We start from the raw sequence: 122,918 nt of genomic DNA, 5'->3' as shown, positions 1-122,918 counted from the left end.
CCCTAACCCTAACCCTAACCCTAACCCTAACCCTAACCCTAACCCTAACCCTAACCCTAACCCCCACTATATTAAACCTAATAGTAAACTTAAAAATCTCTAACGTAAGCCTAGATTTATAACTTACTACAACACTTATACTTACACTACTACTACTACTATTACTACTAATATAATAGTTACTACGCACGTAATTATAATAGACTAACTACTTTATATTTATTATATATTACTAATAGCTATCTAGACTATTAACTAGCACTAATACTAGCTTTATATAATTATATAACTCTAAAAAGTAATCTAGTAAGCCTACTACTAGTATAAAGCCTCTAAGATAATTTAAGATACTTATATAATATCTATATAATTAATCTATATTCTATATATAATTATCTCTAAGTCTAGCTATATTAGTAGCTATATTACGTAACTACTACTTACTATCTAAATTTACTCTTACTTACCTGCCTACCTATTCTCTATCTATACTAATAAGTCTTTAGCTCTTACTACTACCTTCTATATATACTACTATCTATCTCTTATTATTATATACTTTATAGAGAATATAAAGAACCTTCTACTTCTACTTATTATATTACTACTCTAGAGTAAGCGCTATAAAGTCTACTTTTTTCTACATTAGCACTATACTTTTAGTAATCTTAACTTCTAGAGTCTTTAGCTATCTATACTATTACACTATAAAGGTCTTTTTAGTAGTTAATATATTTAGCTTTATTATTATAAATAACCTACCTACTATAAAGATAGTAACTACTAACTACTTTTTATAATAAAGTCTATCTAATATTACTCTATTCTTAGACTTAAAAGTTATACCTAGCTTTACGCATATATACTTAGTAGTATATAATATCTACTCTTTATTAAAAAGAACTATAGTTATAGTAAGTAGTATTATATTCTAGTTATAGTAATAGTTATTTATTAGCTTATTTAACGTAGTATATTCTATATTCTAGATTATTAGGTAATTCTTAGAGAGCGCGCTAGAAGTAGCTATCTTAGTAGTAGCTATAATAGCAGCCTTTGTATTAGTAATAAAGTTAAAGTTAGATATCTTTAAAGATATTAGTTAGTATTAAGTTAGAGAGTAGTATCTAGGTATTTAGAGTTTATAGAGATATAAAAAGTTCTTAGAGATATAAAAAGTTCTTTAAGATAGAAAGATATAGAATAGAAAAAAAAAAAAAAGAAAAGAAGTATTCTTTATATATAAAGCTTTTTATAATTTCTTCTAGACTACTATTCTTTATACTATAGTTTATATACGCAAATATCTTTTTATATTTTATAGTAGTATAGTACTATAATTTAATATTACTCTAGATCTAAAGTTTACCTACGCTATCTAAAATTCTACCTATCTACTTCTATAGCTAAGAGAAAGGCGCTGCGCTCTAACTTTTACTCTTTCTACTAAAAGCTTTCTTTTAGAAAGCTTCTAAGTTAACTTTTAAAAATATTTTAATATTTTTCTAGCTCTATAGCCTATAGCTTACCTATTACTACTTCTAAGTCTACTTCTAAGTTTACTAGAAATGCCTCTATTACTATTACCTTCTATAAGTATGTTATTACTATCTATATCTATAGTAAATATTAGAGAGAAAGTTTTATTAATTTCTATAGTTATATATAGTAAATATAAGGTATTTAGAAAATATATCTATATTAAGATTACTATATAGAGTTACTAACTGCGTTTTGTTACTCTACTTTATATTAATACTTTACTATAATAAATAGTAAAGAAAAGGCTTCTACTTTAATAGATAATATAGCCTTTATTTTATTCTTATTTTCTCTTTTCTATAAAGCTGCAGAATCTAGAACTTTATAGCTTACTCTTAATAGCTAAAAGGTATTAAAAGAATATATATACTACTATTTATTATAATTAAAGGTGTTTAGAAAATATACCTATATTATAATTATATACTATATTACTTAGCTACGTTATACGTGCGTTTAAGTACAAGCACTTTATTAAAGTAATATAGCCTTTATAGTAGACTTTCTTTTATAGACTATAATAGTAGTAGTGTTAACTTAGCTTAACTTTTAAATTAAGTTTTAGAATTTTTTATAATACTTTTAGATTTAGCTATTATTACTAGTAGCTATTAATTAATATAACTTTAGTATATATATATACCTTAGTTTTATATATATAAAGTATATTCTACTACTATAAGTATTAGTTCTAGCTAATAACTATTAAGAGATCTAAGAGTAGCTTTATCTAGATTTAAATTACTAAGATACACTATAGTAAGTCTTAGACTTATACTACTAAAATAGTATATATACCTTATTCTATATATATATTATAGCACTTTAATAATTAAGCGTATTAGTACTATATTTACTAAGTAGCTATTTAGCGTAATTTAAAACTATAAGCTAGAATAAGTAGTTATTAAGAACGCGCTAAGAGAATTATATATTTATTATCTTTTCTAATTATTAGCTTTTACTACTCTAAATAGTAATCTACGCTATATATTCTATTTAAAAAAGCTAGTAGAGAGTTATAGAATATACTTAATTCTAGATTAATACTTAGTAGATATAAGAAAGAAAAGGTAGCTTACACACGTAAAGATAATATAAATCTAGTAGTAGAATAATAGTACTACTAAGAATAATATACTTCTATACTACTACTTAATCTTTATAGATTTATAAAATATATTATTCTTAGTATAGAGTAAAAAGAGCTATAAGTATAAAGTATTATTTCTAATACCTAGGTATCTATAAAAGAGTAGAATTTACGCTAATATTAGTATTACTAGTTTATATTATAATATAGATAAGACGTAGTTTAATAGATAGACTAGAAAAGAAAAATATATTAGACTTAAGGTAAAATCTATATACTTTATACTATATAATATAAAAAGCTATAGCTCTAGAAGCTATAATAAAGTTATAGAGTATTCTAGTATTATATATAATATTATCTTATACGTAGTATTAGCTTATATATAGTATTAGCTTATATATAATATTAGCTTATATATAATAAAGTTAACTCTAATAAAAGGCTAAGTAGGCTATTTACTCTTATCTTTTAGACGTTTTAATAGTTAATAGATATTTATAGAAAAAAAGTACTTAGACTTTTTATCTATAACTTTTCTACTATAGTATATTCTAGAGAATTTAGCTATTAGCTAATTCTATAGCTATATTAATTATTAAAAGAAGGCTACTAATTTAAATAGTCTATCTCTTAGTCTCTTTAGCGCTTACTCTAGTTAAGCTAGTTTTTTATCTATTTCTATAGAACTAGAGTCTATTATAATAGACTTAATAAATAAAGTTAGATCTTCTAATCTATATATAAAAGACTCTTTACCTCTAGACTCTAATAGATTAGCTCTTTTAGGCGTATATACTACTTTTTAACTATTAAGAACTTTATAATTACTTTAATTACCTATCTCTAAAATCTTATACTTAGGCGTAGATTCTAAAGTAGTAAGCCTAGTAGAAAGCTACTAATTATTAGAAATTTCTAATAAAATACTAGTTTTATACTCTATCTCTATTAAATTAATAAAGCCTTAATTATATTTAATAGATAGGCTAACTATATTACTTTAATTATAGTTTACTTTACTTCTAAAATCTTACTTAGTAGTTAATAGCTCTACTATACTTACTATTTAATTAATAGAAAGAATATTAAACTTTTCTATAGAATTATTAAGCTTACTATTATTAAGTATTTTAACTTACTTAATTACTTAATCTCTAGTTAGCTTCTCTTTATACTTACTTTAATAAAACTTCTACTTATTAAAGATAATATTATAAGTTATAATTACTTAATTAATTACTAGTACTTATATATAATATATATTAAAAGTTTAATAGCTAATAAGATATTTTATATAGCTATAAGGCTTAACTTTAAAGTCTTAATAGTACTTTCTAGCTATATAATTACTATTAAGTAGATACACTTAATAGCTATAAGTATAGATTCTACTCTAATCTAAGTAAAGATTAGTAGCCTAGTATCTAATCTTAGATAGCTAATAATATTAGAAATACTTTCTAAACTATTTATATAGTATCTAATCTAAAGATTAATAGCTATAAAGCTATAATAAACTTATTCTATAGAGTTAAGCTACTATATTTATAATTACTAGCTAGAGTTTAGCTAAAAGATTAGCGCTTATATATATTTTAATTAACTTAGTAATAAGCTCTTAGCTAGCTCTCTCTACTAAGCTATTAGACTTATAGATATATAGTAGAAGTATTATAATTATAATTCTTTTCTCTTTAGCTTATTTCTTATATCTTAAGTACTCTCTCTAAGATAGTGTTATAGTATTATTATTCTAATAGATTTTTATAATCTTCTACTAATAGTAGCGCTTAACTATAGCTATAAAGCTTATAATAACTTCTATTACTAAGTCTAGCGTCTTATTCTTTAGGTTATAATTATATAGCTTACTTAAATAATTTTTTTTAATAATTAGAGCTTATTTATTAAGTATATAGCTTATAAAGAAGTTAAATAGATTTTATAATACTCTAAAGAAGAGACGTAGTAATAGCTTATAAAGCTAATAAGAGATTCTTTAAGATATATAAATAGTAGCGTAGTTATTATACTTACTATATTATATATCTATAATCTTTATATTCTAGATAGCTTTTATAAAAGCCTTAAGAGCTTACTTACCTAGATAGCTAAATCTTTAGTACTAAAGATTAGTATTACTAGTACGTAATTATAAAACTTATAAGTAGATAATAGTATTTATAATAATAGAATTAAAAGAATAGATAGAAGAGTTATATTAAATAAATAAGAGGTTAAATCTATACTTAAGAGTTATAAGAATAATAGATATCTCTAGTGTACCTATTCTAATTATATAATTATAGTTTATATACTATATACTACTATTTCTAAGAAGCTTCTCTAAGATAATATTAGTATAGAAACTAAAGATAATCTTAACACTAGTAAGCGTAAGATTAGCTTTTCTAAGTTCTTTAAAGGTACTAAGAATAAGATAAAGTATATAATTTCTAATACTAATTACTAGAAGAATCTAGCTACCTACTTTAACTATTTCTCTATTAGTCTTAATAAAGAAATTAGGCTTAATTAAAGCTTTATTATTAACTAAGTAAACTATAGCTCTACTATTAAGAATTATACTAGCTAAGAGTATATAAGACTTAAAGCCTATACTAAAGATAAAAGGCCTAAACTTAGTAATTAGCTTCTTTAGGTAAATAATTATTAAGACTATATTATCTAAATACTTAGAAGCTAAAGCGCTTATTTTCTAGCTAGATTACTTAACCTTCTTATATAAGCTACTTTACTTTTTTTTATAATAGTGTTTCTAGATCTTTTACTTATTTTAAGTTAAGAGTTCTATTAGTAGAATACTTAGTAGTTTAGATTTAGTAATTATAGTCTATAATTAGTAATATAAGATAAGCTTTTACTTATACTTTACGTTAGATTTATAAAGATAAGACTTAGGTAGTAAGCTTAACTACTTTTTATCTAACTTAGTAGAAGTAAAGAGTTAATCTATAATAGTGTTAAAGATTATATTAGCTTTTCTTTTTCTAGTAGTAATTAATATCTTCTAAAGAATAACGCTAAATATCTTACTAAGATTACTAAGACTTAACGTATTCTTTCTAAGAGCTATAGTAAATAATTAATTATATTACTACTAGTAGACTTACTTAGAGTTAAACTTTTTAATTATAGTAAGAAAGTTAGTAATTATAAAAAGTTCTTTAACTTTTAAGAGCTTAAAAATCTTTACCTTCTAGTAGATTATTAGCTAGTTATTAAACTACTTTTTAGTAGTTTCTCTCTAGATCTTTTTAAAATAAGTATAATACTTTACGTAAACTATATATTATATAGTTTAATTAGTAGAAGTAAGTATAGTTTTAAGAGTCTTTATAAAAAACTAGACTATTCTTTTATTATTACTTATAGTTATAAGTAATAAGTAATCTAGTGTAATAGTGCGTATAATCTAGTTTTTAATATTATTAATCTTCTTACTCTTTCTTAACTACTACTTAGACTTATAGTTCTAGTAGGCTATAAGTATAGTACTATTCTTAGTTTTATAATTATAATCTTATAAAAGAGTATTATACTTATAGATAGCTTTATTATACTTATTTTTTTAATTCTTAGTTAGCTTTATAAAAAGAGAAGCTAAAGCTATAGACTCTAGAACTAAAAGATTAGAGAACTTAGGCTTCTAAGTATTTATATATTTAATATCTAGAAAATTAGAATTAATTTCTTTTTAGATACTTTTCTTATTATAGTATTACTTAAGAAGCGTAAACTAAGTATTCTAGTTAGATTACTTTTTAAGAAGTATACCTATAGCTATAATAGCTATATTATAATTACTTATATCTATAGAGTTAGAGCGTAGAATTAATATAAAGATATAGAGAATAATAAAAAAGTAGATAGTAAGTAAGTAATTATATAAAAGAAGTTCTAATTATAAAATATTTAGAAAGAGTAGAGTAGAAATAAAATTAACTAATCTATTTTCTAGTAAGCTTTAATATATAGTAGAAATTAGTTCTATAATTAAGTAGCTAGACTTATAACTATTAGAGCTAGAGATAATTAATAATTAGAGATAATTAAGTATATTATAATTAATCTACTATAAAAGAAAGTTAGAATAAAATCTCTAGCTATATACCTAAGAGCTAAGTAATTATATATCTATAATTAAGTAATTATAACTACTCTCTAACTTTAATAAAAGTAATATATAAAATATAGTAGTACTAAAAGAGAAGAGAAAAATTAAGTAAGAGTAATAGTTACTCTTTAGTAGTACGCTTACTATCTATTTATATAAAAGCTATTTTATCTAAAATTAGATACTAAGATTAATATAGTTTTTAAATAGCTTTACTTAGTTTTTAAGCTCTAAATAGATTCTTAGTTTCTTATATTTTTATACTCTTACTTCTAGTTCTTAAACTAGTGTACTTAGTTTTTAAACTTTTACTCTTAGTTTTTAAACTAGTACACTTAGTTCTTAAGCTAGTATACTTAGTTCTTAAACTAGTACACTTAGTTCTTAAACTAGTATACTTAGTTCTTAGATTACTATACTTAGTTTCTAAACTAAATTTATTACGTATAGACTATTCTACGCTTAGTTTCTACTAAATATTATATATTCTAATATAGTTAGTAAAATATAAAAAGCTATAGCTTTAGAAGCTATAATAAAGTAATAGAGTATTCTAGTATTATATATAATATTACTTTATACGTAATAGAGTTAACTCTAATAAAAGAATAAGAATACCTAATTTAACTATAATATATTAAGTATAATCTTCTTTTACACTATATTACTATATAATATAATATATCTATTTACGTCTATCTCTAGCTAGCTAAGTAAGATAGCGCTAAGCCTAGTCTAGTAGTTAAGTCTTGCAGCCGTGCACTTGTTCACTTACCTACCTATACTCGTGCCGCCGATAAGATTAGATACCTCGCACAACTTTACGTTAGAAAGACTAGCAGCATTGCAGCGTTCGTTGCTTAGTTAGGTTATTAGGCTTTTTAGAATGCACAGCGTCGACAGGCCGCGTACGCCGCCGCCGTCGAGCGATAGCAGGTAGAGGTCGGTAGTGTCGAGCGGGCTAGGCGCCCTCGCTGCTGTGCTGTGTCGGGAGGCTCTGCGCGATAATAGTGTTTTGCAGTAGAGTAGAAAAGCGAATTGCAGAGTGTGCGGGGATTGGTCGCCGTTGAAGTAGTCTACAGTCGGTGTCTATTGTTGGCGACGGTTATGTCCCTAGGCTGGTGGAAAGGCAGAAGGCTAAGCTGCGGGCTGAAGACTGAAGGAGGTACGTCGTTCTGGACGCTGGAGTACACGCGCGGCAGCTCGTGCCCCGTCCACGGTGCTGCGAAACGCCGACAGGGTCCAACACCAGTTCTTCCAACCCGTTGCGCACTCGGATGCCTCCACCTGTCTCCGCAGCGAACCACACGTTCCACAAATCCTACTGCTCGTCCTCCTTGCGCTTCCTCGCGCTCAAAATCGCTGTCCGCTTCCACACCATATGCTTGTTCCTCCACGCCTACCATCATCTCCACATCGCACACCATGTCGCGCAGACTCACGTAGGAGCGGCGTGGATATCGCCTGAAGGCAGGTTGCGCTATCGCAGCGCTTCGATGATAAGATTGTGTCTACCAGCGTTGGTGCGATAGCGAGCGCGAGCGCGAGCGCGAAGCGTTAGCCCTGCATCCTACGAGCCTTCCCGGCTATCAATCGACAACGAGGCCACCTCCTCACCGCAGCTCATCCTGGCTATCATACGAACAAATGCGACTTTGGCTCACGTCCAAACCGCAAAGAGAATGTGCAGCGAAGGACAGCGTCGTATCTCAGCCAGAAGCGGACCGATTCCCGTTCACAACCCCGCATCGGCAGCAGGACCCCGTGTTCCTGATAAGCGCGTTATCAGTGCCACCGGTAGAGATGTTGATATAAGCTCAGTAAGGCGCTTGGCTGCCCAAGCTTCTGCATCTTACGCCTTCACGTTGTTGCTTGAACGCGGGGCAAACACCACCGTCAAACATGGCCACCGCGACGAAAACCCTAGACGAACCGAGCGCGACTATGGCACCGAAGCTTTCGATCGCCGCAGAAGAAGTCCGCGAAGTCGTCGAACTCGAGCATGCGCTCACATTTCGGGAGGCCCTGTCACTCTATCCCAAGGCAATAGGATGGTCGTTCTACTTCAGCCTGGGTGTGATCATGCTATGTACGAGGAAGTCCACCAACGTCTGAAATGTGACTAACAAGCGTGCAGCATTCGATCCCCAGCTTCTCGGCAACTTGTACGCAGTACCTGCTTTCCAAAAAGATTTCGGGTATGCTTTCGGGGACGGGTACATCATCTCCGCTGCATGGCAGACGGGACTCGGAATGGGTAACCCGATCGGCCAGGTCGTCGGCGCGTTGGCCGCGGGTTATCCGTTGGAATGGTACGGGCGCAAGAGAACGTTCAATGCATGCGTCATCGCTGTCGCGGGCCTCGTGTTTATCCAATTCTTCGCGCGCTCGCTTCAAGTTCTTCTTGCTGGAGAGCTTCTTGCTGGGCTGGTGCTGGGCACTTTTGTTGTCATCGCACCTGTCTACGCATCGGAAGTATCACCCTTGGCCATGCGCAGTGTCTCGACCTCTTACGTCAATCTTTGCTTCGTCACCGGCCAGTTGCTTGGAAACGGAGTTGCGGCTGCAACCCAGCATCTTCAGTCCCACTGGGCGTATTCAATTCCGTTCGCAACGCAATGGTTCTGGGTCTTGGTGATCCTCCCGGGGATGTTCTTTGCTCCGGAAAGTCCTTGGTGGCTGGTGCGTCAGAATCGGCTCGAAGACGCCGAGAAGTCTCTTCGCCGGCTCACGAGCGCCAAGGTCAACGTCAAGGCTGTGCTCGCACAGATCATGGAAACGGATAGACTGGAGAATGATATGGAAGCGGGTAGTACCTATGCCGACGTCTTCAAGAAGGTCAACTGGCGCCGAACGGAGATTGCGATTGGGGTGTATTCTACCCAGGTTCTATGTGGTGTGTATCTCATCAACTACGGAACGTACTTCTTCACTCTCGCTGGTCTCGAGACCGCGCAAGCGTTCAACATGGGCATTGGGTTCATGGCTATCGGTTGGGTCAGTGTGCTGTTGTCATGGTACTTGATGCAAAAGTTCGGGAGAAGAACGCTGTTCGGTGTTGGGCTCACAATCCTCACGGTCCTCATGTTTCTTGTGGGTATACTCGACCTCGTACCTACGACAGGCGCGACATGGGCGAAGTCTTCATTGTAAGTGCGCATCATGCTGACGTTGGATCTTGCGCTAACTTTCCAGGCTCTTGGTGTGGAACTCTGTCTACAACTGGAGCGTCGGACCCGTGGCTTTTGCCATCTTCTGTGAAGTCAGTGCGACGAGGGTGCGCTCCAAGACTGTCGCCATCGCAACCGCTGCTCAGGCTCTTGTCGGCATCATCATGACTGTCGCAATTCCGTACTTGATCAACCCAGACGCAGCCGATTTGGGTGGCAAGCTTGGGTTCTTCTTCGGTGGGCTCAGCATCCCATGTCTGATTTGGTGTTATTTCCGTGTTCCTGAAATGAAAGGCCGAACTTATGAAGAGTTGGATCTCATGTTTGAACGAAAGGTGCCCACGAAAGCATTCGGAAAGTATGTCGTGGACTAGGGATTCCTTATAAGAGATAGGGGGTGTCGCGATAGCTGCTTCTCTGGCCAGGAGTATGCTCATGGATGAGTACGTGCATGAGGAAGAGAGTGTGGGAGCACAAAGATCTAATTTACTATTGGACAAAGAAGAGAACGTTACTTTGTATACGACGATCACATCAACGGCCATTTTCATGCTCCACACTCAACCTTTTCAAGAGTTCGCCTCCGATTCTTCACCTTCAAATTCTCCAACCAACCTCCTTCCCCCAAAGCACTGCCGCTTAGACGCAGGTAAGATCGGCGGTAGCCTCGTCGAAAGTGCAGCGGTCGGTGTGCTCGAATGCAAGCTTTAGGTGTGTTGTTAGTCAAAGTTCCCATGAGCTTCCGTGAGTAGCTGGAACTTACGTTAATGAATCCACCGTCGCCCTCAGTGAAGAACTGGTTAGGAGCAGCAATGTACATGCACTCGTAGTCGGTGTTGAGAAGGCCAAGCTCGAACTTGACAGAGTTCTGACCGTCGATGTTGGCGGGGTCAGCGACCGAGAAGCCCTGGTTGTAGCAGGCGGCGGCTTGGAAACGGGCAGGGTCGGGGTTGTTGGCCATCATCTCTTTGGTGGTTTGCTGGGTGAAGGCTTCGCGAGCTTCATCGAAGTTCTGGACGTCGCCGATGAACTTGGCAGTCGCGTCGACGGCCTTGGTGACGACAGCGCTGACAGCTGCGGTACCAGCCGCGACGAGAATGGTTGCGAGAACGGGCTCGCGCTTGCTGAGGCTGTTCTCGCGAGCCTCAGGAGTAGGGACGGCGGCGCCGTTGACGATGGCAGAGCAGCCGGCAAGAGCGGCGACCATGGTGGTGAAAGAAGGCATGTTGATTGTTGGAAAGTCACAGACTTGAGGTAATAGAAGCGAAGGAAGAGTGTTGAGAAGAAGAAGTGAAGAAGTGAAGGCGATGTGAGTTGAATGGATGATGGATGTGTAGACGACTGGACCTCGCCTTTTGTACCTCCTGAATCCTTCACCCTGATATGAGTGCTGTCACCGTTTTCTCGCACCTCATCGCGAAGTCGAGCTCTCAGTCGGTCCGAGGACGTCGTGACCCCTGGTGTACCCTGCACGTCACATCTTCAAAACCTCTCCCCAGGTGCATGCTCTTGGCAGAGTAGACATCTCGAGGTGTTCGGGGTTATGCAAACTGAAGCGACGAGATGAAGGGATGAGTCGCTGGGAACGATCTCGTGACTTGCTGGTGCCCGTTTCATGCCCATGAAACGGGTACTGCCGATGTCACCATGTCCTTCAGCCTCAGTCTAAGCCTCAGAGGGGCATGACCACGCCCGCAACGAGGTAAAAGCGCCCGCGGCTGTCGTTCGACCCGTAGTGGCGTTCTGTCAAAGACACCAATCATGAATCGTAGCTTCAGTATGCACCTCTTTCTGGACTTCTTGGCATGGTCCATCTGTAGGGCCGACTCGATTTTGTAACACACGTAGGGCCGACTTCCCTGTTACAAATGGTTTCAGCCAGGCAGAAGTCAGGCGCAGCACAACATTTTAGCGAATGATAACTACGGACACTGATAGAACGTTGTAAGAAGGATCACTGCGAGAGAGTCGCAGTCGTCTTGGCGAGCCTTCCAATACTTGCGACTCACGACAGAGCCAGGATTATCGGTAGGGGAACCCGAGAACACCTGATTATTCCACCTTTTAAGAACAAGCCGTTTCTCAAGTTCGGATGTCGGCAAGATGCCGAGCCTTTGTGCAATACACCGAGTTCTGCCAGCTGCGGACTTGGCTAATGCTATCCAGCTGCATTGAACACCGTCGGAACACTACCATCACGGCGCAGCCAGTGCAGCGCCGCCCCGGCGAAATGCACCTCTTGGAAGGATTTCGCTGCGTTCATGCAAGCGCTTTTTGACCATCTTCTTTGAATTCTGGGCAACTTGGTAGTCGCCCCAGGTTTGTCAAAATGTCATGCTGTACAGTCGTTCTGTTTTGCACAGCGCTGGTCCCACTTACTTAGGTAGTAGCGATCCTGTGACGAGCGTGTCTTGGGCGTTTTGAGAAACACATGCTGCACCTTACCTGGAAGTCAGCGCCCTACTCTCGTGTAAAGCTTCCACATGGACCTCAAACTGTCCGATACAGCGCGACGAAATTAAGCTAAGAAGGGTGACTGTCTTCGTTGTCTTAGGGATGTGGTCTGAGGACTGCGAGCGCGCGTGCGACTGGGGGAGTAGCGGCTGCGGTTGCTTGAGGCCTGAGTCTCGAATGGGGAGATGAAGTTGTTATGTCAGCAGCACCTGTGCTAGGCGAGGGATAGACGATATCTTGGGTGCGATCAGGACATTGGACTTGGCCTAGCAGGCTGTCGTCGAGCGTGCGCTCCAGCACTCAGGTCTTCAGCAAGTGTCGGGGGAATGTGCTTCTCGTTTAGGGCATCCAAACACCTCTTAATGTGTAGATGCGTCCGCCGTTGCGCAACTAGCGCGATGCGCAGAACGATGCCCGTCGCCCAGACAAAGACGTTGACAGATGCTGAAGCAAGGTCGTGTCTGGTAGGGAAGGCGGTAGTGAGGCCAGTCGCGACGACCATGGGAGGCTCCGGTCCCGCAACTCAACGCGCGACCACGTGGACACGTGTGCTAGCAGCGAGATAACCAGCTGCAGCCGGATCGTGGCCTGGAAGGATAATCTTGCTGCTGCCGCATCCTCTGGTATCGCTGCTCCCCGGGTCGCACGCGAGCTGTGAAGCAGCCCGCAGCGTGAACAAACCCCCATCGTATAGTTACCACGTGCCTCACCCATCCATGGATATCTCGGCAATCCAAGGAAAGTCACGACGAACAATAATGTGCCTTCAGATAAGGGCCATGGAAAGCGCGACCGAATCGGGAAGGTCCCTCCAGACATGGTGAACGAAAGGGAAGGTGCCGTGGTGCGGAGTCGGTGTGTGGGACCCACTTTTCCGCGGGGATCTCCTGCGGGAAAGGCGTGGACGCGGAGTACATGTAGGGCGTGTGAGGGCGTAGGGCGCAAAACAGTAGGTAGATAAGAAGGCCGTCGCACCCGGAGGCGAAGAATGAGTATTTGGGTTTAAGGCACCTAGTAGGCTAAAGGTAGGTTGGGTTGCTGTCGCCGCCGTGTGTTTTGCGATTTCGTTGGCTTCCCTTATCTTGCGAATTTGCGACTCTCCTTCACAATCTTGCATACATCAATTCCTACCGGTCTGTTGCTTTGCTCGCGTCTTCTTTTATCCAGTCTGCTTGAGGAAGCCGTTGAGTCTGCACCTCGATCGTTCCACAAAGCACCCCGCTACCAAACCCGATGACAGCTCCTCTCGGCGACGACCGCACTGCCACGATACGCCTTCACGGCTACCGCAACGCCAATTGATCGACGATTCGCCCCGAAACCCGATGCCACAAATATGAGGACTTTCAGGTGGCGATGTGCTGTCAATTGATCATTGCTTGGGCGACTACCGCGGCGCATGATGGCGGTCTCCCCCATCAACAGTCGCCGGTTTAGACAGTTGCGTTTCATTCCAAACAGAAGGTATCAACAAATGACACAAGGCAACAGTTTTGCAAAGTCAATGAACTCGAATCTTCAGATACGGCTTCTATTGAGCCAGGGTATGATATATACATTCGAATCGTGCATATGCAACGCTAAAGAACAAGACTGGAGCGACCATGCAATCATGACACTCCTTCCAACAAACAGCCACGCTTAGTGACCACCGCTGGAGTTGGAGTTATCCGCGCAAGTCCAAGCCTTGGTGCCGCCGTCCTTGTTGTACGAGTCGATAATGCCGGCAATGGAACCATAAGTACCGCCAATGAGGAGGAACGTGCCAGACACAATGACGAAGACGGACCATGCGACCATACCCTTCCACCTCCAGTCGCGGTTGGACCGGTGCCAGTTGTCGTAGAGCCACATGCAGCCCATGGGCTGGAAGCTCATGAGCGTGCCGAAGAGTGCGCCGACAAGCGAGACGAGACCGCCGAAGACGGGGATTGCGGATGCGATGACGTAGGCGGTTAGGGAGACGGCGGCGGTGAAACCGAACCAGGTGATCCAGTGCTTGGTGGTGGGGTGGCTGAGATGCTTGGTTCCGCGCAGGGTGCGGATGAAGAAGTACTTGGCGACGAGCTGTTTAGGGTTAGTACGTTGTTTGCAAAGAACAGATGGAGGAGGGATGATGGAACTTACATGAGTAACCAGGACGACGGAGGCAAGCAGACCCGGAAGCGCAAGACCGTAGCACACCTTCTTCATCAAGACACCGGCGGATCCCAGCGCAGGCGAAGCGACGTACGATCCGCAGTAGTAGTAGACGACGATGCCGATGGCGACGTAAATCGAGGTCATGACGAACTGGCACAGCGACAGAGCCTTGAAGTAGTCCTTCTGGTCCTTCATCTCGGACACGACGTTGAAGTACGCAGGGATACCGCAGAACGCAAAGACAATGCTGGAAAGAGCAGCCGATGCCTCAGCAAAGGTAGGCGATTTGAAGAGCTCAAAGTCAGACTCCCAGGGGCCGAACTGAGGCGCCGCAGAGGGGCGATCCTGAAGACTGACTGAGACGGTGAGGGTGATGATAGCCGACATGATGCCAACAAGACCAACCCACGCAATCCAGGAGAGCTTGCCCAAGGTCTTGATCGAAGCAATAGCGAAGCCCACGAAGGCGGCCACCGCCACGAAGACAGCGGTACAGGTGCCGTGTTCAGACAACGAGTTCAAGCCGATGGAGATACCCAGCATACCGGAGCCAGCAACGCACGTCCACAGTAAAGCGAACGCAAGACCGAGCACCTCGCGGCCTGTGCGCCCAAAGAGCTTCTGTCCTACATCCTCGATACCGTACACCTCGGGGTGACGCATCTTGAATGTACCGACCATGTATCCAGACCACAGAGTGATCAATCCGATGGCGAGCAGCGAGATAATACCCGGAATGAGGCCCAGAGCATCGAATGCAGCGGGAATTGATAGGACACCGAGACCGATCTGAGTCTTCATCATGATGACGGAGGAACCCCACCAGCTGACCTGCAGGGTGTCAGTATGCGTTGGGTAGGAATGATGGTATGGGAACATACGCTGCGGTAGTTGGGTCCTCCCTCGACGATTTCACCAAAGACGGCATCGGTCTGACCCGTTGGGTTGGTGTCCTCAGGCTTGAGCTGGGCGCCGTATTCGAGGTCGTTGCCCATCTTGTCGTCGCTGATCTTGTCGTTGGAGAAGCCCATGTCGCCCTGATGAGTGTTCCTGGGTATCAAGAGGAGATGGCGCACGAGAATGAGACGTGCCTCCAAGGGCGACCGTCTGCCATTTACATATGCAAGAATCGTCGGCCCGACCGACATCGGCTGGCACAGACCCAGGAACGATGTGGAGGTCGCCGCGCGCGCATTGTTTCCCCAGGTACGTGGGTCGTTTCGCGGTAGTGGACACTGGTGGTTGATGCTTCACGTTGGCGCTCGAGGCGTGGAGCCGCGAAAGACCGAGGCAACCTGGCCTGGAGCCGCACTAAGCCGCGAAAAAATGTGTGCAGGTACAGCGAGGTTTTGCCGACCTAGGCCCAACCCGGTAAAATGACTCCATTTTTTGCATCGTCGAATGTCACCAGTGTCAAGCGCCCGCGCTGTGCATGTTGAGCGCGTTCGAGAGCACTCTGGGGGAGCGCAATCGGTCGTGGCTTCCCAGGTGGCGTGGGCAAGCTTCGCGACAAGGCCGCCCACCACTGCTGCGCGCGACGACAAGCACGCGCGCCAGGACCGGAACAGGGCCGAAGCACTTCGGACCAAGTGAAATAGACGCTTATCTTTTGTGGATTTCTGGGCCTACGTTGTGGGACGAGGGTCCGCTGAGATCTGTTCAACAATGCTTTCCGAGATAGCGAAATAACGAGAGTGCGTCATTCTTGTCGCGTTTTCGAATGAATTGTGTCAATATCGATGATATGCGTGGGTGCGCGAAGAGATTGCAGAGATAGCATGCGCATATAGAGGAGGTCGGAGTCGCGTGGAAGTGGCGCATTAGTGAACAGGTTGCAATGGTACACAGGCACGCTACAGGTGTAGTTTGAGCATCCAGATCCTCAGGGCTGTCATGCGACCCTGTATCGCTACACCATGAACCAAACCGCAACAGTCCCGAGATGGTCGTGTGCTGGTATAGTACCTGAAATGCTATATCGCAATGCCGCAAGCTGATACATGGTCGTATCAAACTCCAGGAATCTATTGCGATGGGCGTCCAAGACGCGGAGAGACTTGCGCAACTTGGAGATATATTTCCGAGTATTGGCGCTGGATATGAGGGTATCGGAGGAATACTCGGGAAGGAAGCACGTGGAGAACGGGCCTCCTCCGCACTCGACTACCTTCCCGAGCCAAAGGACAAGCAGCTACGCAACCACTCCGGTGAAAGCACGGCTTCTGGAAGCCAAGTTGCAGCACTCGAGAAGCAAGCTGACACCAGGGCTGACCCAGTGCTGCGGACGCGATCTGGGGCAGATTTGCTGTTATGTAAAGAGTTCGGAGGATGCGGAGCGGCAGTCTGGGGAAAGGCATTGTCGTTAGGTAACAGTTGCAAGGTACGGATGGTAGCGCAGAGCCTCAATCTGGGGCAGCTGTTGTCGTTAGGTAAGACGTGTGGTAGCGTGCTCGGCAGCGTGCGAAGCTCCAGTGGGCCTGACATGACATGCGTCCCTCAGGCGCCATCACTAATCCGCTCGACGTCATACCTGCTCGCAGTGCGATTGCGCATCGTGTCCCTCCGCTGCTCCGCCGTGCGCTTCTTCCAACGGCCTTGGTTCCGCTGATCACAATGCATCGCACCTCGTAGCCCTTCAATGTCAGAATTGCACGACCCTTACGCCAAGACTGACGCCGGCTTGTACCAGATCGCGCGAAGGAGGCTGAGGAGCGGAGACTAGGCCGTTGTCCACGCTCGCGATTCCCGCTGCTGGGACATCGGATAGAGTCTGTGGGGTCGAACAGGATGCGGGGAGAGGATGCGCGTTGGTATGCCTTCAGGGTGGAGGGGACTAAAGCTTTGCGTGCGTTGAGCCAGTCGTTGTCGCAGAGGATGACGTGATACCGCCGGCAGTGGTCGATGTAGCGCGTTTCGACGCCCGGGTGAGTTGCGGAGAAGGAAAGTTCCGGAGCGATACAAGCCGTTCGCGAGTCGCTTGAGCGCGGTGTTGCGGCGCCGTGGGTATGGCTTCGGGCCGTGGCGTAATATTCCAGAAAAAGTCGCGCATGGCGTTACCGCGCTGGAAATAGTCTATCTGCACGGCGGGCGAGCAAGAGCCCGCATCCACACGCCTATGATATCGCTACCTGAAGGAGGGATATAGTGTACATCATCGGAGCCGCTGTTCTTGAAAGTGACCACGCGACAGGACTTTGCAAACTATCGTGCATATTCAATGCTGACCAAAGTAGAAGGAGTGAAGTGAAGACATTCTCGGAACTCAATAATTCAAGTCGAAACTACATCGCAAAGCAACTACACAGCGTACCTCACCTTAAAACTAACCGACTCAAAAACATCCCAATCCTCCTCACGCTCCTCATTCCCGAATATGCGCAGCGCACTAACCTTCATCTTGTACGCCCCCTCATCAACCACCGTCCCATCCGCCATCAACCCATTAAAGTACGCGCGCACCTCGCCTCTCGCAACGTACGTCTGCGGAAATCCAGCCAACGCACCCAACACCTTGTCTTCCTGCACCACCTCGACGCGCACCAACGACGATCCTACAATAGTGCCAACGTATACATTCGGTGTGTTTTGCATGTCACCGCGGTCGGTCATTGGGGGGTTCTGTGGGTCTGGTCTAGGGATTGTGTAGGATACGTTCGCAGGCGCGGGCGAGTAGCCTTGCGCGAGGTAGACTTTGTCGGCCGTTGCGATGGGCACGTCGCGCATGTTTCCGACGACGCCTAGGTAGGGTAGGTGGAGCTTGTCGCCGATGCTGAGGAAGCCGCTGTAGACGGGGAGTAGGGTTGCGTTTACACCGGAGGGTGGTGTGATGTCGACAATTACCTTCGCAGACTGGCCAGCGGGGACGTTGATGCGGGAGGAGGAGAAAGAGACAGTGGCCCATGAGTCAACGGCTGGGTTGGGAAACACGCCTGTACGTAGGTCGGGGACGTTGGGTTGGAAAGTGTACACTGTGACGGCTTTGCGGTAGCCCAAGTCGAGGACCTCGTCAGTGAAGCCAGTGTTCTTGATACTGAAGGTTCGGGTGCCGACAAAGTGTTCCGTGTCGTTCAGCATGAGACTGTCGACATCGAGCTCAAGAGTGGTGTGGGCAGCGTTCCACGCTTGAATCAGTCCGGCGCCTTGCTGTGCGACTGGAGCAAGGATATCGGGGTATGCCTTCGTGCCGTCGTGCCAAGCTAGTGGTTTGGACGTGTGCGTGAGGATCCTGCGAAGTCGCTCTGGCTCCAACTTGCCGTATACTTCACCTAGCATCGCGTAGACACCTGCGACCAGCGGCGTTGCCATACTGGTACCAGTCATGACGCGGTAGCTACCCAAAGCCGTCGGATACGTGCTGAGGATGTTCTCTCCGGGTGATACAATCTGTGGCGTCATGCTCAGCTCCCAACTTGGGCCCCAGCTACTCAGCTCACCCGCGACATATCCGCCGGTCTCGTTGTTCTCAAGCTCCTCGAGGTGCGTTTGGGTACTATTCGCGGGTATTGTCACGGAGACGGTGCTGCCCTGCGACAGGAGGGAAAGCCAACGCTCAGCAACGTATGGGACAGCCTTGACTACTCCTTCGATCCCGTCGGCGTAGACGTATGGCTCATCCCGCATCGTAAGATTGCTGCGCTCATAGTAGACCATAAATCGTGCACCCTTCGCGGCGAGATTCGCGCCTTGATCTTGCGGATAGCACTGGGTTGCCCTTGCATCCTTGAACTCTAGAAGCACGATGCGCTGGCTCAGATCTGGGGTGTCATCGGGCAAGGGCTTGCAAGCGTCATCCACATCGGCAGCAGACCACAGCTGGAGTGTCGTGTCGGCAGCAAATTCGGGTACACCCATCAAGAAGCCGAAGTCGGTCGTGCCGTTGCCGGTAGCGTTGGCACCAGTCGTGTAGGAGCCTCGCTCGAGGAATGTGGGAAACTTCGTATTGGACACTGCTCCCGTACCCATGACGCTATATCCCGTGGCCGGTGTAGAAGCGTAAAACATGCCCTGGCCTCCGCCGTTGCCTTCCGATATCACAACAGGAATACCAGAGTCGACAATGCGGGAGATGATGACAGCGCGTACATCCTGCGCCCAGCCCGACTCATCGCCGTTGGAGTACGAGATGATGTCTGCGCCGTCCTCGACAGCTCGAGCAAATGCCATCAGCTCGATCTCGTTCGTGGAAGTCGATGTGCAGCCCCACATCCTGTATGCGCCTAGCTTTGCTCCGGGAGCAGAGCCTGTGAAGCCATACTCGTTGCCTTTGAGCTGAGCGGCAATGGTGCCTGCAACGTGGGTACCATGTCCACCGCAATTGTCCATGGGGTCGTCATCGGGCTCAGGGAGTGTCTTGCCTGGTATGTAGTTGTCGCCGACGAAATCGTACCCCGCTTCTACCAGACAGCCCGGACCAAAGCATCCGCCGAGTGCTGGGTGGGTGTAGTCGAGGCCGCTATCAACGATAGCGACGCGGAAGCCTTTGCCGGTCACGCCCTCTGCGTGCAGCTTGTCGACCTGGGTCATGACATGGGGAGAGAAGGTGCGCTCGGATGTGGTTTGCCGCTTGGTGTGCTTCTGCTGGGAAGGTGCTGCAACACTTTCCTCACCCGAACGTGTGGTGATGCGCGTCGGCCATATGTTCTCGACCTGGGGTTGTGCCTTCATCTGACGCAAGAAGTCCCCACCAGTCGAGTTCGAGCTCGACCTCTTGACTTGGAACGAGACACCTTTGAAGAAACGGAAGCTCAGGTCCATGCGAGGTTCAACCTGTACGCCGCTGGCTGCAAGAGACGCGTAGAATGACTCCGGTGTCTCATCGTCATCCGCGAACTCGACAATGTAGGCACCGGGCATGATGCCGCCTGCCACAGGCGTGTCATTTGCAGCTCGTTGTACAATCGCATTCGGTTGGAGTCGAGGATGAATGGGCGTTGACACGGCAACTTGCGCACCCAGAACAAGGGCCGCGATGGCGCAAGAGATCTTTCCCATTGTCAGAAGCGAGCGTGAGAGGGATGCGTGTCTGGCATCGCAGCCACGATGACCATTATATCTGTACGAAGACCAAGCCCGTAGCGTTATCTGGAAGCTTTCGGGACATGTCGATGTTCATGCGCACTTCGTATAGCACGGTCAGGTTGCCCAATGTGCCCTGTGTGTGGATAGGAAATAGAAACACCAGCATGGAGATCGTGGATGGTGTCCACTTTTCAATATTAGCTATCGGCCCCTTTCCCCATTGCGGATGACCACCGGAGAATTTAGGCTTCTTGCGGACCGAGCCTTGGCTGTTATGGCGGTGACTGCTCGAACTCTCTCACAAAAACTGATCCGCATCGTAAGATGGCCATGTTGCCGTGCGAATACGATGCGATAACGCGTGACGCGATTTCTTGGGGAAGAAGGACCGAGCTGTGAGCGGGGTCGAGAAGGAGCTTTGGCTTCATTCAGCGCGTCGTGAGCATGCCGCCTCGTATTGTATGGGCCTCACAAACTCAACGGGACATTCACGAAGGCATATAGCATTTGATGATAGGCGGAGGATAAGGCAATGTTTGTTCGAGGTTGAAGATGTGACCTCAGCTCATGTCATGCGGAAGTGGCGCCTTCACGCGGTGGGGCTCCAGCGCCTAGCGCGCCCACCCCGCGAACCGCCAATGCACACTCGAGATCCACCACCAACTTACGACATCGTCGCATTCGCAGCCTTCTTGAACAGAAAACTGATCATCGCTCTACCAGGCACACTTGCGCTCGCAGTCCCATCACTGCCCACCGTCACAGTCGCAACACTCATGTCGTGGGTATTATCCGTATACCACGCCCTCACATCCGAATACCCAGCCAACACAACACCCACATTCTGCGCACCCGCCGCAGAATTAATAACCACAACCGCCACACTCCCATCCCCATTAACAAAAGCACCAGCCTTGACATTCGCCCCACCACTCGCCCCCACCCTCACAGCACCCGGCCTAACGACGCCAAACTGCGCGAAAGCCCAAAGCCGCTTGCTAACCTGGTAGTTCTGGCCATCAACAAGAATAAGCTTCTCGTTGTTATTATTATTCGTAGCGCGGTCCTGGACGCCTTCCCAGAAGATGTAGGCGGACAGATTGGAGTTTACGATACCGTTGAAGACGGTGTTGGCCCAGGTGAAGCCATCGCCGGCACCGCCGTTGGAATACCAGGCTGTGCTCCAACCGCCGCTCAGGTCTGAGTACTCGGTTTGCCAGACGCGAGCGGCAGTGCGCATGGTGCCGCTGATGCGCGAAGTATACTCGTGCGAGGTGATGGCGTAGACGAAGCTTTCGGCGCCGGCAGAGGCGATTTGCTGCGCGTGTTGGGTTGCGACGTTCCAGCCTGTGGCTTCGCAGCAGTTTATGCCCACGGAAGTCAGGTTCGCACGGTCGAGTGTGGGGCGGAGGACTTTGATGAACTCGGCGGCTTGGGTACCAGATGATTGCATTGAGGCGTACGAGGTGGATAAGTCGGGCTCGTTGAGGAAGCCGAGGTGTGTGACTTTGACGCCGGCGGATGCGTAGAAGTTGATGTATGCGACGAGGTAGTTCGCGTAGGCTTGTTTCCAATCTCCAGAGCGGCAATTGGTACCAGAGACCTGGGGCAGGTTAGCGGACGCGATGAGGGAACTTCGGGGATGCACGTACACCACAGAGCTGGCCGCCGTTGGTGTCCTGGTTGTTTGTCTTCATGCATCCAGGCGCACTCCATGCATTCGCGTAGAAGGTATTCACGCCATACTCTTGTGCTCTCTGGCTGAGAAACAACTGTCCGCTATCCTTAGCATCCCAGACGTACCCGCTGTAGTTAGTAGTGACTTCAACCGGTGTGCTTGGGCATTTGGGAAGGATCGTGTTCATGAAATCGCTGTTGCTATTGGGTGTGGAGCCAATACCGTTGCGCACGATTGAGAAGCCAGCGCCGGTGGTCGTGTTGAAGAGTAGATCGAGAACCTCGCGCTGTTTGGGTCGCTGCAGATTGACGATGAGGTTTGCGCGCTGGAATGCGCCTGATAAACCGAAGCCGTCGATCGTCTGGTATCTCTTCGTCAGGTCGATGGTGACTTTCTGCTGCGCTTGGCGACTTTCCAGAGAGACTGCCAAAGTGACATGCGATATGGCCGCAAGGGCCACAAGATGCGACAATACAGAATACATGATGCTTTCAGCGATGATGAAATGAGCAAGACAGCGGAGAGCATCTTGCTGAAGTATGCATTGCGGTTGACATGTGGGGCTTAAACAGGCTGTTCATCGTATCGTTCAATCTGCATCCGGCGCAAATTTCATCGATATCGTGTGGTGATTTGCGCGTCCTATATTATTCCGTTTCCTCCGATCGATGCTACTATATACACTTCGTATCAGACATGCGGAGGACTAGTACCCCACGATTCCCTTGCGCCGAAGAGATTGAGCACGAATTTAGCCGACATGTCGGGTCCCGTAAGGAGACAAATATCATGAAAGCTGGACACCAGCAAGCGCAAGGCATAACGTCAATTGCAGCCAAGAACAACAAAGAAGCGTGGTGGTAGTGCTGCTGCTGTGCACAGTCAGGCTGTTGCTCACAAGCCTTCCACAGAGCGTCCACCTACGTACAACAGTCGCGGCCGCAAGATCGCTCCACCAAAGAGATTTAGGTGGCAGACGTTATCGCATAGGTCTACAGATCACTCTGCCAAGTTTTGGTGTACTCAGCTCTATCCTGCGTAGCTCAAACAACCTTGATTCCGCGGGCTGCAAAAGGTGGCGGGGTGGCCCATCACGATAACAGGCCCATCACAAGGCCATGCACGGTAAGGTTCGTTGAGATGCGATCTCGCGAACGCACAACTGCGAGTCTAGTCGGCGAATCATAGAATGTAGCCAATGATTTAGTTGTTCCACGTGGATTGCTTTTTGTCGGCTGTACTCGTTCCTGTTCCGCCCTGGATCTAGATCTTGACTTCTATGGGGGCTGAGAGCTAATGCGGCTGATTGTCTTCAGCGCGCATCTTGTTTGCATTAGCGGAGCATCTGTCCTAGGATCTAGAAACAAGTGCATTAGTCTTAGGAGATGATGTTCCCAGGAGTTCTTGGAAACGGTATCCTCGAGCGATACTTCTTCCTCGTATACAATTCATCGTGTGTTTGCTTTACGCCCTGTTCTAGCGTCGTCCCTGCAAACAACTTCCGTGTCAATTGATCAGTAAGTCGGATGAACTGAAAGTGTTGTCTCGACTGACGATTCGTGCAAAGTGACGGAGTCGCCGCAATATGTAACTTGGGCGTCCGCGTTTTGGGGTATCGCTGCCTTCGCTGTGAACTCTATGGGACAGCCAGCTGGGGCTGTATGTGGTGTGGATGCCGACGTCAATCTTGAGCTACGCAGCTCACCCATCATGTGCGCTATCGATGCTGGCCTAATAATCTGGCGTTTCCTATACTATCTCTTGAGTCCGCCGATTCATCAGACTCAAGACCCCTGGAAGGCTTGCATACGTACCGCGCGAATACGACTACTCAGATTTCGCTTCCAAGACGAGTTCAGCGACCCTTCTCGGAAAGGAGATCTCGCAGATCTTTTGAGGAATCGATATGTTCGTCTTGTGGTTTTTGCTGTGACTCTTTCACAGGTAGTTAAACTCTACGGCTATAGCGGGATTCCATGGAAGAAAGCGTTTGCAAGTGTATATCTGGCTTCGTTCCTGACTATCGAACTCCTAGTAACTTGGCACCGGCCGAAGATCGATGATTTGATTAAGTCCAGCGAAAAGGAAGACCCCATAAGCTCGTCAGGGGCAGACAGTCTTTCTTACATCTCTATTGCCGCATCCGTAGCATTCACCCTATACTTCGCCTCTGCCGCTACAAGAGATGCGTTCGGCCGACCTGAAGAAAGCAACTTGCGTTGGAGTGGTCTGGTAGTACCCATATCTGGAGCAGCGTTCTGCGTGCCAGTATATCTCTACAGCGTTCTCAAACGTGATCAGGTTGTCGAGCGAGATCAGTTTCAAGAAGTCATTCTGCCAGGCTTCCTGTTGATTTTACTCATTGCTCTGCCGCTCTTCCCGTACTTCATCGCTCCGGTCATCGAGCGTGGGAGTCTTGAGATTGTGTGGCACGACTTCTTCACTTCCTTGATGGTTGCTGCCTGGACTGGGATCTGCCTGAAATTTACATCGTCGGCTACCAAAGTTGTTCGAGCACTTGATAACGAACAGGACAGAAAGCGCATGGAAAAGGGAGCCGGCGTGTTTTTTCTTGTCTTGAATGCTGTGACAGCCTTTTTGTACTATAGATTTAGCTACGACCCGCGAGGCACTCAAAAAGCGTCTTGGACCGACTACTTGGGCTGATACTGTCCAATGTATGCTTAGTTATTGATGGAAAAATAATCCTGTCAGATGATTGATACAAATCAGGCGCTTCAGAGAATCCCAAACGTCATCACCCTAACCATCCGCCTACTCCTGGCGCTTGGGAGTAATAGCGCGACCTGCGCACAAACATGGCCGGCCGCTTGGGCCGATCTTGAGCAGCTGGAGGTACATCCAAAGCAACCTGCTTCGAAGGCGATTCCTGGCTTTTGTCTTCCGCTACCCCGTCCCCTGTCTTTACCGAATGAATAGAGTGCGCCTTTGACTCAGACTGCGGTGTCTCTACCTTCCCCAGCTTCCCATTCACCTTCTCCGCCGTAGTCCAAGAAGCATTCATACAAGTAAGCAACGCGTAAATCTTAACAAACGCATGCAAATGACCAAACAAAAGATACGCGGGGAAATACACAACATCGGCAGGATGTTTGCGGAAGTGTTCCAGAATCTTGACAAACTTGAACGACAGGATCCAGAGCGTGAGCGCGGATGCGCTGATAGGGAAGTACTCAGACTTTCCGTACTGCTTCAGCGTCCCCCGAAGCGTCATATACATACACATCTCCTGCGTGAGCGATTGACGGAAGAACCACATGAGCAGACTCCAGCTCATAAAGGGATGACGCACCCACGTCAGCCTACCCATCAACTGCGCTGGGTTATTGCGCCAAGTCGTGCGTGTCCAGCGGAGTACTTGACTCATGAACTTGGGCCACTCGCCCAGTTCCGTCGTCATGACGCTATCGGGACCAGCCTGCAGACCCATTTTCCAGTCATGTTCAATCAGCCAGCGGGTGTGAAACTTGTCGTCATCGGAGTTAAGAGGCTCGGTCTTGAACGGCATGTACGAATTTAGGTATCCGTTGAGGAACTCGGGCGATGCATAGATAGTCGTGCGGAAGACGCCGAAACGGCCTGGTAACGTTGAGAGGCCGCGGTCGATGCCGTAGGTGCCGCGGTACTCGTAGGAACGGCGCATCAGGTAGGTCATGCCCATGAAGTTCCAGAATCCGGGCCAGGAGAAGGGGTGTCCGCGGTGCCGAGCCTGCAGGTCAGCGCTCACAGCTCCGACTTTGTTGTCTTCGAAAGGTGCGATCACGGAAGCGATGAAGCGCGGGGATTGGGGCCAGTATGTGTGGTCGTCCTGCAGGATGACGAGGCGCGTTTCGACTTGCTTGAGGGCTTGGGCTGTTTGTTCCCGGCGTGAGGCCTTGACGCGATGGGCCACTACGACCTTGCTCTCTGGGAATAGAGCTCGGAAAGAGCGAAATTGTTCTGCGGCTTGTGTGCCGGCGGTTGCGATAATAAGCTTGGGTACATTTTGGTTGAGTATGGAGCGGACAACGTGATGCAGTGTTACGGACATGAGGTCTGTGGTGGGTATGATGACTGTGACATCGTTGATGTGGTATGTGGGGTTGAGCGGTATAGGTGTAGGCCGGTATCTATAGGTGCCGTATAGACTGATAAGAACGCGGGTGTATCGAAGAAGAAAGACGAAGAGAAAGCATATTGGGTAGATGTTGCGATGTAGAGACTGGTAGATGGGCCACTCTGTCTGGCGGGTCGACAGGTACAGTAGAGGCATCTTTAGGCTGTGGCTCGTCTCTGGCAGTAGTGCGATCAACGCATGTGTCGCAGGAAACAGTTCGGTGAGAGTCATCGCAACCTGATGCTAGATTTGCTAAGAATCCTGACTATGGAGATGCTATAAAGAACAAGCGAAGGATGATGCAGTAACAAAGCGCTGTTGTAGAGTGCGTTGCTCATATCGAGACAGCGCAGGGAGTCCTTTATATTGCAAAGAATCATGGAAGAGACAGCGAAGTAGGCTGTGAGTGTATGAGTAGTTACAGTGGTGTATTTGTGTCTGCTAATCAGCGCATATAGAATAGAGAGAAGGATGGCGATAATAGAGCGATCGCATTTGGTATCGTTGTTGTGAAGCAAAGAAACACGTGAGAGCCCCCTACTCACACAGCGACCCATTCGTACGGCGGCAGCTTCGAATCATCCGGCTTATCCTCCGGCAACAACTTATACGCTTTCGTCTTGCAAAACGTCCATGCGAGCGCGTCGCGTAGCCTGATTGCCCAGGCAGTCTGAGGGAAAGCGAACTGAGGGAAACCAGGCGGCAAGTCTGCACCTTGACCTTGGACCTTGCGGTACGTCTCTTCGTAGCGCTTGAGCGCAGCTGGGATATCGTCGGTGGACTTTATCTTGCCGAGTTCGCCTGCGAGGAAGTATGCGCCCTCGACAGCGAGGGTAGTGCCAACACCGAATGTGGCGTGGGCTGCATCGCCAAGAAGAACAGCACGATTGTTTGTCCATGTAGGAAGCTTGACGTATGCTGAGCGGCTCATATAGAAGTCGTCGCATGCGTCCATGCCGGCGAGGATGCGCTCAGCCTGCCACCCCGCATCGTCGAGATACGTATGAAGGATTTCTTTCTGCTTCTCGGGACCGCCTTCCATCGCTGCTTCGACGAGGGGATCGTAGTGTCCATGTGCTGGCGTTGTGATGATGACGTAACACCCAATCGTCTTGCCGTTGCGATGCGGTCGCGTCATCAAGCCTCGGCCTTTTGGTGCGTTGTACCAATACCAGTGCTTCGTGTCGGATTCCTGGCGGGGAATGCTGAAGTACGCGACGTATTGCCCGATGAAGTTGTAACTTCCCTTGAGCGTCTCTTCATCCAGGATAAGGGAGCGTGTTCGTGACGCTGAGCCGTCTGCGCCAACGATGAGGTCGAACTTGTCTGTTGCTCCACTGTCGAAGGTCACGTCCACCGACTGGTTTGTTTGTTGTACCGCTGTGACATAGTCGCCGTACACGTATTTCACATTCTTCATACTCTTTGACGCATCCAGGAATAGGCCACATAGATCGGATCGCAGGATCTCGTACTCGGATGTGAAGCCGCCTTTTCCGAACTCGGCGATAATCTTGCTTTGTGCGTTGATCAGGCGTGTGCCCTCCTCCGTGGTGTTGCGTGCAAGAACGCTTGGCAAGAGGCCCATCTTCTCGACAATGGAGATGGCTGGACCACGGATCTCGATGGACTGGCCGGTGGGCCGAGGGAATGGCGAGCGTTCTAGAACGGTGATGGAGGCATTCAGACCTGTTCTGGCGAGCCAATAGGCGAAATTTGATCCTGCAATGCCAGCACCGTTGACAAGAACTTTGAGTTGGGGAGCTGTTGCGAGAGACATGGTTCTGATGAGTCGTTTGGCGATGATGTGTTGAGACATATCGATGGACGCGACACACGTTACTTATATACCTTGAAGTTGTGATGCTCTTGCATCCAAGGCGTCCAAAGCTCAGCCTTCGTGCGCTGAGGCACGCCTGACCCGAGATCAATCTGGCCCGAGATGCGTCAAACCCGAGCTCTTTGGCACAGACATCGCTACGAGGCGCACCTAGTCGACGAGCTTATCGCAAATAAGCACTGGCTAATGCGCCGCACCGACATGGGATGAATTAAGGTATATTGTCGTGCTCCAATAGTGTCGATGGAGGAGTGCTGCCTGGCGTGAGACGGGCGGGCGGTTGGGTTGGTGCGTTTCGCCGGAGCCAACTCTCCCTCCCCCGCCATGTCCACTCTGAGAGGCACGGGAGTTCGTAACTTCCGAGCTGTGAGTGCGAGCGCGTCGTATCCACCGTTTCTGTAGTGGCATGACGTAACGACGCCATAATGGCCGTAGCAATAGCCACTTTCTATCAAGCTCACGCCTCTTCCCCACGCCCACGGGTTTCAAGATTCTGTCCAAGCCTGCGAACGCTAGACCACCTAGAAACACACCACACGATGGCGCGCATTCTTATCACAGGCTCTTCCGACGGTCTCGGATCAGCCGTCGCCAAACGTCTCGTCGCAAATGGACATTCTGTTGGTATGCATCTAAGATGCCCGTCTTGAACGTCACCCAGGCGCTGATGCGATGCAGTTCTTCATGCGCGCAACGCTCAACGTGCAAAGGACGCCACGACAGCCTGTCCTGGGGCTGACACAGTCGTGACGGGCGACTTGTCCAGCCTTGCAGAGACCAAGAACATGGCAAATGAAGTCAATAAGCTGGGAGCGTTCGACTGCGTGATTCACAACGCCGGACTTTATCAAGGCCCATTCCGCAAGACGCACGAAGGGATTCCCGCCTTAGCAGCCGTCAACACTGTAGCGCCATATGTGCTTACCGCACTAATCACGCGTCCCAAGCGCCTGGTATTCCTCTCTTCGGAGATGCATCAATCTGGTTCACCTAGTTTAGACGATGTTCTCTGGCAGAAGCGTGGCGAAAGCGGATACAGCGCGAATGCGGCTTACTGCGCGAGCAAGCTGCACAATGTCTTGCTTGCCAAGGCTTTCGCTCGCAGATGGCCGGATGTGAAGAGCAATGCGTTGGATCCGGGTTGGGTGGCTACGAAGATGGGTGGGAGTTCGGCGCCGGGGAGCGTTGATGCGGCGGTCGAAAGTTACGTTATGCTTGCTGAGGGAGAGGAAGAGCAGGCCAAAATGAGCGGGTGCTATTTCCATCCGAACAAGCGACAAGGCACACCCCATAAGGCAACAGAGGATGAGAAGGCTCAGGACAAGCTGCTGGAGATTTGCGCTGAGTTCTCTGGTGTCCAGCTTCCATAACGCTCATTACATTCCAGCAATGAACAAGCTCCTTTGATTTACACACCAGTGCTTGCGAGACAAATACCATGACTACCACGAAATCCACCATCCTCCCATCCTCCGCCCCTCCGCCTCCCCGCCGCCTCCCCCACCCACCCTGGGCACGCCGCATAAGGCGACGGAAGATGAAAAGGCTCAGGACAAGCTGCTGGAGATTTGCGCTGAGTTCTCCGGTGTTCAGCTTCCATGATGTTCTTCGTATTACAGCCATATACGAGCTTCTTTGGTTTCCACACCAGCGCCTGCAGGACATACTCGAAGAGACAAATACCATTACTACCATCTATTCCACCCTCACCCCAAACTACCCCCCAACATTCCTTTCCCCCTTCACTTTGTCTCTAGACTCTCTCCAGTAACCCTCCTCTCCCAAAGAAACTCATAATCCCCCATCGCCTTGCTCACAAAATCCTCCAAATCCGCCGCAAACTCCTCATTCCACTCTTCCACCCACTTCTTCCTCTCCACCTCCATCGTTAAACCTTTCGCTTCATACCCCTTCTTAATCCCCTGCAGACTCCGTCAGTATACATCTCACAAGCATTCCGTACAACAGCCGCGACGTACCTTACTCGCATTAATCGTGCTCAGAAACCGGGCCATGAGCGGATTATCCTCAATTTTCTTCTCCTCCCACTCATACAGCACAGCCTCCGGATCCAACCCGCACTGAACACACAACTCACGCACCGCAGCCGCGTTATTCATAATATCATCCGCATCAATAACCCTTGGCACAATCCCTGACGTAGCCTCCCGCTCCGCATACCATTCATACAATGCTCTTGTATACTTGAGAGTATACGTGGTACACGTATACAGCGTCCGTGGCTTGGTATCCGGAAACGAATCCTTTTGGGCGCGCAGCATAGACGGGAACATCAAAATCGGATGTCGGATTTGGAAGATGGGTTGGAGGGAGAGGAGGAGGGAGTCGGGGACGGAAGTGGGGTTTGTGTGTGGTAAGGAGGAGGAGGAGGATGAGGAGGGAGAGGCATTGCGTGGGTGGATGGTTAGGGCTGGGGGGTTGTCGTTGGGGTAGACGGTGGAGAAGAGGCGGTCGGGCCCGGAGAGGAAGATTGTGTGTTCTTTTACAAAGGCTTGTTTGTTCTGTTGGATGTTTGTTAGTTTGGTGTTGTAGATGGGGGTTGGATAGTGAGGAGTGGGACGGGCCAGCCCGAGCACGTCATCTTGTGGGCGGATCACGACGGGCGCATGTGCGGTTGTGGCGCAGCCTTGCCCTTATAATTCCCCAACCCCACATCTCACAACCTCATCCCTCTTCCAATATTTCTTTCCTACTTACATTCTTCGCGCAATCGTCCAACTCGTCCTCCAAGCTGCCAAACGCCGTTTTGAACGTCTCATACAACCCGTTTCTCTCCTCCTCAGGCCATTCGCTCAGCGGTCCTTTCTCAAGATTCATCAGCGTAGCAAAGCCGCCGTCGAAGAGCTTGTAGCCAGAGTTCTGGTAGCCGGGCTGCTTGGACATCATGGTTTGGAAGAGATTGGATGCTGAGCGGGGGTGCGTAAGGAGGTAGACTCCGCGGCGACCGGGGGGGAAGGCATTGGGTTGGGGGGTTTGGAGTGTGCCTGGCATGGTCGCTTGCTTCCAAGGTTAAGAAGATGTGGTAGGTAGGTTGGTATGGAAGAAGAAGAAGAAGAAGAGTCTTGATAAAATGATCGATCTATCAAGCACAGAGAGGGAAAAGAGCAAGGCGAAAGAATTACCGACGGCAGAAAAGAGCTGGCTATCGCAAACAACTTATGCGCTTGCGGACGAATACACCCCGTCACTTGTACCTTGTATGAGGATCATCACGCTGCAGTACAGCGGCTACCGACTGCCCGCCCCTCCCCCCAACGGTCTCACCTCCATGGTGTGTCCACTTGCGGTCTACGGCGACCGAGGAGTCCGAAAGAGCGGAGCTTATAAAGCGCTGCGAGGCGATATGGCTTTAGGCTGTGGCTGCTGTCAAGGCTACGGCAAGGCTACGTCCACTAAGCGTCGCATGCCAGCCCCGCACAAGGCGTAAAGTGACTGCAGTCGCCTCGCGCCAGCGGCCGACAGACCGACGTTACACTATCGGCCGAAATATACGCATGCAGATCCGTGCAAGCATACGCACTTTTAGTATGTACGACCGCTACTTTCGTACATCAGGCAAAGTCAGGCGATCTCGGTGGATATTGTGTAGTAACAAGCTGGGATTATGTGGGGGTATCATGGAAAATTTATCTTATCAATCAATCTGATCAAAATCAATCGCCGAGATATATGCGAGACCTTTTCTGAGCAGTGATCTTCGCCTGTTGCAACTCAACTCCACCAGCGCTTTGTTCGATCGCGTAATGCGCGACTGTGAATGCGAATGCCGAGGTCGGCATGCTTCAATCTAGACGCCTGGCATGCTCGTGTCTTGTAAGAGACTGCCCGCGTGCATACAACCCCTACCCCGTCGACCAGAAATTGCCCTTGTTCGCATCGATCGGAGGGGCGCGCCAGGATGGTGAAGCACGCAGCAGGTTCGTGCGGTCCTCTGGGGTAGGCAGAGCGTCGTTGGTACCGCGGTAAGCGTGGAAGAGGGTATTTCCTGCATGGTCTATGCATCAGCGTTGTGAAGGACAAGCACTGACTCATCCGCGACTATGCTTCAGCCCTCCTTCCCACCCTGCTCATGCTCCTTGTCCTGTTCGTGCCCATGTTCGTGGTGCCCGTTGAGATGCAGGATCCGCTTCATGCCGTCTACACTCTTCTCCAGATGGGGGTGTCGAGCTATGAAACCTCCATGATGGCCGGCGGATGGAGTACCGGTAATAGTGCGCTTCTTACCGGCAAGAGGGTCAACCGCAGCTACCCTTGGAGGCCACTCATCCGAGTCCTTCCAGCCTTGTACCAGCGCCTTGGTCATGTCTGCGAGGTTGATGGGCACCGAGGGCGTGCGCGACGAGACGACGATCTTCTGGAAGATGTCGCGGTATGCCTTGGGGGTGATGGACGCACGGATCGGGTTGTCCTCGAGGAGACGCGGCGCGACGGGAACGAGGTCGAAGGTGTCGGGCGTGGCGCTGGTGATGGAGTGCGATTCAGAGCCGGTGGGTGTGACGGCGTGCTCTTCGGACGAGTAGCCTGCGGCTGAAGACGGGCGGTTGGCCTGTCTTTGGCGGTTCGTGCCGTACTTCTTCACGCTCGCTGCGCCCGTCCACACGTCTCGGCGCTCGACCCAGATCCTCAGCCCTTGGTTGTCTTTCATCTCGCGCTCCAGCCTCTCTCGACGGCGCCTTCTGCGCGCTTCTCTTGTGCTCGCTACCGCGTCGCCGATGCTCTCTGGGTTGTCGAACCTGTACGGGCCGACACCTTCGTCTTCTTGATCCGAGTCTCCAGATTCCGACTCGCCGTAATAGCGCTCGCGAAAGTCGGCAGCGTCGCGGACTTCTTCGTCCGAGGCTGACCAGATGGCAGGCACGTCAGGATACTCCCAGTCGTTGCGCAGGCGCTCGTCGAGGTAGCGCCGGGAGGCTCGGGCGGCGCTCAGGTTGTTCTCCATGGTTGAGGCGTGAGTGCAGCGCTGATCGCAGGTGTGATGGGCAGAAGAGTGGGGAACTGCAAGCGGGGACCAGGCTGACTGTCAGACCCCAAGGTTGGAATTGCCCAATTTCCAAGCCCAGATACCAAGACTAGTGACGCACGCGATTAACAGGTTGATCACCGTCTCGCAGCCGTCAGACAAATATCGCGTGTTGTGCTGCGGGGTATTTTGTAGAACCTTGAAGAAATGAGATGGTCGTGGAAGCGGGTAGAGAGTGGGTTTGCGAAAAGAAAGTAAAACCGGCAGTGGCCGCGATTAAGAGGGTCAAGGGCAAAGACAATGCGACAAAGCTTGAATCGGCTTTGCGCTGGCATTGGCGCCAAATGCATCGTTGACGTCGACCGCACGCAAATGCATGCAGGGCAGAATGGCGGGGCGCCGTACTTTACCCAGCCGAGCAAGCGCCCTATCATTCCCTTACACAATGACCTTCACTCCAAACTACCACTCACAGTAATTGAATCGGTTTATCACAAGCTGAGCGCGCACAAGAAGAGAGATGACTTCCACCACCTCCCCTCCGCCTCCCCCACCCACCCGGAATGGCGGGGCCTGCACTTTACCCAGCCGAGCAAGCGCCTATCACACCCACGATTTGTTAGCATCATAGAATCACTGAGTCGACGACTTTGGGAATTATCGTGAACTTGCGAGCAGATTGGTAGATGTGAATAAATATAGACTTTGGTAGCAAAGGTGTTTTCACATAATCACCCATTAACCTTTCTCCTTCATGGCTGCAGTGATTCCATCCACAACACCCTCTTATCCCATCTTTCGAGCCTTACAATATTACCAGCCCCACTCCCCATTCGGATCTTCTTTCACGCTTTAAAGTCAGGATTGTTGTATACCTCGGACCTCGTTCGCGTGCGTGAAGATTGTAAGATGGTTCTGTGCTTGAGTATCGAAGTAATACTCTGCCGTTGCTCTAAGGACGTGTTGTTTGGGGACTTGTACTTGACAATGCCATTTCGGTATCATCGATTCGTGTGTGGGATAAAAGGTATGCACTCTGCGGATGACGAGGGGAGTACGTAATCCATGGCTAGTTTGTCGCAGAAACGTCGTAGTACCTCATGATAGGGAGTTTGGTGTTTGCGAAGCCGTCGTTCTGTGGGTCGTGTATCTCGATCGGTGGTTGTGTGGAAGTGGTCGTAGTGGTGGTTTCCAGAGGGAACAAAGTGCCAAAGTGAACAAGACGAGGATGATGATAAAGATGACAGTGAAGGGATCCATGGTACGGTGTGAGTATGCTTCTGGATGTAGCGACAAGACATCGTGGATCTAACGCTGTTATATGCTGGTTCTCGCGAAATGGACCACATCGAGATGAGTGTGCTCTGAGCTCATCATGCTGAAGCCTCGAGAGTTCATCGTCATGTGTCGACCGTAATAGGTCCTACCCGCGAGATACTCGGTATTGAGGTTGCGCGTCGTGTGTCGAGTATTCGCACCTTTGACCCGAAGGGGCTAGCTTAACGTAGGATTCCGGAGCTATCAGGCTGATTTGTGGACTGTGGGCGCCGGGCTTGCCCAATCGTAGATGGAATGATGTATCGGTGTCGGTTAGAGGGTGGGCGTGTCTTTCAGACCATACTATCAGCTTCTTTCTCTCGTTCTTGGGAAGCTGAAGACGGAGGCATCGGTGGTGTCGGTGATGGCTGTAGTGGTGCTGGACCCCAGAGAGCACAGAGTAGCATGGTAAAGAGAATAAGAACTATAATAATGACAGTAAAAAGATCCATAACTACTGTTTGTGAGATCAAAGATTGAAGAGTGCGGAGAATTGAAGTGAGGGATTCTGATATCAGGTTCGATTTATGCTGCGGCATTCTTATTTCATGAAAGGGGGCAATGAGAGCAGACGGCGGCACCGCATCTCGGTTGACTCGGTCTTGTTCCCAAATTTACTTTTGCGCAAGTATCTTGGAGAATGGCTGAGTATCTTGGTGTTGGCTTGGTAGATTACGGGCCATCTGCGCCCTTTCCCGATTGGGTTAGATGGGGTTTGTGTTGATGGTTTGTCCATGCATGCCAGCTTACATGGCACAACAATAATATATGTCGAGATACGCAAGGGATGGCCTTGATGCAGATGGTTGTAGAGCTGTTGTATGTAAGAGTTGTTTGATGGATGTTGTGCCTTTGAAGATTTGATTTGTTCGGTGAGAATGTCGGGGCGAGGCAAATGTACATCGCATAACGTGTAGCAATATCATACTGACCGGTCGTATGATCGGATAGACGTCGATGCTAGATTATATGTGAGTGGCTGGTATAACATCGAAAGTGATGACAATGTTGGATGTTGGACTCGAACTGCTGTCGCAAGTAGTAAGTACGCGGGGTCCTGCTACGTAATGAAATAGCATGTCGACACAACCATAGTACTCCGGAAAGAGGAAGCAGTAGCGAATGCGAAGAACAAAGTATGGGGAGCAGCTAGTACTTGGAGATTAACAAATCGTAGTGTCGTACGAGGTTCGGGCTCGACACAAGCATTGTAGATCGCTGGTGGGCAGCCGAGGCAGGCACCGACACAGTGGCTACAGTGTAATGAAATGAGGAGCAGTCGCGGAACAAACCGGGGGTGGAATGGTCGACAAGTTTAGATCCTCGATCAGAGGGAATAAAGCGTAGCAACAGTCATCGTTTCCCCAGATTGACCCCTGGGATGCGCAAACTAGAGGTGATCGGACGGGAGCTACGGTAGGGTCGGCCAACGAAAAGACAGTCGTGTGCCCGCCACTGCAGTTTTCGGACCGCAGAAGAGTGCTGGGACACGGTCGCGCGCCATTGAAGAAAATGGCGGAGGAGATTCCCTTCTTGATCTCTAGGCGCACTCGGATCCCGGCGAGACGGCTCGTTGCGGTGAGAAGGTTTGTCGGAGCAGGAATGAGGTGTTGGACAGAAGGAGAGACGTTGATGTATGTAGGAGGCCAACGAAGGGCATGCGGATAGTTGGAGCTAGTTCCTGTGCCTGAGCCATGCTGTGATGACAGTAACCAGGTCGCTGTGGTGTGGATGCATGTCATCCTTTGAGGGTTCGGAGAGCTTGGCGGCCGGGAGCAGGGAAGGAGCAAGCGAGGTGGTGGGCGCTAGTGGGCTCAGCAGGTGGGCGCAAGACATCTTTCACATGTGATGGCGGTCCAACTTCTCACGCGCAACCAGACGCATTCTTGACATCCAATCCAACACCCGAGTCCCTCACTGCGTAGTATATCACGCGCATTCACTGTCGCCGCCCGCTGGGGATGCGCCTGCTCACCGGCACTGTCTTGTCCGACGCCCCATCCCGGCAGCGCAACCAGCGCCGTTGCGAATGCTCGTTCCTCACGTCATATCGCGCGCACTCTCTCAACACCTCCCAACCGGGCCAGTCTCGACGCCTCCACACGCACAAGCAGTATAGAGACTCTTCGGCGGCCTAGCCCAGCCTCTCGTCTAGCCCGACAGAGCCGGTAGAGGACAGACTTTCGCCGTCTCTCGGCGTCACCCACCATCACCTCACCACGCTGGAGACGTTGTCGCATCAGTCGTTTGCGGGGCTCGCGGGTGCTACGGCCAGGCGCCTCCCACGACCCGCCATGAACGACAAGGACCCGCCGCCGTTTGGCTGTACGCTTGCCGACCACCGCCCAGAGACTACACACTGACGCAGAGCAGACACCTTCACCAACGACTTCTTCGACGGCCCGCCCGCCACCTACGACCACAATGGCCAGTCCATCCTCAGCGACATGGAGAACCAGCAGCTCGACAACTTCTTCTCCTCGACCAATCCCTTTGACCTCGTAGACGCGGCCGCCCTCGCACCCGCCCTCGACACAAAGGCGAGCGCCCACGACTACAACAACTGGGAAGACTTCATAGCCCCGCCCACGGTCCACCGCGTGACCAGCACTATACCAGACCAGGCTCGTCTGCAGAACAACTTCCACCAAGACCAGCAATACCCCTCGTCGCTCCACACAGACTTCCTAGGCAATACCCAGGATGAGCTCCAGGCAGCCACAGCTCTCTTCAACCAGGCCCAGCCTTCATACACGAATGGCCGCTCGCACAGCTTCCATGAGCTGTCTACCGCCTCCAACGGCTTCGACGCGAGTAGGGCCCCCGATCTGAATCTCAACACGCTGCCCATGACAATGCCCCAACACGGCCTTATACACGAACGCTTGGGATCATTGGTACCGAACCACAACGCCCAGGCCACCGACACACAGTATGCCTCACGATGGGCAGCGAGCCAGGCGTCACAACAACACCACTCCGAATTCGGCCCACCGCTGCAGAAGCTCGACTTGAAGAGGTCGTATACTTTCGGCACCGACAACTCCTTCAACAGCCCATCCGGCTACTCAATACCCAACGGCCACCCGGACGCAGAGAGCGCAGCCAGGGCATCAATACAAGACATTGAAGAGACTTCGCACCACATCCTCCGAGCCGTAGCCGGCATACAAGGACCAAGTACCCCTACCACCTACACTCGCGGGCCACGAGACTCCGCCTCGCAATCCGACGACGCCGAATCCGACGACGAAGACGAAGACCGGCCGGCGAAGAAGCGGAAAAAGAGCCAGGTGCGATATAGCAAAGACACACCAAAGAAAGCCGCGCGCAACGGCAAAGCTCGGAAAGCGTCTACGGTGGAGGACAGTACAAAGAAGAAGCGGGCGTCCACTGCGGCTCAGAAGGCACATCGCGAGAATCTTACTGAGGAACAGAAGCGGAATAATCATATTTTGTCGGAGCAGAAGCGGAGGGATTTGATCAAGCAGGGATACAAGGATCTGAATGAGGTTGTGCCTGCTGTGAGAGGGGGCGGGCTGAGTAAGAGTCAGGTTCTTGTTGAGGCGGCGGCGTTCTTGGAGAAGCTGATTGAGGAGAATGACAAGTATCGGGTTTCGATGGGGTGATCTGCCGGATTGCCACTGCAGTGGACCCGACAGTTACCTGCTACCGCCATACGCTTTGTCACCTGCTAGCACGAAGACCCGACTGATGACGCAACGGTAGTTCCTCGAACAACGCCCCGCCTGGAGCCACGACCCCGTCTCAGCGTAGAATCACACTCACGCGCATGCGTTCTACGAGGTCATGACGCCGCGATCCCATGATTGTACATGTGCTACAAATTACCAACACAAAAAGGAGTTTTGGGAATGGGAGGAAGGGAGGGAGGGAGGGAGGCATTCGATACGATACCCCAACACACTAACTAGTATGAAATAATCTTCTTGTAAATATTTCGCTGAGGAATTTATTGTCGAGGGTCAAATCTACACATGCTATCCTCTCATTGTTTTCCCTCTTCACCACGCCACATAGTCCACTTCACTCCCTCACGCCGCAGCGTTAGACGTAGCAGTAGCACCCGCCGTCTCACTAACCCCCTCCTCCGGTATCACAACCCTCATACTCTCACTCCTCACCCTCGCAGGCCCCCTCTCAAACCCCCTCGGCACCCCCGCTACCCTCCCATGTACTTTTCCCCTTGCGCCCCCCGGCCCCGTGACCTTCTTTCTCCTCTGCGAAACATAATCACATCTCCCGTAATCGTTACAGAAACCCGTTTTGCACGCGTTGTTGCTGCGGCAGGGAGACCCGAGACAGGCGTCTGTTGCGGAGCAGGGTGTGCATAAGCCCCAGGAACAGTATTCGGAGGCGGAACAGTGGGTGGGTGTTGTGCAGGGGTTGGGATGGTGGGAGGGGGGGAGACATATTGGAGGGGGTTGTTGTTGTTGGGAAGGGGAAGAGGAGGAGAGTCTGATGGTTTCGAAGAGGTGGGGGAGGGAATCTGTGTAGCATGTTCCTTTTGGATCATTCGGTTTGACCGCATACCTCCTCCTATATTCCTCCTCCTCTTGCTGCATCCCGCTGTCTCCAGGTATCGTCCTCTTCCTCTCCTTATTCTTCTTATCTTCCGGTTGGATGGTCATCCGCGCAACACAAGCCGCACACTCCCCCTCCACACACCGTAAATGGCTCTGACAGACGGCCTTGCTGTTGCATCTATCCCCCACTTTCCCTGGTTGCGAGTCTGGATTCGTTTGGCATATGCTGTTTTTACAGAGAAGATTTGGTGAACAATCATCTGCTGCGTCACATAAATGGCCCACGCAGCCAAAAGTGCAGTCGCTTTGTTCGATGATATACGGGTTCAACCGCACACTCGTGACGTTAGACAGACCCGCCGGTTTCAGTCTCCATTCTTTGGTGGCGGGGGAGCCGGTGAGCATGGAGCGGAGGTAGGCTTCTGTGGTTTCGTCGGCGGAGGGGGCGATGATGGTCGTGGGTGGGTGGAGGTATTTGGACCAGGAGAAGGGGCTACGCGTTGTGAAAGAGCGTTTTAGGATATCGACGAGGGCGGGCCAGGTTGTGTAGGTGGGGTGGAGGGGGTTTATGCGGGAGGATTTGCCTTCGGAGAGGGGAGTTAGGTGGGAGTATAGCTGGGGGGGGGTTGTTAGTACGGTATAGCATGTCTTCAGTACCACAAACGGTAAGGAAGGGGGGAAGAGAAGAAATGGAAGGCCTACTCACCCAAGGAATCCCCCTATAATTCAGCACATTCCCCCCATCCCAAACCGCCTCCTTCTTATAAAACAACCCAAACACCTCACTATGCACATACCCCCACTCCTCCACCAACAACAGTTTCCCCTCCCCCTTCTTCTTCCCCGTCGCCCGCCCCATCAACGTATTCCCCGGTAGAAACAAATCCGCCCACGCCGTCCCCGCCGTCCTATCAGTCCTCTTATCGAAATACCCATGGATACCAATAACATCAATAGCCTTGCAGTCAAACACGCTATCCGGAAAATTCTCATTCCCGTCAACGGATTGTGCACCTGATACGCCGCCGCTGATGACGGCAATGTTGGATGCGTCGAGACCGATGCTGTATTTTAGATAGGAGGCGATGTCGCAGAGCCAGGATTCGCCGGATGGGATGGGTGAGATGCCAGAGAAAGGCTGGTTTTGAAGGTCGACGCCGAGAATGACTTCGGATAAGGTGCTCCAGGGGCGGCCGTCAAAGTTCTTGGAGGGGTAGTGGGTGAAGAAGACGCCGAGGCGTGTTTTGTACATGTCGCGATATTCCTCGTTGCTGTAGAAATCGAGGAACGCGCCGTTGAGTTTCTGGCAGTAGGCGTCGCAGGCTACATCATTAGTGCCCCGAAGTGCATGTGCGTCGTGCGGTGCGATGATGACTTTCATCTGGCCTTTCGACAAATGGTGAATGGCTGCTAGCGTGTCATCGAATTGGTCGAGCAGCGACTTGTCGAAGCCGCCTATCTCGCCTTCTGGATCTGGGTGTTGGGCATCTGGGCGGATGAAGAGCCGGATTACGCGGGCGCCGCTTTTGATGATTTCGCGGATTGTGGCATCGCGGTGGGAGGGGGTGAAGAATTGGAGTTGGGGGTAGTTTACGCCGCCGAAGGAGTGGTTGGAGGAGGTGATTCTGAGGGAGGAGGAGGCGGAGGCGGAGGCGAGGGGAGAGTAGGCGATGAGGGATAGTGATAGTGTCAGGAAGGATGGGAGGAGCATCTTTGCGAATATGGCATGGACGACAAGACAACGGAAAGGAATTGCATTGCGACGCGGTATAAGACAATCATCCTGATCTGAACACGTGTAGAAGTTTTGCTATAGACAGATCTCTGTAACGGCGGACTAAGTGTTGATACTTGCGGGATTGACAATGTTCATATGGATAGATTAATTGCGGTGGTGCGTGCAGCCAATCACGGGGGGCTTGTAGGCAGTATACGCGGGGTCGCTAACCTGGACGGCGGGATGATGGAAGTTGACAGGGTGTGTTTTCTGGAGTTCGTACTGGGTTTGTCACGCTGTCTTGTGCTCGTGATGGTCCTGGCTAACGGGGATACAGACGCGTGGTTGATACACCGGAGAATGAGCACAGCAAGCGTCGCATCGGGTATTGGCAAGATGTTATGGTATGATATTTGCCGCGATGAGGATCGGATGAAACCATGTATCAGAGTCGTCGTGCGCAAGTCCGGCGGATGGGAGTGGCAGCTACGTTGTGCGCTCACTTTATCCTAGATACATAGCCTTGGTAATGATTCGGGTGTGGACAGGAAGCACTGCGACGTGCTGCGATACGTCGCAGGATATCCTTTGATCCAAATCTACGGGGATGATCTGGATCCCTTGTCCTAGTGCTGGTGTTGTTCCTGTCAACGATTGAAGAGTGGCGTCTACTGCTCGGCGTAGTGCGGGATCGCACAAACGTCTCTGTAGACATAGTACTTCCCTGACCGGCATAAAAACTGCGCAAGCGTAACCTCGTTTTGCGGTCGATAGCCTTGGGCGGTAATGCGCAATTTTACCAGCTCAGGCAGTGTGTGATCCAAGTCGAAGACTGAACCTTTCGACCGCTAGCATGGTCCTCATGTTTGTACAGTGCATTCGTCACGACGATGCTTGGATATTCGCAATTCTCATCCAGCCGGTTTATCGCACACAGCTTCAAGTCGCTTGAGCGTGGCCATGACTTCTTCTCCAATGTTTTCTCCGCTGGACGACGGTGCGAAGCGGCCATGTCGCAGCTCACTGAGGGCGCCAACAACGTCTTTGACCTCAGCCAAAGCCCGTCTGTTCTCTTGCTCTATCTCTGCGATCTGGGCCTCGAGGGTTTGGCATGCTTCTTCGATGTCGGTGTGGACCGTCTGTAGCGTGTGCGGTTTCTTGCGACTTTGGTCGGAGAGCTGGTGGTTGTCAGCGCAAATCTTGGCATTCTTCCCATATGTTGGGTACCTCCTGCTCCATTTGAAGCGCAATCGGGTCCAGTCCGGCGACGGTTGCATCGTCTACGTGGCGTCTTTCCCGAGCGTACTCCCGCCTCAGCTGCTTGGACCGTTTGACCTCATCGATGATGTCCTGGCGGATCAGCTCGATATCCCTGTCGCGTATGTGCTGAAGCTCGCGATAGATCTCCTGTACAGCGGGGTTGGAGCGGTGGGCGCGGGGGAAGATGTCGGTGAAGTCGCGTAGGGTGGTGAAGTCGCGCAAGGGAGCAGGTGCGAGGAGGAAGTCACCGAGGATCTTGGCCTCTTGCGACGGCATGATTAGAGCGGTGGAGGGAGGTTTTAGACTGGATGGTGTCCACGCATATGATTAGTATGGCAGTGTTGGTGGTGGATGCGCCAATGAAGGAGGGCCATCGGAACGCGCGACGACGCGTTGTGGCCCGTGCCCAGAAAACTCCCGTGAGACGTGCCTGGACGACTCCAAGCAAACGTCAACTGAACCGTCTTTCACCGAGCTTGTCGACTGTATCCAGTATTCAGGCAACCGTCACTCCAGTTTCGCGGCGCAAAGTATCGTTCTTATTGTCGAACACCAAGGCTGGCACGAAGACGCGCTACGTGGACGTGCAATCTCTCGCACCCTTACCGCTTCCTTCCTGACTACCAAACCCATCAACATCAATTTCATCACATTCCATCGCAATCATGGCGCCCGCAGCTGCGCCGGAGCCTTCCTTCAAGAAAGATGAAAAGGTCTTTTGTTTCCACCATGAGTTGCTATACGAGGCCAAGGTGCTCGAAGTCAGGCCTGTAGAAGAAGACAAGAAGAATGGCTTCGAATACAGAGTCCACTACAAGGGCTGGAAGAACACGTACGTATCTTTGATCCGTTGGAGTCTGCGCCCGCCGGCTTGTCACTTCGTCTCCCACTGCAGAAGTCACGTTTGCCTCGCCATACACTTCACTCGTGCCCACGTACTACACCTTTACTACACATTTGCAGCGGCACATCATTTCAAATCGGCCCCTCGAAACTCAAAAACCCGCGGCTTGCTTTTGAGATCGCAAGCTAACGCATCGCAGCTGGGACGACTGGGTTCCTGAGGACCGGCTTCGCAAGCTGTCTCCCGAGAACCGAGAGTTGGCCAATAACCTCAGGCACGAGATGCTGGCAGCCCAGCGTGCCGCAAGAGCCCAGCCCGCACCTGCGAAAAAGAAGGCCCAAGGTTCGGCGCGCGGTAGCGAAGAGCGCCAAACCTCCGTCACTGCTGCACCACGTGGGCAGAAGAGGGTGCGCGACAATGACTTAGAGAAGGTGTGTATTCCAGCAATTCGTCCTATGCTTAGCAACTCACTCCCTAACTCCCCTTAGGAAGAAGCATTCCAGAACAAGCTGGCTGTCAGGATCTACATGCCAGATAGGCTAAAGAGCCTCCTAGTCGACGACTGGGAGAACATCACTAAGAACCTGCAACTCGTTCAGCTGCCTTCAGCTTACCCTGCAGGCGTCATACTGGATGAGTACATGAAGCATGTCAAAGACAACAGCAACCGCACCAGCATCGAGCAGGACATCCTCGAGGAAGTCATAGCTGGACTGAAGGAGTACTTCAATAAGAGCGTCGGGCGCCTTCTTCTGTACCGGTTTGAGCGCGAGCAGTTCTACGACATCTGGACGCGCGTCAATTCGCCGACGGATGATCTTGCAGCAAAGCCGCTGGCTGACATCTATGGCGGCGAGCATCTTCTGCGTCTTCTGGGTATGCATATATGAGTTATTAGATGTGAATATTACTAACAAGGCTTTCACAGTCACCATGCCCGAACTCATCGCGCAAACCAACATGGACCACCAGGCCGTCACGCGCTTGCGCGAGGAGCTCAGTCAAATGACGACGTGGCTCTCCAAGGAAGCTCAGATCAACACATTCTTTGTACCTACCTACGAGAGCCCGGGACAGGCTTACATCGACAAGGTCAAGTCCAGCACTTAGGAAGGCGGTGACTTCAAAATTTGATGAGTCGGCCGTTTCGCTTTGACATTTGTGTATCATCACTTCTGCATGGCTGGTGGGTTAGGGCATTGTCTAATGGCGCATAGGCGTTCTTGAGTAGTGACAACCGTGTACGGGATCGGGGTATGCAGTTTTTAAGTTGTCAAGCTCCAAAGTGACATGGATACAAGTATAATAACACAGACTCGAAAAGTACTCATGTCTTCTTGATGACGTCCTCCAGTAACCCAGCAGCCCAATGCAAACACCTCGTCATATCGCCCTCCGCTTCTCTCGGCATGCCATATATACCAACACTCTCGCAAACCTCCTCATCCAACTCTCCATCCACATCCCCATTCCTGAACAGGAACTTGTGGTCCTTCACATAATTCGGCCACACAATATCATCTACATAACCCGGCGGATCTTGCCAGAAGCCCTCAAGCGTCACATAGCCACTCCTCGCCTCTCTCCTCCGCTTCGCAGTCTCATAGCTCGTCCTTAAAAAGAGTCTAACATCAAAGATCTCACGAATCTCCTTCATATCCTGCGAAAACAGCAAAAACCCATCAACAACACATATCCGTCGCTCTTCCCACTCGGTCTTACTCCTCAACCACACCTCAACCTCATCTCTTAACCTCGTGATCTCAGCCTCAGGTACACCATGGTCGCCCACACTGTTCTGGTCTTCCTGGCTGACCAGCCATTCTGGACTGTTACCATGTTCTTTGATATGCTGCAGTGCTTGTTTGAGCGCGGGTAGGTTGAGCGACTCTATGCAATCCCAGTCCTGGACAGAGTTCTTGACGGGGATCTCGGCGTCGGTGAGGTAGAAGTCGTCGAGATGTAGGATGGAGAGTTTGGAGGGGGGGAAGATGTCGCGGAGGAGGCGGGAGAGGGTTGTTTTGCCCGAGGAGGAGGGGCCTGAGATGCCGACTAGGAGGGGTTGTGGCATCGTGGTTGGAGGGTTGGATGATTGGATGGACGCGGGGTACCGGTGGTCTGGTTGCGCCTTCCTTTGGGATGGACTGACGGTTCACAATAATAAGAATAATTCGAGTAGATATTGTCTAGCAACCCCCCTTCACACGACTTACTCACCTTCACACGTGTGAATGGTGGGGCTGTCGGCGTCTGATCGCCCACCGGCCCGCTAGTTCCCCATGCTGCGCGACGCGCCTGCGACTGCCACCATCTGAAGCCCTGCATCACCCACGATAAATTCCCCAAAGTCCCTCCCACGCACAACCATGGAGCCGTCACCGCTGACGCAGGACACGCGACCGGAAATCTTCCAACCCAAGATAATCTCCCTCTACGAAACCCTCTTCAAAGTGCGTCCTCACCATCTCCACCCATTTTGCGCCAACCAAGTGCTAACCATCCCCAGGAAGACGACGAAGAAGTCGAGCTATCCGCCGGCTTCTGGCAAGAATTCTTCCTCCACCGCCCCGACCCCACCGGCCTTCAGCGCATACTCAGTTCGGTAACGCCGGACGAGATGCTGCACCAGCAAGCGCATAGCCAGCAACTCTTCGGGCAAGCCATCCTGCGCGTCAAGCAAGCCAGCGCGCCCGCCGACGAAATCGCCCTCGAGGTACCCATGCCACCCACCCACGCACACACACCTTCTCTTCTCCATGCGCTTACCGCTTAGACCTTGACAGTCTTCCTCGATGCCGCGCTTACGAAGAAGTACACGAATCCTAGCTCCGATATCATAGCTGTTCTTACGGGGCTGAATGATGCGGATAAGGTTATGACGGAGTTTGTTGCGACGCTAGATACGGCGATACGGGGGGGAAGGGACAGTATGTACAGGGTGGATGCTAGAGAGGGACAGGCTGACCAAGAGCAGTTCCTTTGCGTTTGAGGGCTGTGAGAGTGGCGCTCTCGATTACTGCGGCTGGCTTTCAGACTGCGCTTCCGTCGTATTTTACTCATCGCGATCTTTTTCCCTCGCTCATGAAGGTACGACAGAAAGCAAGACAGGGGGGATGCATACTCACAGCCAGTAGTACATCCAAGATTGCGACGACAGCACCCAAGTTCTCCCCGCGCTCTATCTCCTCGGCCTCCTCACGAACTACAACAAATTCGAGTTTCAGAACCCGTATAGACTGCGGCTAGACGACTTTGTCAACGATGCTATCATACAGGATATGGTCGCTTGTTTTGGGAATACATGTACAAAGCTGCGGGACGCCTATGTAGCTGTACAGGACGACATGCCAGAGGGCTGGTCGCTGGGCTCGACGTTGAGTTATATTGGCCTGGGTGCTCTTGCTCCCAGTTCTCGGCCAACCACACCTGTGCCGGCTCCGGATGAAGCAAAGTCGCTCTTCGCTGCATTGTAAGCACTCATGGTCGCAGTCACAGCTCATGCTAACGTATGGCTAGACCAGGGCCTGAGATTGGCGTACTTCTCTCCACGTACGACTTCGCCAACGCCAACAAAGTCTTCTGCTTCAACCTAGTCAAGTCAGCCCCAGCGGACAAGAACGAGCCCTCGCCGCTGAGCGCATACCTTTCCTTGACGTCCTACATGTTTCAACACGCGCATCGGTCTACCAGGGCCGCACTGTACACATACCTCAGCCTCTTCGTGCTGCAAATACTTGTCGAAGACCGAGAGCTCGCCAAACGCCTATGCAGTGACGAGTCCAAGCTTTCGGTGCGCTTGTGCCGTCAGAGACAGCCCTACCTGCCGGCAGTGAGGGGCGATCGTGTCCCTGCAGCTGTCATACTAGACATGATGTCTGACGCCATCAGCCATAACCTGCGGAGGCGATTAGACGTTGACTTCTACATGTGAGTCTGAGTCCCAATATGGCACATACTTGGCTAATCCGCTCCCAGCCTCTGTCTCGGCGTTCTATTACGTCTCCTTTCGCACCTCAGTCGAACCAAGACGCGCATCACATACCATTGGTCGGAGTTGTGGCGGACCCTGCTCTCCTTCGTCCGCTTCCTCACCACCTACGAAAGCGACATCAAGTCCAACTACAAATCAAACGGAATGATCAACATACTTGTCAATCTGCTGGCCTTTGCACTGTCTAGCGGAGAGAACTTCCTGCCCGACCCTGCATCGTATGACGACTTATTCTACAAGCTCGTGGAAAGCGGCGACACACTGATCAAGTTCCGGGACACATTCGGGTTATCAGGCCAATCAGACTCCATGCAGACGCTCATCAATGTGTCTTCGCATTACCAGTCCCTGCTGGAGAGCAATGGAAAAGCGCGGTCCAAGCATCTTAGCCCGCAAGAAGTCAGCGCCGTCATCAAACAGGGTTACGAGACGTTGTCAATCGATGCGAGCGAGGGTTTGGATCGTTGGGAAAAGTTCCGGGAGGCGGACTTCAAATCTCTGCTGAAGAAGATTGCTAGAGCGGCGGTGGACGATGCCAAAGCACTGAATGACGATAATTGAGGCTGGATATGGCACAATTGCAGTTCTCGAAGCGACCGTCGTCGTGGCCGCCCGCGCGTTCAAATACCAACTACGAATCAACAAACAACGATGCGAAACATTTCACTTCACCAATTCTGGTAGCTCAGCTGTATTGGGGTGGATCAACATGAGGGGTCACACATCCAGTGGTTGTTGAGCGATCCAGGGTCGCGATCCACAACATGCACCATACACATGAGTGATGTCGACTGCTGATGAGAACATGATTGTGTGTATCGTGAGGGGTCTGATAGCGACTTGGCCTGGCGCTCGTCGACGTGTAATGCCAGTACGCATTGGCCAGAAGCCGACTTGATACATCTTCCCTCCTCGAACCTCTTACATTTTGATCTTCCAACTGCTTGATCTCTCCTCATTTACATTTGCAGTTCATTTCGATGGACTGAGTGTCTCTTGTCTTTTCATTTATCGCTTCATTGACCGCCGTGCATCGCAATGGCTACAACATCGCGATGCGACGACGGCGTCCCATCGCGGCATGGTAGCAAGGTACGCAAACTCGCTCACCTCATTGAAACATCCATTGACACTGCATCAGGACACTATCGTCCCCGCTGATAAGTCGAGCTCAAAAGCCGCATGGAGACGCTCACTGTCCGCCACTGTCAATCATGAAGACCACCCGGCACTTCAACCATGCCATGCCTACAGTACCCCCAATGAGGATAGCTACACCAGCCAGGACCGATCCTTCGCATCGTCATCTTCTACATTGTCATCGGCACCTCCCTCGCCTCCCACTTCAAAGTCTTTTTCCAGACCCAGCATCCCTCAGCAAGCACACACAACACCCAACGGCTATCGTCTTGGGCCTGACGGCAATGAAGGATGGAATTCTTCTTCGTCGAGTTCGAGTGGGCATACTGTACGGTCGCCCAGACAAAGCACTTCTGGAGCGTCTTCTCCGAGGACGAAGCATACTATCTATGGAGGAGTTGGGGATGGGGTGCTTGTTGTGCCTGCGGTGAATGAGAAGCCAGTTAAGAATGTTGTGGTTGAATTTATGGGGTTGAAGTTGTGTCGGGTCTGCGATGCTCTCCCTTACTGTGAGTAGCTTTCGAATGATGGTTGAACCGAGAAGACATGCGAGGACTGGGTGTCTCAGACACTTTTCTCGGATGACTTTGCTAACGCAAACACAGTACTCAGCACCCGCAACATGGTCGACCGCATCCAAGCCATCATCGAAGACGACTTCAAGCACGCGCCCGAGTCCACCCTCTACGACCTCCACTCCATCTCAGCCGGACCACACCACCACACGTACACCGACCGCGACCGCGCCCTCATGGCCATCCTCTGCTCCCTCCGCACCCTCCCCTTCGCCCGCCAGGCACAAAACAACTGGTACCCGCAAGGCCTCCCCATCAGCAAAGACAACAACCTCGTCCTTTACAACCACACCGTCGGCCTCGGCGTAAAGCAAACCGCCATCTCGCTTGACAGCTTCGTCGACCAGGCACAATCCTGGCTCTACGTCCGCAACCCAGCGAGCTTGTCTGGCGTCGATCCCTCTGCCAAGAACAACTGGAAGAACATTGCAAACACGCTTTCCACTGCCGGCGTCGACATCCGCAAGATTGACCTCCAGCTCTGGGAGGCGCTAACGTATAGTCTCGAAGGCGACGACCTCACAGCCGCCATCGACGACGTAATTGTCTGGTCACAAGATGGCACACTGGATAGCCGCCACGCCGCCTGGCGCGACCACGCCATCTCAAAGACAAAAATGGTACCTGAGTCCCTCTCCTCCGACGGCTATCCCCCCACTCCCACCACCCCCTATCCCTCTACCAACAACCACTCATCCGGCCTCTACACCAAACGCTTCACGCACAAACACCCCCTCGGCCGCCCCCGCTCCCTCATCTCCGACGACGAAAAAGCCGAACTCCGCAAGGACCGTCTTACCCGCCTTACCGCCGAGGCAGCAGCCAAGAAACTGGCGGAAGAAAGAAAGGAGAAGAGGGAGAAAAAGAGGGGGTTTATAAGTAGGGTGAGGAGGGGTTGGAGGAAGAGGAAGAGTATGGTCTGGTTTGTGTGCTTTATTGTGTGTATATTGAGTGGGATTATGGGAGGACTGGTTTGGGCTATGGCGAGTGGGAAGTTGGATTTTACGCCGGGTGGGGAGGGTGTGTGATGTGATGGGGGATGGGGGGAGAGGGGTGGTTATGGAGTTGGGGATGGAATGGGTGGGAGTACGGCGTTAACGGTTGGAGAACAGTGGGATCATTATAGCGAGTGTAATGCCTTACATAGATTTGATGGCGTTGTAGGCGTTGGGCTTGTTATGGCGTTGGGGATAGATGGATTAGGTGTCTGGAGTTGGTGTTGGCAGTCGTGGAGGATGATAGACTAGGTCATCACTCTACTTTGGGATTCATTTGGACTCGAGGATGTGGTATCAGCAATATACTTCGAGAAATTGTTATACTAGACTTTTCTCTCCGAATACATATGTAAACGGCAATAGTACTTGCGTTCCGTCACGTTCCAACATTGTCTTACCAAACGGACATAAATTCTTCTCTAGTTATGGCGTGTTGAAACACGACACTATTACATCCCTATACATACACATACGCATACTTCCCCTTATTTTCACTCCTACACTCTTCTCCCTCACCCCTTACTTACATACCGCCATCCACAACTAATCACCATCCTCCCTCCTCCCTACCCAACAACCTAACAACCCCTACCCCAGCACCACACCACCCTTACCACCATGGACATGCAACGCGTACCTCATCTCCGAGCTCCCGCACTTCCGTGCTTTCCGCTCCGCCGTCCACTCCGACTCCGCTCCCTGCGCTCTTAGTCCGCACACGCTATCATAATCCACACGGACCAGGTTGGTCTAGAACACGTTCGCGTGATTGAGGACTACGTGGTTGAGGGATGGCACGGGTGGGTGGTAGAGTTTGTACCTGAAGATCGTTATTTCGCTTGGTGGGAGTAGTGGGAGTAGTGGGACTATCGGAATCGATAGGATACCTAGGTAGGATTCTGGACTCCGGAGGGAGCAAGGGAGTAGTAGATGGGTTGGTCACTGTGTGGGTATGATTGGGCGGAGTGGACGGTGCCTTGCAATTAGTTTTGCTGAGGTTGTTGTCGAAGACTTCACGACCGCGGGAGATGTCCGAATGATTACTGAATGAACAGGCATTCAATGAAAGAACATGCACCGTGATGACACCTACCCGTCGAAAAGAAGAAAAACGCAACGCAACACTCCCGAGGTCTCTACCGTAATTTCCACAGCACCACCCAAACACTTCATCCCATCGCACCCATGAGATAAAGTCAGGAGTAAAAAAACGGTTCACTAGCGGTTCCCACGCTATTCTTAGCCTCAAAAAGCAATCCCATCGCAATCCCGTATCTGCATCTCCCAGACCACGCGGTTCACGTTCCAGAACACCACACTAAAACGCATCCTTGCAAAGCCGCGTTGCGTTAGCACTCCCGCGATGAAAAATGTACGTTGCTGACTGCATCGATGCGATCGGAGCGGGACTGGTTGAGATGTGCAATTTGCCGTGTTTGCGCTTGTGAGGGTACGATGACGACGTGTATGCGGCTGGGTTCTTCGCTGTGCGTTCCGTTCGCGCAGTCGGCAAGGGGAGGCTTGAGCGCCACCATCGCCGGCCGGGTGCTGAACTCGGTAGTGTACTGCAGGTACGAGATGGAAAAACAAAGAAACCCCGAGTTCTACGCCGCGGCTTGCATGTCTTGCAGGCTCTGAGACGAGGACCGAAAAGACTAGGAACATGGGAGCACTTGAGGCTGGATTGCGCTAGAGTTGTAGAGACACGAACGCGATACGAACAACAACCCGTATGTTTCTACCCAAGTATCGATTGTGGAGATTGAAGCCGCGTCGGATTTACTGCTGCTCTAGACATATGAAGAGTCTGTCGTGTTGCACGAACCGTCTGGATATATGCCCGAAACCCTCGCTGCAGGCTGCGAATATCCTCCGACGCGTCTGACAGCTGTCACAATTCGCGACGCTGACTCTCGCAAAGAAACCGCGTCCCACTGTGGCTTATTTTGAGAGATATCCCACGGGTGGGGTGTGTCGCAAACACACCACACAGATACTGGATGGAGTGGGGGTGTTCAGAACATGAAACTGAAACGAAAAGAACACACGACGATGTTTGAAAATACCCTTGCACTTGCTTCTGTTACAACGGGGGCCGTCCCCAGGGTATCACGTGCAGCCTGTCCCTCCCTCTCCCTCTCCACCTCACTTCACCATTCCCAGTCCATACCTACCAAGCCGGCACAACTTCGTATCCTGAATCTTCCGTCTAACATCTCGGCGGTTCTCTTCCTCCCGCCAGCCACATTATCCCAGCCCGATTCCGAGCAGACATCGAGAGGAGAATCCGGATCAGACGTCCTAATACGGAAGTGACTCAAGATGGAGGCGCAATCTACAAATTGCCGTAGCCTACTCTCAAAGCGGGTACGCAATTTATCCTTGAGGTAAGCTTGGTGGCTGGGTAGGTCCCGGTAGATGAGGCGGTGATGTCATGGTTAGCTGCACATGCACACAGACGGATGTGTGTATGCAAGTCAGGACCGTTGCAGATACTCCTTGAGGCGGAGGAGGCAAAAATGAAGCGCATAAGTTGGGAATGGGCGTTTGGGCTGTTCACGCACGTAATGATGTTATTTCGGGATCATGGACGTTTTGCTCGTTGTGATTGCTTTGCTTTCCGAGACCCTGGCAACTGGTTGTGTGTGTCGCGTAGACTTGCGATGTTGGGGCCCTTGTCATGTGCGGTCGGTGGCTGTGGGCTGTCCCGCACGCACCGCCGTTCAATGTTCGATCGGCAGCCGATCCTGTCACATGGCCGAGGAGTGATGATCGCGAGGGGGATTCGGATAAGACTTGCACTTGGTTGGGAGGGTCATGTCAAGTCAAGTCGAGTCGAAAAGAGTGTGATGTGCAGTTGTTTAATATAGTGGTATGCAAGTCAAATGTATGTAGTGTAGTGTCGGTCCGCTCATTTTCGAGAGCAGAGTAGTAGTATGTAGATTTGATGATGGTAGTTAAAGTAATAGTAAATGCAATGTAATGCGATGCTAGCGATTGTCTCGTCCAGGACAAACGGGATATGCAAATGTGGTATCATGGAAAGTGACAAATAAAACACCGAGAAATGCCATGGGAATGTAACGCCGCATCCGTTGTCTTCGTCCCACTCTGTACAGTTCGTAATCATGCGCGCCGTCAACTCATCAACTACTGTCCTCGCTGATCGTCGCATCGCTCGCCGACGATACTGACGATTTGTTGTCGGAGGGCAGGGGATCGAGTGTCCAGCGCCAGTCTCGCGTCCGCTTCCGTCGTCCGGCGACGGGAGTTTCGCGAGCTGAGTCGCTGTCGTCGTCTGAAGATGACGAGTCGCGCTTCTCGCCTGTGCGGGGCGACTTTGGTCTTGGTGAGCTCTCTGCGGACGAGGATGTGCTGATGAGGGAGAGCTGGAGGGGCGATATGCTGGTTTCGGAGGGGTTCTTCAGTGCCTTTAGACTTAGTGACGGCTGTGATGTCGAGGCGTCAGAGTCGGTGGTGGAGGCGGTGGATGCGAGAGAGGAGAGGGTTGAGACGGAAGACTCAATGTCCGAATGTGCGAGTGTGTATCTGGTGGTGGTGATCTCCTCTTCCAGTGGTGTGCGGAAGGAGACGCGCTTCTCGGCGGGGAACATGGGCCGGCTGGAGCCCATCTTGCGTGGTATTATCGAGCGCGCGGGGCTGTTGGAGAGGATGGAGGCGAGGTTGTGGGGTTGCTTGTAGGGTATTGAGAGGGTGGCCGAGTCGTTGGAGGCCGATGTGAGGGTGGAGGAGAGGGTAGACGCTGAACTTGGCGTCGATGCGCTGGTAGAGCCGCTGGTGGCGGGCACGTCGCTCTCGATGGAAAGCTGGGGTCTTGAGGGGCGTTGTAGTGTCGGGGCAGTCGCCGGGCGCTCATAGGCGTTGGAGAAGGTGTTGCGGACGGTGGGCGAGACGGCACTGAGGGTTTCAAGACGGAGACTGGCACCTTTGCCCAGGATGCGCGGCTGCTCAGTGTTGATGGAGAGTTTGGGCCGGGGCGGGGCCTGGCGCGGGGGTATTATAGGCAGCGAGGCGGCCATGGAGGAAGTCATGGAGGTCATACCGGACATGGCAGATGATGCTGGGTGGGAGGGCTGGAGGGTGGACAGCATCATGTGGGGGGTGTCCACGGGTATGAGGCTGGTGCCGGAAGTGTGCAGATGATGTTGCGAATACTTGGGGACAGGCGAGTGCTAGAGGGGCACATCGCTATTAAACACTGCCATGTCGGCTGCGGATCCACCAGGACGGTCTTAACACGAAGCGCCTGGCTGGGGCTGCTCCCAAAATACCCAGCAGCCACTAGGCCTGTCCAAAGATAGATGCAGCGTGGCAAACATAATTGGGCTACCCGCGCCCGGCGCTTGGCGTTGACGGGCGGCGTTTCGCACCTGGCCACACACGTCGCGCCTTCACGCGCGCTTCATCACCCGCTGCACCACCACCTGCACCTCCACACGACACGCACGCCGCTGAAACTGCTGCACAACACCGGCGCTTCTCGTTGCTCCATGAAGAAACTGAAACGCCAGACCGGCTCCGTCATCGTCCACTTTGTTCGTAAGCACCAGGCACAGCCTTCACGCCTTGGTCGCCCTGTTCGGCCTCACCTACTAACCTTCCCTCGTATCCACAGGACTACGTACGTACTTCTTACCGCGTGCGGCCGAGTCTACGTATTTGAGTGCGCAGAAGATAACGTCTACCGTGCCCCTCCCCACAGGACTGCTTCTACGCCAGCGTATTTGAACATGAAAACCCAGCATTACGACGCTTGCCACTGGCCGTGCAGCAAAAACAGATAGTCGTCACATGCAACTATGAGGCCCGCCGACGCGTACGATCCCTTGACTACCGCCGTGCCCGTGTCATCGGTCCAGTCTGACTCTCCCAGGGCTTGCACAAGCTGCAGCTGATCCACGAAGCGAAGAAGGTCTGCCCAGATGTAGTCATCGTCCTGGGCGAAGATCTTACCCGCTTCCGGAATGCTTCCAAAGAACTCTATGCTTTCTTGCGATCGTTTTCCTGGAACTCCCGTTGTGAACGACTAGGCTTTGATGAGGTTTGTCTTTCCTGGTCGCCTTTCCACTCTCGACCCTCGTGTCTCAGCACCGCCACCTTTGCAATCTCATTTTAGTCCCAACGTTTTCTGTTCCCTCACCGTATCGTTCATGCGAGTCATGCTAAGGCGGGCTAGGTGTTTTTAGATGTCACCGACATGATCGACTACAATGTCAGCATTCTCAACTCTAATGACCTCAGCAACGCCTTCTTCTGTCTCGACAGGAACGATCCCACTGTGGGGTTTCCTTACGATGCGACGCGGCTCAGCGGTCATCTATACCCCAAAACGGCCTCTGAATACTTAGGTAAGCTGCACACGGCGTATACGGTGTGGCGTAGCAAAAACATCTTCTTGGAATGGACCGCGAACGGCAAGGCTGACAGCCCTTGCTGAATCCTTGCGGCTACTGAGACCAGCAACCGTGCCTATGGGACTGCCACCAACAGTCTGTGATTTGATTATGCAGGTGCCCACCGTATGCGCCATAGATGCTGTACATAGCCGACCGAACGTTGGAACTGATCGATTGTAGGCACCACGCCCGATCTGCTGCACATCCGATTGGCTCTGGGAAGCCAGTTAGCACACCACGTGCGAACTCGACTCGAGGCAGAGAAGGGCTACACGGCCACGGTTGGCATCTCTACCAATAAGCTTCTGGCAAAGCTTGTTGGCAACACATATAAGCCCAATGCTCAGACTACATTAGTCCCGCCGTATACGACTGATGAAGACGATGAGACTATCGACAACGTGACTGCCTTCATCGATGATCACGAAGTCGGCAAGATTCCCGGCATAGGGTTCAAGATCGCACAAAAGCTCCGTACCCACCTACTGCAGCGACCGGCTGAAATTGATGCTGGACTGGTGTATGGTGGGACTAAAGAGGCTGTTCTTGTCCGCGATGTAAGGACGCATCCTGGAATCGGTCCGGAGACGTTGGAGCGGATACTCGGTGGTCCGGGCGTACCACATGGCACCGGGACCAAAGTGTGGGGTCTACTGAACGGCTGTGACGACACAGAAGTCGGCCAAGCACGCGAAATACCGCGTCAAATCAGTATCGAAGACAGCTACATGCGCTTAGACACACTCGAAGCCGTGATCAAAGAGCTGCGCATGCTAGCCAAGCGGCTGCTCGAGCGAATGCACACCGATCTCCTAGAAGAAGATGACGATGCACACGACCTATCCACGGCTCCCAATTCCGCCCCTTCAAAGCCTATGAAGCGCTGGCTCGCCCACCCGAAAACACTCCGACTATCAACCCGACCACGGGCGCCCCAAAACCCAGATGGCACCCGCAATCGGTCCTTTGCACGCATATCCAAATCCGGACCCATGCCAACGTTTGTCTTCAGCCTAAAAGACTACAATAATACTGTGGATGCCGTGGTCGAGAAACTGCTGTCCGAGACGTTGCTACCGCTGTTTCGCAAGCTGCATCCGGAGAAGAAGGGATGGAATCTTAGTCTGGTTAATGTTGCGGCGACGAATATGGCGGATGCGGCGAGGGAGAGGGGTGGCGTGGGGAGGGATATTGGGAAGATGTTTAGGAGGCAGGATGAGGTGCTTAGGCAGTGGAGGGTTGATGGTGAGACTGCGATGGTTGGGGATGAGGGGGTGGGTGCAGAGCAGGTGGGGGTTGAAGAATCGCCAGAGCCGGATGAAGCGCCCTGGTTGCAAGAAGCAAGGCGGCAACGACGGGAATACATGATGGACGAAGAACCATCCCTGCTCGAAGAAGACTGGGTGAGTGAACAGCAGCCTCAAGCAAAGAAATCTCCGTCTCCATCACCGGACGAACCGCCCTGGTTACAAGCAGCGCGCCAGCAACGAGTAGAATACATGATGGACGAGGTTTGGCCGACAGGTGAGATTATCAATAGGCAAGGTTCGGAGGATTTGCCTACTTCGTCACAGAAGATTGGTTCTCCTGTGGAGGATGAAGATGTATGGGAGGAGGATGACGAAGATATGACAGATGGTGATTCTTTTCGCTGTGAGGAGTGTGGTGCTGTTATGCCGAGTTTTGCTATGGGTGCGCATTGGAGGTGGCATGGTATGATGGAGTAGGTACACTCTATCAATGGAAAGAGTCATATGTCAACTAGAGATGGTAATGGAAGTGATAATTGGGGAGTTCATGTTGTCCGACGGTTTTGCACTAATGTAGACTGCAGCGTGTCTGTGAAGGGTTGGTGGGGGAGGCGGGGGGGAGGAAGCGGGGTGGAAGTGGAGGCCATCTGCACCTCCGCTACAGATCATGTATTTAATGCCTACTATCTTCTTGCTCTTCCCTTTTCGGGGGGGCAAGTCATATAATCCGACAACTATTACCTTGATAATAGGTACAAATGGCTGTAGTGTAGGAGTAGCTTCCTGAAGAGGAAATGCCCCGCTAGGATCTCGGACGCGGGTTCCTCGGCAGTCCGAAGCCGTTGCACCAGTGGCTGCGACATGTGATTGACGTACATGGCAAGCCCTCTTGCAAATGCTTAACCAGAGCGCCAACCCGCGTCCCAAACTCCACATTCCTACTATCATGTCTTTGGCGTAGACTTGATTGATACCCTACACACAGTCGCCCACCCGCCCACGATGCCTGGCTCGTCGCGCTTGCCCGTCAGTCTCCGCGACACTTTCAATGCGCGGAAGAGCTCCGCTAATGGCCAGCTCGTCGCCTTGAACATCGATGTGTATGCGCCCGTCCCTTCCGATAACGATAAGTGAATGAGCGGAATACTGACATGAGATATCTAGCCTGCGCAACATCATCTTTGTCCTTTTCCTCCTGCGCTGGACACGCATCACCTTCTACCAACTCAAAGGACGCGGCATCTTCGGCTCCATCAGCGATGCCTACATCAGCATTCGCCGCTACCTCTACGGCGTCTTCCTGCGACTTCCCGGCGTGCGCGACAAGGTACAGGCACAGGTGTCTGATTCGCTCCTAAAACTCGAACGCAAACTTGTTCCGAGCGGTCCCGGCGTCGAGCGCATCACCAGTTTGCCCGCCGAAGGATGGAGCGAAGAGGAGGTGCGCAAGAAGCTGGGCGAACTGGCTGATATGGAGCATACTCGGTGGGAAGATGGAAGAGTCAGCGGTGCAGTATACCACGGTGGGGAGGAGTTGATCAGACTGCAGACGGAGGCGTTTGGCAAGTTCACGGTTGCGAACCCCATTCATCCGGATGTGTTCCCTGGTGTGAGGAAGATGGAGGCCGAGATTGTGGCTATGGTGCTCTCCCTCTTCAACGCACCAGACGATGCGGCTGGTGTTACAACGTCTGGCGGCACAGAGTCTATCCTCATGGCCTGTCTCTCCGCACGTAACAAGGCGTACGCTGAGCGTGGCGTCACTCAGCCCGAGATGATCCTGCCTGAAACCGCACACACGGCTTTCCGCAAGGCCTGCGAGTACTTCAAGATCAAGATGCACCTCGTGGCATGCAAAGCACCGAGCTACAAGGTTCACCTACCCTCCGTCTCCCGTCTCATCAACCCGAACACCGTCCTCCTCGTCGGCTCTGCGCCCAACTTCCCCCACGGCATCATCGACGACATCTCCGGCCTCAGCAAACTCGCAGTCAAGAAGAAGATCCCTCTTCACGTAGACTGCTGCCTAGGTTCCTTCATCATCCCCATGCTCCCCAAAGCAGGTTTCGAATTCGAGCCCTTCGACTTCCGTCTGCCCGGTGTAACCAGCATCTCCTGCGACACGCACAAATACGGCTTCGCGCCCAAAGGAAACTCCACAGTCCTCTACCGCTCCGACGTATACCGCAAGTACCAATACTTCATCTCGCCGGACTGGTCCGGCGGCGTCTACGCATCCCCCTCCATCGCTGGCTCACGCCCCGGTGCCCTAATCGCAGGCTGCTGGGCCAGTCTCGTCAAGCAAGGCGCAAACGGCTACCTCGACGCCTGCCACAAAATCGTCGGCGGCATGAAGAAGATCGAAACCGCCATCCGCGAGAAACCTGAACTCGCGTCTGATCTCAAGATCATCGGTCGGCCCATGGTTTCTGTCGTATCTTTCCTGTCCAACACCCTCGATATCTACGACATCGCTGATGGCATGTCCGGTAAAGGCTGGCATTTAAATGCGCTCCAGAACCCGCCTGCTATTCACATTGCTGTCACGCTGCCGATTGTTGCGGTGGTGGATAAGCTTATTGAGGATCTGGTTGAGGTTACGGAGGAGGTTAGGGATGCTGAGCGGAAGAGGATTGCGGAGGGTAAGGGCGCGAAGGGCGCGGTTAAGGGGGATACGGCTGCGTTGTATGGTGTTGCGGGCAGCTTGCCGAATAAGAGTGTTGTTGTGGATTTGGCGAAGGGGTTCTTGGATACTTTGTATAAGGCGTGAGGGGAATGTTTTGATTGATGAGGCGAGAGCTGGGCTGGCGTGTTGATACCTACATACCCCATTCATTATTTGTTGTGCTTTCTTCAGGGTTGATGTTGATCATACTGTCCATTGTCGATTCCAAAATTGTACAGTTCAATACATGTTCTCTTATGATACATGCTACATATTGCATTTACACTTGACAACATCGTCCACGCAGCTGAATTGGCAGACGACCTCAATTCTTCCGGTCCACAGCCTCCATCCCAAACCCCATCTACATCTCCACCCTCGGCCCACTCGACGGCGCACCCGAATTCGCATCAGGTATCCTCCCAGCCGTCTGCTCCAGCGGCTCCTTCCTCCTCGGCCTCTTCAAATCCTCCTCCGTAACCCCATTCAACCCCACCTTCGTAATCCCCATAACGGGCGCATCCCCCTTCCTCACAAACTCATACAGCCCCGGCAACTTATTCCCCGCCAGCCTAAACGCATCCATGACAACCTGCTCATGCAAATCCCCCTGAATCTCAAAGATGATCTTGCTCACCGCCACCCTCGCAGTCCAGCGATCAAAGCTGCCTTTTCCTTTGCCCATGCGCACGTCGTTGCCGGAGGTGTATACGCCGATGTTGGCGGCGATGCGCATGTAGAGCCGGAATTTCATGCCGCGCAAGCGCTTGCGGATGGTTTCTTCGGCGATGCGGAGTTGTTGCGCGGATATGCGGCGGTCGTGGTCGCGCATGCGCAGGCCGTAGTCGCCCCAGACGACGGTTGTGCCGCGCATGCTGCCGCCGGTGGGGACGCGGCAGCGCCCTTTTCGTGATTTGCGTGATTCGCCGGCTTTGGGGGCGAGGTAGTTGAGGAGGGGGCGGGAGGTGGAGAAGAGGCGGGGGGTGTTGAGGGTGGGTTGGGGTTTAGATAGGCATGTCTGTTGGAGGACTGGGGGTGCGTTAGCATAGCTGTGGAAGGTGGGAATTGGGAGTCGTACGTGTGGGTCTTGATGCGGAGATGTTCAGTCTCCCGAATTGAGCCAGCAGGCTTTGTGATATCCTTGGTGGCGGCATGGCGTTGTGATGTTGGACCTTTACCAGGCCGTTCCGTAACTTTGGTGTCGAAGTTCTGATGCCAAGACACACATGTGGCTGCTGTGGCGCACGCGGGGGTGTGGCGTCAATGCGCCTGCCTAATTGCCTAATGACCGCGCGAAGTCGCGTCGTGCACGTCAATGGCGCCTGTTGTCCATCAACCCACCCAAACCCCATTTCCCCCCATTGTTTGGCTCAACACTTGTCAGCGAACGCGTCACACTGTTTCAATCTGATTACACGCGTTTTTCATCGTCAAGATGCCTGCCGACATTCGCAGCTTCTTTGGCGGCGGGCCCCCGAAGGCAAGCCAGGGATCGCAGAAGAAAGATGAGCCTGCGCCCAAGAAGGCTGCGCCTAAGAAGAAGGGTCGCACAAGTCGTGTTGTAGAGGACTCTGACGACGATGATGAGGAAGAGGCAAAGTGAGTATACAATTTTGACTCGGTGACGTCAAACCTGACAGTTTGCAGGCCAAAGAAAGCGACACCCAAGAAGCCTGCTGCGAAGAAGTTCAAGCGCGAACCGACACCAGAACCCGTACTCGAAGAGACCACCACATCCGACTTCTTTGCCAGCTCAAATAAGCCCAAGCGAACTGAACCTGTCAAGAAGAAGGCCGCGGAGACACCTGCTGCGACACCGAAGAAGGCATCTGCGAAGGCGAACGGAAAAGCGTCGAAGACGGCTACTCCAGCTACCAATGCTAAGGCATCTGGCCGTGCGAAGAAACCCGTTACATCCTATGCCGAGCGGGATGACGAGGACGAGTTCCCGGACGACGACCTGGAGGACGCAGATGATATCTTCGAGGCCAATATTAAGGGCAAGGGCAAGGACGACTACAAGGAAGCCTCAGACAGCGATGACGACGTACCCGTGAAGCTGCCACATCGCGGAACACCAAAGGCTCCAGCCAAGCAACAAAAGGCAATCAAGGAGGAAGACGACTTCGACCCAGAAGACGAAGACATTGACATGAAGGACATCGACGCAGAAGACGACTTTGTAGAGCCCGACGGGGATGAACAAGCACTGAAGAGCAAGCCAAAGAAGACATCGACTGCAGGCAAGAAGCGAAAGTCACCCATTTCTGACGACGAAGAGGAAGAGGAGGAGAAGCCCAAGAAAGGACGACCGAAGAAGGCTACAACGACGACACCGAAGTCGCCAGCGAAGAAGAAGGCCAAGAAGGAAGAGGTTGAGGATAGTGCGGATATCCAGGCCATCTACGACAGCATCCCTACAGTGCGCGCGCCCACTCCACCACCCAAAGACGACAATGCCAAGTTCAACTGGCAGGCGAATGCAGGTCGTGGGGAAGCTGCACCACTCGGAGGCGGATCTAGTGAGATGCCCTCAGGCTCAGAGACATGTCTTGCAGGCCTCACATTCGTCTTCACCGGAGTGCTGCAGAAGTGGGGTCGCACTGAAGCTCAAGAGCTGGTGAAACGGCACGGTGGAAAGGTCACTGGCGCTCCAAGCAAGAAGACCAACTATGTTGTGCTAGGCACAGATGCCGGCCCTAGCAAACTGCGGAAGATCCAGGAGATGGAAATCAAGACAATCGACGAGGATGGCTTGACGGTGCTTATTGAGAAGCTGACGGCGGCTGGCAACAAGGGCGACAGCAAGGCACAGGCCGAGCACGCTGAGAAGCAACGCAAGGAGGAGGAAAAGATCAAGAAGCAAGCTGCAGAGCTTGAGCAAGAGGAGAAGAAGCGTCAGAAAGAGCTGTCGGCAGCAGCGAAAGCTTCCGGTAGCAAGACAGCCTCTGCCGTCACAGCAGCTGCTCAGAGTGCAGGCCCGGCCGTAGACTCCCGTTTGTGGACTACCAAGTATGCGCCCACATCACTCAACCAGATTTGCGGCAACAAGGCGACGGTTGAGAGGATCCAGCGCTGGTTGCAGATGTTCCCAAAGAACCTCAAGACTGGCTTCAAGCTCGCTGGCAAAGACGGTAGCGGAAACTTCCGTGCCATCATGCTGCATGGTCCACCCGGTATTGGTAAGACTACTGCAGCTCATCTCGTCGCCAAGCTGGAGGGATACGATATTGTGGAGAGAAACGCCAGTGATACCCGAAGTAAGAAGCTCATCGAGGACGGTCTACGTGGTGTCCTCAGCACCAACTCACTCCACGGCTACTTTGCTGGAGACGGAAAGAAGGTTGAGGCGGCCAAGAAGAAGCTCGTTTTGATCATGGATGAAGTCGACGGCATGTCTGCGGGTGACCGTGGTGGTGTCGGTGCGCTCGCAGCCGTGTGCAAGAAGACGGAGGTTCCCATGATTCTCATTTGCAACGACAGGAAGCTGCCAAAGATGAAGCCCTTCGACTACGTTACATTCGATTTGCCTTTCCGACGGCCCACTGTCGACCAAGTACGATCACGCATCATGACCATCGCATACCGAGAAGGCTTGAAGATGCCTGCGCCAGTTGTCAATGCACTCATCGAAGGCAGCCACGCCGATATCCGCCAGGTCGTCAACATGATTTCCACAGCCAAACTCGACCAAACAGCCATGGATTTCGACAAGGGCAAGACGATGTCTAAGAGCTGGGAGAAGCATGTCATCTTGAAGCCATGGGACATCACACAGAAGATTCTCGGTGGCGGCATGTTCGCCTCGAGCAGCAAAGCCACACTCAACGAGAAGATTGAACTTTACTTCAACGACCACGAGTTCAGTCCGTTGATGCTGCAGGAGAACTACCTCGGCACAAACCCGATGCAGTCCTTGAACTACTCTGGCAAAGAGAAGAACCTGAAGAACCTGGAGTTAGCGTCGCTGGCAGCCGACAGTATCAGTGATGGTGATCTTGTTGATCGCATGATTCACGGCTCTCAGCAGCAGTGGAGTCTGATGCCTACACACGCAGTCTTCAGTTTCGTCCGACCCGCAAGCTATGTTGCTGGTAGCACTGCTGGTAACCAGACGCGCTTCACGTCATGGCTAGGAAAGAACAGTTCTACGAACAAGCTGAGCCGAATGATCAAGGAAATCCAAGCTCACATGAGGCTGCGATCGTCCGGTGATCGACACGAGGTCCGGCAGCAATACGTCCCACTTCTATGGACGGACCTAGTTCAGAAGCTGCAGAAAGAAGGCAAAGACGCTGTTCCGCAAGTCATCGAGCTGATGGACAGCTACTACCTCACCAAAGACGACTTCGACGCAATCATGGAATTAGGTGTTGGACCTATGGACCAAGAGAAGGTTAAGATTGATTCTCAAACCAAATCCACATTTACACGCCTGTAAGTCCTCCCATCCCTCCCCCTCCATCACACCATCACACTACTGACACCCACCCACAGCTACAACCAACAATCCCACCCCCTCCCCTTCATGAAAGCCTCCTCCGTCGCCCAACCCAAGAAGCAAGCCAAAGAGAAACCGGATCTTGAAGAAGCGATTGACGAATCGGATGATGGCGAGGTTGTCGAGGAGGTCAAGGATGAAGAAGAGGATGTGGATTTGTCAAAGGATAAATATGTTAAGCAGCCGAAGAAGAAGGCCGCGCCGAAGAAGGGGGCGGCGGCTAAGGCGAAGGGCGGGAAGAAGAAGAAAGATGGGGATGATGAGGATATGGAGGATCAGGAGGAGGAGGAGGTTAAGACTAAGGGGAAGGGTAAGGCGAAGGCTGCGCCTAAGGGGAAGAAGAAGTGAAATGGTGACTGTTGGGTTGTGGACGTGGTTCCTGGGCGGAAAGACTGTGAAGGTGGAGTTGTTGTTCAATATGTATGATTAGGTCGGATTCATTCTAGAGCTGGACAGGTTGGTTGGTAGGACGGAGTGCACAGGACTCCATGGCGTATCTACACAGCGAGTCTAGTTAGCTCCGCGATATTTTGAAACAATACTGTCAAAATGGAAGGAATATGTATATATATATGCTGTCCGTCATGAAGTGTCGCGTACGATGTATACTGCCTGTTCTTTAGCGTGAAGGTCAGGTTGGGTGAAAGATGCTGCGTAATTCGGACGTCAATTCGTTGCCATCCTGTGGTGCTGCGATAGCACAGGCGATGATGTACAGCTGATGAACCACTTACGATGCCTGTGATAATCAAGACAGGAATCATGCAGATGACGGATGCTGCCAACCCTCCTGCGACGAAACCTCCAACACAAGATTCAGTCAACGGAACTAGAACGATGAGATCTATACAATCGCCGCCGCGGTGACAGGGGGTTGGGTGTGGAGGAGAGCAGGAAGATGGGCGACTGGAGATGGGGATGGATGGAGAGATGGAGAAGGCGGGGAAGGTGCTTAGTGTCCGTGGAGATGAAAATATTTGAGAAGATAGAGAGGAGAAAGATGGATGGGCGTTGGGTTATAAGCCGTTGTTGGGTTGGAAGATACACGCAGTTGTTGTATTGGAAGGAAGGGAGGAGGGAAGATGTTGATCTCTTAACAACAAATGGCAACTTCTCTCTCTCTTTCCCTCTCATAAAAGCCCATCTATCATTCCCCTATTATCCATATCCACACCCCCTCCCTATCCGCACCCCATCCAATCCCATCTCTCCCCTCTCCACCTTATCCCTTCCCCTTCCCCTTCCCCATCCTCCACACTATCTCGCCCCCCACAGCCCCCTCACAATCTTCTCATAGTGCGGGAGACACCGCGTATAATCGCTCCAACTCCTGGTTACCAGCAGATAAAATTCCAGTGCCGAGACGATGAAGGTGTTATACACGTTGTCATTCTCACTATGAGAAGACCGTGCGGGGGAGATGGTAGGTGCTAGGTGCTTGACACTGAGCTTCGTAAATTTGGAAGGGGGAGAGGGACGGAGGGGAAGGTGAACTGGATACCATGCGGTAGACAGCGCGTGTCATGCCTGATGAAGACCTCGAGAACACAAACTTCCACCTCCGCCCCTCCCCCACCCCGCCGCCTCCCCTCCGCCTCCCCCACCCACCCGTGTGAATAGGCCCCGCGCCGGGCTTGCTGTTCTTGATATATGTGTTGGGGGTTCCAAGGTAGGTAAGTAAGTAGGTAGATAGGTAGGTAGATAGCAAGACCGATTACATGCTGCTGCCTCGGCCACGGTCGAAGTCGTCGGGTAAACGCTTGTGTCTCGTGACGGGCCCTCTCCTCAGAGCCTGAGCTGGTGCTGTATCATTGCTGACGCGGAATGAATTTCAGCGTCGCCAACGATACAGCACCAGCCGAGGTTCTTAGAAGAGAGCCCGAAAACAAGGCATGTGCTCTGCGCGGGCAGGCTTGCATGTTGTAATGCACCAAGCATGTGTTGTCCGCGCTGGGTGGCAGGGTGTTGGATGCCGCCGTAGAATCGGATGTGATGCGACCTATATCTTGGACGAGCTTGGAGGCGTTATGGCGTGGCGATGTCCTTCTTCTTCCTCGGTAGTTGTGCCTGGGACAATCGACAGGCCTCGGGGAAATGTTCCCGTAACTGATGTCGACATGCTCGTCAAAAACCAGGTATTCCGTTTCGCAACCCTCCTGATCTTTCATCCGAACGGCGCCAGTAGAAGCGTAGCTCCAATGCCCAACGCAACAACCATAATCCCCACTCCTCTAGCATTCACCACCGCACCCTTCGAAGGCAACGGCGCACCCTTGAGTTCCATATCCGTTGGCCTTGCCACCACATCCACAGCATCGAAATACGCATACTTGACTCTCTCGCCATCCTGCAAGTTCTCATTCGTAAGCACACTCGCCTCATTCGGAAAATCCATAATCGGAACCGCAGGATAGAAACCCTTGTTCTGGATGATATACTGCGCCAGCGCATACAACGCATAGTTCTCCGCATTGTTGGCAGCATCGTACGACATTTGCGTGGAGAGGACGGCGAGGAGCTTGGAGCGCGTGGCGCCGTATGCGTATTTGAGAGTTTGGAAATCGGTGGGTGTTTCGGGTTGTTCGTTGAGGACGCCGGCGAGGACAGAGGTGTTCATTGCGCCTTCAGAGACGGAGATGAGCCACTCGGATGTGGAGTTCGGGGGCGCAGGCATGGGGCGTTGGACGACGGCTGTGCCGATGGAGGCAAAGTGCATCACCATGCGTGCCCAGAGGGAGGCGCGGTTGTAGTATTCCATCAGCCGGTCTTTCTCCATTTGGTTGTCGGCTTTCTTATTAATACGATTATTGAGCGAGTCCATGCGGAAGTAGTCGGAGCAAAAGACGATGTGCGGTTCGTTGCCGATGTTGTAGGCGGCGTGGTCGCCTTCGCGCTTGTTGCCTTTGTCGCAGAGGTCCATGGGGTCGTCGCAGCGGATGTGGATGTCGGAGTTTACGGCGCCGGTTCCTCCTTCCAGGACGCCGAAGTTGGCGGCGCGTTGCAGGTTCGTGGCTATCATGTCGGTGTAGTTGGCGTTTATCGAGGGGCCGAAGAACTCTCGTGCGGGTTGGGATGTGAGGTCGAAGGGCGTTGCGGCGGCGAAGAGAATCGTCATCTCGGAGAAGCCATCGCGGATGTCTTCAATCTCGGAGAAGTCGCAGCCCTCGCCACCGGTGAGGGCTGTCGCGTAGGTAGGCCTGCCCGCGCCTTTGTCGTCGCCGATAACGCCATCGGGGGCTGCGTATGCGCGTGCTATGAGGCCAGCGAGGAGTACGGGAGGGAGGTGGAAGAGCGAATGGAGCGTCAGCATGTCGACGAAGCTGCCGGTGACAGCTCGGTCGATCGAAATGTTAACGCGAGATGTTGGGAATTGCGGGCATGGAGGTTGTGCCGATCCTGTTCAAACACGAGGCAATGATGGACGGTTGCAGTGAACCGCGTTGGTCACGCGGGAACAGGGCGGAACGGGGAGGGCAGGCTTCAAGGATACCGTTAGCAGAGGGCATGAGGTTCGGATGGAAAAAGTAAAGCGCATGAAGGGGCGCCGTACCCGTGCAGCCATGCGAGGCTGATCCCCAGTTTTCTGACTCTCAGACGCAGTCAGACGCTTAGACACGATATTCTGAGACAGTAGTCTTCGCATGCGGCCGAACTCTGATGTTGGCATAGAGGTGGAAGTAATAGTCATGGCGGTTTCCAGTCTTTCCCAGCGAGACTTTTCATTTGAATTGCATCTTCATGAGCATCCATATCGTGGAATGCGCTCTTTGTGCAAGCGGGAGGTGGTGTCGCAAGTCGCTGGATGAGGCAAGTATCGGCTCGCATTCGAAACGCGAAACTGGCGCCAAGACCACGCCGTCACCACTCCGCTATGCATCGTCAAAATATGAGACCAACGAGATACTACTGTTTGAACCGAGGTAGACAGCATCTGATTGCGACCACATCTTAACTAGAGTGTTAGCGGTTGCACAACTCAAGGACAGTCGCGTCTAGGTGCAAGACGACAGTGTAGCTTAGCTGTCCTGCGGCGCAACCTTAGGTAACCTTAGCAAGCGCTGCAGAGGCGCACCTTAGCTATTCTTACTTAGTGTCTAGAATAGCTTAGCACTCTAGAATTTTTAGCTTATTTATTCTTAACACTATATTAGATTAGACTAAGATAGATCTAGATCTAAGATACGCAGAACTAAAATCTCTATTCTTAACCTTAGTGTGTACCTAGTGTAGTCTAATAAACTTAGGTTCTATTACTAATGCTATAGTAGCATAAAAGCCTTCTCTATTAGCTTAGCTATAGGCAACCTACGCAGAGATAAAACCTAGACTATACCTAGAGACTACTCTAGTAATATAGACCTACTACTTTAGATTAAATGTATAATAATTACTTTATAATAGATTGCAGCGTAGCTCTAGTAGAACTTTAGACTATATATAGTTAAGTCTCTTAGCTAACGCGTAGTATACTTAATTACTATCTAGTCTAGTTATAGAGTATACCTAGTCTAATTCTATAGACTCTAGTTAGTTACTGTTAACTTCTTGCTAATTAATGCTACTACTAGTAGCACTATTAACTATAATAAGCCTTTAAACCTATACTTAGATAAGTTACTAACTAAGTAATCTTTTCTCTTAGGTATATATATAACCTAGGTATACTATAGCGCAGCTTACACTAGGCTCTTACTAATTTAATTTATCTTAGATAGATTATAGTTGCTCTATTTAGCGTAGTTGTATACTATTAGACCTATCTTGTAATATGTCTACAGCATCTTCCGCGTACATAGTATCTAGAAGAGACTTAGAAGAATCTCTAATAAAGCGTGTATAAGTAGGTAGCGTTTAGAGTAGTTAAGAGTCTAGTGTATACTTAGTCTAGTTATAGTCTATATCTCGCGCTAATAATAAGTAAAGTAATATCTAGTTTGTCTATACAGCAGCTAAGCTACTAGCATAAACTCTTCTTATACTACTATAGAACGCACATTACTAGCTAAACCTAGAGAAGCCTTCTAAAGACGTACGTATATATTACCTAGATTACACTAAGTTTGTTTCTAACTTATAATAGCCTAAGTTCTTAGACGTTAACGTTAATAGTAATTCTAGTAATTATTACCTAAATAATACTAAGATTAAACCTAATGTACTAGTTAATTTAAACAGCAAAGCAGAAGTTAAGACTAATAATAACTTTATTATCTAGAATTAAAATAGTACTTAGACTACTTCTCTAGAGGTATTAGTACTCTTTTGTACAACTATAGTACTAATATACTCTTATACCTTACCTACTAGCACTATATACGTAGTAGAGTTACTATATATAAAAACCTAATATTAGGCTCTCTTAGCAGTTAAGATATAAGAGAACACTTAGTCTATTCTAGCGTTTTACTAACGCCTACAAGGTAATCTAGTATAGCTATAGCTAAGTCTAGAAAAAAGATATAAACAAGTTAAAGAATTCTAAGACTAATTATAGTACAAAAGTCTAAATTCTAGGTAATATTAAATACTATTACTATAAATATAAGTGCTAAAGTGTTAAATACTACAGCGCGCTTAGTTCTTAGGTGCAAGAGTTGTCTTACTCTTATTATAGTAAGAGTATAGTTAACACTATATACAAGATCTATTTCTATAAGAATAGAAACTCTATATAGTAAGAGATCTATAGGTATATAGTAATCTAGATTCTACTAGGTTTAGTCTAACAGTTGTAGCTACTTTATAGCTATAATTAGAACCTTTTGTCTTAGAACTTTATGTAAAGAGTATAATACTAAGACTTATTAGTCTACTATCTAGTAGAATACAAATGTTATTATAAGTTAAGAGCTGTCTTATATCTTCTCTATACTATACTAATATAGAGACTTGTCTAAGTGTAGACTAACTTTATAAGATAACGTCTAAAACTCTATAGTACTACATTGTATATACCTATTAACATAACCTTAGTGTTTAGTAGAGTAAGTATTTTAAAAGAAAGATCTTTTCTAAATATAACTTAGAGATACTCTTCTTAATATAATAATTCTAAGAAGATTATATATCTCTAGTAATAACTAAGTATTATGTTGTAGAGTAGAATAGAGTAAGAAAACCTACCTACTGTACGTACGTGCGAGAGCTATCTTAGTTAATACTTATATTAACTAGAGATTACCTACCTTACTAGTAAAGAACTAATTATTAACTTTCTAACGTAATTTCTAGAACTAGGTCTATATCTAAACATCTTCTATGTCTTTATTCTAGTTAAAATTAAGACTAATTCTATAATTGTTATAGTATTCTATAATAACTATAACTACCTACTGCCTCTACTATCTAAGCTTCTACTACTTATAGAGGAAGAGTTACGTTAAATTATTTACACTATACAAGAAGGTAATTAAAATATAAGTACGTATGCACTGTTAATTAAGTGCTAACTAAGACTAATTCTAACTAGCGACTTTGTTACAAAACTATCTTCTTTATAAACTACTTTAAGATAAAGGCCTAGTGTTAGTAGCTAAGCTATACGCCTCTCTAAATAATCTTAATATACTCTAAGCACTCTATTGTAAGAAGAATTTAACTATAATATATTATAATAATAGAATTAAGGGTATTAAGATGCGTTACTAAGCAGAGCATAGAAAGCTAGACAGAGTAAGTATAGAATAGAAGTAATTCTAGTATACTCTAGACTAACGTTGCCTAGTACATTAAACACTTCTACTATAATAGAAATAACCTAGTTATTATTACGTTCTTCTAGTCTTAACTTACTCTACTCTAAGATAGTTCTTAGCGCTAGTTCTCTATTAATATAAGTTTTAAGCGTGTAGCTACAAAATCTATATAGAAGATTACCTTTACTACTTACTTAGAGAGCCTAGACAAACGTATATTATATAGTTCTTACTTAGACTAATCTAATATAGTACTGTAGTCTACACAATTACGCAGGTATACGTTAATAGAGACACTAGAAAGATATACTAGAAGGTGTTTACTAGAGTATTCTAAGAATAGTGCACAGCAGAATACTCTATAAACTAGTATTACTAAAATAGAACTAGAATTTAAATTATTATTATAGATATGTACACTAAGCAGCTTAGTAGTACGTTACTACACTAGCAGAATATACTAAGATTACTTATATATTTACAGAATTTAGCAATTACCTTATATATACTACTTGCGATAGCAGAGATTAGTAATAGCATATTATATATATTATTATATTTTACGTAGTCTACTTTATAAGAGAGATTATAGAATTAACTTAGAGTATAAACTAGAATATAGAAAGCTTAAATAGAGCTATTAAGAATCTTATTAACTATAAGATATTAGAGAAATATAACTAATTTATTAAGAGTCTAATTAGTATATCTAGAATATACTAAGTCTATACTAGACTAATGTTTTAGCTACGTTCTCTAATAGCAAAATTAGCGCCTAGGCAAAGAATAAAGAAAACAGAGGTATATACGCTATAGGCCTATATCTTACAAAGTCTCTTATTAAGCCTAAAGTATAGTAGAATACCTAACGTTAAGATAGTAACAATTTAGAGTAGAATTATTATAGAATAAACTCTATAGGTAAGGCTATATCTCTAGTAAAGGCTATTAGTAAGTAAGTTACCTTAGAGTACACTTAATAGACACTACACTAATACTACGTAGTATAGAAGTTATTAACTATAGCAATAGTAAGGCATATAAAGCCTATATAGTCTATAGTCTTAGATAAATATATAAGAACACTAGTCTAAGAGTATATCTAAAAACTACTCTAGATAAGGCTAGACGTAAAGAGCGCAATAGACAGAACGTTTAAGACTACTAAGCTAAGAATAGTCTAGAAGTAGTCTAGAGCAACGCACGCTTGTTGTTATAGAGCTAATAGTATATCTCTTCTACTAGTATTCTGCGTAGCCTATCTAGAAGCTTATTTTAAGAGTTATCTTAGTTGTCTATAGGTCTATTAGCTAGTTCCTAAGGCCTAGTCTAGAAGTTAAGTAGTTAAGTGTAAGAATACACCTAGACTACTCTATAGTTAGCGTTAACTAACTAGTCTATAGTAGTTTAGAGGTTTAACTAATAATTAAAATAGATATATATACTTGTGCGCATAAGGCGTACGTATAGACTAGTCTTACTCTACTCTTACTACGCTAATAAACATAGTTAATCTTAACTAGTAAGTTTCTTCTCTATAGAAAGCTTACTACCTATAGAAAGCTTGCTATCTATTAGAAGCTCTCTACCTATATAAAGCTCTTCTATTATAAATATATAACATAGTTTAGTGCCTACGTTATACTAATAGGCGTCTAAGAATATTCTAAGTTACTACTTAACTATAGGTAGGTAGGTAGCTACACCTCTATCCCTCTAAGAGCGCACTCTTTAGGCGCAGATAGTAGCTTAAGAGTTAGTAAATGCTAAGAGAACACTTACTATATTCTAGAAATATTAGGCTAGTAGAATTAAGAACTAGTTCTCTATAGTTAATCTACAGGCTTAAGCTTTACTAAGATCTACCTAAGTTAACACTATAGAGTAGTAGTAATATAATACTAGTACTATGTTTAATTAAATAACATTTATTTATCTAAACAAAGTAATAATATAGGCAAGAGACAAAGAGATAACGTAATATAGCTAGAGTTAACTAAGTATACTCTACGAACTCTATATTAATCTTAGAATATAGTAGTTATAGAAATAGTTATAGTTAAGAACAAGAGATACTATATAGATTACACTAGGTTAGCTCTACGCTGCGCGCTGCGCTTAGCTAAGGTTAAGAATAAAGTTAAGAATAAGGTTAAGTATAAGGTTAAGTATAAGGTTAAGTATAAGGTTAAGTATAAGGTTAAGTATAAAACGCATTAGTAGATTACACTAGGTTAGATCTACGCGCTATATAGTGTACTTAGCTAAGGTTAAGAATAAGGTTAAGCATAAAGTTAAGAATAAAACGCGTAGGTAGACTACACTAAGTTAGCTCTGCGCGCTGCGTAGTGCGCTTAGCTAAGATTAAGAATAAGGTTAAGTATAAGGTTAAGAATAAGACGCGTAGGTAGACTACACTAAGTTAGCTCTACGCGCTGCGTAGTACGCTTAGCTAAGGTTAAGAATAAGGTTAAGTATAAGGTTAAGAATAAAACGCGTAGATAGACTACACTAAGTTAGCTCTGCGCGCTGCGTAGTGCGCTTAGCTAAGATTAAGAATAAGGTTAAGAATATAGTTAAGAATAAGGTTAAATACCTAAACACACTCTAGCTAAATAGCTAGACGTAACTTAGTTAGATTTTAGCAAAGCTAATTAATAGTAATACTAGTGTCTTAGCGCGTCTGTGTGCTTTACTTAGTATCTATTTCTATTTTTTCTATTTACTTCTTATTCTTAACCTTATACTTAACCTTATACTTAACTTTATTCTTAACCTTAGCTAAGATCTATCTTAGTTTACTCTACCTCTATTATGCTCTCTCTATTATTTACTATAGCCTACTATATAAGAGCTTCTAAACTTATAGATTATATACGCAGACTCTTCTATATATAGTCTTAGTGTAATTAATCTATACAGCCTACGTATAAGAAGTATATAATATACTTTAACTAACTAGAGCTCTTTCTATTTCTATACTAAGTAAGCAACGTAATATTAATATTAGACTAAGTATAATCTAAGACTACTATTACTATAAAGAATCTAGATTCTCTCTTATACTAGCATGTAAAGAGCTAATTACACTACAACTTTAATATTAGTACTAACTCTTCTACCTATAAGATATACTTACAGAATATAAGTAGTCTAAGTATGTTTCTATTAATATATAAACTTAGCTTTAGTAGAGTACATTTACTATAGAAGTAGCCTATTTACGCTATCTTATAAGAATTTATATGCGTATTAGTTATAGAGTCTACTAAGACTATACTTATTTTGTATAGAGTGTAAGGCTTAGAGAATAGATAATAGAACTAGCTAGTTCTAAGCAAACAGCGTAGTTAGCGCGTAAGTATAGAGCGCTCTAAGAGTAATTATAGTCTAATCTAGTTAGGTTACTAGTTCTATATTCTAGAAAATAGAGCCTATTAGAGGCGTAATCTTCTAACTACACTACCCTCTTCTCTAGTCTTTCTACGCGACAAATCTAATATTAAGATTAAATCTAGTCTAGTTATTAACTCTAATATAGTTATAGAGCTATATAATAGTGTAGATACAAGTGTACGTATATACACTAAAACTACACTTAGTTTAGTTCTTACTAATACCTCTTGTCTTTTAGAACTCTAGCTATAAGAACACTAAGTCTTAAGCTAATACTAGCACCTCTCTTAGTAATACTATAAACAAACCTACTAGAGTAAGTAGCAAGACTATACTTAAATATAACCTAACTAACTAAATATACACTAAAGAAGATAGTCTAGAAGACGCTCTAGATAATATAGATAAAAAAGTTTAAGAAAGTGTAGAAGAGAGAACACACACAGCTAATAAGAGAGATTTAATAGAGTCTACACTTACGCTAGGCCTAGGTAGTTATACGCAGAATAACATAGTAGTAGCTAGTTCTAAGGTTATAACTTCTCTAACTAACAACGTATCTAGATAAAACTTAGTTATATTATATATTAGAGATAATATTACAAGTAACGTAGTTATATCTAGTAGTAAGAGTATAAGCTAGTGTAAGAGTACACTTAGTGTATACTTAAATACTGCACTAGATAGTTAACGCTAAGACCTACTAGTTAATATAGATAAGAGTAGACTTACACTAGACCTAGCTAATCTATTTATAGCGTTGCTTAAAGAGCCTAATTATAATAATAATACTAGAGATGCCTTTTCTTTAAATAGTTCTAGAGTAAGTCTATACTTAATTCTATCTACTACAGTATTTAGACCTAACTTAGTAGATACCTAACTATAAAAAAGCTAAGAGTTCTCTAGGTATTAAGTTCTTATGCTAGGCATGTTAAACGTCTCTCTATAGTTTATTCTTAGTTTAATTCTATTAGACTTAAGCTAAAGCTCTACAGAGTGTCTATTGTTTAGTTACCTATCTAACTATTAAGTAGCTAAGTATTTTAAACTGCCTCTATAGTCTAAACCTTAGAACTAAACCTAGTCTAGTCTAAGTCTTATATTCTAATAACTATAGCTAATGTACTATAAATCTAAATTTTAGTCTACTCTCTTATTACCTATCTCTCTATTCTATTTTAATCTCTTACTACGCGTATTTCTATATAGAGTTAGTGTATATTAAGAAGTTTAATCTAAGACTACACTTACATAGCTATTGTAACCTAGATATATTCTTAAATAGTAGTTATATCTAGCAAAGTTAAGACCTAGTAGTCTAAACTAAGTTAGGCTATATCTAGGCAGGCTAATACATACATTAGTTAAGACCTAACTAAGATAGTTTCTATACTTACTACGTTTATTTCTTCTACTGCTAGCAGTCTTACACGTTGTATACCTAATATCTATAATTCTAAGCATTTTATAAGTTATAATAACTGCGTAGGTCTAAAGTTATAATTAGCTAGACTATACTAAGATAGATCTAAATATACTTACCTTATTCGCTTTAAGCTCTAGCAATAGAAGGTTTAGGCTACCTAGCTAACTAAGACTAGTCTAGAATACAACTAGTAGTGTAGTAATTATAGTAAAGGTAGGTGTAGAATATAGCGTAGAGACTAGGCTAGCTATAGGTAGAATAGAAACAGAAGCTAGGTTGTTCTTAGGCTTAGAGTAGTAGAAAGGCAAAGAGAGTATAATCTAAGATTAATTCTCTTCTCTCTCTTCTACCTTAATATACTTATATAGCTTAGTATAATACTCTAATAAAGGTTAGCTATAACTAATCTAAGTATAAACTAACTTACGCCTAAGCTTGTGTGTTATAACTAGACTAGTCTTATCTTAAGCCTATTAACCTAGAATATAGCTAGCTATAAGGTACTAAATATATTAGTTAGGTAGAATAAACTAAGTTAGTTCTAAGAGAACTTACGTGCTTAAGGTGCACCTCTCTAAAGTACTTTAATATTATAGAATAGTTTACAAACTAAGTCTACTACTAGTTAGTTAGAATTATACTTAGTTACTATATAACCTATAGTCTTGTATTTATAGTATACTAGCGCGAGTGCTGTAGTTCTAATATTTATATTTGCAGTGCAGTTAAGAAGCCTCTTAGAAATAAATACTACCTTCTAGCTATTAATCTCTATCTATTAACATTAGTAAGAGTATACTAAGACTAATTTGTATATATATATAGTTAGTAGAAATAGTAAGCTAATAGGTGCCTTATTATTAGCAGAGATAAGAATATTCTTATACCTTTTAAATAAGAGCTGTCTTATATAAGCGTAACTAGGTATAGACTAAGACTAATCTAAGTTTATATATAGTCTTCTAGTTTATAGACTCTTCTCTTTAGAGTAATAGCAAAGTTAGCAACTTCTACTTAGTCTAGACTAAACTTCTACTTCTCTAGAGTTTTTAGAGACCTTATATAAGATTAACCTAAGATAATACTAGCCTCTACTTTATCTCTAGCACCTAGTTTAATACTTAAGACTACACTAAGATTAGTCTTACTAGAGCTAGGCGCAGTTGCTATTACGTTAAATATAGTATAAGTATTGTTAACGTTAAGAGTAGAACTAACTTAGTCTAGTTAGTAGTAGTAGTAAGTAGTATATTAATATATTTACTAGTAGTGTGTGTAGTAGATAGTAAGAGAGATAAAGGTATAACCTAAAAGGTAATATAAGATATTACTGTCTGTTTGCTCTAACTAGCGCAGACACTAGCAGTGCTCTCTTACTCTTCTACTACCTAGTATCTACCTAGTATCTACTTAGAATAATCTCTATGCGTGTCTATATATAAATTAAAACTCTTTACATACCTATTAGTACTAGCTTTACCTATTTAGAGTAAACCTAGAATACTCTTACTCTCTTCTACCTTCTAATAATTTACTAATAATTAATTTAGACCTAGGCTACTTACTCTTCTTATCTATGCGCTTACTCTTTCTAAGAGCCCTCTCTTTCTTTCTATAGATAGGTTAGTACTTAGTATAGACTTAGACTAATCTCTACGCACGCTTCTACTTTGCTAGCTGTTATAATCTAGCAGCGTACTACTAATTCTAGATTAAATATAGTAATAAGATAATAGTTAGAATCTACTTTAATATCTAGGTATACTAAAAGCGTTAGTTTAGAGTACACTAAGTCTACACTATTACATACCTCTAGATACAGTAATATATATCTTGCACTAATTCTAATATGCGTCTGCGTATAGTCTTAATACTCTAGCTTTAAGTATACTCTCTTTGTTAACTATAAGGTTTAGCGCTTTCTCTTTGTTCTTACTAGCCTTCTATTATTAATTAGTAAGATCTTACTAAGTCTACTCTATAGTATGTACTAAACCTAGTTAGTATATATACTAGACGCGCTTAGAGAGGTTATATCTCTAGTTTCTATTAATTAAGATATAACTAAGTCTAAACTAATAGTATGTACCTTCTTATTAACTAGGTTGTAAGATAGTACATCTTTTACGCTCTTAGAGATTTTATTCTTATAGATTCTTAAGGTATTAACGTTAATAGATTAATAATAGGCTTACTTATTAGTAGAAATACTCTAAGATAGATCTACATTAATTACTACATACTAGCAAGCGAGTCTGCAACGTACTTTAGTACATTACTAGATACTTACCTTACTTTAGTATAGCCTAGGTTAATATACTTTACTATATTAGCTAGGTAGAACTAAACTAAGATAGGTCTAGATATACCTATTAGCTGTGCGTTTTCCTTATGTAGAAAACAGCAGTTAGATAGAATATAAAGATTAACTAGTTATATTAGTAAGGTCTAAGATTATTCTAAAGTAACACTACTTATAATATACTATAACTAAACAATATTAAGAGTTTGCTCTAGCAACGCTAAAGTTAATGTTAGATATATAATACTTCGCTTCTAGTAGGTACTAGAAAACCTTTCTCTTATAGTTCTATAAACAACGTTAGTTAGGTTTATACTTAGAATGCTCTAGTTATATACTACGTGCACAAAAGTTACACTATATAGCCTAGATATATAGCTTTTATAGGTAATATAGCTCTTCTATATAGAGTTAGCCTTATTAGAGTTATATCTAAGTATAGTCTAAGCTTACGTCTTTAGTCTAATCTATAAGGTTACTTGTGTTAAAGAGTGTTAGTTCTAGCTCTGTATTCTCTAGCGCAGGTATAAAGTCTATATTTATCTCTACTTCTAGTAAATTACTAAATAGATTAGTCTAAGACTTAATCTCTATGCCTTCTAGGTAGGTATAGAAGCCTTTAATAATACTAATACTACGTATTTTAACTACCTTATGCTAAAACTAAGTTAGGTTATACGCTAGCTATAGACTTATCTAAGATTAGTCTACCTAACTAGCAGAACGTTCTATAGAGTCTATTATTATCTCTTAAAAAGACTTCTTATACGTAGAGAAGTTAGAACCTATTATTAATAGGTTTATAGCAGCGGTAGTAGCTAGCTATAGAGGCGCTACTTAGTAATTAGACTAAGATAATTCTTAGAAAGAGATTCTAGTAAACGCTACTTAAATCTTATTAGGTGTTAGAGTGTTAGCATCTAGATTAAACTAAGTATAGTCTAGACTCTCTATATTTAGTATATTCTATATATTCTAGTCTAAGATAGAAAGATCTGTTTAAGCTAGAGTAGATAATGTAAAACTAATATTAAGACTGCACTAAGTCTTCTCTAAAGTAGTTTTACCTAGAGCAGTACCTAACACCTCTATTAGATCTAACTATAGCAAGATATATGTACTAGAATTAGAAGAGGTTTATAGATTATTCTTAGTCTTATTCTTAATACGCAGACCTAGGTTTAGAGACTTGTATCTAAGTAGAGTAAATAATTATGCTGCTAGTAGAGCTAGGTTAGTAGCTATAGTTAGTTTAGACTTAGTTTAGTCTATAGAAGATTGCACGCCTAGAGTAGCTAGTAGATTCTCTACTAATATAGGCTTTGCTAACGTAGCACCGCAACTAGGTTTCTTCTAAGAATAATCTAGTCTCTTAGGCTTCTGTTTAATAGCTAGTAATGCAAAGCCTAGAAATAATATTATTAGTAATAGTATACTATAGCTTAGCTAACTAGAGTTTCTATTAGACGCTATAATTAGATGCTACTAAAACTAATCTGTTTCTAGAATTTAGCTATTCTAGTTAATATAGTAGAGTAGATTAGTAAAGAGAATAGGTAGCTAGGTTAATAGACACTAATAGAAATTACTAAGTACGCTACTAGACGTACAGACTATATATTATAGTGCTTATTACTAGACTATACTAAGTCTACTCTTAGCTATATAAGACGCCTTGTAATAGGTCTGTAGAGGCTATAAGACTATACGCCTAAATAGATTAGCTATCTAACCTAATACTTGTTTAATTTCTCTTAGACTAAACCTAGTAGACACTAATTAGAAGCTACTCTTACTCTAGCTGCTCTTACTCTTACTGTGCACCTTCTTTTCTTTTTACTTTATAGACTTAGCCTGCCTATATATTATTAGTTAAGATTTAACTAAGATAGTTCTTATGTATATATAGTATAGGCAATATACAACAAGTAAGAGCAAGGCTCTTATTAGTAAACTTTACTAAAGTCTCGCACTCTAGACTAGGCGCGGAGACTAGCTCTAGATAAACTAGTATTATTAGTTAGGTGTAAACTAAGACAGGTCTTAACTTACCTTGCTTCTCTCTATAGTAGGTCTTGTATCTACAGCTATTTTTTAAAATTCTAGTAGTAATATAAGTAGCCTTATACTTAATAGCCTGTTTAATATAAGTAAAAGTATACTAAGATAACTCTAATAGTTACTTACTCTATTTTTATATACTAGTAACTTAATAGTACTCTCTATAACTCTGTTAAATCTTATAGTTCTTCTTACGTTACGTAACTAATAACTATTAGCTAAGATAAATCTAAGAATATACTAATACTTACCTCTTACTCTTAACGTTGCTTCTCTTAGAACTCTGTATCTCTAAATAGTAGAATATACGCGTTGTCTAGAGTAATACTAATTTAGTAATAGTCTAGAGGTAGAACCTTATTAAGTATTAACCTAGATACTACTACTTAGTTAGCTCTAAGCTAATAATTGCGGCAAAGCTACTTTGCATTATAATACGCCTTTAGTTTCTTAGTACGCTTAAGAACTAGACTAAAGTAGACTATACATATTAGTGTAGTTTTGTCTAAGTTTAGTCTATACTTATTATACTATTAACCTAAGTAGTCTAATACCTACTAAGTTAACTGTCTATTTATATAAGAAGAGTATAGCTAGCTATAGCGTACTATACTTTGTTAGTAACATAGAGATATAACTAAGATTATTCTACCTATAGCTTCTGTATAGGTATTAACTATATATTTTTTTGTAACTATAGGTATAGTAAACTTATTCTTTGTAAGGTTAGCAGAGTGTCTTATCTTAAGATTATACTAAGTACTAACTTAGTAGAGGTATCTCTTAGTAGAAATGTTTTCGCTAATATTTATATTATATATATAGTATAGAGTCTAACGTATAATAGCCTAGGTCTTGCTCTCTTTATTCTAACTAGAGTTAACTAAGACTATTCTATATTAAGGTCTTATACTCTTATAATAGGCGTAAATAGTATTCTAGCTAGACGTAGAGAAAGACTACTATACTTATAATACTATTACTAAGGCAGGTATTAGCTTAAGAATAGTCTAAGACTAGTCTAACTAAAGACTAGTCTTACTTAATTACTAATATTCTTTATTTAGAGTGCCTTCGCTAGCATAACAAAGTTCTTAACGTTGCTATTACTATCTATATTACTTTCTACTACCTCTAAATTAATATTAGTTTTACTTTCTTTATATTAACGCTTACTAAGAGCTATCTTAGATTACACTATACTAGGTATATTCTCTCTACTATTACCTTAGTCTGCTATAAGTCTATACTTAGTTAGAACTTAGCTTATTATTGCTTATAGCGCGTTTAGTAGATAGACGTTTACAGTAATAATTATAGTTAAATCTTAGTTTAGCTAAGGTTAAGAATAAAGTTAAGAATAAGGTTAAGAATAAGACGTAGAGTAGCTACTAAGGCGCTAGCGCTAGGCTGCAACTATCTAAGGATAGCTAAGCTTGCAATTAATCTAACTGTCTAAGCGAGTGTCGACTAAGATTAACCCTAAGGACAGCCAAGCTACTCTCTGGTGCAAGACAACCTTAGAAGCTAGAGCCATCCATGGATGAGTTAGGGTGCTCGACACTACCCGCTTCATTCTTGTGTGGCATGCATAATAGGCGATGACGAAGACATGCGATCCGTCGTCTCTTCTAGAGTTGATGGAGGATAGCTCTGTTTCCTTTGGCATACGTACGTCCGCTGTATTCGATATGGCCACAAAGTGCGAACACCCCGCGGGGATGATCTCATCATCACATGCCCCGGACGGCAGTCTATCAAAGTGCAGATGAACATGCAGTAGCCTGAACACAACGAGCCATCATGACCATTAGCCGCCCACGAGCAAGATACGGCACACCGACACTCCGCCATACTGAGAGAACCCGTTCAGTGCCAAACAAGCGGTCGGCAGAAGCGTGGGGAGGGTGTTCGCTGGACGGGCACCGCCCCACTTCTGTTGGCAGCCGTCCGTATGCACCTTACCGCTCCAATCAATCCACCTCCTCAACAGTACAGCGGGTCGTCGAGTATCGGCGTGGCGCAACAGCGGATAGTCTGGCGAGTAGTTCAGACCTTGATGTATGATGTGGTGCGTAAAGAGGGTGGGCAGCGGGGTCATGTCCGGTATCTCGTCACCACAGCAGAGCCGCAAGTCTGCAAGTATTTGTGCTGCACTTAGCTCTCCAGATAGACCCCTTCGCTTGAGATACAAGGACGCCATTTCATAGTGACTGCACAAGTCAGTTCAAAGTCCTGACACCAAACGGATTAACCCCACAGACAGCGAGCGGGAGTCGACACGCTAAGCCCTACCCTTCCTGCTAGCATCGCCAACACTCCACCATGCCGGGCGAAGATACGACGCCCTCGCGACCACCCAGTGAGTTCTGATTCGCTTGCATGCAATGCCGTCGTTCGCAAGGCTGTCTTCAGCCTTCTCTCCAATGAATCTGCGTACGAGGCTAAGGCTGATCCCCCGTGCGCCACAGCAGCCCACCCCGCCAGTCCCACGGCGAGCATGTCGCTGGCCGCCGCCCTCAGACACGACAATAATAATCGCGTCTTGACCCGCCCGTTCGACGACTGGGTCCAACAGCCCGACGTTTCCGCGCGACTAGTCCTTTTCTCCGAGGAGTACCTGCAAGGGCTTCCTCAGACGGATACAGAGCATCTACTGCGTGCGACCGGGAGCACAATCAAGAGCGGTTCGTTATCGTCGATGGCTCCTGGGGCTCTCCTCCACCAGCACAACCCAACGCACAACCCTCCTTCCCTCCGCTCTTGCATCACCGATATCACCGACGCCACGCCCACCGAAACAAGCATAAGCACCGGCCTCGTCAGCCAACTGTCTGGCGTCCCGCTCCTCGAAGACAACAACGGCGTGTTGGAGATACCGCCCGCACACTTCCGCACCCCTGTCTACGAATGCGCCTTCTGGTTTCTGAACTGCAACTACGTCTCGCAGAACAAAGAAGAGTGGGAAACACATTGCCACGCACACTTCCGCGGCGAGGAACCACCGCTGACGGCCCAATGCCCGCTGTGCGACTGGGAAGTGACGTGTGATCAGGGGAGGCAGGCATGGAAAATGCGTATGGAGCATTTGGCGTACGAGCACACGATGCGCGGGCAGACGTTGCGGACGTCGCGACCGGATTTCCGGCTGTTTGAATACCTGTGGCAGAGAAGGTTGATCGATAGTGAGGATCTGAAGGAGTTGAAGGGTGGGAATCATAATTTGACACATCCGCCGGGGAATTTCGTTGAGATGAATGGGAGTAGGCGCGAGAGGGATGGCAGGAGGCATCGCGCGCAGCATGCGAGGGTGCCGAGACCGCCTGAACCGCGCCGGTACTGAGGGCGATGGGGGATGTTTGATGGGCTTCACCCCATCTCTTGCCGTTAGTTCCCACTTCTCTCATCCTCCTTTCTCTTCCCGATTGCTCTTCTCTTCTCATACCTCTTCCTTTCCACTCAATATCTGTCCACAGAATGGCATACCCAGGACACAAAAGCATAGCTCAGGCGTTTACGGAGTACCCCATCCTTTTTTATCTCTTCTCTATCTCTTTCTCTCTGACTGTTCACAAGCCAGCCGCGCAGGCAACGAGACTATCAGCTCCATATACGCAAAACTGCAAAACATACGTAGCTAGCCCCTACTACATAGCTCACGGCGTGATACAACTATATACCCTCCTCTCTAGCCTCCCACCATCCCAACTGAGCCCTCAATGCATCCGCCTCGAGTAGCTCCCGCCCCCAACGACCGATTTGCTGAATGTGATTCGTCATATCTAAAGGACCCTGACCCCATAGCTTTGAAATGTCATCTTCAGCCGCACGAAAATGGCTCAGATCCAGAAGCGGAGGTCCGCCGTTGCGCGTCTGCCTAATTTCGCGTGTCGTGGTACTATGCGGACTAGTGCGGTTGCCGGATGGGGGAAGGACTAGCCGTGGATGTTGGTACCTTCCAAGGTTGGAACGCAAGAACTACGCACTGTGATTAAGAAATAAGATACCTATTTAGAGAAGATTCGATTTTATGCTTAAGGTTACGAGTAAGGCTAGTAGAGTTAAGCGAGTACAGATTGTAGAAGGTAAGATGTTACATATAACTCTACATGTATCTTAGTATCGAGATTTGAAGCGAGACTAAGAATGTAGAAAAGAGCGTGTGTAGACAAATATAAACATAGAATTACAAGATAACAGACAGGATTTTGCTCCCGAGTGCTTTATGTTGCATTTTGTGTTAATAACTTGCTATCCTCTCTTACTACCTAGGTAGCCTTCTATTTTAACATCGCTATCTAACGCCTTTCTATCTACTCTTCTTCTTGTAAGCGAGTACTTCGTCTTTAATAACAAAACTCTTTCCTTGCTTCTATTTATTTATTTATCCTATCTCTAGTCGCTACTATTTTGCTCTCTTGCTTCTAACTCCCCTGTTATTAAAGAAGGATACAACCGCTGCGGAATGCCTCTATATAGATTTAGAGGTGTGATTAAGCTTTGTGTAGATATTAAAGCTTGTTTGACCGTTTTGATGTAATTCGTTGTCGATGCCTAGGTGGCTTACAGCTGTCAGCCTTTGCCTCTTGCCTGCGAAATACACTAGGCGAAGGAATAGCGGTCATAGAAGACGGAGACGAGTAAAATGAGATACAGCAAATAGCAGTGGCGATTTCAGGTCGATCTGGGGCCTCTCGTACTTAATGCGCGGAGACGGAAGTTGATGCTTGAGTGAATCGGCGCAATGTTAGGACGCGGTTGCAAGCCGTGGCGTTTCGCTAGCAGCAACGGCCGTAGTTACGGCCCCCGATGACGTTGAAGCCACATCCCTCGCATAGAGCTCCGGAACGCTGCGAACATCATGCCGATTATCCTCCACACATCTCACATAAGGCCAGCCACACAGATATGGAGGCGCAAGAGATGGAGTATATAGATAGCAGGCTGCGATGGATATCGTTCAGCATCTCAAGCGTACCAACAACTCCACAACCCTATCACACCAAGTCGAACGAACTTATCACGCTGTACGACACCTGAACAGATTTTCTCGACATAATGTCCAACATCAAGTTCAACCCCGCATCCGATATTCCCGATCAGTCTGGCAGAGTGTTCCTGATCACTGGTGGTATGTGGCGTCCTTTACGTCCGATCTGGCAGCCCACTAACCATTACAGGCACCACCGGTCTTGGAGCGTCATCCATATCTTTTCTCGCATCTCACAACCCTGCGCACATCTACTTCAGCGGTCGCAACAAAGCTCGCGCCAATGAACTCATCTCCAAGATCGCCATGGCCTCACCCTCCACCAAAGTTACCTTCATCGAGTGCGACCTCGCGAGTCTCGCATCCGTCCAATCTGCCGCCAAACAGTTCTTATCGTCGTCCGATCGCCTCGATGTTCTCATGTGCAACGCGGGTATCATGGCCGTACCCAACGACGTGAGCAAAGACGGCTACGAAATCCAATTCGCAACAAACCACCTCGGCCACGCGCTACTCATGAAGCTGCTCTTACCTGTCATGCTCGACACCGCATCGCAACCAAACGCCGACGTGCGCATCGTCAACCTCTCATCCGTAGCCTACAAACAAAACGTACCTTCCACCGGCATCGAGTTCTCAAAGCTCAAGACCAAAGGCGCAAACTACGGTTCCTTCTTCAGCTTCAACAAATGGGTCTGCTACGGCCAGTCCAAGCTAGCCAATCTGCTTTACGCTACTGAACTGGCTGCTCATCACCCGAGTATCACGTCTGTGGCGGTGCATCCTGGCTTTATCAAGACGGACCTTTTCGCGAGCACGAACTTTATGGATCGTCAGGTTGTGAATATTATCTCCGGCGGGAATTGGCTTGATACGGAACAGGGGGCGTATAACCAGACTTGGGCGGCTACTACCAAGAAGGAGAACTTGGTCAATGGAGCTTATTATGAGCCGGTGGGTGTGAAGACTATGCCGAGTACAAAGCTGGGGCGGGATCGGGCGTTGGCGAAGGAGCTGTGGGAGTGGACTGAGAAGGAGTTGAAGGTGTGGGTTTGAGACCTGATTGTCCTGTTAGTGATCTATTTCTTTGGCGGTGTAGCAATTCTTCCATCCATAGTTGCGCTTGTAGTTTCGTAATACTTAGACTTTCATCATTGCCTGCACAGCCTACGATACGCAGCAGGTGGCCTTGACGTTCGGATATCCCCTCCTGCTATCGGTACGCCTGAATACCTCGGTTCGTCATCTGACAGAAGTTTACGGATACTTTTCCGTGGGTAACATTATAAGTAGTGGTGTTCTCACCACCGCGGTAGTGGGTGTCGCAGGAAGCGACATTTCGACGTCCACGTTTGATCGGTGCTGCTACCTCCAAACTGGTCACCGTAGACCTTATCGATGGCAGCGATCGACAACGCACCAGAAGGTTTCCAAGGTGCTGGTAAACCGTTTCGCTCCACAACCCCATGGGGTAGTGGACGTTTTCGCGATCCGTTGGCCAACTTCCTTCGCTATTGCACCCGCCCACCAGGTGAACACGGCCGTGAAGCACGAGGACGACCCGACAAATTCTCTTGAGCACATGGCCTAAACGATCTCCACTGTGATCCTTCCATGGCACAGGCTCGGATGAGGCACCGCTGCATACCAGCCGCACCGCTTAGACGGCAACTAGCCATTTACCAAGAACCATCAATGCGGCGTCTCATTGTTTAGCATCACCAAGTACCGATAGACGAACCCGGTTTGCCCCGTGGAGAAACCAAGCAAAGTTGTGGGATATTCCTTTGTTGGATGATGGCCAAGACGATGAAGGCCCGGCGGACTGACTTGGCTCCGCGTTGATTGGCCGAATCCACAGCGGAAAGACTTTTAGCTCCTTCTCCTCAGCAGCGGCCTCGAGACGAAACCTCAGGCTAAACCGCAAACCAATCCCACCGCGGACTTGTGTCATCCAGAAACCTGGTGGGACCCATAAACCACGCACCGAAAGACCGCGTCTAACACCCCATCCGTGCGACAAGCGTGCACGCCATCTAGTTTCCCCGCAATGCAGCGCATGCTCAAGATCTTGGACCTGTCTCGGCCCCCTTGGCCTAGGCCCATGTGCGACGTTGGCCTCGACTGACAAGCTATGAAAACACTTGACCTCGCGCGACATGGCGCAACACCAAGATTTCGGTGGCTTGCCAATGTGCCTTTTCTCTGCGACAAGACCACGAAGACTCCAGGGTCGGGGCTGGGCTCCTCACCGGAACCAGTCACGAGTAGTGGGCTCGGAGTATCAATGCGACGTTCATGTCAAGAAAGAGTCTTGGTATTTTGCGGGTTACCTTCCCGGGACGAGGCACCGTATTTCGTGTCCTCATTGCGACGTCAGCCAGGATGTACTGCGGAGGAGGAAGAGCAAGGGATGGCATGATGGGAGCTGTCAACTCTATGCCAGAGTGCTACGTCCCTCGTTGAAGGCTGTACCAACACTACGTGAGCGCTTACTCCCCGCTGAACAGCAAAGTTCACGATGCGGGCACCACTAGACCGAACACGAGACCACCGACCACCGGCTCCGACATACCTGTCCTTGCCAAAAAACCGCCGGAGGCGGCAAAGCCAACCTGGCACTAAGCACGCCCAGCATCTAGGGTACGCCCTCCGAGCTTGTGTGCCGCACGTTTGCATATTCGCGATTCGGCAGAAGGCACAATGATAGTCAGTTTCCAAGACTAAGCCAGCGGGCAGACTTGCCTTCGGGGACCCCGCGACCCCATTCCCCCAGCGCCATTCAGCCTCAAGTGTGTCCAAGGCGGCCGGAAGAAGCGCGCTTACCATGTCTTGGAACGCATGCATGCGCGGAGGTACCTAGACAATTGTCGTGTGATTTCGGAACATCGCTTGTAGAGAAGGATCTGGGGCGAAGTATGGGATCCACCGCACTTGTGCGACGCTGAGGGCGGGGATGGAGGTGTATAAGAGTGCTACTCCACGTCCCCCGGATTGTTGATTTCCCCAGATCAACCAGCTCAGGCTTCGGTGATCCAACGGGCGTCTTACCCACACCCTTTACACCTCATACTCTTATCTTTTCAGAGAGGTTCTTTGAACAACCACCCATCATGTCTGAGAAGAAGAACGATGTCGTCATGCTCGAGCAGACGATGACTCGGGATGAAGAGCTCATGAAGCCTGTGCCCATTGTCGGCAAGGTGGATTACTCTGGTGCTTACGAGAAGACTGATCCCCGAGAGATTGCGCTTGTCAAGAAGCTCGACCGATGGATTATGCCCATGTTGTGGAGCATGTACTGGCTCAATTACCTTGGTATGTCACTCCTCTCTCACAGTGATCTTTTTGGAAGCACTTACTTACACATCGCTCTGTCTAGACCGCAATGCCATTGCACTGGCCCGCCTCGACGACCTCGAAGAGGATCTCAACCTCACCAGCGAACAGTACCAAACCTGCGTGAGCATTCTCTTCGTCGGATACCTCCTTGGCCAAATTCCCAGCAACATGTTCCTCAACCGAACCCGTCCATCGCGCTACATGGGCTGCTGCATGATGCTCTGGGCCGTCGTCTCCGCCCTGACAGCTCTTTCCAAGGACTTCACCGGTCTCCTTCTAACCCGCTTCTTCCTCGGTGTAACAGAGGCCCCCTACTACCCTGGTGCTGTCTACCTGCTCTCCATGTTCTACACCCGCAAGGAAGTCGCCACCCGCATTGCCATCCTCTACACCGGAAACATCCTCGCGACCGCCTTCGCCGGCCTCATCGCCGCAGGCATCTTCCACGGCCTCGGCGACGTCGCTGGCATCACGGGATGGCGCTGGTTGTTCATACTCCAGGGTGCTGTCACCTTCGTCATCGCCGTTGTTGGCTTCTTCCTTCTCCCAGGTAAATTTTCCGGCTGTACGAAGTGCATGTGAGACATATACTGACTTCGTACCTCCACCTCTACAGATTTCACGCACAACACATGGTGGTTGACACAAGAAGAGCGCGACCTAGCCACCAACCGCATGGCCCTCGACACCGTCGGCAACAAGGGCGAGACATCCGTGTGGGCTGGTTTCCGCCAAGCAGGCAAGGACCCCATGGTCTGGATCTTCGCTTTCATGGCTCACATGCATCTTGCCGCCAACGGGTTCAAGAACTTCTTCCCTACCGTTGTCCAGACGCTTGGGTTTAGCAAGACTATCACCTTGGTTTTGACCTGCCCGCCTTACCTCATTGCTGGTGTCGTCACGATTGCTGTCTCGTGGTCTTCTGGAAAGTTCAACGAGCGCACTTGGCACATTACTATTTCCAAAGCCGTTGCTACCTTTGGCTTTGGACTGGCTTGTGCTGAGATTGGTACTGCGGGTCGTTACGTCGCTATGATCATCTTCACCATTGGCACTTACGGTGTCAACTCGCTTATTCTGGGTTGGTGCGGATCGACATGCGGTCAGACGCCCGAGAAGAAGGCGGTTGCTATCGGTATCGTGACGACGGTTATGAACGCTTCGTTTATCTGGTAAGTTCCTCCACGCCCTTTCAACCCTTCCACCTTCATCACCTCAAAGAAGCTGTTGCTAACAAGAATATCAGGACACCATACCTATGGCCGAAGTCCGACGAGCCTCGCTACATCATCGCGCTCAGCTCCTCGGCTGCGTTCTCCATTATGACTGCGCTATTGGCATGGGTGGCGAAGATTCTCTTCACGCGCAAGAACAAGAAGCTCAGGGAGCAGGATAGCGAGAACATGACCTTCTACGTGTACTAAGCGTGCAGTGTAGTCATGAGTAGCACACAGCACGAGGGTGGAGAGAGGGAATCGGCTGGCAAGAGCTGGCGCAGATCAAATGATGATAGTACATTACGAGCCGAGAGCTTGTTGAATATGTATACATGAATGATGAATTGTTCAACTTCAAAGACTAGCCGATGGCATTGACGTGATCGCGCTGTGTGTGTTGTGATTCTGCCAGTACACCTTAGCCGTCCCAATTCTCCATCACTGAATTCCATCGACCCGCCCGCGAATGCGTCATAATGCCCGACCCCAAAAAGCATAACATTAATCTCATGATGTCAGCGAACACTGAGTATTCCCCCATATCTCACATGTGCTCATAGGCTCCAAGGCTAGCCCTTCCCCCATCCGAAAACCCCACTAGTCTACATTACCGCCATCGATGACATCACACGAGTCAGCTACACAGATCCACTGTCGCACGAACTCGAAGGCTTCTTGTACCTAATGTTATAGCGATACGACTGCGAAAAAGACAACTAAACAAATCCGACGGGCCAAACTAGAGTTGCAGCATTACTACACCTCTATCTCGCTACTTTCCATTGTATACTTTCGGACCTCCTCCCCATTGCGACTCATGACGAGCCATGAGATACTCAATAGATGGCATATTGCTCTCGCAAGGGCCGCACACGACCTCTGAGTCTGAGTCTGACTCCGACCCTCCCCGGCGCTGTTTGTCTTTCCTATACATATTCATGATCTCGTAATGCGGTGGGATATTTCTGTTCCAGGTCAGTATACGCAAAACGCCAGGAGATATACGCAAAACAACCTACCCTTTCTTATCCTGCAGCAGTTCTCGCCCAATTTCCATCAAGATTTCCTCGTTGTCCTGAGAATAACCTGCCAGAATTGCCTCCTTCCTACAAGCAAGACGGAGGGCATCGGAATAGCTGTATAGTCGCATTGCCGCGTAAGAGGCACCGTTGGGATTTAGTCTTTTCTCGAACGGCAGAGCCTTCAGATCATCTGTTTTCAAGCCGAGTTGTTCACCGCACATGGTTTTGGTAAGGCAATCGATTCCAATAGCATCGAGGGTGTTCTTGTCGTCGTCGTTCTTGTTGTTTGCAAGCCACTTTTTCCAATCTGCCTTCCCCTGCTTGTCCTTCCTTATCCTTTCTTCATTCGCGGCTTTCAGTCTGGCTTTTTCTGCAGCAGCTGCAAGTTCAGCTGGGGTCTTCGTCTTCTTCTTGCGTGATTTCCTGACTGGCGTGACGGGGTGTTTGGACTTCTTGCTCGCTCTGTCGGGTGTGAGAGGCTCAAAGTCACTCTCTTCGGGCGTGGCCGGGCGTTTGCGTTTCGATCTTTCCGCTGCTGTAGGGGAGGCTTCATGTTTAGCTTTGACAGTTGATGAAGGTGGAGTCAGTAATTGTTTTTGGGGTGGGGACGGCGAGGCGGGGTCCGCTTTGACGACAGGGTGTGATGTTTCTCCTGCCATTTTCGAATCTCGGTGACGAGGTGACATGTTGGGTGAATTCGAAAGAGAAGTTTCCGGGGTCTTATAGCAGCGGCGGTAAGACACTTCTACAATGTCTTTGGGAGAAGCTCAAGACATGTAAGACAATGCGATAAAGGTACTCAGGGAATAGAGACGTTGGAACAACTGTGCCGCTTTATCAACTTGCCTTCCAAGCAAGGGTTAGACTTGCTGCACACTGCGGGGTAAATGTACCAAAACAGTTGTCTTGGATGCCACGTCAAGATGCATCGAGATATTGGTAAACTACAATGACTAGCAATATCGAGATCCTTCGGTATGATTGTGGTGCACTAGTACGACACAACGATGGTAGCCCCCACGTCAAGGCTCCGGGAAAACACTTGCTCGCGAAAACAGGTTCACTGCACGAAGTCAAGAATAAAACTAGGGCTTTTAGATTATTGAGAGTCTAGTAGCCACTCCGGTTATGGTCATCCCCATACTTCTCGCACATCAACCTATCCTCCTCATCCTCGCGCATCCGCCTGAGTTCGTCTTGTCGCATCGATTCTTTGTAGCGTGCGATTTCCGCCCCGTTCCTTCCCCCTTTGGCGTACAAGAGGTTGTCGTAATTACTGGAGAGTGTTAGCATCATTGCAGCTGCTGTATACATCGGTCGCTTACCCTCTGGCGTGTTTATCCGCAAACAACTTCTTTCCTTTGGCAAGGAACTCTTGTTCGTTATCCTGTGGGATACCAGCGAGCATAGCTTCTTTCCGAAAGGCTAGTTTCCCGCAATCGTCCCATCTGTAGTCCTTCTGAGGCATCTGGTTGAATGCGTTCACGGAGGGGCGATGTGGGATGCACTTGAGCTCATCTGGCTTCAGGTCGAAGAATGCCTTTGCGTTTTTGGCATTTACATTTTTCCCCAGATCGCCTGAAGTGAGTTCCTCGTAGGTCTGGTTTTTGGATATCCAATCTTTCCAGTCCTTCTTCCATTGGGCGGCTTGCTTCTTTCGCTCTTTCTCGGCTTTCTTTGCATCGGCAGCTTCTTTTCTCTTGGCAGCGTTTGCGGCCTTGACTGCGGCCTCTTCCTCTTTCTTCTTGGCCGACGCGAGCTTCTTCGCAAGCGCTTCTTCGGACTGTGCTGGCTTCTTAGGCGTCCTTGGTCCAAGTGAGGCTTCAGTTTTCCTTGCTACCTTTGAGGGCATCTTCGTTTCGGTATCATCGTCGTCGTCCTCGGCCGGTCGCTTGAGGCTGGGCGTTTGCGCTTGTTCAGCTGGCTTCAGCGGCTTGACCGACGTCTCTTCGATACCCGTTACTTTAGGCCCGTGCCCATCGGAGTCTGGAGGGGGAGTATGGAGTTGCTGGCGGCTCTCCGTTGATGATGCCATCGCTGCATCGGAGTTCATGATGTCATTCAAGAGGGTTGAGTGCGAAGCTTGGGATAAACAGAAGGGTCAATGGCGTCAGATTGCTCAGGATACTAATGACGTTGGAAATTTGGGAAGTAAAGATGACAGGTACCAGATGTGGCATCAGAAAACATATATACCGCGCACTGCGTTCCGATCAAGAGACCCTGCAGCTGTGTCAACCTTATCGCATGGGGCTACAGGTGGGGTGGTGCCCGTGCCGGAGCCGTTTCCGTGGCTACGTCACCCCCACCTCATTACCCCTGATGTCCCCACCATGTACCCTTCTCGTCACCAACCCTGGAACCGCTGGCACCTATCTCGCTGATCTGAAACACGACATATGTGATTGTACTCGCATCTAAGATTTGAGCACCTCCAAAGCCTTCAGCGGATTAAGATATTGCCAGCACTACCTAGGTATGCTAGCTAGTGCAAAGATGTTGTCACACGGCTTTATCTGGGTATATCCCTTTTCCCGCCGATCTTGCACCGACGTCAGCGCAGCAAAATATGCTTGATCCCGTTATGAGTTCCAGTATGGAGATTCTGTTGCGACGAAAAGAACAGATGCGATTGAACAACTCACTTCCGCCCATAGTTTCAGCAGCAAAGCGATGAATTTCAGGTATCAGCGTCAAATCGATGAAAGCCTTGCGACAAATAGCAACAGCTAGGTGCCTACTACTACACACCGACGCAGGTTCAAAACAGGTATTCAAGCAACGAAAGAGAAAAAAATGATAAACCACGGGTATCGCACCACTCCCCCATCCATCAACTCAACTCCCTCAAGCTCTCCTCAACATTCTCCCAAGCCTTCGGCGACATAATCAAGCTCAGCCAATAACCCCCCGCATGATCCTTCCCCAAAATATGCACCAACAGCCTATTCGCCGGATTCGGTATCCTACTCGAGCAATGATGAAACGCAGGCATACCAGGCGGATTACTCCTTCCCTCACTCTCATCACCAGCCCTCACAACCGCAGGCCCAAAGTCGACAGTAGAAAAGAACTTGGCTTTCGACCAGTCGGTAAAAGGCACCAACATCGCATCCGCGTCACTGTAGAGAAGCGTCGATGGATCGCCGGAGATACGCTGCTCGCGAAGACTGGCAAGGACTTGGCCTTCGGTTGCTTGTTCGAGGAGGCGCTGGCGGTTGTGTAGAGCGATGGGACCGAGTGGGCCGGTTGCCATGTCTGGAGAGAGGAAGGTGAAGCCGGGGACGAGCATGTTTTGCATGTACATGCCCTTCGCGTTGATGAGTTCAGGAAGACGGAAACGAGCGTTCATTGCGTGGAGGGCGGTCAAGGGACGGGGTGATGGCAGAGAAGATGCGATACAGCGGAGTGTCCATGCAGTGAGCACATCGCCATCGCTGATGAACGGTGGTTTCTCGACTATACCGTCATCGTTCTCCTGCACAGGTAGGTCTTGCTCAGTTGCTACGCGCAATTTCGCCACGACGTCCTTTGGCAGGTAAATCGTCTGCGACTTTGGAGCAGGACCAGTAAGCATATCCCATGCGAACCTCGCTCCAAATTTGACCATACTCAGCCCTTTGAGCTGTTTGGCCTTGAGTATGTACTCCTCTGCCGGCTGAGTCGTGTTGTCAGTCAGTGCACGTAGCATGTCTTCCCGCGCCCCTAGTACAGGCGGCACTTCGGTCTCTTTTCCGGCTAATACCATCGACCACGCGCAGAGGAGGTTTTGGTTGCCAATTACATCCATCAAAGTATGGGGCCAGGAGAGTCCCACGAGTGTTGCGTTGGTAAAAGACGTGATGTGGACCGAAATTTGTGGCGTGTCTCCAGCGATCAAGTCCTCAAACGTCATGGGCGCGTCGGCGCTAGCGGCCAGGTCATTGAACTCCGTGGGTCCTGGACAGATCAAGACGGCTCTGTTGGCTTTGGGAAGCTTCTTGGCTAGGTCGTGCTCTTCGATGGGAGTGTTGATGGTGACATGGCTGTACGAGAAGGCGGGTCGCTCAGATGTGAACTGGCGTGGGACATGAATCTCCAATGCACCCTTGTTCTATCATCCAACATGTTAGCCGTACTGCTTCCACGCGAAATCAATCCGAAAGATGCCACTTACGTTGAGTCTCAAGCGTCCTCCAAGCTTCCTCCAGTCCCCATTTTCCAAGAGCTTTGCTAGAGAGGACCGGAGCCTATCCGCATCGAGAACATCGTTGAAGCAGAGTGTCCATGTAATTATGATGCTACGGAAAGTCTTCGTGTCGTCTAGTGTGTGTACTGGAAGGACGTCGTCGTCGGCATATGGGGTTGGTGTAGCATCTACTGCTGGGGAAGATTGCTTTTTGAATCGCTTGAGGAAATCCATTGCTGAGACGCTAAACTTGCGAACTGTGAAAGGTGCTCAACAATGAGTGTTATTTGTCAAATCTATTTACTTCTGCTCTGCTTTTAACACCGTATGAGAATCCCTGGCCAAAGTCGCGTTCGGAACACGGATTCGTGGGTAGCCGGAGAATATGTTATCGTCGTTGTATCAAAAGGGGCTCGCTAGATCGACGCCTCGTCTCCACCTCTGCAAGTAACTAGTCTCAGGTAAAACTAGCCGCACGTACCAACACGAGAAGGATTTCCGCCGTGCCACCGAATCTCTACAGGCGAGTCAAGAATACGTTCTTATCGTTGTGTCAAAATAGGGGCTCGCTAGATCGGCGCCTCGTCTCCCCCTGCGCAAGTAACCAGTCTCAGGTAAAACCAGCCGCACGTACCAACACAAGAAGGCCGAATCTCTACAGGCGATCGGACAACGGATACTAGCGATCCGCCTACGTTCCATGCGCTCCAAACCACGCATCGACCTCGTCGCCTGTGGCAAGCTCGTCGTCGTCGTCGTCGTGGATGGCTTCAACTCTGCCATGCCTGCGCCTGAACCGCCTTCCTCTCACCCGCGTCGCAGACTCATTCCGCTTCCGCAATGCCAGTCGCTTCGCAACTTCATTTGCCTCGACTAGACTGACCAGCTTCCTCTTCTGCCGTTGATTCTGCTCGGTAAACTCCTTGCAGACTTCCCACACCTTCGTCGTAGCATCGCGAGTGTCTCGGGACTTTTCGACGAAGGAGTCTGGACGTCGTGAAAGCACGTTGGTATTCACGTTCCCGATACCAAGATGTCTGTGACGACGATTTTGCCCTGCGTCGCTGGGAGGCGGAGGGTTGCTGAAGACCTCTTGAGCCAGATATGTATCCTCTGCCATTTCAAACGGCGTACGTCCTGATGCATTCTCACGGAAGAGAAGATCAGGACGGCATTGGAGCATGACGCGCAGGACTTGATCACAACCACGCCGTACGGCAAGGTGGACAGGCGTATCGCCCTCGCCATTGACAATACTGAGGTCGTCGCCTTTGTTGAGCTCGAAAAGAAGTTTGAGGATGTTTTCGTGGCTCTCCGAGTTATAGCTTGTTGAGTTGTGGGGAAGAGCGACGTGAAGCCAGCGTGCAAGAGGCGTAGCTGCGCCAGGAGCCGCCGTTGTGCGCTCAGTGAACAAACTGGAGAGAAGACGAGTGTCTATGAGCGCCAACAGCTCGCGGAGCTTTTCTAGGTTTAGCTGGTAGTTCAAATGCTTGTGCAGGATTGAGTGGATGATGTTCGCTCCAGTGTTGTCGCGTGTGGTTTGATCGGCACCAGCTTCCAGAAGAACCTTCACCATCTCGATACGGTGCTGAGAGAAAGCAAGCTGCAGAGGCGTCATGCCGCTCGCAGAACGATGTTCAATCGCCTTGGGATGAGTTTTGCATAGATGTCGAAGCAGGCTCACCGACTCTTCACCCTCCTTGCCCAGAACCACCGAATGGAGCAGTAGATGCGAGCGTAGGTCGAGCCACTTTGTGATGGACGACTGCAAGCCGCCTTGGGTCTTCGCCAAGTTCTGGATGCGGATATCGTCTCGATGACTGTCCGCAAACTCCATGTAACAGCGCGAAGCGGTGTCACTAGCGAACCACTCGACGCTCTCCAAACTTGTATAACGAGCGGCATGGAGTAATGGCGGGTGCTTCGCCCCAACTGCTTTCGTCTGGGTCTCTCTCCCTTCATTCGCCCAGTCCGCTCGCTTCCTGCCGTGAACCGATAGCCCTTGGTAGTACTTTGGCTTCACGGGTATCTCGATGCCGCTCTTCTTCACAAGGTCGTCCAAAGGAATGCCAGCCCCAGTGTTCTTGATGATGATTCCTAGCAGGCGGGTACGACTCAAGCGGATCGCGTACCAGAACTCGGCTTCGTCGAAACGGAAGAACCTCGGTGCAGTCTCATCGTCGAGTTCGGTGTTGTGTTGCGTGTACTCCTGAGCTCTGGCGATCAGGAATTGTAGTAGATCGGCATCGTCTAGATAGACTGCCAATTGGAACAGACTATGCGGCCGCACATCCTCGGGGATCTTGACGGGTACCGGGTTACCACTAGACGAGTCCAAAGGCGGTTGACCACGGAGGCTGCTTGAGAGCTCTGGGTGTGGAAGCCAGGGTGAGACCGATGCAGCATCGTGTTCGAGAAAACGGAACGCCGGGCACGTCCACGACATCATCTTGAGTGGCGTCACATTGCTTTTGACTTGACTCTGCACCTCTCCAATGTTCTCAATAGTGAAGCAATCATCCACAATCTCAGCGTAGATCTCGAAATCATCCTCACCATCGTCACTGCTACCGTCGTCATCATCTCGGGGCTGGAGACTGTGTTTGACCAATGGCTTCTCTTCGGGCACATATTGCGCATGTGCAATCTCCAAGACAGCACGAGCGATTCCATAGTGCTTCCGCAGAATGGCGATAGAGAACGGCGAGTAATCCTGCGAGTTCTGAACAGCGATTTGCAGGGGAGTCTGATTATCTCCCCACATCGACAAGGTAAGCTCTTTGATCGTCGGAAGATCGCCATCCCAGCAGGCTTGGAACAACTTGAGGTAAGCTTCCCGTCGTTCGTCGGTCAGGTCAGAAAGCCGGAAGGTGAGCAACGGATTCCACGGCTTTGGAGGGTCAGGTCCATAGCTACCATAATTGTACTGTTGTGGTGGGGGTATCCTGATTTCGGTATCTGGATGCAGCTCTTTGAAGGTCTTCGCCTGTCGTCTGAGCAGCTCTGACTCCAATGCTTCGAACTCTTTCAATAGCGCCTGGACAGCCGACTTCTTCTCACTCGTACCCTCGGGTTCTTTCTGAGATTGTTTCCACTTCTCGTGGCTCTCCAAGTCTTGTTCGTAGATCCGTTTGGCGCTGTCGATCTGATCACTCACCATCCAATGAGCGTAGGTACCCGGTTCGAGTCCTCCAAGATATTCAGTATCTTCCTTGAGCGGTACTGGGGCGAATTGCTCGGACCGCCGGTAGTTATCAATGCGGTCCACCCAGCCTTCGGAGCACAACCACCCATCTTGGCCATCAACTTTGCCCTTCTCGATAAAGGTCTGTAGTTTTCGCACATTGTACCGAACAATATCCAAAAGGGTGCCCGTATCGTTGTCGTGTGTGTTGTTGCTTTTGTCCAGCGCGCACCAAGCTTTGGGAGTAAGACTGTTGATGTCTGCTCCAGCATCCAGAAGCTTCAAGACTATCGACAATGCCTCATAACGAAGTGCAGTAAATACAGGCTGCTCGACGTTTTCTCTGAACGCTTTCTGGTTGCTCTCGGCAGTGCTGTATGCCGAATGAAACCCCTTGTTTTTCGCAACGGTAGAGTAGGTGGCGAAGTCAAGCTCAGGCTTCGCGCCCAGCTCTAGAAGTGCTTCAACTCCAGCGGTATCACCATGTTCAATGGCTGTCTTCAGAGGACTGTTCACGTTGGGTCTGAACGAATAGCCACTCAGCGATAAGTGATCGGCGGCTTGTTGCGCCGCAGGCCTGTTTGCGGATATCAAAGTGGTGAGCAGATCGGCACCATGCGCAGCAAAGTAGTGCAACGCTGTGATGTGGCTAGTGTCGCCCTGTGCAGGCGATGCACCTAGGCTGACGAGTAATCTAGTCATGTCCTTGGCCTTTTCAGGCGAGAGCTGTAAAGCGAGAACGGTTGGCAGGATCGCCGCGCGCGGGGACTTGTTGTAATCATTGACAAGCTTGACCGGCAGTAGTACATCGGCTCCAAACTCCTGAACGAGAGTCTTTACGACGTCGGTGTGACCATTTGCAATGGCCAGGTGGAGCGCAGATACCGGTGCGTCCCAAGCGACTACGTTGACGTCGTATACATCGGGCTCGTCGTCATTTGCATCATCTGGGAGGTTATCGTGGTCTTCTGACTTTTTGGGGTCTATCTTGATGACAGAGCCTTCAGTAGTCGCATCGGCATTATCGGACTCATCATCAAGTAAATCGACGTCGTCATCCTCATCGTCGTCGTTCTCGCTGTCGTCATCGGAAGCATGTTCCTCGGTGTCGTTGGTACTGGTAGCATCTGGTGTTTCCGGGAGGATCTGGTTCTTCTTCTTAAGAGCTTCTTTCTCTGCCTCTTCTTCTTCGTTGGCCTCACTCTTGATGAGGAGAGCTCTGACCATCTCTACCTCACCGCGCATGGCAGCAAGATGGAGCGCGGTCTTACCATCGAAGATGCGAGCGACGATACGGGCTCCAGCATCGACGAGAGCTTGAACGACCTGCGGAGTTGAGGTCATGACCGCCAAATGAAGTGGAGTACGCCCAGTGTAGTCCCTTCGGTTGGGATCAGCACCCTCTTGACTGAGCCAATCCCGGACATGCTCGAGATCTCCGTCCACTATAGCCTGACACAGTCGCGCTGTATTGCCGACATATGCCATCTCGGTCCAATCATCATCAGTCAGAGGGTGGAAAGACCCAATTGCTTGCCGTCCAGGGTTATCTTTGATGAAAGACAACGTGCCAGATACATAGAGCTTGCTTTCCTCAGCCGCAATCTCCAGATCTTCAGGTGTGGTGGGCTCGGGACAAAAACCACAACAGTCCCCAATCACATCGATTGCGTTCCCAAAGAAGGAAGGGTGTCGATGTAGTGTGGTCTGTCGATCCTTAGGTCGGTTCCATTCAGCGTTGAGTAGCAAGTCTTTCGCGAAGAGTAACCTCTCAATCTTCCGAGCATGGAACTTCGGCCCGTATGGGATGGTGAAGGTATGGTAATCGCTGACCTCATCAGTCTCTACCCATTCGGCAACATCTTCGTCATGCTGTTGCTTGATGTCGCCTTTGAGCTTCTGCGTGGCCCAACGATTGATGGCGGGTCTGCCACGTTCAGCACGACGCTGATCAACGTATGCGTCACGGTCAGTGCTTTTCGGCAATTTCTCAAGTACTAGCAACCTGGCCAGTCCGAGAGTGCGACCGAAGGAGCGTTCGAACAGCGTGGGATCAATACGCGACCGATCAAGGAGCGGCCAGTAGACTTCGAAGCCGCGGCGTGCATACTTGGACAATCGGTTTTCGTATGACGGGGAGCGACGTGTCAGGTCGATGGTGTTGATCTGCGTCATGTATGCAGCGATCGCACGAGGACTGGCGTAGACTTGCTTGCCATCGTATGCCGCACAGGAACAATCAACATCGAAGCCTGTGAGAATCTCGGAAATAGATCTGTAAATTCGCAGGACAATCTGAACGTGACGAGTGGGATACTGGGAAGCGATGGTAATGGCGTTCTTGGTACGGACGGTGGTTGTCTCTGTCAAGATGGAGTCTCTGATGCGTTGTTCAATCTGCTTGATCTTCTCAATGGCTTGCTCTTCGGTAAGGTCGTAGAGGAAAAGATCGACATCCGAAGCCGGGGCCAGTTTCTGATGATAGTATTCGCGTAGGGCGCGCTTGGAGCCACTATGTTCCTCTGGAACCGGCAGCAACGAAGTTACAACAGCGCTACCTGCGACCACCACATTGGACCAGTCCATGTCAACAAGCGATGACTCGGAAAAGAGCTGGAAGTTGGTCTGGAACTCATTGAGTGATTGCACAACCGCCGGAGAGCCAGTCGGCTTGCGGTCCTCCTCGTCGAGAGGCATGAGATAGCGCTCACGCTCAGCCTCGGATTCATCCTCGGGGTTGCGAGCGCGGATCTTGAGTTCACTTTCGCGGCCTGCGAATATGGGAAGGATGTTGGGCTCGGCAATAGCGGGGTGTTCTGGTTGCTGAGCGAACACCTCGCGCAGCTTGGAGTCATATTCCTTGTAGGGTTCGAGCAAGGTGTGCAGTGATGTCTCTGGATGGGCTGCGACATGAGTAATCCAGTCGGTATGACGAACTGGGACTTGAGGAAGGTCAATCATTGTCGATACCTGCTTTTGGGTTGTGGTTGAAATGGCGTTGTGAGAAGTGGTAGAAAGCGCGTGTGTTGGAATAGAATTGAGATGGTTGAACAAAATGACTGCTGAAGACGGAAAAACGACGGATTATATATCTCCTTCAGCATTGGGATCTCGTTCGTGCTTGATGATGGCAGCCTGTATCATGATGGAGTTGGATGCTGCAGCGGTGTGGCGTGTTGAGGCAAAAGAGGGTCGAGCTAGGCAACGACGCGCCGTGGCCCATTTTAGCGACGGGAAGACGTGTTTGGGGACCACAGCAGCCTGACGAGACAGGCAGCAGCGAATCATGGTTAGCAGCGTGTATTGAGTCCAACGCGAGCTGCACACGAGTTCATGTGATGCATGACGCGACGGATGTGACAAGTGAGGGTAGATCTCAATGAGGTGCTCGAGGTTTGCCACGAACACGCTTGTGCAAAAGAAGGATAGCGCAGCCAGCGGCTTGGCACCCCCCGCTGGCAGCAGCGAGATCTCGCCATCTTCGGCATCATCATGTTCCACACGTTCTCGATACCGGCACCACTTCTACGTCCAATGGTACATGGCTCTGTCACGCCTTCGAACAACTCACACAGTTTCTACTCCCTGATCGGCGAGTACAGCGAAATCTGCCCAACGAAGAACATGATAATCGTCAGAGCCGCAACAGCCGTGAAAACTATCGCAACCTATCATCAAATCAGCCTTGAAACCTTCCAGATTCGCCTCGCCTGAGATCATACCTTGTCCCCATCGTCTAATCCTCCAGAATTACCCAAATTCGACGTTGCACTCCACACGAGCAGAAACATACCCACAACCATGCAGATAGTCGCGGATATGAGAAACATGACTGGCATCTGCCAAGTCAAGACCTGGACAAGGTTTGGCGCACGACGACCCGTTCGTTTCCAGCGACTTCCTTTACCAAGTAGCTTGTGAAGATTGGCGAGGCCATCGCGGTGCGACGAAAGCCGATGTAAACGAACGGTCTGGTCGGCTGCGCTGATGATGGAGAGCATTGTGATGATGATGCCACAGTACCACGATGTCCGGACATACCACGGAGTGGGCCTGCCAGTGGTGAGGATATTCGGCCAGCTGCCTGTCGAGGTAAGGACACCCGCAAGCAGGGCGGACTTGACGATCGTCAGCGGTGCGGCATCATCAATGGATACAGTACTTACCACGACACCAACAAAGTTCAGCTCGCTTAGCTTGTTGTCTCTCCATTTTTCGACAAGCTCATCTCTCTCGCTTTGGTCATGCGTGTTGAGCAAGATTTCTAAAGGGTCATACGTTGAGGGGTCCGGTAAGAAGATGCCACCGCCGAACATCTGCGGTGCGCAAAAACAACTGCTTTGCCGCTTGCGTTTGTTGTTCGACGTCTCTGGATGTAGGGGTGGCTGGGTAACACCATTCGATCCTCGGTCTGCTGCTCTCCATTCGACATCGTCCGGTTCCCGGGAAGAAGAGGTACGGAACATGGTTGACTCGGTACGTGAAGGATCAAAGATGTTGTGGATATGGGCAACAGTGGCCTTTACTGACTAAATCAAAGGTTTGCCAGAAGAAAACAATGCTGCGGTGTTCAAGAGGTGTTCGCCGATTATGACGCACATCGCGCCGCTAACTGTAGCGTCGCAATGCAGCCAAGTCTACCTACGCTGCGCACATCAACAGTCATGCAGGACGCTTAATCGCAACAACGCAAGCTTTCAAACAAAGTCTCGATTGTAATTACAGACCTCGGCTACACATCCACTGCGTTCCAGCACCCTACAGCCAGCTTAATGCATGACCACAGCGACATGATCGTCCATGTACTTCGAGATATCGCCCAAGAAGCATGCTGCGATGATGCTGACTCCGCCAAACGCTATGCTCACGTAGTACACGTACTTGTACGCCTCGGCGTACGCGAGCTGACCAGCGTACACGACCAACTCATACGCACCCGGCACGTCCTTGATACCCGGAAGCTCATGGAGAAGCGGGAGAAGCGATCCGCCGGTAATGGCGATTGCCTCTCCGATGATCTCAGGCGATGTGATGTTGAGCTTGGTCACCATTGCGCCGCCGATGTAGTGGGTTGCGGCGGGAACAAATTTGGAGATGAAGACGTTGTAGTACACGCAGTATCCGATCGAACCACCAATGACGCGGATGGCAAGGGTAAGAGCAGCGATTGTTGCGATCAGGTCGTCTGGGCAGATGATAGTGGCTGACGAGGTTAGTAACGCGTTCGACGATCAACGCGACGTGAAACTTACAGATGATGGATGCGGGCACAACGATACCACCAATGCCGAGACCAGCGAGAACCAACAATCCCCACAGTTGGTACAAGTTGTCCACACGGCCGATAGAAAGAGCACCGCAGCCTGCCGTCATCATGATCGACGAGACGATCAAAAGCTCCTTGTTGTGACCGCGGAGCAAAGACAGCAACCACAGCACAATACAAGCCCCAGCCAGAATCGAAAACCCAACAGGAATACCCCGGATACCAACACCAACAGGATCATGACCATAAACGTTGAACGCCTGCGTCGGCCAGAACATGAGGATCGAGAAAAAGTTGGCTCCAGAGATGAACGTAATAACAAGTGTCAGCCCAAGAATCCGGGGCTCTTGACGAAGTCTCTTGGGGAACATGGGATGTTTGGCTCCGTAAGCTTCCCAGAAGACAAAGGCAACGAGGAAAGCGACGCCCAGGATCAAGGGCGCGAGCACGTGTGCGCTGGACCACTTGTACTGGTAGCCACCCCACTGCATACCCATCATGAATAAGATCATACCGGCAACAGACAGGAAACCGCCGATGTAGTCGATCTGCGCGAGAACCTCTCTGCGGCTCATACCCACGCTGTTGACGCGGGGAGGAGGGTGGTAGAACACGAAGGTCAAGACGAGACCGATGAAAGCCCAGAGACCTAAGATTGTCAGTTCCCGACTCATGCGTTGTTTAGATAACAGGGAAAAGTTCTTACCACACCACATCCCAATCCACCTCCACGCCCCCGGACTCTGACTAGCAATAAGCTGCGCCCAAAGCACACTCGGACAAAACGGCAAAATCGTAAACACCAAAATAGCAACATACTTGCCCCTCTGACTTGTCGGCGCAAGCTCGCTCGTCACCGCCAACGCCGTAAGCTCGTTGATGCCCGCGCCCACACCGCTAAACACCATTCCTGCAATGAAAATATTCATGGAATGTGCGGTTGAGCAGATGATCATGCCGAGGATCAGGAAGCACGCGCCGATCATGGCGACCCACCGGCGGCCGACAATGTCGGAAATGGAACCGACGAAGGGGCACACGGCGGCGAGGGAGAGCAGGTTGGCCAGGATAAACCAGATCCAGCGGTCGGTGCCGCCTATGTCGGCGTAGATGTAGGGGGGGACGCCGCCGAAGAGGTAGACGGGGATTTGGCTGCCTGTCCATACTATCGTTGTTGTTAGCGAGGGAACTCCAGTGTGTAAGTGTTTGTAAAGGGTTCTACGCACGGAACGCCATAGCGACCAACGCCATAAGTCTCTTGAAGTTCATAGGCTGCTCAGCGTCGTGGTCCTCGCCGTCGCCGGCTGTGCGCAAGCCATCTTTTTCGTAGTAGTTGGTGTGACCGGGGACTTGCTCGTTGGTGTGGATTTGCTCGATGTGGTTGAAGGCTGGTTTGGACGCTGAGGGGGAGTGGTCTGAGATATCTATCCTGCTGCATCAGTACATGTGTAGGCGGATGTGGAGTTGGGGTGTATGGTTACGTACCAGAGCCATCGCTGTGGTCCCGCATCGTGTTCTTCTTCATAGTCTACGTATGGAGACGGCCGTCGTAGACAGGAGTGTAGACTTTGAACAACACAAACGAAAGTGTTCGCAAGACTGACTGACACTTCGTTTGGAGGCTCAGCGGGGCTCTTATGCATCCATGTAATCGGAACTCACCCTTGCCTTCACCACGCCCCCCTACCAGGGCCGTCCATCACATTCCCCACCCACGACTCAGTCTGCGGGGTATTTCCCACCTAACATCCAGCTAGTCCTCACATCGTCCCTCTTCCTCCCTTTCCCTCCATTATCCCCCTTCACACTAGCCCCCAGATCCGTGGTCTAGCCCATCCACCCACCATCCCCATCCGCGCATCTGGATTCGCTTCTCGCACCACATCCGCGGTAACTTTTTTTCTAGTGTCTAGTATTATTTTAGAGGTATTAGGCATTAGGATATACTAATTAATTTATCTAGTCTCTATAGCATAATCTACTAAATTCTCTATATATTCTACGCTTTTATTTTTTAATCTATTTACTAGTTAGCTTTTTTTTTAAGCTTATAGTCTAAGTACTTAGTAAGTCTAGTAGTTATAAACTTTATTTTTTAAGCTTATAAGTAACTATAACTTAGTATTAAGTATAGAAAGTATAACTTTATTATTAAGTATAATAATAGTATTTACGTAGAGAGTCTTAAGTGTAGTAATCTTTTTAAGTATAAGTAATCTAATATTACTTAAGTATATTAACTATAATTTACTTAAAATAAATATAAAGCTAATATAAATACTAATTATAATAATTAAGTTTTTATATTAGATATATATATCTACTAAGCTAATAATCTTAGTATATATAAATTAAACTTATTACTTAAAGTATAAGCTAAAGTTTAATACTTATATAGTAATAGTTTTAAACTTATTAGTACTAAAGTAATTAAAATTAGTAAAAGTAGTAAATACTATAGTAAATAGTAAATATAATAATAATAGTAGAAATTTTATAGTAATAGAAAAAAGTTAAGTATAGTGCGTATAAAATTTTTACTTTTAGAAATAGGTAACTATAGTATTATAAAATTTATACTTATAGTTTAGCTACTTTTACTTTTTTATAGAATATATATTAAACATTACTACTTAAAACCCTAATAGACACCTAGTGGCGGTAACTTTCCCTACTTTCTAACAAGTCCAGCTGTCACCCCCAGCTTCCGCCACGTTAAGCAGCTAGCCTATCACTTCCTTCCGTTCCATGTCCATGGGACACCGGGGGAAGTTATGAATGGGGTTAGCGTGGCTGGTAGTGTGTATGTACCCCGCAATTGCTTGGTCGAGCTTGTCGCAACAAGCAAAGAAGCGGCTGAACAAGCTTTTGGCGAGGTTTGTCGATCTGCCCGGGCGCTTCAAAAACCTGGGGATGGGGAAAGGTTCATGGGCATGGGACAAACGGGGATCGGCGGGGGACGGTGGGTTGGTAATGGTGAGATGGTGTGGTGCGGCGATTCCGTATGTAAGGAGAGGGCATACACGACACGGACATGACCTGAGGACCTCGGGACTTTCTTCACTCGCTGTCTCGCTCTTCGCTCCTCGCACAATACACCTCCGCGCGGCTTTCCCCTTCGGTCCTATTCGCGCGGAGAAAAGTCCGCGTTGGATACCTACAGGGAAGCATGGGCTTGACCTGCCGTATAGATGCATGGTCTCTAGTCCCGTGAGCTATGCTCGCTCTCGCGTATGTACGATAGCGACACCGGAGTGGATGCTTGATACGCCACAAGTACGGCTGTTCGGCTACAGGGTCATGCAGACTGTGTTCTTGGTTCGAGTTGCCTAGGTAGAATGAGAGGATGGGAGGGCTTGTTGGAAGGCGACTGCTGGGCTTTTACTGAGGTGGATTTGCGCGCTGATGTGGAGATGGATATTGCTTGCTGGTTCGTTGTAGCACTATCAATGTAGTTACTTCGGTAAGGGAGGTAATGGCACCTATCATCTCAGCCCATCCATCTCCAAGCTCACATTATCCGCTCTCGAACCATAAACGCCTCCATCCAAGATCCACTGCTCATTATCATCGTTATCATCCTGCACACGACGCCACGTCTGCTTCCTCCCACTTTCACCCGCATTCTCCTTGCCTTTACTCTCCTGCACCTTAATAGTCGGCCTAATCAGTCCACCCAACAGCGGATTCTTGCTAAATGCCCCGCTCCCACTCGATAGCGTATTCCCATCTCGGGGCCGTTGAGTTGGTTCGGGTGGCTCATCTTCGCTCTCGGGTGTAGCCGGCCTCTCGGTAGCAGCCATGCGCTTGACAAGCTTCTTGCCAGAGAGGTCGATACTAGCGACTACTTTGCGCTTCTCGTATTCTGGGCGCGCATTCCAGTCTTGCTCGCGTAGGGCCTTTTGCTGGCGCTTGAGCTGCATGGCGCGTTCTTGGGGGCTGGCCCACATGCTGAGGCCGGCGGTTGTGGTTTCGAAGTCGGCGGCTTCGTCGTGGACTTGAGTTCGTTTGGCGTTTTGGGCTTGGAAGGCGAGCAGCTTGTCTCTGTGCTGTTTTGCTTTTGCGAGCTTCTCGTTCTCAGACTCGACGTCCGAGGCGGGATTGGAAGATGCGGGTGTTCCTGTGCGAGGTGTTGAGAACGGGCGTGGTGCGAGCGAGACATCGGCACGCTTTTGGCCCGCGTTGTTGGCGGCCATCTTCTCTTTTCCGCGCTCTTCGCGGAGAACGCGCACCATGGATTGGATGTCTTGTGCACTGAACAGAGCTGAGTTGCAGAAGGTGCATGGGCCGATGCCTTCCTTTACGCAGATGATCTTTCCGCAGTTCAAGCAGTTTGGCGCAGCTTCGAGCAAAGGATGTCTGGTGGCCATGCAATTGCATTTCCGTTTGCTGTTGTCTTGTGGGGCAAGGGTAGGGTTCGTCTGAATCTCAAGTGCTCTGATTGCGGACTCCAGATCATTGAGTGCCGTCGAGGCACCATGCATGGGCGTGCCACCAGTTACATTAATCTTTGCCTTGGCCTTTGGTTTGGTCTCAGAGATAAGTTGGCCTGGAAGTTTCTTTGCTGGTTGCGGAGCAGGCGAGACACCACGGGATTTGGGGGTTGATGTCCCCGATGACGTAGTGAAGGTTGGTAATTGCAACCCGTCAGGTTGTTCTTGTAAGCCGAATTTAGCAGCCTTGGGCTTTGAGCTACCCGCCATGTAGTCTTGTTCATCTTTTTTGAGATATGCACCAGATACGTTGCCATGGTCCTCTACTTGTCGCGGTGGCGGAAGTTTGTTCAAACCGGGTTTCTTCTTCTTTGGCTTCGCCCTGGGTACTTCTGACATGCCATTTGACACTTGGGCCTGACCAGAGCCGCTGGAAGGCTTCGGCTTCCTCCGGTTGTTGAATGAAGAGATAAACTCAAGTGCTTGCGGGCTGTCGCCTAAGAAATTCTGTAGATGGTCCGCTGCTTCTTTGGGCGATAGTGACTCAGTATAGGATATTAGTTGCTTCAGTGACTCATCGTCTAGAGGAACAAGCTTCGATAGCTGGGGTAATGCCCAGTTTGAGAGATCCATGTTCTTGTTGATGGGGTTGTGGTCGCCGAATGTTAGAATAGGTTGTTAGATGTGAATCATCACTCTGAGCTAGTAGCTGTGGCGCGATATGTGGCTGGTGTGCGGTCCGTGCCTCAAAGTTCACATGGAATTCCAGCTCGTGGGGAAGCTGCCATCACAGTCCTCATACCCTCAACTACACATTCACCATGGCTACCGATATCGCGCTCGATACCACTATTGTATGTTCGTCTTTGTAAATGAATAACAACCTTACTAATCCAACCAGGGCACCATTGTCATCGAACTCTACAACGACCACGCGCCCAAGACATGCAAAAACTTCTCGACGCTCACGCAGCGCAACTACTTCAACGGCCTGATCTTCCACCGCATAATACCAAACTTCATGATCCAAGGCGGCGACCCCACGGGTACTGGACGAGGAGGTGAGAGCATATATGGCGACAAGTTCGAGGACGAGATCAGCCCCCAGCTCAAGCACACCGGTGCAGGCATCCTCAGCATGGCCAACTCCGGTCCCAACACCAATGGCTCCCAGTTCTTCATCACATTGGCGCCGACTCCGTGGTTGGACGGCAAGCACACCATCTTTGGAAGGGTCAAGAGTGGAATGCAGATTGTAAAGAAGCTGGGCTTGGTCAAGACGGACAAGGAAGACCGCCCTGTTGAGGAGGTCAAGATTGTCAAGGCATACCTCGTCGACGACGGCGCGATGGCGATGCAGCGATACTAGCGCGGGGGAACGGGATCAGCCAGGCGTCGACGCGATCGCATGACAGAGCGCATCAACGCGACACTCAATGCTTGAACGTGAGTTACTCGAAAATGGAATGTAGATTAATTACTCATACGTCCAACTAGTTCAAAGCTCCGTTCGGATGGATCAACACCTTCGTATACCCCTCGATCCTCTTGTCAAACTTCTCGTATGCCGTCGGCGCGTCGTCGATGTTGATCTCGTGCGAGACAACGAAGCTCGGCTTAGCCTTGCCCGATACAATCATGTCGCGAAGATACCTGTTGTACGCCTTCACATTACACTGCCCGGTGCCAAGATGCAAGCCCTACGGTAGTCAGTGGTGGGTACACAACTTCGAACCACGAACATACCTTTTCGAAGAGCTTGCCGAATGAGATGAGAATTTGGCCCTTCTTGCTCTGCTCGTCGGGCGCTCCAGGGTCGGCCGGCACATACAAACCTGGAATACCCAAACCACCCGTTGGCCGGGTCACCATGATCAATTGGTCGAGGACAACGTTTGGCTTCTCCTTGCTACCAGACGCGTCCACGGCTTGATAACCTACCGCGTCGACAGCGCGATCCACCATACCATCATTGAGCTTGATGATCTGCTCAACCGGGTCGCTCTTCCTGAAGTCGATAGGGATGCATCCAATCTTCTCCGCAGCTTGCAGTCGCTCAGGCACTGTGTCGACTACGAAGACCTTGCTCGCGCCTCGTAGGATACCGCTATAGGCTGCCATGAGACCAACAGGACCTGCACCGAACACCGCGACGCTTTCGCCGGACTGGAAACCAGCGAGGACCAGCCCATGCCAGCCTGTTGGGAATATATCTGCTAGCAGTATGAAGTCGGCTTCGTGCTCGGTTCCTTTGGGCAGCTTGAGGGCGTTGAAGTCGGCGAAGGGGACGCGGAGGTATTGCGCTTGGCCGCCTTGATACGGGCCCATGGCTACGTAGCCGTAAGCGCCACCGGCGAAGCCTGGGTTTACTCTGTTCTATTGTTAGGACAGACGGTCGATAACTCGATTGACGCTCGACCTACCCGGTACAGAACGCTGTCTTGCCCTCCTCGCAATTGCGACACCTGCCGTCGGCGACATTCTACAATCCATCGCGTTAGCCCTCCGCCATCCACACTACATCTCAATGAAACACTCACAAACGGCAACACAATCCTATCCCCCTTCTCCAAAAGCGTCACGCCGGCACCAACCTCGATAATAGTCCCCATGTTCTCATGACCAAACACCAGACCCGCCTCCGCAGCCGTCCGTCCCTGATACATATGCAAGTCCGACCCGCAAATCGCCGCCGTCGTAACCTTGACAATCACATCATCCGGATGCTGTATCGTAGGCAGTTCGACGTCCTTGACCGAGACTTTGAATGGACCTTCGTAGTGCACTGCTTTCATCTTGTCGTTGGACATTTTGGGGGGTTGTTGCGCGTCGCGTGCGAGTAGTTTCAAGGGTGCAAAGATATGAGATACAAGGAGTTTGTTGCGATGATAGAACGAGATGCGCGTATATTGTCAAGAGGAAAAGTCGCAAGGGACAAAAGGCGCGTTGATCCCACAACGGAACCAGACCCAGTCTATGACATATGACGACCCCTCTTCTTCGGTACTTGCAAGCTTGCCCAGGTGCGATAGTTGGGACCAGAAGCGTCTGGCTGGCGTCATTATTGAGGGGCTGACAGCGGAGAGAGGGTCGATCAAGTGTGGGGTACGGGTTCCGAGTCGGAAAGGGCGCTTCGGAAACTAGCTCGTCGCGCGAAGGAATGCTCATGCTATCATGTCTGTCTTTCGCGCTTGACGCTGAGGGTCTTTTCGCGAGGGCGACCTTGCTTGTGTACATTGGGAGATGGATATTTGGTAACGGTGGTTTGCCAGATTCGTCCGGAGTGGTCGTCTCCATACACACTCACGCTATTATCTCATAATTGACCGGTCCCTGGGCTTCGCGCTTGAGCGTAAAGTCTTTTCGCGGGTAGATTTGGCTGCTCACTTCGGGGATTGGGTGTTGCGTCGACCTCATCTTGCTTGTTCAATAACACATCTGCTCATGATGGAAAAGTAACGGTAAAACTCTTGAAAGACCCTGATCAAGGCCATACATGTTGCAAGGAGATTGCTAGTACCCATGTAAGAAGGGATATCACGAGCGACAAAAAGAAGGTGGTACTCCGGTGATGCGACGCAGATGAGCGACTCACGACTTCCGAGCCCCGTATGTACCCATTCCATCAGATCCTCTCGTATTAAGAGAGCTATCGTCAACACGAGAGCTTGCGACGAGAAAGGGACGTTTATAGATGATTGTCCTGTTGGATTCGTGGTGCTTGCTCGTCCAAAACGATACACCACGAAACAACATTCTGGGGGGACCTCTGACCTTGCCTCTGACGGTTCACGAGGAAAAATGTACTGCAAAGATCATTCCCACGTGCAAAGCGAATCGTGGCGCTGTAAGCGATAGGCAACAACAGCAACCATTCGCCTGTTTACGCGCTTCGACCCCGCATCCTGCCTTGTCTCAGCCTTCCCATTTCCTTCATCACGATGTGACCATCCTCTCGCGCAGAAGGGAACGGACTTATCGTGCCCACTATGGAACCGAGCACAGCGTCGACGGGAAGACCTCGGTATGGAAAGGGACTTGCGCTACTTTCACTAGACGGCGGAGGTATCCGTGGTCTGTCGTCGCTGTACATTTTACAACGTCTTATGGAGCAGCTGGATCCCGAGAACCCACCAAGGCCTTGCGAGTGTTTCGACCTTATCGGTGGCACGTCTACGGGCGGACTCATTGCACTCATGCTAGGGCGCCTGCGTATGACGGTCGCGGAATGCATCGATGCATACCACGAGCTTATGCCGGCTATCTTTGAGAAGGCCAAGCACCGCTACTCTATCAGCAAGGGTAAACTCCAGGGGAGATACGATGGTAAAGCTATAGAAGAGGGGGTTAAGCGCATACTCATGGAACGTAATATTAGACCAGACGAGCTTCTCAAAGACCCCGGCTCCACATGCAGAACGTAAGTGGGCCGCAATTTCTACAGTCTTTCTTCAGCTAATAGCTCAGATTTGTCTGTGTAACCAGGAAGACCGGTTCACAGATAACGCTTTTCTCCAATTACCCCATACAACGCCGATCGCGAGACTTGTACAACGCGGTGAAGATATGGGAGGCAGCTCGTGCTACTTCAGCCGCGACAACCTTCTTCGAACCCATCAAGATCCTCCACGAAGAGTTTGTGGACGGTGCCTTTGGTGCGAACAACCCGATCGACGAAGTATGGACGGAAGCTGGTGACATATGGACACGCAATACTGGAGAAACACTAGAAGATAACATAAGTTGTTTTGTGTCCATTGGAACTGGTATACCGGCTTTTGGAAAAGTTGACGAGTCACTCGTTGGTATGGTTCAGACGCTGAAAGCGATAGCTACCAACTGTGAGAGCGCCGCCGAGAGATTTCAACGACACCATCCTGCGCTCGACGGGCGTTTCTTCCGTTTCAACGTGCCAAGAGGTCTTGAGAATATAGGGCTGGAAGAGATCAACAAGGCAGGCGACCTCATCGCTGCTACCAGACAGTATCTAGAGTCACAATCGGCTTTCCTCGATATCGAAAAGTTCCAGTCGGCCTTTCAGCAGCGACAGCGTACGTACCCTACGGAGCAGAGGGAAAGCGGACTGTCCAGCTGAACGACTAGCAGGGATTCAACGAATTTGCGACTATGTTACTAGTGTAGCTGAACGCGTATCATACAGTGTTCGTTACCAGTCAGAACGCGTGAGCCAAACCACTGCATCAAGTACTCATTGGATCACAAACACAAGCATTTGTGATTCGTGGCTGCGACATGGCTATGAGCTATTACACATTGACTGGAAGGGTACAGGACCTGAGCGAGATATAAAAGAGAATGACATCGTCGCAATCGCGGATACACTCTTACAGATGTCGCCTCAATTCATCAACCTCAATCTTACGAACATTGTCCTGCGGAGTTACAACAAACCTCTCGTGGATGTTGATCAATCCCAACACAATTCATGCGAGCATTGTAAACAAGACGAAGGTGTACCTCACCATGTTTGTATTGATGTGCAGCGACCTATTACTCCCAAAGAGCTCATGGTGGCTTTCGCATGTGTTCAGTTAGCTCGCAACACGAGCGAAACAGAACTTGCTACACGCATATCAGAAATGGATAGCTCCAATTTTGGCCTTCTCGAAAGATTGTCGACCAAAAAAGGCGTTGAAGAAGGCTCCCGAGTCGACTATGAAACGTTGTTAGGGGGTTATAGCATCGGGAACATCAATCATTTGGTTGGCTATTCGTTGCAAAGACTGCCAACTAATTGCTTTCTTCTCTTCTCAATATGTCATCTCACAAACTCTACTATTCGCAGCAATGAATTGGAAATGGTGGTGAGAGGATTCCGTGCTCTTCTTCCAGAGACGTCGAGGCTGCAGGCGGTGATGCACAACTGGGGGAATCAATCTCCAGATATTCAACAACCATTTTCATTGACGATCAGTCGCAGAACCGAATACCTGGGTAAGGTTTCCCTGTTAGTGATCCCCCATTACTCGAAGTATGAATCTGACGTGCTTTATAGAGTGTCTCGCATCTCTAAAATCCCAGGAGGTTCTCGCTCGATTAAATCAAATCCTTCCACCCGCTTCAGGGACTTTCAGTTGGTTGGATACCCATCCGTCATTCCACAGGTGGCAGGATAATGGAGGTACTTTGTGGATCCGTGGTAAGCCGGGGAGTGGTAAATCAACTTTGGCGAAAGACGTCCTCATGAGACTCCGGTCTAAAGAAATACCTTCGGTGATCGGAGCCTGGTTCTACAGCGTCAAGCTTACTTTGGCGCAGCGGTCACACCAATCTCTCTTACAGGCATTACTTGGCAACTTCCTCGAACAGGACGAAGAATTGTTCCGAGAGCATGTCAACATTTATCGGAAAGCGAGACTACCGCCATGTGATTCGTGGAAATGGTCAAGCAATCTTTTGGAACAGTTCTTATGGGCCATAGCACGAACACCGCGAGACTCTACTATCATGGCCGTTATCGACGCATTGGACGAGTCCGAGAACGACGATCATATTGATAAGTCACGGCAACATCTAGCGACGTTCCTTTTGGACCTGGCGGAGCACCCAGAATCATGCATGCGGTTCATCATCCTCAGTCGGCCCTATGAATCCTTACAAATTATGTTTCGCGAGTATTGGAGCAAGAGAATGGGCAGGACTTGAAGGAGGTCATCGACAGAAATTTGGGCTGGCTACGGCGTGCAATCGATCAAAGTCATGACTTTGAAGCACAGAGTATCGAGTCTTCGAAGCCAGACAGCCGCAGAAGGCGAAAACGACCACGAGATGCTGTGTCCACTACCACAACGATACAGCCTGATCCCGCTCTCACTGCATTGGTCGACGACCAGTTTCTAGCTATGAGAGATTATCTGATACAGAACGCGAACGGTGTCTTCTTGTGGGTGACCTTAGTACTCAAGGAGCTGCATCAGATCTCCAAAGATGCATTTTCGGGGATCACGGACCTGAACCAAGCACTTCATTCGCTGCCATCCGAACTCGAAGATCTTTACGCTGCCATAGCTCGCCGTTTGCAGAACCGTGACTTCAAGAAGACTAGGCGGATACTTGATTGGATCATTGGTACTAGCCAATCACGGGCGCTGACGCTGTCGATGTTATCTGAAGCCATGAGCATCGACGAAGAGATCAACGTGGAAGCTTCCATGACACCTACGACAGATCCCTTCTTGGTTCACAAGCCTATAACAAGACAGCAAAGCTGGGGAGTATTCGCATTTGACGTCTACGATCAATGCGGAGGGCTTGTCGATGTTGTACCTCCCGATGAGGCTCGAAAACAATTCCAGGAATATCATGAAGAAGAGATCAATGATCAATGGGTCGCAATCCTAGTGCATCGTACTTCTCTCGACTTCATTGCTTCAACCAGATGCCCCGAGGTCATTAGGACGAATGCGGCGCGCGCTAGATCGGTGGTAGAGGATGGGCTGGTTACATACCTGCAGGTTTATCTGCCAATGAGCGCTGGTCAAGAGCCTTCATTCCATCCCCGATTGGCCATACAAGGAGAATTCGGAACCAGTGTTCTGCCATTCTCTTCACCTTGCGAACCGCTGCAGTCGGGGTTCGACAGAAGTGCCCCTGTACGGTACCACCCAAGCGATCCGATACCTTCCTACTCAGTACGGCCGCAATATCATCCAATGCAAAATATCTTGGGAGACGCCACGCCAACGGAGTTACCAACGAGAGCGACGCCAGCATGGGGTGCCAAATATCGCGGTTGCTATTTGGAAGATCCTGAGCGACCATCGGACACCTTCAACAATGTTCACGATGAGCACTTTTATCAGGGAATTGGCGCTCATCTTGCGGAAGAAGCTAACGAACACCTCAATCTCAAGCTTCGTGGCGTTACACCCGAGACTAGGAGAGCCTTTTCCCGGGCGACGACCAGATGCGTATATCAGCTACTCACGGCATCAGACAAGCCACTATTACAGTATCTCGAGAATCGGCGACTCCTCGAATTCAGTGTGCAGATGCTACATCAGCTTTGGGACATGGGTCAGCACAGGGACAAGCTCAACTCATACAAAAAGATATTTCAGGATCGGAGAACCAAGAAGACATTCGATATTTTGCATAATGACCTTTTTCAGCCACACCCATGGGAAACACTGCCTATAAGTCCCTTGGAATTCACCGTGCCCGCATGGTTTTGTTGGTTACAAGACATTCCTGGTAATATCCTTGTAGCTGCCTGTGCGCAGAATCAAGAGAATGCGTTGCGTAATATAGTGGCTTTACTCCATCTGAGCCCTCACCTTTGGAGGAATGTTCCCATCGCGAGGGATGGCGCTCTCATGATACTCAACACCACTACCGCGTCGATGGGAGGACTGGAAGAGAACCCGGGATGTATGAAAATTCTCCGTGCACTTCCCACTATCACAACTACATGGAGACCTGGTAACGAAGCTTTCCAGCGAAATCCATCGGAAGTTTCCTCGGCAGAAGCAACATACTACAGGCCCTCTAGTTCTGTACTCTCCAGTAATGCGAGCCTGTCGGAATTTTTTGAATCAAACGAATATCTCAGCTTTTACGAGTTGGATTCACGATAAAACAGGCCCTCCGCCTACCTGCCGGTCACGAGGGGCTTAACTGATGGTCTCGGACCTATGCGAGCCTGTATAGTCCGTATTCCTAAGGCAATGCAGCCACAATCTCGTTACGTAGCTCTGTGCAGTCACCATCACAAGATAAACGAAGCAAACTTAGTGGGATATTACAAAAGCTATGAAATTCTATTCTTGTAGCAAAGCTCATAGCCATCGCCCAGCTCCGTACGTGCATCACTACCAATCAATCCCCTACTACCCACCTAAACCAACCCCACTAACCCCTCATTCAACCTCGCCAACCTCCCCCTAACCTTCTCTACCCTCTCTCCCACCACACTCGCCCCTCCCTTCTCCTTCTCCTTCCCCTCAACCTCTCCCTTCTCCTCCACAACCCCCTTCCTCTCCGCCTTCTCCGCCTTCTCCTTCTTCTCCCACCTCCTCTTCCACATCCCCCTATAATTCACAACGCACTGCCTAACCCAAACCCTCCACCACACCTCCTCCGCCCACCTTACAAGCACCCCATCCGTTGCACCAGCATACTGCGCATCTGTCCATGCCATCGTGAAGTCCTTGTCGCGCGGCACGGTGGCGAGGAAGGGAGTGCCGGTGGAGGGGCAGAAGAGTGTCCAGCGGAAGAGACAGAGCAGTTTGGCTGTGGCGGACATGTTGGGTGGAGGTGGGGAGGCGGAGAATGGGAGGGGTGGTGTGTAAGGGAGGGCGTCGACGTGGAGGGCTGGGTTTGGGGAGGTGGTGGTTGATAGAGATGGGGAGAGGGGAGATGGGACTGGGCTGGTTGGAGAAGTCGGCGAGTGGTCGATGGATAAGCTCGGTGTGAGTGGTGGTGTCAACGGCGGTGTTAGCTCGCCTGTAGCTGTGGGTTCGAGATCGGGTGTCTGCGGCTGTGCATGCTTGATGATGATGATTGGAACGGGTACCTCGCTACTCCATCCATTCTTACCAGTTGGAATGGCTTGGGTGATAAGCTCGCGCAATCTCTGCTCTTCGCGCTCTTTGACCCATGCGGCGCGCTTGGTGTAGTATTCGGTTGCGATGTGCGGGAACATGGTGAAGACTTTGTTGCGGACAGCTGCTCTGGTGCGGGTTTGCCATACTGAGAGGTCTTGATCGACGTGCTCGATGGCTTTGCTGTCATCCTCTTCTGGGTCTGTAATGTGCTGGATGTGGCGGTAGCCAGGGTAATGCCGCGGAACCCATTCTTTGATGAAGTGTGTCCAGTACGGTGCGCGGTCTTCGAGGCGATCGTGGTACTTTTCCTCGGTCAGTCGTGCGGCGAAGTGACCTGGGTGGAAGAGCCAGGAGCTAGCCAAGTACTTGTAGACTGAATACAACATCAGCAAAAGTCACAAACCAGCGCAGATCAACAACTTACTCTCCTCCTTAGTCTTGAATCCCCCATTCAAGATCCTCCAATCCAACCCCACAATCCGCAGCGCATCTTTCGGATCCTTGCTAACCCACACCATGCTACCAGGAAAATTCGTCTCTTCCATCTCTTCAACACGAACGTGTATACCCTCAGGATCCATGGTAAGACCCAGAGGCTTAACCATACTGCCGGTCATCTTGCTGTTGCTTGCGTAGTTGAGCTCGAAGTGACCAGTGGAACAACTCCGGCTTGAAGCAGACCTTGACGTCAATCTGGATGAAGTAGTTCTCTTCGCCGTGGGGCGAGTCGATGGCGAAGTACATGCAGTCTCTGGTGAGAAAGCCTTGGCGCCCATGTATGGTATCGAGGACGTCTTTGATAAGGGAGACGGTGCTTTGCCAGGGGAATGTGTCGAGTGTGGTGGTGCCTTCGGAGTGGAGAGGGGAGCAGACTAGGAAGTCGACGTCGCCGTAGTCATCCTGTGGGTGTCAGCAGGTGAGCAGCGTGGTGGATGTATAGTCATACCTTGCCGGGCATCTCAGTCGGTACCACGACTTGCGCGAAGACAGTCTGCAGCGCGGCTTTCGTCTCTGCTTTGACCCTCTCGTAGACCGATGGGGAGATGCGGGGACAATACAGTCCTTTGAAGGCATGGCCGCCCATCTCGTGCAACGATCGAGGGGAAGACAGTTGTCAGTGTTAGTCGACCTCTTACTGAATGATGAAAGCGTCTGATTCGAAATAAACGATGAGAAGACGATGGATGTTTAGAAGATCAAGAAGCTGCACTTCACTTTGTATTGCTCTAGCGTGCTGCAGGATGGAGTAAAGGTAAGAACAGCTGAGCGGTGCCAATTGCGGTAAGAGAGTATCAGACGACATGGCAAGTGCCCAGCGGAACAAACATGGCAACTGTGTACGCGAACTTGATCCCATCGAACGTCACCTTTACCTGGAGGCATCGAATCGTGCCAGTGTTACATCAAGCAACCGATCGCCATAAACGTGTTGTTGTGTCTCGATCCTCTTGGAAAAGAACAAGACTACACCAGACTGTACGGGCATAAGCGCGCAACGGATTCCGTAGACAATGATCCTCGTGAGATGTACTGCTCTATGCTGTGACTTGCAAGCCAGAGGTAGTACCTGATGGAAGCACTCACCAAGATCTGGTAAGATTGCTGTACTGCATTCACATCGTCCTTAGGCTTGTTAACATATGAGAGTGCGCCTTGCCTGCAGCCTTGCAGCCTACCTCCCCATACTCTTCTGCGTCGCATACTTGTGGCGTTCAAAAAACGATTGGGCGAGGCTGCTCTATGTCACCCTCACCATCACCGCTCCTGCGGCGCAGCAGTGCCACAAGCGCTAAGCCTGAACACATATCAACATCGCACTCACCACCACCCCGTCTTCAATCAACTACCACCGAAGCAGCTGTCAACATGGCGATGGCACGACTCCAAGCGATCCTCGCCTGCTTCCCCTGCGGCACCGAGGAGCCGGAGCACACCACTTACCCGGACGAGAAAGTCGCTCTGCTCGCCAACTACGACGATAACCCACGTACTGCCGATGAGGTCGCGGATGAGGTCATAGATGAGATCGCAGACTCCGTCGTCGAAAAACTCCTCACCACCCGCCTCACCGGCGCCCACCTGCGCATGCACCTAGACGCCCTCGTCGGCCCCTCCGGCTGGCGCACCACGCTCGCCCAACACATCCTCTCGCGCCTCACCACCGCTCTCCGCGCGTCGCACGAAGAACTCGGTCCCACCATCTCCACCGCCTGCGACACCGCGTGGGAAGCCGCCCAAAGCATCGAGGGCTTCGTCATCGAGCACCCGGTCATGTGCACCGTCATTGCCCTGGGCGTCCTCGCTATCGTCGCGCCGTGGGTGTTGGAAGCGCTTGGTTTTGCTGAACTGGGGCCGGTTGAAGGTACGTGTAGTATGATAGTATGAGAGTACGAATGTTAGAATGTTAGGCCCTTCGTTTCCAGCGAGCTGGGAATGAGGGGATGGAGATGTGACAGTACGTTCCGTGGAACTCGACAAAAAGCAAAACACCTTTGGGATATTTCGTGACCAAAGAAAAGCGGTTGGAAGGAAAAGACACGGAAATGTCAAGCGAATTGAACGGGAATAAACTGATCCGACTTGGAATAAAGCGCTAACACAATGACTGTATGCAGGTACCTTCGCCTCATGGTGGCAGTCCACCTACGCCGGCCTCGTACCAAAGTCCTCGCTATTTTCCTTCTTCCAGCGGTTAGGTATGACCAAGTGGCACTGGGTGCTCGTCTAATCCATAACTCTGCTATTCATGGTACGGATGAGGGGTTCGTCAGCTTCGGTTCGCTCCTTCCTTTCTCGTCTCGTCTCGTGTCCTCCTATCGATGCGAACAGACCACTCCAGGGCTATTGTGATAAACGAGATCAAGGAAGCAGGAAGCGGGCTGCGGGGAAAGCACCAGAAGAAGCGGCAGATGACGCAGTTGGTATAGGTCGAAGGATTTGAGGAGATTGGGATGTCGCTCGCGTATCTGGCATGATGATGCATGCGCGTGTTGGATTGACATGGTTGGCATTGTGCTGTCTGCTATCGTCAGGCGTGGTAGTATCATCACGTGTCCGAAGTAAGCCTTAGGCTTTAGTATTTCTTAACTACACGCTAGTAAATAGGTATAGTATACCTAAGAATAGGTATAGGTTAGGTTAGAGTTTAACTTTAACCTAACCTTTACCTACACTATTCTTTTTAGCGTAAGTTAAAGTTAGGTTAAAGCTTACTAGTACTAAGTTAAGATTAGGTTATAATAAATAGAGCTAAGTATAAGCTAGGTTAGAGTTAAGTTAAAATAATTCTTTTATATTATTATAGTATTTTATTATAGTTATATAGTATATAGGCTATAAATAGTAAAAATTACTATATTATATTATTATAGTGCTTTATTATAGTTACGCAATATATAAGCTAACTAAAACTTATTATATTATTCTTATTAAAATAATAAAAGTTAGTAATATAAAGTTACTTTAAAGTATAGTACTTATTAAGAGATAAAGACTTTTTTTATTTAGCTCTATTATCTATATTAAAGTCTATATTCTTTTTATATATATAAGACTTCTTTCTAAATACTAGAAGTAATAAATTAAAAAGCTATTTAAGAAGTAGATTACTAATAATATTCTTCTCTCTATATATACTTATATTATTCTTCTAACTAATAGTATTCTTAAGAAATATAACTTTCTATAGTGTTATAAGTAGAAGATAATATCTTTTATTACTAACTATTATTAGGTTCTAGCTCTAAAGAGTCTAGGCTAACTTAGTATTAGCTATAAATATCTTAGAATTACTATTATAGCTTAGTAGTAATTTATCTCTAGTCTTTTTAGAATAATATATCTAATTATAGTCTAATATTATATATCTAGTATTTAACTAACTCTATTATTTAATATTTAAATTACTCTACTCTATAATACTCTTATATACGCTATTTAGATATAATAAGCTCTAAAGTAGATTCTTCTAGTATAATATAATATAGTAGTAAGTAAGCTATACTATTCTTACGTATAATAAATAATAACTAGAAAAAATTAGCTTCTATATCTTTAAAGGTAGTAATACTACTTACTAAAGAACTTATAGACTTATTAGAAGCCTTTTTAGATATTACTAACTTAGCCTTAATTATTAGAGATAGTAATATACTATTAGAGTTTATTTTAGAGCTAACTAGACTTTTATAAGCTACTACTACTAAAAGTAAAAATAAATAAGCTACCTTAACTTATAAACTTAAGAAGTTACGTAAGTAGAAATAATTAGAGCGTACTTATTAAGATATAGTCTATTTTAGAGAATTAAAGTATAAAATACTTATAAATAACTACTTAGCTTTTAAAGTAGATATTATCTACTATACTTTAACTATAAGAAGTAAGTTCTAGTTAAATTTAGAAGCTTTATACTTTAAGAACTTAGAGATATTTACTATATATAATTACTTATAGTATAACTACTAAGTACGTAATTATAAGGCTATTTTTAGAAAGGTACTTTTTACCTTTCTAATAAGTATCTAAAAGGTAGACTTTACTATAAAATTTCTTAATAAAACTACTTACTTTACTTAGAATATCTACTTTTAGAACTATATAAGGCTTAAGGCGTCTTAGATACTTATTTAAAAAAAACTTAAAGTAGTTATACTTAATATACTTAGTTCTAAGTTATTATAGTACTTTATAGTTTATAATAAACTTAAGTAGACTAAATAAAAGCTAGATTAGAATTCTAACTCTTTTTTAGTCTATCTTAATATACTTTAAAGTAAACTAAATAACTATCTAGAAAAGTAGTGCTATATAGACTTTATAAGTACTCTTCTTTTTAATATTTAGAAAGAACTTCTACTTTAAGACTAAAAAGACTATAATATAGTTTTTAAGCTTAATACTTTAGCTTACTACTATTAGAGTAAGATAAAGTATACTACTATACTTTCTAAATATCTAGCTTATAAAAAGAAGTTTTATAGCTATTAGGCCTAAAAATCTTTTTTAGAGCTTTTTTAAACTTAGAAAAAAGCTAAGAAAGCTAGTTTAGTAAAATCTAACTTATAACTAGCTAAATTAGACTAAAATAGTTTAAAAAACTCTAATATAATTTATTAAAAGTATAATAAAACTAAATACTTTTAAAGAAACTATTTAAAGTCTAAAAGAAACTCTAAAAGCTTATCTAGTTAAGAATTAGAAAAAGGTAGTAGGTAGAGAAGCTAGAGTTCTTCTTAGCTACCTATATTACTCTAGACCTAGTATTTTAGAACTTAGAACTTTTTTATAATATACTTTACCTAAAGCTAGTAAAGCTACTAATAGTAAAGGTATTACTTAGCTAATTAGAGTTTATTAAGGCTTTAGTAGATAGAAGTTTCTAGTTAAATCTTATTTTAGTATTACTTATAGTAAAGTAAAGCTTATTAGTTTACTCTTTATTTAAGCTTTTAGTAGATAGAGTAAATAGTAAAGAATTAAAAATTTATAGTACTACTATAGTAACTATAAAAGTAGTAGATTCTTATAAAAAATAAAAAATCTAGAATATTCTATATATTATTATAAAGGTCTATAAGTATTAGATATACTTAAGTCTACTCTAGATAAACGCGTATTATCTAAAGATTAGCTACTCTATATAAAAACTACTCTTTTAGAGTACTAAGTCTAAGAATAGAACTATTTATAGAAAGATTATACTAGAAAAGACTAAAAAGTTTAAAAAAACTATACGCAATTCTATAGTAGATATATATAGCTATTTTATTACCTTAATACTTTAGTTTAGTTTAGAAGAAGCTAAAGAAAGTAGTTTATCTCTATAATACGCTAAGTTTATATATCTTAGATTAGAAAATAACTTAAGAGTTTTTACTAACTATAGTTTATAAAACTTAGCTATTAACTTACTATCTAGAACTATAGCGCTCTACTAGCTATTATATAACTTTTTTAAAATAGAGTTAGAGCTTTTATATAAGTATTTAAATAAATACTTAGTATAAGAGTAGATTAGATATAGTAAGTCTCTAGTAGAGGCGCCTATACTCTTTACTAAGAAGAAAGATAGTAGTATATACTTATATATTAACTATAGAGGCCTTAATAAAGTTACTATTAAGAATTAGTACTTTTTACTACTTATTATAAAGTCTCTAGAAAGATTAGCTAGCGCTAAATTTTATACTAAACTTAATATAAAAGAAGCTTACTATAGAGTATATAGTAAGAAGAGTAATAAGTAGAAAACTACTTTCTATATAAGATATAGTAGTTTTAAGTATACTATAATACTTTTTAGCTTTATAAATACTTCTATGTAGTTCTAGACTTATATCTATTAAGTTCTTATAGAATTAATTAATATAACCTATATTATATACTTAGATAATATTTTTATTTTCTCTAATACTAAAGAAAAGTATAAAAGCTATATTAATAAAGTC

The 122,918-nt window shown here is 48.2% G+C and overlaps 39 protein-coding genes across 39 annotated transcripts; 15 read left to right on the top strand and 24 right to left on the bottom strand.

The window, feature by feature from the left end:
- Positions 1-8,678: 8,678 nt before the first annotated feature.
- Positions 8,679-10,320, top strand: J4E84_010958 (uncharacterized protein; the record flags this gene model as incomplete). Its single annotated transcript, XM_049393513.1, has 3 exons — positions 8,679-8,865; positions 8,914-9,925; positions 9,972-10,320. The coding sequence occupies 3 exons, from the start codon at positions 8,679-8,681 to the stop codon at positions 10,318-10,320; spliced, it is 1,548 nt and encodes a 515-aa protein (XP_049238809.1).
- A 265-nt stretch (positions 10,321-10,585) lies between these two features.
- Positions 10,586-11,171, bottom strand: J4E84_010957 (uncharacterized protein; the record flags this gene model as incomplete). Its single annotated transcript, XM_049393512.1, has 2 exons — positions 10,586-10,651; positions 10,710-11,171. The coding sequence occupies 2 exons, from the start codon at positions 11,169-11,171 to the stop codon at positions 10,586-10,588; spliced, it is 528 nt and encodes a 175-aa protein (XP_049238808.1).
- Positions 11,172-14,041: 2,870 nt separating this feature from the next.
- Positions 14,042-15,573, bottom strand: J4E84_010956 (uncharacterized protein; the record flags this gene model as incomplete). Its single annotated transcript, XM_049393511.1, has 3 exons — positions 14,042-14,467; positions 14,528-15,373; positions 15,424-15,573. 3 exons carry the CDS (start codon positions 15,571-15,573, stop codon positions 14,042-14,044), a joined length of 1,422 nt encoding a protein of 473 aa, XP_049238807.1.
- A 2,266-nt stretch (positions 15,574-17,839) lies between these two features.
- J4E84_010955 (uncharacterized protein) lies at positions 17,840-20,533 on the bottom strand (the record flags this gene model as incomplete). Its single annotated transcript, XM_049393510.1, has 1 exon — positions 17,840-20,533. The coding sequence occupies one exon, from the start codon at positions 20,531-20,533 to the stop codon at positions 17,840-17,842; it is 2,694 nt and encodes an 897-aa protein (XP_049238806.1).
- Positions 20,534-21,224: 691 nt separating this feature from the next.
- J4E84_010954 (uncharacterized protein) lies at positions 21,225-22,722 on the bottom strand (the record flags this gene model as incomplete). The annotated part of the gene is made up of 2 exons (XM_049393509.1): positions 21,225-22,163; positions 22,213-22,722. The coding sequence occupies 2 exons, from the start codon at positions 22,720-22,722 to the stop codon at positions 21,225-21,227; spliced, it is 1,449 nt and encodes a 482-aa protein (XP_049238805.1).
- A 2,274-nt stretch (positions 22,723-24,996) lies between these two features.
- Positions 24,997-26,511, bottom strand: J4E84_010953 (uncharacterized protein; the record flags this gene model as incomplete). Its single annotated transcript, XM_049393508.1, has 1 exon — positions 24,997-26,511. The coding sequence occupies one exon, from the start codon at positions 26,509-26,511 to the stop codon at positions 24,997-24,999; it is 1,515 nt and encodes a 504-aa protein (XP_049238804.1).
- Positions 26,512-26,896: 385 nt separating this feature from the next.
- Positions 26,897-28,135, bottom strand: J4E84_010952 (uncharacterized protein; the record flags this gene model as incomplete). The annotated part of the gene is made up of 1 exon (XM_049393507.1): positions 26,897-28,135. The coding sequence occupies one exon, from the start codon at positions 28,133-28,135 to the stop codon at positions 26,897-26,899; it is 1,239 nt and encodes a 412-aa protein (XP_049238803.1).
- Positions 28,136-28,734: 599 nt separating this feature from the next.
- Positions 28,735-29,565, top strand: J4E84_010951 (uncharacterized protein; the record flags this gene model as incomplete). Its single annotated transcript, XM_049393506.1, has 2 exons — positions 28,735-28,819; positions 28,874-29,565. The coding sequence occupies 2 exons, from the start codon at positions 28,735-28,737 to the stop codon at positions 29,563-29,565; spliced, it is 777 nt and encodes a 258-aa protein (XP_049238802.1).
- Positions 29,566-29,937: 372 nt separating this feature from the next.
- Positions 29,938-31,207, bottom strand: J4E84_010950 (uncharacterized protein; the record flags this gene model as incomplete). Its single annotated transcript, XM_049393505.1, has 3 exons — positions 29,938-30,117; positions 30,175-30,276; positions 30,914-31,207. 3 exons carry the CDS (start codon positions 31,205-31,207, stop codon positions 29,938-29,940), a joined length of 576 nt encoding a protein of 191 aa, XP_049238801.1.
- Positions 31,208-32,261: 1,054 nt separating this feature from the next.
- On the bottom strand, positions 32,262-33,155 carry J4E84_010949 (uncharacterized protein; the record flags this gene model as incomplete). The annotated part of the gene is made up of 1 exon (XM_049393504.1): positions 32,262-33,155. The coding sequence occupies one exon, from the start codon at positions 33,153-33,155 to the stop codon at positions 32,262-32,264; it is 894 nt and encodes a 297-aa protein (XP_049238800.1).
- A 3,632-nt stretch (positions 33,156-36,787) lies between these two features.
- Positions 36,788-38,122, top strand: J4E84_010948 (uncharacterized protein; the record flags this gene model as incomplete). The annotated part of the gene is made up of 2 exons (XM_049393503.1): positions 36,788-36,818; positions 36,867-38,122. 2 exons carry the CDS (start codon positions 36,788-36,790, stop codon positions 38,120-38,122), a joined length of 1,287 nt encoding a protein of 428 aa, XP_049238799.1.
- Positions 38,123-39,639: 1,517 nt separating this feature from the next.
- Positions 39,640-40,751, bottom strand: J4E84_010947 (uncharacterized protein; the record flags this gene model as incomplete). Its single annotated transcript, XM_049393502.1, has 2 exons — positions 39,640-39,655; positions 39,973-40,751. 2 exons carry the CDS (start codon positions 40,749-40,751, stop codon positions 39,640-39,642), a joined length of 795 nt encoding a protein of 264 aa, XP_049238798.1.
- A 917-nt stretch (positions 40,752-41,668) lies between these two features.
- J4E84_010946 (uncharacterized protein) lies at positions 41,669-42,293 on the bottom strand (the record flags this gene model as incomplete). Its single annotated transcript, XM_049393501.1, has 2 exons — positions 41,669-41,935; positions 41,985-42,293. 2 exons carry the CDS (start codon positions 42,291-42,293, stop codon positions 41,669-41,671), a joined length of 576 nt encoding a protein of 191 aa, XP_049238797.1.
- Positions 42,294-42,682: 389 nt separating this feature from the next.
- On the top strand, positions 42,683-43,971 carry J4E84_010945 (uncharacterized protein; the record flags this gene model as incomplete). Its single annotated transcript, XM_049393500.1, has 4 exons — positions 42,683-42,849; positions 43,061-43,292; positions 43,350-43,737; positions 43,790-43,971. 4 exons carry the CDS (start codon positions 42,683-42,685, stop codon positions 43,969-43,971), a joined length of 969 nt encoding a protein of 322 aa, XP_049238796.1.
- Positions 43,972-44,188: 217 nt separating this feature from the next.
- J4E84_010944 (uncharacterized protein) lies at positions 44,189-44,932 on the bottom strand (the record flags this gene model as incomplete). Its single annotated transcript, XM_049393499.1, has 1 exon — positions 44,189-44,932. One exon carries the CDS (start codon positions 44,930-44,932, stop codon positions 44,189-44,191), a length of 744 nt encoding a protein of 247 aa, XP_049238795.1.
- Positions 44,933-45,227: 295 nt separating this feature from the next.
- On the top strand, positions 45,228-47,413 carry J4E84_010943 (uncharacterized protein; the record flags this gene model as incomplete). Its single annotated transcript, XM_049393498.1, has 7 exons — positions 45,228-45,311; positions 45,368-45,574; positions 45,635-45,788; positions 45,836-45,948; positions 45,996-46,330; positions 46,378-46,788; positions 46,837-47,413. The coding sequence occupies 7 exons, from the start codon at positions 45,228-45,230 to the stop codon at positions 47,411-47,413; spliced, it is 1,881 nt and encodes a 626-aa protein (XP_049238794.1).
- Positions 47,414-48,614: 1,201 nt separating this feature from the next.
- J4E84_010942 (uncharacterized protein) lies at positions 48,615-49,595 on the top strand (the record flags this gene model as incomplete). The annotated part of the gene is made up of 1 exon (XM_049393497.1): positions 48,615-49,595. The coding sequence occupies one exon, from the start codon at positions 48,615-48,617 to the stop codon at positions 49,593-49,595; it is 981 nt and encodes a 326-aa protein (XP_049238793.1).
- Positions 49,596-52,711: 3,116 nt separating this feature from the next.
- On the bottom strand, positions 52,712-53,680 carry J4E84_010941 (uncharacterized protein; the record flags this gene model as incomplete). Its single annotated transcript, XM_049393496.1, has 1 exon — positions 52,712-53,680. The coding sequence occupies one exon, from the start codon at positions 53,678-53,680 to the stop codon at positions 52,712-52,714; it is 969 nt and encodes a 322-aa protein (XP_049238792.1).
- Positions 53,681-54,385: 705 nt separating this feature from the next.
- Positions 54,386-56,709, top strand: J4E84_010940 (uncharacterized protein; the record flags this gene model as incomplete). The annotated part of the gene is made up of 4 exons (XM_049393495.1): positions 54,386-54,439; positions 54,460-54,627; positions 54,763-54,934; positions 55,163-56,709. The coding sequence occupies 4 exons, from the start codon at positions 54,386-54,388 to the stop codon at positions 56,707-56,709; spliced, it is 1,941 nt and encodes a 646-aa protein (XP_049238791.1).
- Positions 56,710-57,234: 525 nt separating this feature from the next.
- Positions 57,235-59,002, top strand: J4E84_010939 (uncharacterized protein; the record flags this gene model as incomplete). The annotated part of the gene is made up of 2 exons (XM_049393494.1): positions 57,235-57,332; positions 57,397-59,002. The coding sequence occupies 2 exons, from the start codon at positions 57,235-57,237 to the stop codon at positions 59,000-59,002; spliced, it is 1,704 nt and encodes a 567-aa protein (XP_049238790.1).
- Positions 59,003-59,261: 259 nt separating this feature from the next.
- J4E84_010938 (uncharacterized protein) lies at positions 59,262-60,051 on the bottom strand (the record flags this gene model as incomplete). The annotated part of the gene is made up of 2 exons (XM_049393493.1): positions 59,262-59,926; positions 59,976-60,051. The coding sequence occupies 2 exons, from the start codon at positions 60,049-60,051 to the stop codon at positions 59,262-59,264; spliced, it is 741 nt and encodes a 246-aa protein (XP_049238789.1).
- A 281-nt stretch (positions 60,052-60,332) lies between these two features.
- J4E84_010937 (uncharacterized protein) lies at positions 60,333-63,746 on the top strand (the record flags this gene model as incomplete). Its single annotated transcript, XM_049393492.1, has 3 exons — positions 60,333-60,496; positions 60,545-63,334; positions 63,395-63,746. The coding sequence occupies 3 exons, from the start codon at positions 60,333-60,335 to the stop codon at positions 63,744-63,746; spliced, it is 3,306 nt and encodes a 1,101-aa protein (XP_049238788.1).
- A 1,816-nt stretch (positions 63,747-65,562) lies between these two features.
- J4E84_010936 (uncharacterized protein) lies at positions 65,563-66,708 on the bottom strand (the record flags this gene model as incomplete). Its single annotated transcript, XM_049393491.1, has 1 exon — positions 65,563-66,708. The coding sequence occupies one exon, from the start codon at positions 66,706-66,708 to the stop codon at positions 65,563-65,565; it is 1,146 nt and encodes a 381-aa protein (XP_049238787.1).
- Positions 66,709-81,781: 15,073 nt separating this feature from the next.
- On the top strand, positions 81,782-82,624 carry J4E84_010935 (uncharacterized protein; the record flags this gene model as incomplete). The annotated part of the gene is made up of 1 exon (XM_049393490.1): positions 81,782-82,624. The coding sequence occupies one exon, from the start codon at positions 81,782-81,784 to the stop codon at positions 82,622-82,624; it is 843 nt and encodes a 280-aa protein (XP_049238786.1).
- Positions 82,625-84,339: 1,715 nt separating this feature from the next.
- Positions 84,340-85,327, top strand: J4E84_010934 (uncharacterized protein; the record flags this gene model as incomplete). The annotated part of the gene is made up of 2 exons (XM_049393489.1): positions 84,340-84,412; positions 84,462-85,327. The coding sequence occupies 2 exons, from the start codon at positions 84,340-84,342 to the stop codon at positions 85,325-85,327; spliced, it is 939 nt and encodes a 312-aa protein (XP_049238785.1).
- A 2,057-nt stretch (positions 85,328-87,384) lies between these two features.
- On the top strand, positions 87,385-89,037 carry J4E84_010933 (uncharacterized protein; the record flags this gene model as incomplete). Its single annotated transcript, XM_049393488.1, has 4 exons — positions 87,385-87,589; positions 87,654-88,163; positions 88,230-88,785; positions 88,860-89,037. The coding sequence occupies 4 exons, from the start codon at positions 87,385-87,387 to the stop codon at positions 89,035-89,037; spliced, it is 1,449 nt and encodes a 482-aa protein (XP_049238784.1).
- An 808-nt stretch (positions 89,038-89,845) lies between these two features.
- On the bottom strand, positions 89,846-90,538 carry J4E84_010932 (uncharacterized protein; the record flags this gene model as incomplete). Its single annotated transcript, XM_049393487.1, has 1 exon — positions 89,846-90,538. One exon carries the CDS (start codon positions 90,536-90,538, stop codon positions 89,846-89,848), a length of 693 nt encoding a protein of 230 aa, XP_049238783.1.
- A 424-nt stretch (positions 90,539-90,962) lies between these two features.
- J4E84_010931 (uncharacterized protein) lies at positions 90,963-91,887 on the bottom strand (the record flags this gene model as incomplete). Its single annotated transcript, XM_049393486.1, has 2 exons — positions 90,963-91,128; positions 91,178-91,887. The coding sequence occupies 2 exons, from the start codon at positions 91,885-91,887 to the stop codon at positions 90,963-90,965; spliced, it is 876 nt and encodes a 291-aa protein (XP_049238782.1).
- Positions 91,888-92,685: 798 nt separating this feature from the next.
- Positions 92,686-94,254, bottom strand: J4E84_010930 (uncharacterized protein; the record flags this gene model as incomplete). The annotated part of the gene is made up of 2 exons (XM_049393485.1): positions 92,686-93,945; positions 94,009-94,254. The coding sequence occupies 2 exons, from the start codon at positions 94,252-94,254 to the stop codon at positions 92,686-92,688; spliced, it is 1,506 nt and encodes a 501-aa protein (XP_049238781.1).
- Positions 94,255-94,711: 457 nt separating this feature from the next.
- Positions 94,712-100,165, bottom strand: J4E84_010929 (uncharacterized protein; the record flags this gene model as incomplete). The annotated part of the gene is made up of 1 exon (XM_049393484.1): positions 94,712-100,165. The coding sequence occupies one exon, from the start codon at positions 100,163-100,165 to the stop codon at positions 94,712-94,714; it is 5,454 nt and encodes a 1,817-aa protein (XP_049238780.1).
- Positions 100,166-100,782: 617 nt separating this feature from the next.
- Positions 100,783-101,670, bottom strand: J4E84_010928 (uncharacterized protein; the record flags this gene model as incomplete). The annotated part of the gene is made up of 2 exons (XM_049393483.1): positions 100,783-100,872; positions 101,173-101,670. The coding sequence occupies 2 exons, from the start codon at positions 101,668-101,670 to the stop codon at positions 100,783-100,785; spliced, it is 588 nt and encodes a 195-aa protein (XP_049238779.1).
- Positions 101,671-101,973: 303 nt separating this feature from the next.
- Positions 101,974-103,995, bottom strand: J4E84_010927 (uncharacterized protein; the record flags this gene model as incomplete). Its single annotated transcript, XM_049393482.1, has 6 exons — positions 101,974-102,407; positions 102,457-103,119; positions 103,177-103,217; positions 103,290-103,635; positions 103,697-103,894; positions 103,956-103,995. The coding sequence occupies 6 exons, from the start codon at positions 103,993-103,995 to the stop codon at positions 101,974-101,976; spliced, it is 1,722 nt and encodes a 573-aa protein (XP_049238778.1).
- A 1,960-nt stretch (positions 103,996-105,955) lies between these two features.
- Positions 105,956-107,536, bottom strand: J4E84_010926 (uncharacterized protein; the record flags this gene model as incomplete). The annotated part of the gene is made up of 1 exon (XM_049393481.1): positions 105,956-107,536. The coding sequence occupies one exon, from the start codon at positions 107,534-107,536 to the stop codon at positions 105,956-105,958; it is 1,581 nt and encodes a 526-aa protein (XP_049238777.1).
- Positions 107,537-107,724: 188 nt separating this feature from the next.
- On the top strand, positions 107,725-108,272 carry CYP1 (heme binding; the record flags this gene model as incomplete). The annotated part of the gene is made up of 2 exons (XM_049393480.1): positions 107,725-107,757; positions 107,805-108,272. 2 exons carry the CDS (start codon positions 107,725-107,727, stop codon positions 108,270-108,272), a joined length of 501 nt encoding a protein of 166 aa, XP_049238776.1.
- A 124-nt stretch (positions 108,273-108,396) lies between these two features.
- J4E84_010924 (uncharacterized protein) lies at positions 108,397-109,713 on the bottom strand (the record flags this gene model as incomplete). The annotated part of the gene is made up of 4 exons (XM_049393479.1): positions 108,397-108,603; positions 108,650-109,274; positions 109,327-109,385; positions 109,444-109,713. The coding sequence occupies 4 exons, from the start codon at positions 109,711-109,713 to the stop codon at positions 108,397-108,399; spliced, it is 1,161 nt and encodes a 386-aa protein (XP_049238775.1).
- A 1,179-nt stretch (positions 109,714-110,892) lies between these two features.
- On the top strand, positions 110,893-111,998 carry J4E84_010923 (uncharacterized protein; the record flags this gene model as incomplete). The annotated part of the gene is made up of 2 exons (XM_049393478.1): positions 110,893-111,323; positions 111,371-111,998. The coding sequence occupies 2 exons, from the start codon at positions 110,893-110,895 to the stop codon at positions 111,996-111,998; spliced, it is 1,059 nt and encodes a 352-aa protein (XP_049238774.1).
- Positions 111,999-115,760: 3,762 nt separating this feature from the next.
- Positions 115,761-117,050, bottom strand: J4E84_010922 (uncharacterized protein; the record flags this gene model as incomplete). Its single annotated transcript, XM_049393477.1, has 2 exons — positions 115,761-116,842; positions 116,894-117,050. The coding sequence occupies 2 exons, from the start codon at positions 117,048-117,050 to the stop codon at positions 115,761-115,763; spliced, it is 1,239 nt and encodes a 412-aa protein (XP_049238773.1).
- A 16-nt stretch (positions 117,051-117,066) lies between these two features.
- J4E84_010921 (uncharacterized protein) lies at positions 117,067-117,553 on the bottom strand (the record flags this gene model as incomplete). The annotated part of the gene is made up of 2 exons (XM_049393476.1): positions 117,067-117,369; positions 117,416-117,553. The coding sequence occupies 2 exons, from the start codon at positions 117,551-117,553 to the stop codon at positions 117,067-117,069; spliced, it is 441 nt and encodes a 146-aa protein (XP_049238772.1).
- Positions 117,554-118,335: 782 nt separating this feature from the next.
- On the top strand, positions 118,336-119,197 carry J4E84_010920 (uncharacterized protein; the record flags this gene model as incomplete). Its single annotated transcript, XM_049393475.1, has 2 exons — positions 118,336-118,831; positions 119,085-119,197. The coding sequence occupies 2 exons, from the start codon at positions 118,336-118,338 to the stop codon at positions 119,195-119,197; spliced, it is 609 nt and encodes a 202-aa protein (XP_049238771.1).
- Between the last annotated feature and the right edge of the window lie 3,721 nt (positions 119,198-122,918).

Source organism: Alternaria hordeiaustralica (assembly GCF_023758085.1).
Source record: "Alternaria hordeiaustralica strain BMP 2776 chromosome Unknown scaffold_50, whole genome shotgun sequence".
Taxonomy (NCBI): Eukaryota; Fungi; Ascomycota; class Dothideomycetes; order Pleosporales; family Pleosporaceae; genus Alternaria; species Alternaria hordeiaustralica.
This window is presented reverse-complemented; position numbering and strand designations above follow the sequence as displayed.